The 103,274-nt window shown below is 40.6% G+C and overlaps 5 protein-coding genes across 16 annotated transcripts; 3 read left to right on the top strand and 2 right to left on the bottom strand.

Annotated features, from left to right (window-relative positions):
- Positions 1-19,930: 19,930 nt before the first annotated feature.
- Positions 19,931-24,830, top strand: LOC146520632 (sterile alpha motif domain-containing protein 3-like). 4 transcript variants are annotated; one of them, XM_085157756.1, is made up of 9 exons: positions 19,958-20,330; positions 21,274-21,469; positions 21,639-21,797; positions 21,956-22,043; positions 22,239-22,394; positions 22,856-23,062; positions 23,326-23,497; positions 23,636-23,715; positions 23,820-24,830. In XM_085157756.1, exons 1-9 carry the CDS (start codon positions 20,051-20,053, stop codon positions 24,114-24,116), a joined length of 1,635 nt encoding a protein of 544 aa, XP_085013882.1. In that variant the 5' UTR covers positions 19,958-20,050; the 3' UTR covers positions 24,117-24,830. The 4 variants fall into 4 exon arrangements, with proteins under 4 accessions (XP_085013885.1, XP_085013882.1, XP_085013883.1 ...); XM_085157757.1 differs by lacking the exon at positions 22,239-22,394 and having other exon boundaries at positions 19,962-20,330; XM_085157758.1 differs by lacking the exon at positions 19,958-20,330 and having other exon boundaries at positions 21,129-21,469.
- An 18,155-nt stretch (positions 24,831-42,985) lies between these two features.
- On the bottom strand, positions 42,986-78,051 carry LOC146520631 (protein Wiz-like). 8 transcript variants are annotated; one of them, XM_085158360.1, is made up of 18 exons: positions 75,653-78,051; positions 74,927-75,123; positions 74,562-74,763; positions 74,230-74,305; positions 67,601-67,749; positions 65,888-67,501; positions 65,260-65,697; positions 63,320-63,730; positions 61,229-61,378; positions 60,087-60,623; positions 59,551-60,006; positions 58,956-59,459; positions 56,605-57,180; positions 56,292-56,503; positions 48,268-48,565; positions 47,762-47,927; positions 46,945-47,316; positions 42,986-46,858 (listed from the first exon to the last, which is right to left on the bottom strand). In XM_085158360.1, the coding sequence occupies exons 2-18, from the start codon at positions 75,032-75,034 to the stop codon at positions 46,849-46,851; spliced, it is 6,279 nt and encodes a 2,092-aa protein (XP_085014486.1). In that variant the 5' UTR covers positions 75,035-75,123; positions 75,653-78,051; the 3' UTR covers positions 42,986-46,848. The 8 variants fall into 8 exon arrangements, 7 of the variants coding, with proteins under 7 accessions (XP_085014486.1, XP_085014488.1, XP_085014489.1 ...); XM_085158362.1 differs by having other exon boundaries at positions 74,927-75,120; XM_085158363.1 differs by having other exon boundaries at positions 48,268-48,508; positions 75,653-78,050.
- A 475-nt stretch (positions 78,052-78,526) lies between these two features.
- Positions 78,527-84,449, bottom strand: pglyrp6 (peptidoglycan recognition protein 6). The gene is made up of 5 exons (XM_085158379.1): positions 83,625-84,449; positions 81,847-82,674; positions 81,496-81,706; positions 81,126-81,420; positions 78,527-79,913 (listed from the first exon to the last, which is right to left on the bottom strand). Exons 1-5 carry the CDS (start codon positions 83,689-83,691, stop codon positions 79,899-79,901), a joined length of 1,416 nt encoding a protein of 471 aa, XP_085014505.1. The 5' UTR covers positions 83,692-84,449; the 3' UTR covers positions 78,527-79,898.
- Positions 84,450-84,584: 135 nt separating this feature from the next.
- LOC146520629 (trafficking protein particle complex subunit 5-like) lies at positions 84,585-87,952 on the top strand. Its single transcript, XM_085158383.1, has 3 exons — positions 84,585-84,805; positions 85,557-85,829; positions 85,902-87,952. Exons 2-3 carry the CDS (start codon positions 85,560-85,562, stop codon positions 86,196-86,198), a joined length of 567 nt encoding a protein of 188 aa, XP_085014509.1. The 5' UTR covers positions 84,585-84,805; positions 85,557-85,559; the 3' UTR covers positions 86,199-87,952.
- Positions 87,953-89,921: 1,969 nt separating this feature from the next.
- On the top strand, positions 89,922-102,579 carry mcoln1b (mucolipin TRP cation channel 1b). 2 transcript variants are annotated; one of them, XM_085158377.1, is made up of 13 exons: positions 89,922-90,062; positions 91,625-91,872; positions 92,040-92,201; positions 93,606-93,762; positions 94,178-94,259; positions 94,368-94,464; positions 94,575-94,674; positions 94,771-94,877; positions 97,614-97,763; positions 97,902-98,003; positions 98,116-98,238; positions 100,062-100,268; positions 100,602-102,579. In XM_085158377.1, exons 1-13 carry the CDS (start codon positions 90,020-90,022, stop codon positions 100,734-100,736), a joined length of 1,713 nt encoding a protein of 570 aa, XP_085014503.1. In that variant the 5' UTR covers positions 89,922-90,019; the 3' UTR covers positions 100,737-102,579. The 2 variants fall into 2 exon arrangements, with proteins under 2 accessions (XP_085014503.1, XP_085014504.1); XM_085158378.1 differs by lacking the exons at positions 100,062-100,268; positions 100,602-102,579 and adding an exon at positions 98,609-99,483.
- The last annotated feature ends 695 nt before the right edge of the window (positions 102,580-103,274 follow it).

Here is a 103,274-nt window from a genome sequence, read left to right as displayed (position 1 = left end):
AACACCTGGCGACGTATAGCATTTTGTTAAAAGCCGAGAAATGCGCCGTATTTGATAGCTTGCTGCGAGACCTCACACCGGGCACATGGGTTGCCTGTTATCGGACCCGGAGTTAGCAACATCCCCCAAAAACCCGAAGAGGAGAGTCCTGGCCCCTAGCCCTGCCAGTGTAGCAGAAATGATGACGGATGATGATGGCAGCAGCAGCCGTTCTTCTCTGCGTGAGTAGCTTAATGTTGTCCGTGTGTAATTTACGTTGAGTAGGCTAACCACGTTATTACATTAATGCATGTAAGGTGAACTAGCAAACACCGTCGTAGTTACATGCGGCTGTCTTCTTGTTTGATGGCAGATACTCCCTTCACCCTGGCCAAAAAGGCTAAAATGACCAAAGAAAAAGTGGAAAACCGCTAAACATGAGAGGTTTTTGGACAAAGTTTGTGTTTTTTCCATTGTTTAAGCACTGCTTCCAGCCAAGAGTGATACCATAAATCCCCTATAGCTGCAGAAAAGGCTAACATTGTTATCTTTTTACAAAAAAACAGCTGAACATGAGAGGTTTTTGGACCAATTTTGTGTTCTCCATTCTTTAAGCACCGGTTCAAGCACCGTTTAAGCACCGGCACCATTTCAAAAGTACCGGTTTGGTACTGGTATCGGATAAAACCTAAACGATACCCATCCCTATTAGGACCAACTAAGCATAAACACCTCAGCCAACCAGAGCATCGTTGGTGATCGTGTCCATCCTTTTATGACCACAGTTCACCCATTTCTGACGGCTGCTTCCAGCAGGATAATACAACATGTCACAAAGCTCAGATCATCTCATAATGGTTCACTGTACTCAAATGGCCCTTACAGTCACCAGATCTCAATCTAATTGAGCACCTTTGGGATTCGCTGGAACAAGAGATTCACATCATGGAACTAGCAAATCTGCAGCAGATGCTATCATGTCAATACTGAGCAAAATCTCAGCTCAGACTTTTGGACATTTAAGCCCCTGGGTATCATCATTCTCATCCTTCTTTTGCACACCACTATAAAAACCACTGATCCATCCATTCCCAATGGCCCTTAGGATTAACTTACCACAGAAATATGGACGGCTTATGATAGGTGCATGTATCTAAATCTTCTGTTGCAGACTTCTTATGTTAATCATTGTAACACTCTTGAAACTGGTAGATTTGTGTTACCAGTTTTCATTAGTGGAGAAGAAGGATAACTTTCCTAAAAGTTTTCAATGAAAACAATGAGAAACAGCTTGTGTGTCCTTCTGTGCTTCTATAAAAGACAATTGTTATTAAGTGGTATAGCCTCATTGGAGCCAGGGGACTTGTATAGCAGAGGCAAACAGCAGACTCCCAACAATAGTCATTATGTGAGAACAATAACCACTTCAGATACAGTGAAGCCCACTATCCCTATGTTCCCAGCTCACTTCATCATTTTTCTTGTTCTGCTTGCAGCACAATAACGCAGCATTAATATTAGGACTTGGATATGTTTAGAGATAAGCAAGCAGGGTGGTGGGGGGGTCTGATCCGTCACTCAACACTTTTCTCTCTTTGGCCACTGTGATGAGGGATACATTCTTCTGTGTTTCCAGCCAAGGATCACAATAATAATCCTTGTGTCAGGAGCAAGTATTTTAAACATTGTACAAAAATAAATAATGGGGGAAAAAAGCAGATTTAATAGTGGATTAAAGACTTTAACAGATTATTAACATGACGAAACTTTCAAATATGTAAATTAGCATTTATTTTGAGCTACGTGTCTGGCCACTTCATAAAAGCTCACTAATGACTACAATTTGCAAGGCTGCGCTTGGCATACGATGGAGGTATTCACTAAAAATAGCTTAAAACAGGGTGGATGAGCGTGATGTCCAGTTGTGGGCAATAAAACCAAAACAATGAACTGAAGGACGTCAAAGGCGCCATCAAGCATCAAACATCCTGTATCAGATTGTCCAGTGGGATCAGTGACCTCCTTGCCACACCTCATCTGACCTCAACCCATCATCCTGACATTCAAACTAAAACAGGGCACATCCAGCAATTCTTTGCCATTTTCTCAGATGAACGATAAAAAAACTCAACTTTCTGCAACCCCCTCTCCATTCCTACTCTGCCCTTAGGGGTCACTATCATAGCACACCTGATATTCTCACTCAAGTGTATGTGGTTGTATTGTGGGAAATGTAGGTGACAGGTATTGAGAAGTAGAATAATGAAATTCAGATAATATTAGCGCTATAAAACCAGAGTATTCTTTTAACTAAGAAGTGCATTGGCTCTGCTCCCATGTCGCCACATGTATTGATGACTGATTAGGAATCTGACTGAGATCAAAGGGTTTGCTGTATTTGTTGAGGAGCACATGGTCTTCTGTGGAATACATTAATGTGTCCGAGAGATTTTAAATGAAGCCCATTCAGACTTATTGTGAAGCTCAAATGCATCTTCTTTTAAGAGTCCCGGCGTTTGTTTTGCCAAGATAATCTCTCCCACTTTCTTGAATTTACTACATGACCGTGTGAGTCTCTGCTGTATTTTTCCTTTTGTGGTCAGGCTGCAGACGGCCCTCCTGTTACTCTGCACAGCTGTAGAGCCTCACTGGAAGCTGCCTCCTCTGCTCATCCAGGACATTAGAGTTGCCATGAAAGGCCGCACAGAGGTCCTCCTCCCACAATACCACATTATAACCTGAAGGATATGTGTGTCACATATTTCCCGTTCTGCCATTTTTGGTGTGTCATCACAGTGTAACAGTCTTGCTGTATCATAAAAGGCGTGCTTTCACACATAGGTCACTAGATTCCATTTTTGGCTACTGCCATGTTGAGTTTTTTGTTGTTTCATGAGCCAGAAGTGACTGTATTTGTACACGAGGGTGATGTTATCAGCTAGCTGGTTATCAAGCTGTATGCATAATTATATGGGTGTGTCACACAGCCATAGATAACGGCTAATCAGTGCTACGTAACAACAGCAAAACTGGAATACAGAAAAGCTGTAATTCACTGAGTGTTCCACTGAAATGTTTCAGGTGTCCCCGATATTCCCGAGGTCCAGTTCTAGCAGATATCTAGCAGGTAGCTGTACAATGGCTCTGAAAGGTCAAATGCACTGCACCTAAACCTCCCCAATAATATCAAAAAAAATATTTATGTCAAGAAATTAATCGGAAGTGTTTTTGGTGAGATGATAGTGACAGCTGCTAATAGTACACGGAAAATAACAGACTGTATTAAACGAATAGTGATTAAAAACTGCATCTTTTGATTCCTCACCACACCAACGAATCCTCCGCTGCTTTTAATCATGTCTCAGTGCAATCATTCTCATGTTTCGGTTTCTGTCACTTCTGCAGCTGTTCCATCATGTTATTGTCACCTCCTAAAAATAATAACCACCTCACTTTTTATTATGTTCTGGTACATAAAACCTTAGAACTGAGGGAAGGTGTAGTCTTCCCTCAGTTCCTGAGCTACGGGTGGCTGTAGCTCAGGAGGTAGAGCAGGTCACCTACTGATCGGAAGGTTGGTGGTTCAATCCTTGGCTCCTCCAGTCTGCATGTCAAGTATCCTTGGGCAAGATACTAACCCCAAGTTGCTCTCCGATGCATCCATCGGAGTATGAATGTGTGTGAATGTAGTTAAATAGCACTAAGTATAGATAAAGTGCTTGTGAGAATGGGTGTGATTGGGTGAATGTGGCATGTTGTATAGAGCGCTTTGAGTGCTCCGAGAGAGTAGAAAAGCGCTATATAAGAATCAGTCCATTTACCATAGTCTGGTTTTCATTCTTTTTCACATGACCATATCTCTGTTTGTGTAAAATGTGTAAAATGTCCCTTGACCACCTGCACAATCATGTATTTATACAGCTAGATACTGTATACAGGTGGATGAACACCAGCATGACAAATACTACATTTCAAGGGAAATACCAGAACTGATTCAGTCATGCATTCGGTCAGTTTATTTTCCGGAAGCTCTGAGCTGCCTAGTACTCCCACCAATGGTGTCACTTGAGCTATTGCTCCTTTCCACCCACTGGATTCCACTCAGCTAACCAGTCCTGCAGTACATATATACACTCCCAGCCTTCTATCCCACTTTAGACACACTTTGTGCTGAGTGTTGTAGCTAGTTGTATTCTCACTCCTTTTGTTTGGAGTCAGTTTTTTAAAGCTTGATTTTGTAGTCATTCATTCTCCATTTAGTCCTTATATGTGGCTTAAGGTCAGCTTCTTTCTTTGGCCAGTTGTGAATGATGGCTACCCATCATTAGTTACAGCTTCATAGTCATAGATTACATTCCTGAATCCGTGGGATTTTGGATGGGCAAAGTTTCTTCACAAATGAATCGTTTTGATGTGGATTTTGAAGAGTGTTTTCTTATTGATAAGAGAACAACAAATGCACCGTTATGTAACTAATTTTCTCTCAGATCTGGCACAAACGCAGTTCCCGTTATACTGTCACCAAGTGAAAAATTGCTCTTTGTGACCTCATCAGTAAGATAAATAAGATAAGATTGATTTTTGTTTTTTCAGCAGCATTTAAGCGTGAAGTACAGTGATGTTGCTCATAGTTGTTTAATCAGCCATGTGATTTACTAAGGTTTACCAAGAGAGGCTGAATATGACAGATGTTTGTGGACTCGCATCACTCTTAACTTCAAATGCCCTGTTTAGTTAATTAACTGCTGGTTGAATAACTGCTTAGTCATGGATGAAAAATAATTTGAAAGTGAAAGTTGAACCAACATTGCAGATTCTGCTTCGATGTACTTCAAAAATGTCTCTTGGATGTTCTAATTTGGATTTCTACTAAAAGAAAGTTTTCGCTAAAGAACTGTTTTCTAGCTCTTTATTCATTAAAATTAAATTAAATTAGTGACTAAAAGGTATAATCTCATGCCTTTTGGTGCACCATTCCTTCTACTAAGCTGACTTCACCTTTAGTAATGCCATTCATGCCTTTATGTTTCTGACATGGCAGACAGGTAAGGGAATAATAGCAAGAGTTGATACGTTAAGTTCAAAACAACACCAACAAATGAAATAAAACTTATATATAAAAAGCTCTAAATAGTTCTAAAAGAGGTTCCAGTAAAATTGGTTTGTATGTGGTTCATCATGTGTTGACTGCTGTTGTGATTTTTACATATAAATAAGACTAAATTGAGTTGAACTGAATTGAATTGACAAAGTTACTTCACAGCTTCAAGGCCAAACTTTTTGCAGGTGATGAGACGCTAAGAACGTTTCTTCTGCATTCTTAAGCACTTGAAATGAAGGCAATCATGTGAGTGTTAAAAGTCACATGAGCTGAGCTGTCAGTCCTTTCTGAGACGTTGCCCACCGCACCATCACATGTCCTATTACGGTCACCTGGTGTAGGTGTGATGCTGCGAGTCTTTCCCGAATTAAGCGTGTTCCAGTTGTAAAGTCAGTAAAGCAAGGAAAAACAGGATTTGTTTTGCTCCTGCATAGTAGAGACATTCTTGCATCACTGGCATTTACAGTGGAGTGCTCGTTTTCTTGCTCTTAAAAACACCACTGCAGCACGTTCACGGATAGAGCCCGGTCAAGGGCTCTGCATATGACTCATTTAGCGAGTCAAAATACACAGCAATAGAAGGACAGTTTCTTGGATTGTTACATCAGGGTCACTCCAACGCTGCTCCAACTTTTTGAGGTCGAAGCCTGACTTGCAAGGAGCATTGCAATTGAAAATTCAGACTAGGAACTCATGAATCCCAACATGCAATTTCAAATTGAACAAGTTTTATCAAGAATGGAGGTTGGAACACTTGGGACTGGGGAGGGATCTCAAAGGTGCGTTGTACATGGCTGATATCTGGTGTGGTAGGCCTCCACCTCTGTTCAGACATAAATAGGACATAAATAGCCTCATTTTCTCTTCTCTCAAACCATCTGTGTTTCAGTTACAAAATGGGCTGTATTTGTTTTACATCAGATGTAACGGGACTCAAACCTTCCAAAACTTTCAACTTTTGTTTCATCGGTCCACAATCCAAAATCAGTCCACAATATTTTCCCAGAAGTCAGGCTCTAGGTCTGGAAAACACAAGAGTCTTTATTACAACACACCAGGTGATCTATTTACAAAGGTGAGGGGAAAGCCGGGCTCCGGGGGTCCACACACAAACGGGAAAGACGCCGAAAGTCACACACACACTCCGTCCACTCCTCACGCTCCTCTTCACACTCCACAGAAAGCACGATGGCTTACTCCACTCCTCGCACACTCAATCACTCAGGTAACACAGGGGTTGGTCCAGGGAATCTGTACACAGAGACACAAAGGGATTACAAAGGAAGATCGCTGAGAAAACACTCTAGAATTAACTGAGCTGGAGTTACACTGACGAGGGTCGGCAACGGTCCAGCGACGAGAAACACAGAGCTGCCATCTTATAAAGGAGCTGGAACACTCTCGTGATGAGCCACAGGTGTGTGATCGCGACCAGGTGCGTGGGCCAAGGGCAGGAGCCCACAGGTGTGCTCCGCCCAGGCAGAGGGAGGAGGGAAAGAGGGGAAGGGAGACAGCAGGAACAAAAAAAGAAAATAAAAACATATGTAGCCATACTGAACCGACCGGGTAGGCACAGGGACCCTGACAGCAGTGGTTTTCTGCTTGGAAATCTCCCATGGATGCCAATTTTGGTCATTCTCTTTCTTATTTTGAATCATGAGCTCTGACCTGGACTGTTTAGTTCTTCAGTTGTTGTTCTGGGTTCTTTTGTAACCTCTTGGATGAGTCACTGATGACCTGGAGCGACTTTGGTAAACTCCTGGGAAGGTTCACTACTGTTCCAAGTTTTCTCCATTTGTGGATAATGGTTCTCACCGTGGTTCAGTGGAGTCCCAAAGCCTTAGAAATGGCTTTGTAACACTTTTCTGACTATATGATGTTCATTACTTTGTTTCTCATCTGTTCTTGAGTTTCTGGTGGCCTGATGTGTTACTTTTAGCCTACTTCGCTTTGTCAGACAGTTTCTGTCTGGCAGTAATCAGGCCAGCTCTCCACAAATCTGGGTAATCACATTTACTTCATAATTTAACACAGGTTGGGAAATTACTTCAACACACAGGCTTTTTTTATTTAAATAAGTGAAATAATCATTTAAAAACTGCATTCACAAATATACAAAAACTAAGAAACTAGGAAAGGGGAAACTACTTTTTCACAGCGCTGTACATTTTCCCCTACACTGTTCGAATCGATACTCCTTCATATTTTTATCCAGTGCTTTTTTTGCATTAGCCTTATATGATGACTAACACATTCGGTATTCTAAATTTTAAATGCCCAAAGAATCTGGCTCTTGGATCAAGCTGCTTATCTTAACATTGCTGAAAGCATCATCGCTTCAACCTTCAACTGAACCAGCTCCATCAACAACCACCAACTTCTGTGTAAGTGTAGTTTGGATTGCAGCTTTTCTTTACAAAACAACCCACATGGAAAAGAAATAGTAAAACCATATATGATTTACTCATGAAAGTGGCCACTTTCTCATTACTTTCATTTTTTTTTTTTTAGTAAGTATCCAAAACATACAAGTTTCATTATACAATTTTTCAAGGGATCTTATATGTGTTTTCACTCTTGTATGCTTTTCATACAAGTTTCACACAAGACAGATAGAAACTTTATAAGATTTATATATATCTTTTCCATATGGGAAACGTCCTATTTGAGGGTTTTATCTTGTGATATCAGAAATATTCACATCGTTAAATAAATTCAGTTATTTATGCCAGGAACATTTTAAACTGGTATGAGTACTGACTTTGAAATATGCAAAAAATGTTGTTTAATTTTCTGTATATACAGTCTGACATTTCATGTCTGTTAGCACTGGCCTTTCCCTCCCTGCATTTAAAATTGAACAGTCCTATTCAGAGACACATCTGTGGCTTTAATTATGCCTCACTGATACACAGAAAGCATCCATTACAGACCCATTAGTTTACATAATTTGTTATTCCCAGCAATTCTCACAATCTCCCCTCTGTTCAACCCTTCCGATCTGAGAGGAGACACGACGGGTCATATAAGGACAGCAGACAGGCCAAACTTGCAGAAAATGTTAAACCTAAACCAACCAGTGAGCTTAAAAAAATAAAGAAATTTGACCCAGTTTCTGTCATATAACTTTAGAAAACAGACAAAGGATGTTTAATTTTCACATCTGAGGACATCTTGCCTCCATAACATGTTGCCCAAAACTCTACTTGTTAGTAAAATTAAACATCCTTTTGCTTAAGGATGGACTGTGTCCCTGCTTCCTCTTTGATAGTGGAGCATTAAAAAAAAGTTTCCCAATGAGGCCTAAATGTTCACCAGTCCTTAAAGGGAGCTCAGAAAACCTGAAAGCATGACTCACCACTCTCGCTGACAAAAACACACAAACATCTGGGAGTTGGAATTATGTCTAAATAAAGCAAGATCAAACAATACTCAATCAGACAGACGTGATGTCAACTCCCCGTTTTGATGATGATGACAAAGTGTATGAAACTTTTCACGGCGGAATTTGGCGCTGAAAGAGAATAATCATACGCACAATCAACGTAATGACTAAACAGTCTAGCGTGCTCCAGAATTACTCGCATCACACGTTTTTATTGATCAGACTCATGTAGGCCATTAGAGCAAAGCTGTAAAAAACACTCTGGCTCGCTCTGCGATTTGCTGTGGTTACCGTGTTGTGATCAAAGAATAAAAGAAATACCCATTAATAATGTCTGCAGTCCTTTCTGGACTATGGTTAACCGAGCTGGATGGCACGCATCCACTTTTAACACTCCCCAGCACCAGTGCTTTGAAAAATATTAATAGCTGTGCACATGTTCTGCCTTGAAGACAAACACTTCTTGTAACTAGCCGCTGATGACTTTTAAAACAATCCAAATAAAAGGTTTTGTGTGAAAATAAAAATGCAGTATACGAAATGGAGTGTTATTCAGAAGAGAGGTACGAAGTAGGACATTTATTGCAATCTTATTTCTGGTGTTTATACTTCGAGTCCTTTCTCTTTTAAAGACGAGAGGAATGTGATATACATATGTTTAGAGAGCACTATACAGAAAAATAAACCATACACGACAACAGGGAATACTTTTGCTACGCAAAAGTCTTAAGGCACTCCTCAATTCTTTTGATTTTTCCTTCCAAGGAGCCAGACTTACTGTATTTTTCAGACCATAAGGCACACTGGATTATAAGGCGCATTAAGCAAAACAAAACAGTCAGATAAGTCAAACTTTACTCAACCCTTTCTTCTTGCTTCCTCCACTTCTTTACCATTGATTCATTAATGTTGAATTCTCTCGCAGCTGCTCTATTCCCATGTTGTTGCAGTATATTAATGACTAACCTCGTATTGTGTATGGATTATCTCAGTTGTTCTCCCGACTGAAGTTTGGTCCGTTTACAGCATCCTGCCATGCAATTGCATTTGTCCATAATCATCGGGAACCCTCACATTAACTTTTATCGAGTGGAAAAAAGTTAGCGTTCATACTCTAGCTTCACTGTGCTAATGTTACTAGCAATCACGTAGCACATCGTTATATACCAGCTAGTCCAACTTCAGTAACCCTACAAACGTCATTGCTGTTTAGTTTTCTGTCTTCATTTATGTTGGAAGTGATAGCAGAGCTGTACGTTTGAATTTTTTCATAAATCTCTCAGTCAGAACATGGTATGGCATGTTTAGGTGGAAACTAGCGAGCTAACTTCCTGCTAACTTAAAATAAATTTAATAAATTCTGTTTTCATAGATACCTGGATGTGAAACTTAATGGTTACACCTGGTAAAGCAGCAACGCTGATCATTTTATTAAAGATGAAAGAATTTAGACAGTTTTTAACTCTCAGTGATGCCACAGTGTTCGTTTGACTTTGGGCAGTGCAGCTTCATAGTTTGCCAAAGTTGTGCTAAAACATTTTTTGACAGATTTTTGTCAAAATATCATCAAGTTTTCATGTATATACACACACACACACACACACACACACACACACACACACACACACATATATATATATATATATATATATATATATATAATTTATATATTTAAAAAAAAACACCCAGCACGCACCTGCGGGCGGTTTTTATCCTTGAAGCTCGGGTCCTCTACCAGAGGCCTGGGAGCTTGAGGGTCCTGCGCAGTATCTTAGCTGTTCCCAGGACTGCGCTCTTCTGGACAGAGATCTCCAATGTTATTTCCGGGATCTGCTGGAGCCACTCGCCTAGCTTGGGAGTCACCGCACCTAGTGCTCTGATTACCACGGGGACCACCGTTACCTTCACCCTCCACATCCTCTCGAGCTCTTCTCTGAGCCCTTGGTATTTCTCCAGCTTCTCGTGTTCCTTCTTCCTGATATTGCTGTCATTCGGAACCGCTACATCGATCACTACGGCCGTCTTCTTCTGTTTGTCTACCACCACTATGTCCGGTTGGTTAGCCACCACCATTTTGTCCGTCTGTATCTGGAAGTCCCACAGGATCTTAGCTCGATCATTCTCCACCACCCTTGGGGGCATCTCCCATTTTGACCTCGGGACTTCCAGGTTATACTCGGCACAGATGTTACTGTGCACTATGCCGGCCACTTGGTTATGGCGTTCCATGTATGCCTTGCCTGCTAGCATCTTGCACCCTGCTGTTATGTGCTGGATTGTCTCTGGGGCATCTTTACACAGCCTGCACCTGGGGTCTTGCCTGGTGTGATAGACCCCAGCCTCTATGGATCTTGTACTCAGAGCTTGTTCTTGTGCTGCCATGATTAGTGCCTCTGTGCTGTCTTTCAGTCCAGCTTTGTCCAGCCACTGGTAGGATTTCTGGATATCAGCCACTTCCTCTATCTGCCGGTGGTACATACCGTGCAGGGGCCTGTCCTTCCATGATGGTTCCTCATCGTCCTCCTCTTTCTTGGGTTTCTGCTGCCTGAGGTATTCACTGAGCACTCGGTCAGTTGGGGCCATCTTCCCAATGTATTCTTGGATGTTCGTTGTCTCATCCTGGATTGTGGTGCTGACACTCACCAGTCCCCGGCCCCCTTCCTTCCGCTTAGCATACAGCCTCAGGGTGCTGGACTTGGGGTGAAACCCTGCATGCATGGTAAGGAGCTTTCTTGTCTTTATGTCAGTGGCTTCTATCTCCTCCTTTGGCCAGCCTATTACCCCAGCAGGGTACGTGATCATGGCCAGGGCGTACGTGTTGATGGCCCGGATCTTGTTCTTACCGTTCAGCTGACTCCTCAGGACTTGCCTGACCTTCTGCAGGTACTTGGTGGTTGCAGCTTTTCTAGCGGCCTCTTCATGGTTCCCATTCGCCTGCGGGATCCCCAGGTACTTGTAACTGTCCTCTACGTCTGCAATGTTGCCTTCTGGTAGTTCAATCCCCTCAGTTCTGACTACCTTCCCTCTCTTTGTTACCATCCGACTACACTTCTCCAGCCCGAACGACATTCCAATGTCATTGCTGTATAGCCTGGTAGTGTGGATCAGTGAATTGATGTCTCGTTCACTCTTGGCATACAGCTTGATGTCATCCATGTACAGGTGGAGGTGGCTGACAACTGCTCCGTTCCGTAGTCGGCATCCGTAGCCAGTCTTGTTAATGATCTCACTGAGGGGGTTCAGGCCTATGCAGAACAGCAGTGGGGACAAAGCATCTCCTTGGTAGATCCCGCACTTGATGATGAGTTGTGCTATGGGCTTGGAGTTGGCCTCTAGTGTTGTACGCCACATCCCCATTGAGTTCCTGATGAAGGCTCTTAGGGTCCCGTTGATCTTGTACAATTCTAGGCATTCCAGTATCCAGCTGTGGGGCATTGAGTCATAGGCCTTCTTGTAATCAATCCAGGCAGTGCACAGGTTGGTCAGTCTGGTCTAGCAGTCTCGGCTGACTGTTCTGTCTACCAGTAGCTGGTGTTTTGCGCCTCTGGTATTCTTGCCATTTCCTTTCTGTGTCCCGCTCATGTATTGACCCATGTGCCTGTTCATCATATCTTAGCCAATATGATGCCTGACAGGAGCTTCCATGTAGTACTGAGGCAGGTTATTGGTCAGTAGTTGGAGGGGACCGGTCCCTTCTTGGGGTCCAGGACCGTCTCATTGATCACTGCTGCCGTATTGTAGATCAGCTTGTTAGTGTCGGTAATCGTGGTTGTAGGTATTGTACGTAGTGATAGTGATAGGTCCCTCATCCTATTCATGTAGCCCCTTCCGCCGGGGTTACTTGCGTAGTAGCATTCCAACAACGCCGTATATATATATATATATATATATATATATATATATATATATATATATATATATATATATATGTGTGTGTGTCAAAATTATAGTCAAAAAGCACACATAACACAACAGAAATAGGAAAAACGGCAACTGAATTTTAAGTGCAATGGACTTTCTGAAGGTCTTTCAGAGTTTTTCTAAGGACATTGATTGCTTTTTCATTTATTTGAAGTCCAGTCTTTCTACCTGATCATTTTCATTCTTGTTTTCTTGTTTTTTAAGCCACTTAACATTAACCGAACTTGAGGGATGAACCAAAACATGCTTGCATGTTTCAATAAATCTCTGTATCTGTTTCATATCTTCTTAACAAAATACAAAGGAATCAGTGTTGACTTTAAACTTTTGAGCACAATTTTCAATTCAGCTTCAAGAGAAAAATGATTCTGAATGGCACATCTACAAACTAAGCATAATGCACAGGAAAGCAGATAATGATATGATCCTTAGAAATAGTAAAATTCTCCTTCAGGGCACTTCCAAAATAATCAGGTCATCTATTGTATCTATGTGCATAATTGCTATCATTTGTATCACCAGTCTCTTGTTCCAATTTATTTACGTACAAATGTAGATGCTAATCTATAATGTCTATCTGCCGTTTCTTTTTAGGGAGAAAATGTTTTTTACTAACATCAGTACACTCCCTTTTGAAGTAGCCAGCTTCCTGCTGTTAGTGGTGCTGTCAAGCTTCCTGCTCTCCCAAACCACAAATTTTATTTACATTTTTAACAGAGTCTGATCAATCAATCACTAAATAGTGCGAGAAGTGTAATTTGTTGTTATAGTTGTAGGAAAAGCAGAATTCTAATATGAATTGTAATTAATTCAGTAATGTCTGAAAAAAAAATACCTAAGCTGATTTTTTGAGTTCTAGTGTCTTAACTACAGGGAGAAATGTTACAGTGAGCATGTTTTCCATACTAATTTAGCCTCATTTAGCACACAGTAAATGTACACATATTTAAAATTTTGCTGTACTGTATCAACATCATAGGTATTAATAAAGGCTCATCAGAGTTTTTAAATTAAAATTATGAGTTTTAAAGTGTTGTAACAGTCATTCTGGTTTGCAGTGTTTGTTAGGCTAAGAAGGTCAAGGTTTAGCTAGGAATGGGCAATCATGACCAAGACTTCTGAGATTTTCAATAATAACCAAATGAGGAATTGCATCATTGTCATAAAGAATGATAAAATGTAATTCAGGGTAAAATATTCTGTTTGCGGAGACTGAACAATGGTAACCAAGCAGCTCACAGTATTACACTACTAGTAATATATTCCATATATTACTTTTTTAAACATGTTTTGAACTGTTAGCTTAAATTACAGCAGATTGACCGTAAAATAATATGATGCTAACAAATCACCAGCAGGGGAGACCAGGTCGGGTGGCCACAAAGCATTTATCCAGTGTCTGCTACAACAACCTAAAATTCCCATCCTCTTGACCTGATCACACCCATGTATGCAAAACACTTGCAAGCGATGAAGTGCTGAGGAGGGAACTTGTTCATTTTGTTGTGTCAACAAAAATAAGTCCTCCTCCCTTTAAATACATTCTAGAACTACATTATAGAGAAATAAAATGTATATATTAATTTTGGGCCATAAAGATAGGAATTAGGTATGTTTTGATTTTAAATTTTAAAGTCTAATTTTAAATATAAAGATGATTTTAGCACAGAAGTCTGTCTTAATATGGACGGAGTTGGTTTGTTCATGTGCAATACAGATATACATGGGTTAACTTATGTATATATAAATCCATGAAATAATTTATGTAACCACAGTTAAGAAAAAGTAATTATGTTTTCTTCTTGACAATTGTTTATTGCTCTGACACCAAAGCAGATATCCATAGTTTGGGGGGGGGGGGGGGGGTTGCCATTATAATAAATAACATGGATATTATAAAGTTATAACTCATAGGTTATATTAATATAAAGTGTACTTTAGTTTCCATCAGGATTGTAGGTTCATTGCTCATAAAATTTTAATTTTCAGGACGCCAAGCAGATACTGCCAGAAGGTCAATCAAGATGAGACCGAGGCCAAGAAAGTCCACACAAACACATGCACACATACACACATACACATCACCCCACACAAACTGTTGTTTGTTTAAAATACGAATGTGCATGTGTTGCCAGTTAAAAAAATGCTCATTATTTACTTTTGTCATTTCATTCTTTGTATCCATGTTTTCACTATTTCCGTTGGTACCAGTTTATGTTTTTTAACTTGTGACCAAGAACTATAAAACAGCGTGAAAACTTTGCCAACTAGTCCCGCTCTCATATACTTTATTGCTAATACTTAATTTGCTGCAGTGCATGTTTAAATACAAATAATAAAAATACTCATAAAACCGTCTGAGCTTGTAAGAAGCTCACACCACAATTTCATAACTGTTTCAGCAGAGAGCATCACTTATTTCATTATGCACTCTATTCATCATAAGTGGATGAGCAGATTATCTGTTTCCTGCTGTCTAATTAACATTTCACTGCATTTGCTTTTTATCCGTGGAGTGGCTCTGGGAGCACTCCTTTTCTTAATGCATCCCCAGACTTCAGAAAGCATCCAAACAGATCAATACTGGCTGGCAGAGTTGAAAGCATGTCTTTAGGTATAGGTCTGTAAAAAAAAAAAAGAAAGAAAGAAAGAAAAAAGAGGAAATAGCTCCCACTCATTTCACCCACGCTGTTGAAACTAGATGGACTGTAGTATGTCGGAGTAAAATGGCTCTCGGCGTCAGGCCCTGTAATGACTTTTTGAAGCTTTTGAGCCACTGAATGCTTTGCGGAAAATAACCTAGCAGTCAGTGTGAAGAATAACAAATGAGATGTATATGAACCTTCCAGAAAATGTCACTATTTTTAAAAGGTAAGACTGGAACTCATCAACCGGACCTTTTATCGCCTTACAATACTCAGCTTCTTTTACCCAATCAGATGTCGGAGGCCTCTGAAACAATATGCTACCTCTCTGAGGTGCATTATATAGAACTAGTGCGTACAGCAGTTATAGCTTTTCACTTATCAATTAATTTTCAAAATGTCAGGCCGCACTACCAAAATCCATGAAGCTGAGACATTTTATTTGAATTTTAAATTGCTGTTTCAGATTACACATAAATATTTAACTAGTTCAGAAAAACCGACAAAGCAATAGTAATGACAAGGTGAGCGAGACGAGTGGTCGAAGAAGCTGCCGAGGACAAAATGACCCCGAATCTGGAAAAACTGATGACTGAAAGTGGGTTGAAATGGATGAGATGTCCCCAGAAAGCAATCCTAACCTCATCTCAATGGGAGCAAGGGACACATTGTGACTCACAGTTACGAGGAAATTGCGTAACCTTTGATGCTCGCTGTGGAACGATTGGATGGAACAAGCCATTATAAAGCAGGTGATGAGATGATAATGTGTTTTCGTGTAATCCTACTCCAGGGATACCAGACTTTGGATCTTTACAGGCTGTGGTCAATCATCATTCACCTCTCCAGATGCTGATTATTACATCAGCAACCTGGCACAGACCAACTGAAGTTTCCTAAATGGGAATATAATTTTTCTGTGTGCCAGTCGTAGCCATCCTGGCAACTTGTGAAATGTTAAATTTAGATCCCACGAAGCTGAAACTACTGTCAGCAGGCCACAAACCTAAACGTGCTATCATTATGATTGTTTACTTTCTAAAGTCTTTAGCTTTTTATCCATTCCAGTTAACTAGATTGTTTATTTTTTCCACAGCTTTTTAGCATTTTGGGTTTTTTTTGTTTTCTATAATAACCAACGAGCAGTCAAACACAAACCTGCACCGCTTAACTATACAAACAGGAAATAATGCACCATTTCCACCAAGCCACGTGCAGCGGTAATCTCATTTCATGGTCTACATGGTACAAATCGCTTAACCATACAGTAGCTGGGCGCAGTAAAATGAGTTACCCTGCTGCGTAGTTGTCTTTCACCTGGAATTCTTTATCGTCATCACTTTGGTTGCTTCTCTTTGTGGCACGTCTCCTAAAAACATTCGTAACCAACTTCTCAAAATGAGAGCAATACTTAAACCTTCTGAATGTCAGCAAGACAAAACTGATGGTGGTGCTGTGTACAAGAAGGGGATGAGCATTTTCTACTTTCTATAGAAAGCTCAGATCCTTTGCTGTATTCAGCAGCATGTTGAGAGATCTTCTAATAGTCTGTGGTAGCAAGTGTAGAGCTGGTGCAAGGCTCGAAGCATCACTGGTCAGAATTTGGAGGCATTCGAGAGTGAGGGACACATCATCAGTGAACGAACTGCTCTCTGTCATGGCCAACCCTTCACTCTTGCTCCACTGCACACCCCTAAGGCAACAGAGCGTATTCTCCCACAGACTGACCTCATCCTCGCTGCCAAAAAGAACGCTTCAGGACATCATTCCCACTGTTCTCGAAAGAGATGTATAATAACTCTTCACTCTGTGAGAAGTGAAGTCCTGTCAGGTATAAGATCCTAAACATGCTTTCATGTTACACCTCCATGCAGCTGTTTTTCTTACATTTATACTGTGCCTATTTTTTATTAATGCAGTTTGCACTTCTCTTTAACATGTTAGACTGACTGTTTTTACCTAACTTCATTTTTCTTTGTTTTTTGTAATTTCATGAATTCCTGCACTATCTCATAGTGTAAAGGCCTGCGGCACTTTTATTTTGACTTTGTTGTCTATTGTAGACTGTACTATTTTTACTCTTTATTATGCTGCGGTATTATGCTGCTCTCTATCTATTACCTATTATCATATATTCATTTTTTTCTTCTGAGAATAAAGCAAGAATTCAGTAAGTATGCAGAGAGAAAAAAGTCTGAACTGTAACATTTTACTCAGATCTGAAAAAGAAGTCATGGCCCATAATTCTCAAAAGTGGTCCTAATCGTTTTCCAAGAAAAAAAAGTCAAATGAAAGGGTTATAGTTATGAAGAAAAAATCATAGGTCACAACTTTTTGTTCCAGAATTTTGAAAAAAAACAAAAAGAAAGAAAGGTTATAACCCACAATTTTGCTCCACTGCCCACAAAAAGCCAGAACAGAAAAGTTCAAAATAAAATGTAAAAAATTAAGTTAAATTAAACTGATGTGGTCAAATTATTTTTTTAAAAACGTATACCATGCACCCCCACCTCCACCAACCAGTCTCAAAATCTCAAAATTCTGAGATTACAGAATTTTAAAAAATGCACAAATTCTGACTTTTATTTTTTATCATTCTGGGGGGGGGGGGAAAAGACGTCTTGACTTTTCATCTCAGGATTTTAGAGAAAAAAGTCATAACCCCGGTTGTTTTCACTTTCCCTTCTTTTTTTATCAGACAGTGTGTAGCCTATACCTTATAGTCATATGCTCATATGCTCACAAATGCAGCCACCATTACTGCTGCGGCACAGTGGAAGTGAACCCATTTGGGAATCATGTGAAAGCTGATTGCACTGAAGCTGAGTCTAATGCTGTACGGCCTTCAGGCCTACTGGGACAAATTGCCATTATCAGTCCCACTGACGCTCATGAGCAATCAGTTTCTGCATCCCCTCATTCCCTCAGAAGAAATGCACCATTGTAATATAAACCTCAGACACATAGCATTACACTGTAAAGAGGGAATTCAGATCAGGAAACATAAAACCAAGAAAGCGAGAGATATACAGACTTGAGTTTCTGGAGCCTGATCACTCTGTCTTTAGCAGAATTGTCGTAGTGTTGTAACTCCTGACTAGATTGAATTTTATTGCATTTGAATTTTATTTTACATTTCAGTTTAGTGAAGAAGATTTGAATAATTCAGCATAGATATAACAAAAGAAACATAACATGTTTTGAATCCAGCTAGCTCAGACATGTAGACATCTCAAATCTGAATCAAGATTTGCACCAAAGCCTCTTATCAGGAAGGTTTTGATAACAAATATGACTGTCTTGAAGTACGCTCAATCATCCAAGGAAAGGAAATTCTTACATCCAGATGAAGGCTGATGCAGGACATCTGTGAGGACAGTGAGACCGTGGTCGGTGTGTGGTAGAAGCTACATCTGGGATCAGCTCTGAGCTCCTTGTCTGCAATGGTGATGGATGGTTAAACTAATGAAGTCAGGCAGGTGTCTGACGATGATGTTTGCAGATGATACTGTGATCTGTAGTGATAGTAGAGAGTCAGTGGAAGTATGCTCTAGAGAGAAAAAGAAGGAAAATCAGTTGAAGTAAAACAGTATACATGTGTGTGAATGAGAGGGAGATGGGTGGAACATGGGTGGAGTCGAGGTCGTGAAGATGGGTGATCTGAAATACCTGGGCTCAGCCATCCACAGCAATGGAGAATGCAGAGGGGAGGTGAAGAAGAGAGTGCAGGCAGAGTGGTTTAAAGCAAGTTTCAGTGGTGATTTGTGGCAGAAGAATAGCAGAAAAAGTAAAAGTGAAGGTTTACATGATGGTAGTGAGATCTGCAGCCATGTATGGTTTGGACAGCTGTGATGGTTTCATTGGGAGTGACCACAAGGCAGAGAATTATAAAGGCATTGATCAGATGGACAATTCAGGTTGAGTGGTTTGGAGGTAAAGTTAAGAAGGCATGGTTGGGTTTCATTATCTAGGAAGCTACTTGAGTTATAGGTCCTTCAGATTTTTAGGGAAAATATCTGGAACTATGGATATGCACTGACTTTTTGAATGACTAGTTTTTCCACAGAGTCACTGTTTTCCACCCCTGTGTTCCTGCATGTCTCCACACCTGCTGGCAATTGAGCTGCCAGTATTGAAGACCAGCGCTTACTCGTCGCCAAGTCTTCAGCTAACCACAGTTAGTGCTGGCCGCCATAGTGTTTCACAGAAAGAGATTTTGTTCATAGAAATATTGATTCAACCTGTGTTTTCCTACCCTCAGCCATCCTGTTGTCTGCCACCTCCATCCTCTGACAATACACTCCTTCTTCCTGGAGCAGATTTGTACTCAGCAGCTCTTTGCATCATAGCGGCTCTTGGATTCACTCACCTGCCTGCCCTCCTGTCGCAGTACTCAACAGATCGCCTCCTCCTGGAGCCCAAACTGCCTCCTGGTCTTGTTTCCTGTCTTGTGGCCCTGTGCCAATCCCCTCTTTAAAATTCCCCAGTGCCTTTATAAATCTAGTATTTCACATAGTTCAGTATCACTCCTGTTTGTTAGGTTATTAAAGTCTCATGTTATTCCCCATACACAGTCAGAAATAGGGGTACGGAAGGGGTACATTACTGTGCCCCAAGGTACAAAAATGACATTAATACAAATATTGGACCTCGGGGTAACTATCTGTACCTTTTTTAGCGTCTGAAAGGTACATACATGTTCCTTAATTGTGAAAAGTACTTATTTGTACCCATTCTTTCAAAAGATAAAGTACAGGTTGATTAAGCTCTTTTTGATTAGAGGTTTTTTTAAAAAATCTTTTTGACAGTAATTTATTTGCAACTGTATTGATTTAAGCATATATTTTAGTTTTTATTTTATTTTTTATTATTTTCATTGCTGTTGTTTTTGTATTCCCTGAACCCCCCTTATTTTTAAGCTGCTTTAAGAACAATGAATTTATTTGAAAGAAAAAAAAGTAAAAATGCATTTAAACATTTTTTTAAGAGAGTGTTTTTTTTAAAAGTATAACTATTTGGATGAATTGCAAAAAAGCACCCTTATTGAACTCGGAGTGCGAGTTGAGCCCATCCTCACAACGTCAAATAAAAAGTAGAAGAAGAAACTCAACGAATAGCTGGTGGATTCTAGAACTTTCTGTAAATGCAGCAGGTGCCATTTTGTTTTATCAACGGACGGAGATGGATTACGAACTTGCAAGTCCTGGTGTGCTCTGTTCACTTTCAACCAAGGAACTCTTAACAAAAATACAAGAGTGGGGCTTAGATGTCACCGAAGCTGAAGCTCAGCGTTTCAGAGGTACGTTTTATTTAAAGAAAAATGTAGCGTAATTACTAATTATTGGTTTAGCCTAGCTTAACGTTTATTAGCAATTTAGCTAGTTTCGGCACTCTCTTAGCTTAAATTATGTCTTTTTACAAACGTTTTTACAAACGTTTCATGTGTAAAGTTGAGGTCACAGTTCTGAAAAATGAAAAATGTGTACACATAGTATTTGTATAAGTTTGAACTTATATATGTGGTTCGGCCACAGTCTATGGGTTCGGTAACCCCTGCGCAGCGGAACGGCGCGAAATTTGATTCCCTGGTAGCTGAATGCAGTTTACCGTTAGTGTATTAATGGTTTAATAAAATCACGTTTTTACATCCATTCCAAGGCCATCAACACACATGGGCGGCTGAATATAACGTTTAAAGGAAATATCTTGACGTCGCACTTGTTTAAAATATAACAAGGGTGTCGCAGCTGGGGTTTGATAGTCGCGTTTTAAGCAATGTGGGAACTTTTTCAGCATGTAATCTGAGCTTGTAATACGGTCCTGCGGGTGTTATCGCTATAAGTAATCGGTCTGAAAGAACAGACGGCAGAAACTGTCGGAAATCTGGAGAAAGGAGTCACCTTAGTAGTGAATATTAACAAATTACACCATTCTAGTCTTTTTTTTCTTCCAAACTTGAAAGGGCACAAAAGCATGCTCAGACTCTGCTCTCCTGTGTCCAGTAGTCCCAAACAAACATCTAAATTTAAAAATGAAAACTTTGCATATCGAGAGGATTAACTTTAAAAATTTGGTTTATTTTATTTAATTTACTGATTTTTATTAATGAATATTTCTTTGAACTGAAAGAAGTTGTACAAAAGGTTTTAATGTGTGTGATATACGGTTTTTACCCATGTAAAAATGTGGTGATAAATATCCTTACATGGAATTTAGAGTTTGTACTACCATTTATCTTGCAGACAATGAGGTTGATGGTGACACAGTTGACTGCGGTCTTACTGAGACTATGGTTGCATACCTTTTCCAAGGATCCTTCAAAAAGCAGGTTAAATTCAACCAATTTGTGTCAAGGATGAAGGAATCTTCAGTGACGCTGACTCTACAGACTGTCTTTCCAGAAGACTGGCAACCATCTACTTCGTCAACTTCAATAAGGTATTTTCTTATTTATAATGAAGTTAGTATGTCTGAAGCATACATGTTGGCCGTTATGCACTTTTAGGATTTAGTTAATATGATCATTGTTTCTACCATATGTATTGTTACTGTAGTGTTTTATACTTCAATTCATGCAATAAAAACAAACACTTAACTGTTTTCACAGCAATGAAAATACTTTGAGACTGCCAGCCTCTTTTGAAATTCCAAGATTTCCCAAAAATCTGCAACTAAAACTGGACAACAAAGAACCGTGTCATAAAAATCCAAGAGACAGACACACAATAATCAGAGTTCTATATGAAGCTGTGGCACAGTATACTATGTAAGTTAATCAGGGTAATGTTAGCTTGTTGCTTTAGAAAAAGCTGAATCTGTCATATTGAAAATAAACGCTACATTACTAAGAAACAATAACTGACACTTGATAAAGTTTGTTTGTCAGCAGTTGCTCTAACACTTATGTTTCTTCTGATATTACAGGTATCCCACAAATTCTGAATATGTGCAAGCTGTGAAGACGCTGGTAATGAAGTATCCTTTCCTCAAGGATCGTGAGGGAAATGGTTATGTAAGTTAAATTTAAAATTTGCATAAGGTTCCTTCAAGATTACAAAGTGAAAGTGAAGCTTTTTTCGATCTTGTTTTGTTAGTAAGACAATCTGTAGCCTCTCAGTAGGTTTGTATGAAGTATGTTTACTGATTCTTTGTTGGGTGTACTTTGTGTAGATTGTTTTTACAGTAACTTATGTTTCTGTTCAACAAGCACACATGGCATATGTCTTTGAGACGTAAATTCAAATCAGAGCGGGCACCACTAGTCGACAGTGAGGCAGTGAGGTGTTGTAAGGAGAAGTTTGGTTCTACGAGGAGAGGGCAGCCTAATAAATGTCAACGAACAAGTCAGAGAAATGTTTGTCAGGTTGGTATGAGGGACATCTTGAGCTATAAAATGTTCTTGCATCTGTTATTACATCTAAAACTAAGGATTAGGGATGCAACTGTACCCCTTTTTTCAAACCGAAACAATACCAATACTTGGATTAGAGCACTTGCTAATACAAAGTACCAGTGCTAATACTTCTACCTCACAAAAAATTATTAATTGGAAGGCGCTAAAAGAGGGTGAACTAGATTAAAAAAAAAACAAAAACATTTTAAATATGACTCCAAAACTAAAATTTCAAGTTAACAATTAAGATTTTATGTGAAATTATTTCAGAGTTTCCATATTTTAAATATTGGTTCATGGTATCGGTTAACTTTAACCGATACGAGTTCTTTGTGATGCACAGATCGTGTCAGCTCTAATTGTATATTTAGTCTTATGTTGGGTTTCTAATCTGTTTTGACTTTTTCTTCTCACTATTGCCTTCTTTCAAGGGACCATGCGTCCAAGGAGAGGATTTATTATCCATAGACGCCCACTTAAAAGTCTTACAGTGCCAATATCAGAAGATGCAACCAGATACCATGGTGGTTCATAACCGTATGCAGCAAACGTTTGCTTGGCGGCAAAAAGAAATTGCAGATGGTATGCCTGTGGAGGATGTGTTGAAGAAGTACCCCTTCTTAGGGATGCCTACTGGTGTAAGTCAGAAAGCTGAATTGAACTTGGAAATAGCTGTCACATTTAACATGTTTATAGTAGTAAATTTTATTTGCCCTTGACCTTGCTTTCTTCATCTGTCCCTCTTTCCTTTTTTTGTATGTTCATGTAACTTCTTACAGTATTGTTGTTAAATTCTATAAAAAAATAATTATGCAGCACCATACATAATTAATATCAACTTTAGATTATTTCATTTTCATACACTGTTATTTTGTACTGAAAATGAATTTTTTACTTGTAGCTGTGCAACGAACTCGGGTGGATCCAACCAACAACGGGTAATGTAAGCCAGCGATTTCGTGAAGGGCTCTCATGTGTTGCAGCAAAGGTGATTGACCTTACACGAGGGAAAACCCCACTCTACCAGCTCTACCTTGATGCAAGAGAGGAGGCTCTCACTGATGACCTACCAGGTATTTGCTTTTTTTTTTTTTTTTAACTTCAAGGCTTCCAATTTATATAATTTTTATAGGTAACTGGAAATGCCAGATAAAATGCATGGGTGATCTTGTGTTTTTTTTCTTTCTTTTTTCTTTTTTTTTTTTTGGCAGATCTTGACACAAGGGCTGCACTTTTATTCCTGCCATACGTCTTCAAGGAGAAACTGGATCTCTTTGTCATACTTGGAGAGGTGTGTGTATTAAAATATTTAGTCTATATAAAAGGAAAACAAATGTATCTTTTGTTAAGAGACTAAGATATTGCTTTCCTCTACCTTCTCTTTTGACTTCAAAGGTTCATCCTAAAACCCCCTATCCAACTGTTCAGCTACTTCATGAAGACTGGAAACCAGTGTTCTCCAGAAGCGCTCCAAACATTGTGAAGTTGGATGGCAGTGAAGTGTGCAGAAGCTCGTGTATTTTTGAAGGAATCATCTTTTCTTTCTGCTTGTATTTTGTCTTCAACCTTGCTTATCCAAAACATCTGAAGAACACCCTGATTTTTCTCCAAAAGTACATTGTGAAAATAGATGAGGGTGAGGACCGGCCTCTGCCAATCACAGTCACCAGACAAATAAATCTTCTGTATTGACCACCATGCCTCAGCCATATCAGTGCTCCAAATGTGGCAGAAGAACCTTTAGTTTGACAAAGCTTATTCAGCACATAGGATTTATTCATTCCCATGATGCCAATTTTGATATAACTTGTGGACTCAGTGACTGCTGTTCTTCCTTCAAAAAATATGAATCTTTCAGACGACATGTGTATAGGAAACACAGAGAACAGGTGTTGTGTCCCCATAAAGACTTAGATGAAAATGAGCAGGAGGTAGTCAGTCCACACCCAAATGAATTTGCAAATGACATAACTGAAAATATTGAAACCCCTCCATCCTGGGATGAATTTTTGATAAATTTCAGAGACAATCTTTTCAAGTTCATTCTTAAGTGCAGAGAGAAAAATTCTTTACCAGTCTCTGTTCAGGAAGAAATTGTGGAAGACGTAAATTTTCTGATGTTTTTCCTGTTCAGATTGCTGCCATTTCTGATGGCAGACCGTGTGCCACCTAATTGTAAATATTGGCATGTTTTTCTTCTATGTCGTGAAATAACAGAGATTGTAATGGCTAAAAAAGTGCGAAAAGAGAATATTTTATTGTTGAAGTTGCTTGTCCATGAGTTTCTCACAAAACTGAAAAGTGTATTTGGGGATGTAATTACACCAAAGTGTCATTATTTAATCCACTATGCAAGACTGATTGAAATGTTCGGCCCTCTACGTTTGTTATGGTGTATGAGATTTGAAAGTATAAGCACCAGTATTTCAAAACGTTGTCCCGCAATTGTAGAAATTTTATGAACATTGCTACAACTTTGAGCAACAGACATCAGTTCAGACAGTGCTGGGAGTTTTCTAACAAAAGTTTACTTGGTGAATTTGAAAATGTTTTTGGAAAAAGTGTGACTACACCATTTTTGTCATTACCACTGGAACTGCAACAAGCACTGACAGTCTATTGTGGCTTTTCTGAAGTTGATAGTGCTAAGAAAGCTTTCTAGCGTGTGTCAGAAGTAATTGTGAACAGCGTAAAATACTGTGTAAGAGATGTGTTTGTCATTGATGTACTGCATTCAGAGAAGATTCCTCTGTTCTGGCAAATTAAGTACATATTTAATGTTGACACAATGTGGGTCTTTTGTGGAAAAATTCTCATTCCTCTGTTATATGACAACCATTTTCATTCATACAGTGTTAGAGTTGATAGTGAATGGACGTTGCTAAAACCTGGACAGGAAATTGATGTTGCAGCTTATGACACATACTCTGTTGATAACAGTTTGTATGTAACAGTTAAGCAATGTATTTAAGAAGGTAATAAATGTGACAAGTATTTTTGACTTTGTATCTTCAATTTTTCAAATCTTGAGAGGAAAAATATAGGAAATCTGTGTGTAGATACTGAACCTTTAGAAAGACATTTTTGTACTCCTTTTAAGGGTTCTTTTTTGTACTTTATACTAAGGGTACAACTTTGCCCTTTAAAGTACAGGTTTGACGTGTAAAAGGTACAAATTACAAGGGTACAAATCAGTACCCACAGTTTAGGGTACAGAATGGTACCTTAGAGGGTACCACCCCAGTGACAAGCCATTGTACCCCTATAGGTACATTTCTGTACTTTAATTTCTGAGTGTGTAGTTCACAGTATTTTTTATAGTTCACAGTTGCGTTATTGTCTCGCCCTTAAAAATAACGTTCTGTTAATTACCCTCACCCGTGCCTCTGTGTGTGATCTGCATTTGAGTCTTGTCTGGTTCAGCCTCAGCCGTGACAGTCCGATCTCTAACATCAGATTCGGAGGCCAGTAGGTAGGTATTTTATTTACAGCTTCTAATTAGTGCTGTCCGCGTTAATCATCATAACCGCATTAATGCAGCAAATCTCAGTTAGCGAGTTCACGTAGATCGCCCTGTGCGTGGGGCTGCACGGCCTCAACGTGTAAGCGCAGTTAGCTCGTTAACGCATTAGTGCTGTGCAGCTAACAAAATTAACACTGACAGCACTACTTCTAATTTACAAGAGGTGAATGGTTTCACAGACGTTAATGATTGAATGTGGGGAAACACACACATTTTCCTCCAACCTCAATGCAGTATTCCTCAAGTATGACACCATGTACCAAGTACAAATGGCACCCATCCTGTCTTCTTGTATAAATGAGTATTTGCAAAAATTCATAATGGGAAAATGGAAAATGAGAAGTAGTCATTGCCCTCCATGCAAAAATGGTTTCCACAGGTCTCCAAATATTTTAGGGACCTCAAGCATCCATCATTCAGTGCTAACTTGAGGACTCCTGAGAGTACATAGTCATAGCTTTTGATATTGGTCCTTCAAAGAACATCTAAAAGCATACTTTACCTTTATCCATTAAAATACTTTTTTTACATTTTTGATTTTTTGAGAAAACTGATGAGAGTAGGGACCTGAAGTATTGCATAAATTACAATAATAAAAATTGGATCTTCTCCATGGAATTTTTTGGAAAATTCATAATAGTCAGATGGGAAGTTAAAGGCCACTCAACTGTTTACTCTGTTGATCTTGATAAATGAAATTCAGCAAAGTTCACAGTGAAATGACAGTTTGTCAAATGTAGTTCAAATGTTTCCAAGGAAATTCATATCCGCTATTAATCTCCTAGGAGCCTGCAACAAAAAACAAAACACCTCAGTTTTACTGTTTCTCGGTCAAGTCTGTTTAAAGCTGCACATCACCCACTATAAACATATCTACTCCAGAGGGACTGAAAAGACAAACATTTTGCAGTAGTGCTGTGAACAAAAATGATACTTTAGTCAGCAGCCATAGTCACGCTGAGAAACCGGAATAAATAATGCCCACAACACCAACACAAACAGAAGCTAGTATATTATACACATATGTACAGCCTGACAGTAACTAAGGCAGCAGAATATGCTTTATGTTCATCTGAACAGGGGCATTGACAGTAAGGGTTGTCTTAATAGGACTTTGAGTCTGGGGCACATTATCAGATTCAGAAAGCAGAGGTTTTTAGCCTTAGAGAGCTCATCAGTCTTCAGTAAGGCCACACAGATAGCTGTTAGTTAAATATTGAAGTCCTAGCCAACCCACTCACGTATCCCTAGATGATGAATGATACCCTGGAGGCGTCACGAGGAAGATCGGTGCCAGACTGTTAAGCTGTTTCTGCTGCTAAGTGTCTAACTATCCTGTGAGTTTATAGAATTAAAAGCTGAGAGATCAAGTCAGTAGCATAGGCCAAAAACTAAAAATAGCTTTCCTCGCTCTTCCTGCATTAAAGTTTATCTGCTTAATACCTTCATGCAGTATGCTGGTAAACTCTTCGAAACCTTTGGATTTGTTTGCAGATGCAATATCAAATGCTTTGTATATAAAACATCTCTAAACAGCTGTCTAAATAGCTGGACAAGCTGGGGATTAGGCTTATTTATTTATTGAAAATACAGATATTTTTTTTTATGGTAGCGTAAAACCTGAAAGCTGCTACTTTCAAGAAATTTTATAGGAAGCCCTTCTTTTTAGAACTGATAATAAGGGCTCTTGATCCTGTCTGTAAAGTCTTAAAAGTGCACATATATTTTCCAGAATGTTAAAATAAGCTGGGGACAGAAAAAGTATATATAAAAGAAAAAATACAGACAAAAAGCAAATGAGCAGTCAGACTTTATTGTAATCTTTTAGCGACCTTCACTGCGGTGGAGTTCCTGCTGGGCAAGCAAGGCAAGTAGTGCTTGACCAGCGAAATCGGGGGGAAAAAACAGACATCAATTAAAACAAAGAGAGTGAAAGTGATTTATCTCCCTTTAGACCCCAGTATACCTGCTGCAATGGTCACTAGGCTCACCACTGTAACATTGTCTCACACTCACTTATATTTATACCAGCCGTTAAGGTTCAGCTCTGTTGTTTATCATGAGTGTGTTGATGTCCTGTAAACAATGGCCTGAACTTGTCAAGCTGCAAAGCCTTCAGGTTTATCCACAATGAGAATGTGCACATTGTGGATAAACCTGTGCTCTTCGATGGAAAACTGATCAGCATGCTAGAAAAACTGCTGCTGGCTCTGCTTTCACTACTGTAAGATCAGCTGCCATCTAAGCATTTGTGGAAAGAGAGCCAGCATTAGTAAGTAAATGGGTTTCTGTGAGTTATCATCATACCAGATAAGCTTGCTCTTACAAACTTTCACTAATATGTGCAGTGTAGAGGAGTTAGAGAGTAATGTGAAAAGGTTTTAATAACTCCTTCCTTTTTTCTTTTAATGATAAATCCTTGCAAATTGATTCCTTCATTATTAAACCCATAACATCTCCCATGTAGAGTGTACATATAGCCAGAGATGGCACGTAAAGAAGTAATAAATACTTTGTTACCTAAGTATTTCTTTTTCTGACAGTTTTTACTGTCCTAGGTACTCCCTTCACACAAATATTTGTACTTTCTGTTCCTTGTATTTTCAAAATAGGCTCATTACTTGGATGGAAATCTGCTCATGAAACATATGTTTGCATGTCGTTGAATTCAGTCGTGTAAATCCAGAAGAGCAGCAGCAGCACAGGTCAGCTGATCACATAACAAGAGCTCAGAAATTAGTGTGAGTTGTAGGGGTCGTGTAGGGTTCCCTCACTTTAACCCCTTACTGTTCTCATTTTTCTGCTTAGGTGTAGAGGCAAAGTCACTCTCTACAATGTGGGAAACAGAAAATAGTTTTGCTTTTTTTATTTCTCTTTCACTGCTTGTGTCCTACATGGTAGACTCAAGCTGAGTCCATTCATTAGAATTAGAACTTAGACTGGAATAACATTTGTATTCTTGTGCACTGATATTTTACATTAATATATAAATGGGTTCAGTTACCTTTGCATCAAAATGCTTGATAGAATTAATCTTCAATGAGCAACTTTTTCTTTCTTACTTAGTACATTAGAGTCTGCACTTCTCACCTTTACTTGAGTAATGCAGTTGCTTCAGGACTGCAAATCTTACTGGAGTATTTTTTTTAAAAACTTTTTTACTTTGCTTCTACTTAAATAAAGAATGCCTGTACTTTTGCCACCTCTGCATATGTTCTGCAAATGTAACAAAGTTATTAAAAGAAGTTTTCCTGGATCCAAACTGGAAGTTCCCTGACCACACACAGCGATCAGTCTCAATATTAAAACCACCTGCTTAAACTCAGGTCCCCTTCTTGCACCCAAAATACCTCTGAGCCACTGAGACATGGACTCAACAAGAGCTGCCAGTGTCCTGTGGTATGAGACATCAAATCTTGCCAGCATATCCTTTAAGTCTTCACAGCTGTGAGACGGAGCAGCCAAGGCTCAACTTGACCTTTCAGCGTCTCGCAGATGCTCAATCAGATTTAGCTTTGGAGAACTTGGAGGCCAAGTCAACTTGAACTCTTTGAATCCCACACATCATTCCTGAAAAGGATTTGTGCTGTGATCTTGATGAAAGAGGTCACTACCTTCAGAGAAGGCTTGCTGTGAAGGCATGCACGTAGCTGCGGGAATGTTTTGGTAGTTGTTACATGTTCAAATAGCATCCACTTGGATGTCACAACCCAGTGTTTACGAGCAGTAAATTACCCAGTGTCCTTTTTTCCATTGTAGATAACTCTACTATCTTTCCCACAAGGGAACAATGAACACAACACTAAATCTAAAAAAGAAGATGGAATTCATAGAACATGGCTCCTTCTTCTATTGCTCCATGACCTAGTTTGACACTTTTATTTGGTGCTTTGGAACAAAACTAGAATCTACCTACCTACCTACCTACCTACCTACCTACCTACCAACCAACCAATCAACCAACCAACCAACCAACCATCCATCCATCCATCCATCCATCCATCCATCCAATACAGTTCCCTTAAATCCAAATGTCAGGCTTGGCCTTTGACTTGCCTGGAGGAGAAGTCAATGAGTCATCAAAGTCCTCTGAAATTCATCAGTGTCCGTTGTGACACTGTTGTAAAGACTTGCTGAGATATTAGTCTGTTCCAAAGTGGTGCCAGTATCACGTCGAACACTCGACTATGAATTATGTCTCATGAATCACCACAGTGGACAATAAATACCCCTGACATGAGCTCACTGCAGGTTCAGAGTGGTCTCTCAGACGGCACTTTACTTCCACCATTATCTAACACTTTCATCAGTGGATGAGGCTTCAGCTGACAAATCAAACTGATGAATTTTAAACAAATGGGACATGTATTTTAAACAAGTGTGGATTTATGCCCACAAGCCAAAGAGAGCTGCTGGGAACTTTGAGGTGAAATGTTGTCAGTAGTACTTGTGATTGTCTGACCAACTTTCCAGTTTGTTTACTTTGAACTTTTTGACAGTCTGTCCAAAGCATTTCCTGCTTTTCCTAAAGTTTGTGTACGTTCAGGACATCTTGGTCTGTTCCTGTGTAAATTCCTAGGCTAACAATAGTCCGGTTATGACGTTTCAAGTGGCACCTCAGGGATCCAAAGATCTAATCTCTACAGAGAGATGGGAACTTGTTTTTACCCTCAGTTTTTTTTCATTAGCTTCTCCAAACTAAACTCAAAACTAAACAAAGGAGAATAGTTGGAAGCATCATGGTGCTGGAAGCCCAAAAAGAGCCAAAAGAATATAAGAAAATGCTTATACAGTTAATACAGTTAATTTATTGAATTACTTAAAACTAGCCTTCACTTTTAATCCCTTTGAAATCATGAGAGCACAAAACAGTTTAAAGATAAGATTCTCTCTCTCTCACACCAAAAATGGACTAAAAAATTCAACGACACAGCTGAAGTATTTAGCATTTGGTTGACTATGTTGTCTCGACCTCGTTTGACCCAGAGAATTATTCTTTATCCAGTTTTAATCATGTTGTAATTGTGTTTTTGAACTTTAAATTACTTTTTCAAATAAAGGATTTAAAAGTGATGAGGATAAAATTGGATTATGCTGAGAAGAACAAACATAAAGTGACTTCACATGAAAAAATGAAACGCTTCGACCTGTTGTTTTATAGTTATGGGTTCACGTTATTGATGGCCTTCTCTCTTTTTGGCTAACATTCCCAGTAAATCATGCTCAATATTCACATCATTACCAATATCACAGATATCACTTATCTGTTTTCTTAACCACTTAGCAATGCTGTGGGATGACATTCACAGAAAGGCGAGCAGGCATCTTCCTCCACTGTTTACACTGGATCTATTAAAGCATACGGTTTGTGTTGCCTGTCCGCTCTATGCAAACGTCCAGCCTGGCGAATTCTAAAATATTATTACTTCTTTAATTAAAACAATATCTACACTACTACCAAATATTATTTACTGTTAGCTGACGATGAAAGGTGGAGAAAGAATTTTTCAAAAAATTCCTTTAGGAAAGAGGGAATAAAACACTATGAAAACACCTCAGTACACATAAAACTGTATTATTGGAAAGTGTAGAAGTAAAAATAATTATTCTGCAGAGAAATACCCCCATCATAATTGATTAATATATGATACGATTATTTGGTTTTTTCTCTCTATGTATTATTGTAGGGTCTACCTTACAATATAAAGGTGAGGTGACTGTTGTTGTGATTTGGCGCTCTATAATTAAAATTAAATTGGAGAAAAAAAATGAATTAACATGACTGCTGCTATGTTTAAGGTTAAGCTCCTCTTGCTTTGGTATTTGTGCTCAACCCCTTAGTGCCAGTGAAAGAAACTCTTCATGTTCCAGCACACCGGGAAATTTTAGACAATTTCATCCTCCCAACTTTGTGGGAACAGTTTGGGAACGGCCCCATCCTGTTACAACATGACTGCACAGCAGTGCACAAAGCGAGGTCTGTGAAGCAAGTTTGGTGTGTAAGAATTTGACCTCCTGACCTCAACCTGACAGGACACCTTTGGAGGTGAGCAGAGACTGTGAGCCAGGCCTTCTTGTTCCGCATCAGTGTCCGACTTCACTAATGGTCAAAAATTTCCATAAACACACTCCTGAACCTTATGCAAAGAAAGGTTTAAGCTGCCATGGGTGCAAAGGGTGGGGCAACATGACATCAAGGCCTATTCATTAAGATTGGCTGTCATTCAGGTTCATATGTGTGAAGTCGGGCAGACAAATGCATTTGTCAGTATTGTGCAGCTGCGGTTTTGGACTCTGCATTTTGAAGCATAAACAGTATTTTGGCCGTTGCCTTATTAGCAGTGTTGGTCAAGTTACTTGAAAATAGTATTTAGTTAATATCATAATAATTACTGATTACTTATCCAAGAAAGTAATCATGTTACTTTATTACTTAGTTGCTTTCTAAAAACATGATATATAACCTGAATACGTTATAAAGCAATAGACCTTTCAGCCCAATTCTATTTTTTCTGTATAATCATATGAAATTAAATCAAATGAAAAAGTCTCTTTTTAAAACTTGCACATCAACCAAAAATGAAATTATATACAGCTGTCTTTGACTGGAAGAAATGTGTTTACACTCACTTTTCAAATAGATGCAAGTAAAACGCAGCAAAAAAATAAATAAAATCAAAGAGTCAGCGGCTTTAAGTCCTGTTGCTCTTAAATCTATTTTTACCTGTTCAGCAGGAGTGGAGCAGGCGGAGGTTTGCCCGGTGCAGCAGGGGTTGTGTCAGTGGGGGATTCGGGGGGTTTTCTGCGAATTTCCCATCCCCATGGCAGCGTGCTCGGTGCTTGCTCAGATTTGAAGTTTCATTTTTCACTGTAGAAAAAAAGTTTTCTTCCCACAGAGTGTTCAGCGGACGCTCATGTTTTTGTCACTTTGTACAGAATCAAACTCAAAGTAATGTCAGTACTTCCAAGCTTCAGACGCTGCATGCTCGTACTCGCTGTACTCCTTATTATCCATTGTTGATCTATACACGTGTGTTGCTGCCACGGACGTCACACATGCTTACGTCATCAGAGACACTCTCACAAACAAAATCCCGGTTTAGTAACGCAGTAACACAGCGTGCTTATGGAATAGTAACAGTAATCTAATTACTTTTTTGCAATAGTAATCCCATACTTTACTCATCACTTGAAAAACGTAATCAGATTACAGTGCCCATCTCTGGTCAGAAGCTACAATGCCAGGGCTGAAAGTTTGGATAACAATTCAATTCATTGTACCAGTGAACTGCAGCCAATCATGGTTCTGGTTCTGTTGAACTCATTCTCATCACTGACATTTCAAAAAGTACTTAAATAAAGAGTTTTAAGTCTTGAATTAAGCCATCAAGTGCTGTGTGTGTGTGTGTAGTAAAATATATTCTAATCACTGATATGAAACAATGCGTCATTCCAGGCTGCTTTGCATGATTCCAACATTATGGCTCATAATCAAAATCCCTGTGTAAAATATGAAGACAGTTTCTACCTCTGGATCCTCTCTGTTGACCTCTTTGGTGCTAAATAACAAACTAATTAAAAACATGAAAAATCAAAACTGAAACTGTCCCTTACGCTCACAGCAGACCATTCAAAGTGGAAACCAATCTTCTTTTTTCCTGTTTTACGATGCCAACATCATTTTCACTGCTGTTTAGTTGGCATTTTCATAAACAGCGCATTCTCAGTGACTCGTAGCTCCTTTGTTGTCATGACGTAGGCTTTCCCTGCTTTATTCACAGTTATGCAATGAGATTTATTCAGAGCATTCTTGAACGCAACACTTCATTTTCCCCAGTGAAAAGAAATGGCTAATTTTCACTCGAAGTACCGATGCATTTCTTCTCTCTCTTCCTTTGTTTACATCTCTTTGTATTGTTAGAGTTTGGCATATCTTTCCTTTCCCAGATTTCCTTTGTTAACAGAATTTTCATTCCTTTCTTCTTAATTACTGAGTTTCCTTCGTCATTTCCAAGTCAAACTGGAACTGCTATTTCCTTCAGTAATAATCATAAAACTCTGATGAGTTCTGAGTGCTGGTTTCCATGCAAACTGTCTGTTTTAAGAGCTTTTCCGGTCTGACCTCTTCAAGGTATAGCTTTCTAATCAGGAAGATGAGTGCGATGACTGTTTATCTTCCTCTGAGTCACACTGAACCACTGCTCACAACAGCTGCATCAGTTTCTTCCATCTACCAATAACTTGGTAGGTGCTAAAATTAAAAGAGCCTCTTCACTGGTGGGCCTCATAGCATCAGCTTCTCAGCATAAATCTTGCATTTATTTTTAAAGTTCATGCAATAAGACTTGAAAGCCCCACTTATATGTTGACTTTCGTTTTCCTGTATTCTGCAGCACATGTAAAGTATTTTTCCCTTTCAGAATGGCTCCACTGTCTGCATGTAGCACAGGTTTAATGGATGATTAAGCGCTGCAGCACTAAAGGGCTTTTTGCACTCTCAAAGGGGCAATGGTTCTCTTTCTCAAAATCCAAACTCCAAATTTCCTGTACATTCAGGTCCACGATCCAATCATAAAGAAATTTGCTTGATTTTTAGCTTTTTAGAAGTCAGATATCTAATACTGACTTTGCACATCCAAAGTAAAAAGAATGATAATCCCTGTTTCCTGTCTGATGTGCGATAAAGGAATTAGAACAGGTGCAGCGACTTGTTAAATGTGGCGACTCTTGCCAAGGGCACAAAGCTGGAGTTCATCAAAAGATCATCACTTTGGTTTTACCAACAGAGCATCTTCTGATAAAAACTTCAAGGACCTCTGCTGCTTTCATCTGAACCCCTGTTTTGGTTCGAGTTTCTTTCTTTCTTTTTTTTCCATAACAAAATGACCGCAGTCAACTGCGATGACCTCGCTGAATTAAGGCCGCAGAGATTTCGCTCCAGAAAAGATTTGCGCTGCTGCTCAGGGATCAAGTTGTTTATGCGTTAGCTTGGTGCTATTTCTAAATGTTTACAGTACAGTCAGATACCGAAAGATAAATGCTTTTTTAACAGAAACAGATTTTCACATTCCTTTTTTGACGCATCACGGCTGAAATTATGATGTGTGCTCTTATTTACAATATAGAGAAGTCATCTGTAACAATTACCATCTGTGCCTCGGTGACAAAGCGCCAGAGTTTATTTGGTGTTGTGTAACTTTTCTTACATGGCAGTCTTGTTTTTTATTTGGATTCAGACCGCAGCGTCTCATGTGCGCAAGGTGTTTGTGTACTGGCCGGCAGTCAGAGAGTAACATTTGCATCTGCACTAGTCATGGTGAAATATTTCTCTTTGTAGATCCAATCCAACACGTAATTACTGTCAATTGAGCCTCTTTTTTTATTCAAACATAAATAAAACTGTTACCAATATTTGTTCTTAAAGGACTTGATCCTTTCTTTTCTCTGATGGAATTTACGCTGGACAACTCTAGGAAAAGTTGATGCAAATGTCAGGCTATGAAAGCTTTTTATGAAAACATACAGCGCTGGACAAGAATCACGAGCCATTTCTCATTTTGTTTTTGTGCTAGGAAAATGTGAAATAGGATCAGTGATTCTCTGAAATGTGCAAGCATTCATGGAAATACAGCATATAAGCCACAAAAACAATGCTAACAACCTTGAAAGTCAATATTTGGTGTGACCACCTTTATTCTTCACCACAGTCTGAACTGATGCTGATGGAGGTGGGTTGCTAAGCAGCTTGCAGGGTCAGCAGTTACTGTATTGATGTGAAAGCAGTCATCAGCTGATGTAGACTAGCACTGAGATCAACTGCTGGAACTTACTTAATTGTGTCGATTAAGAGAGAGAAGCTGAAGAGAGAAAAAAAATTCTGGGAACATGCAGGCAGGAAAAGTAATCATAACCAGTAATCACAACTTAATCAGAGTAATTTCTTCCATCAGTTAGATAGGTAGAAGTCAACAATATATCAAAGCTATCAATTTTTCCTGGCCTTCCAGGAAAAGCAGTTAACTGCAAATGTATTTATAGCGCCCTTTAATCAAAAACTCAAAAGCCAACTGTAATTTAACAGTGGGCATATAGTGGGCATACAGTGGGTATATTTATTATATGGAGAATGACCCTGCTCTCACGCTGCTTAAAATCAAAACATTCTCCAAATATCAGGCAATACGCCCCCTTCTTCCCAACATACTTGGCACAATCCCCCAGGAAGCAGACCATAAAAGGAGTCCAAAGGGGCTGGGACCAGTTTGGCAGTTCCTGAATCCAAACCGCAGACGGGTTAAGTGCAGTTTGGAGGAGAGGTGAGAAACACATAAATTCATCAGTGACCTTTGGATTTCGTTATTCAAACTCTATCAAATTACCTTAGACAGTTTGCAACTGCAACCTGCTGTGTGGCCTCCTGGAGTCGTCTCATCTCACAGTGAATTTCCCATCACTGAAGAGAATAAAAACAATTTGATCCACACACAGATGTTCACAGGAACGCCGCAGGACACTTTGGTCCTCTTGGATGGATGTGGGAGCAGCTTTTCCAAATAAAACAGAGGGAAAAAATCACTTCTGGTCCCAGGATATTTTCAGTCACCGGAATCATCTGCCCACGCTGTAAAATCTATACAAACCTGCTTTGACAAAGTGTGTGTGTATAAATGCGGTACACTTGTGTTACATAAGTTTAAAACAATAAATAAATGAATAATAAAAGAGATTTGAGTTTACTGCTTATCTCTTCATGTAATGCAAGTGAGAGCAAACTCATCAACCTCATCACTGATCAGAATAATTGCATTTTCTTGAAGATGTGGATCCAAGAGAAGATGTCCTGGGTGTCTGGTCAAAAAAAGGGTTCATTAATGTCTGTCACTCAAGTTCATTTACCTCTTCACTGAGAGAAAAGGGTCACTGTTCATGAATACAGTTCTCAGATCATCATCTGCTATTCATCTTACTGTTCCATCCTCACACCTTATTACTATGGGGAACAGAGCTTTCAGTCGCTCTGCTCCTCGGCTCTGGAACTCTCTTCCTCCTGCACTAAGAAATATTGACTCCCTTTCCGTATTTAAGACACAGCTCAAAACACATCTGTTTAAACTGGCTTATTCGCTTTAATGCTGATTTTATCTGTTGTCAAGCTCTGTTTTGTAATTTTAACTTATTTTATGTATTTTATGACTACTGTTCCTTTTATTAATTTTGTTTTTTGTAAGGTGACCTTGGGTTTCTGAAAGGCGCCCTCAAATAAAATGTATTATTATTATTATTATTATTATTATTATTATTATTACTCTGAGTCCTGTTATTCTGTGATGAAACATTCCTATCTTGATGGAAATGATCTCCTCCAGGATGACCGTGTCTCCATTCAGAGGGTCACTGCGTGTTTTGAGGAGTATGAAAATGATGTGAATCATCTGGTATCTACCCTGGTGAAGCCCGAGGAAGATACATACACATCTATACACAACTTGTTCAAACACCCCCTCCCCAAAAAAACGACGAATCCTTCACAGGATACTTTTTCAGATGCCTGGATCATTAAGAGAATGCTGCATATCTATACTCCTACAACATCTGCTCAGCAGCTAGCTGCTGATTTATTCTGCTGTTGCTTGAGATATTGGGTCCTGTGTTTGTTAAATCCCCGTGAAGACATCCATTGTGTGCTGATCAAGTCAGAAAGTGGAAAAATATAACACGTGTGAGATCATTCTGGAGTACTCATCATTAATTAACATCATTGATTTCACTTCAAGACATGAATGTGGCTAACAAACATCGATCCAGGAAGCACAAAACATTTAGTCCGTGTCTGTCCTGCAGGGTCATTTGTCTCCTTTTGGAGCTTATTGGCAAACATTCGTCCCTACGCCCTCCTCCTTTTACTCTTACATCTTATCCATACTCTGTTGATGCATTTGGCAACCTTTGTGGACAAAAATGAACACGCATAAAATCTCATAAAATCCTCATACATTTTTTTCTGCTTTTTTTTCATAAACCACTTAATCAACTCAAGCCCTTATCAAAATGATCAAAAATTATTTCATTTTCACAATTTTAACTCTTTAAATGACAGTTTAAACATTGAATTTTGAATTATTAAAAAAAACTACAAAGAACGAATTCTTTTCCATATAATAAATATTACAGAGATGGAGCACTGGTGGTGATTAGAGTCTTGGACATATCAAAGATCAGCAACAAAACTGATTTGATTGGAATTTTGTTTGTGTAGTATCAGATACTCTTGACACCTTCATGGCCGAAAACACCCCTTTCACTTCCAAGGAACATTTTTTTAATCTCTACTTTGCAGTATGAAACTATTCTGTATATATATATATATATATATATATATATATATATATATATATATATATATATATATTCTGTATATGTGACCATCAGAGGCTCCAAGAGTGATTGAATGACACACAAATACGAAGCAATCTGAGCATTTTTAAAAGTATTTTACAAATGCGTACATCCAAACTTGAATAAATACTCACCATTTATGCACAATGTATTATTTAACTCACGAGACCGATCATTTTACCTTTCTGTGCATACAAATGTCTAAAACTACATGTCACTTCTCTAACTTCTCGCTCGCTCACAAAACCTATACGTGTGGACGAACCGCCTGATACGCACAGATCATGTTGCATGGCCACGTGAGGTTTTGAGACCTGCTTGACAGCCACAAATTTAAGCTGCTTTCAAGTTCCAGAATAAAATTGTCACATCTGGACTTCTTTTTCTAAAAAAGAAAAAGAAAAAAAAAAACGTCATTTACCAATTACGGACACTATGGGTAACCTATAAAGGTTAACATGTGTTTTAAATAATCTGCTCGGCTGCAGATAGAGAGAACAACATGGGTGCACTGTGGCTCATCTCTGTATTTTTTGAATGTTTGTTTTTGAGGACAGCAGAGGCAGAAGCACCTCTTCAAACTCATCCCTACAAGATGACTTTTTCAACTATCAAAATGTTTACAGATTCACACTCTCTCTCACTCACTCACACACACACACACACACAGAAAAATACAAAAAATACAAGCATTTCATGCATTGGCCTGCAATGTGAGCAAGGTTTCAATCTGAAATGTCAGATATCACTAGTTTTCTTCGAAATGAAATACTGACTTACAGAATACATAGTTTTAAACTGCAAAGGCAAAGAGATTAAAAAAATGGTTTCATTGGAAAATAAAGGGACGTGGACTGTGAGAGGAAGCAGTACCTGGAGAGATACTGGCATTTAAAGAGTTAAAATTGTGAAAATTATATAATTTTTGATCATTTTGAGCTTGAGTTGATTAAGTGGTTTATGAAAAAAAAGCAGAAAAAAATATTCTTGTATGAGGATTTTATGACAGATTTTATGCGTGTACATTTTTGAACACAAAGGTTGCCAAATACATCATCAGAGTATGGATAACATGTAAGAGTAAAAAACAAACATTTTGCTAAAAAGATTCCCTCAAAACGTCATGCCACCAGCTGTAGTACAGCCAAAACGATCACCAAAAAAAAAATGTATACCTTTCTTGTACATTTTTTGTACATTTTCAAGGGCTACGAATGTTTGCCAATAAGCTCCAAAAGGAGACAAATGACCCTGCAGGACAGACACGGACTAAATGTTTTGTGCTTCCTGGATCGATGTTTGTTAGCCACATTCATGTCTTGAAGTGAAATCAATGATGTTAATTAATGATGAGTACTCCAGAATGATCTCACACGTTGTATTTTTCCACTTTCTGATTTGATCAGCACACAATGGATGTCTTCACGGGGATTTTAACAAACACAGGACCCAATATCTCAAGCAACAGCAGAATAAATCAGCAGCTAGCTGCTGAGCAGATGTTGTAGGAGTATATTTATGCAGCATTCTCTTAATGATCCAGGCATCTGAAAAAGTATCCTGTGAAGGATTCGTCGTTTTTTTGGGGAGGGGGTGTTTGGACAGGTTGTGTATAGATGGGTGACAAAACTCTTCCTCAGTTTTCACCGGGGTAGATACCAGATGATTCACATCATTTTCATACTCCTCAAAACACGCAGTGACCCTCTGAATGGACACACGGTCATCCTGGAGGAGATCATTTCCATCAAGATAGAAATGTTTCATCACAGAATAACAGGACTCAGGGTAACTGTATTCATGAACAGTGACCCTTTTCTCTCAGTGAAGAGGTAAATGAACTTGAGTGACAGACACGTCTTCAAGCAACAGTTTTGTCTTAAGCTTGGATTGCATTTTCACTTGTATTTGAAAAGCATTGCTTCTACTGACAAACACAGGAAGAATTGTTACTCAGTTCTCTACTTCCCATCAACTCCAGTATAGATTTTTAGAGTCTCTATTGAGTCACTCTCACTGTTCTCGTTGTCTTGTTTTACCTGCAGCAGGAAGCCATTATCTGTAAAATTGCTCTATTTACTGCTACTTTTTCAGCATCAAACCACAGACTGACTGAGTCAGCAGCTAGAGTTTGGTGTAGCTGAAAGGATAAACTGTTTCTCTCACACTGGTGAAGACCCAAAACAGGGTTTTTAAAAAAAGAGTGAAAGAAATAAATGTTAGCTGCTATGGCAAAAATAAACAAGCATAAACAGGGCTGTATTTAGACTTCTAGATCAACTCACCATGTACATGGAAAACCCGATCTGCAAAGCTCTCTGATGTGGCTATGTATTTGGGAGACGGATGCTTGGCGTTCATTTAGAGGCATGTTTATCACTTGGGAAATAAAAGTCCAATATTCACTCTCCTTTAGCTGCTGAGTGCTCTGCCTTGTTCAACAGCTCGTTGCTACATTGTTTTTGTTGCTACTGGATAAAAGATGCTAAAGTGCTATTAAGTGCTCCGCAGAGCTACGGGAACTGTGAAGCTGAGTGCAGGTAAACCTTTTCACACAGTACACAGTCAGAGTGCCACCTCTATCAGTTCTAAGATTGTAAGTATCAGGACATAAAAACAATCTGGTCCTTAGCAGGTCTAAAATGAGTTAAGTGCAACCTTGGTGAACAACAACACGACATATTACACTGCGTCATCGTCAGTGTTGGTCAAGTTATTTGAAAAAAGTAATCAGGAACTAATTACTTCCCCCCCAAATAATCCCGTTACTTTACTGATTACTTATTTTCAAAAGTAATTAGTTACTTAGTTACTTTTTAAAAACACAATTTACAACCTGAATAGGTGATAAAGCGATAGATCTTTCAGCCCATTAGTAACATGTTACAAGTAACGCGTTACTGCCCATCTCTGGTCATCGTTTATTTAACAAAAACAAAGCCATAATGCAGAAGCAGTGTGTGACAAACTAAATGCACCTTTACTGCTTCCACGGGAATTAAGAGCAGTCAGCAGTCAGAGCTGCCGGTCAGATGCACTTGATCAATTGATCATTAGCAGTTGATCAATTAATCACCTCGGCAGTGACCTTAGAAAAGCAATTGTAGCTGCTCGTCAGTCTGGAAAGGGTTCTGAGCCCATTTCCAAATAATTTCAAGTCAATCATTCAATAGTAAGGAAGATAATTTACAAGTGGAAAAGATTTGGGACACTTTCCAATCTTCCCTGAAAAGCACATCCCTGTGAATTCACCCTGAGGTCATACCATGCAATGCCTAGAGAATCTGCAAATAACCCAAGACCTACATCTCAGACTCTGCGGGCCTTAGTTTGCATGTTAAAAGTTCATGAGAGTAAAAAGAAAAGAAAAACACTGAAAAAGGATGGCTTGTCTGGAAGGGATACCAGTAGAAAGTCTCTTCTTCCTAAAAAGAACATGGTTTAGGTTGGCAAAGCAGCATCTGAACAAACACAAAGGGTGTGAAGGGGTGATGATTTGGGTTTGTTTTGTACCCACAGGACCTCGGCATCTTGCAGTCAACGAGTCCAGCATGAACTTCTCGGTACACCAAAGTAATCTGGAGTCAAATAACAGCTAAAACTGGGCCAAAACAAAGTCATGGAACAGGAAACTGATCCTGAGCACAGCGGCAAATCTATAATAAAGTGGCTGAAAAAGAAAAGAAGCTTAGTGCTGCAATGGTCCAGTCAAAGTCGACCTGAGTAGGATCTTAAGACAGCTATCAATAAATGAATTCCTGCAAACCCGTAAACAAAATTCCTTCACTGTGATGTGAGAGACTCATAAAGTCATACAGAAAACAACTACTTCAAATTCTCACTGCTAAAGCTGATTGTACAGGCAGCTGGATCAGGAGCTTTTTACACGCTGCTTTTGCATTTTGGTTTAGTTTTTTTTTTTTTTTTTTGAGGACACGTCGTATGTCATGTGTTGACATTAATCTGAAGAAGTGGATAGTTTTCATTATATTGTGTTATAGCTTTTTTCTTTTTATTAACATCGGTCCCATGTATGATGGAGAAATTAGAGTATGCACAAATGTGTCCGCTTCCCCTTTTCACTTTGCTCGATTTCCCTTCTGTAAGCTGTCATGATCAAAACCAGCAGAGCAGCTCAGTGTTCAGTTTTAGTTGTTTTCCAGGGGTAAGAATGAAAATTGAAGGCTGTGTATCGACGCCTGCTGAAGCCGTGGCATTTCGATCCTGATCACCGTTCTCAAGTAACTTTGCTGTTTTGTTATTTACGCTCTGTGATTTAGACAGAGATCATTTAAACACTGCTAACAATTATTCCCTCCTGCCACCTACAGCTGGGGTGCATGCCAAACCTGCTTCAAATGAATGCAAACTGGAGTTTGTATTCTAGCTCCCCCTAGCGGTTTGATAAAACAATTAACCAAAGGCTTTGGACACAGCCGTCGAACATCACCGCCGTGTGACGCAACAACGTAACAATAAAGACAAAGATTCGATGTCTGAAACTGAAATCACATTTATTGTTTGTTCTGGAGTTGATTTACTTAAAACTTAACCCTTCGTGTACAGTACAGTTCTTTTCTTGACTGCATCTTTTTCTTCTCAGTTAACATCGTCATCTATCTTTTTTTATTAACACTCACACACACGCACACTCACACACACGCACACACACACGCGCACACACAAAACAGCCAGTTACACCAGCTGAGGCTTAATCGGGTGATCTTAAAAGGGAACTAATAATGCACCGGTCTCCAATTCACACCTCACGCAGCAGTGCAGCCACAAACCTGCAGGAGGCAACAGTGTCTATTACTCTGTGAATGCAGACAGGAAGAATTATATCTCACCTTGCAAAATGGTCCCCTTTAAGGCCCGCTTATTAGAGTCCTTTTGATACCAGGACGTGACAATCATATTAAAAGGTCTTCCTCGCGTTCAGTCACTCAACCAGCTCCCGACCTACAACGCACTCGCCAGCACCAAAAGTTTCAGCTTGGAGAGACTAACAGATAAAATAAAAAATACTCTAAGATTCACCTTGCAGGACTGCAAATACAGAAATGCACAGAGCAATAAAAAATACATAGCATCAAATGTTGAAATCAAATCACAATAGAGGAATTAAGATCACTTAATTTTTAAACTACCTCGCTAATAGAACTGCAGACGGCTCTACTAGCATCAACAGTTTCTTAAGTACATGTAGTTACTGTATATAGTATGCATCTATACTCCATAAAAGGGTTAAGGGTATCGTTTGGATCAAACAGTCATGTTTCAAGCATGGGCAACACTGGAACAAACTCTAAAAGGTTGCCCGCCTACATGGACCCTTTGAGTTACTGCTTCGGTTCAAGGTTGATATGAGAGAGACTACAGACCTCCGATCCTCAGGAGGCCGAAGTTGACTGCGTTTCTGCATTTGGACTGAGGGCTGACGGTTCTCCAGAGCCCTGCTTTGTAATCAAGTTTGGCTTGTGTACACGTTTAATTGGAAAAATCTAACCCCCATGGAAACGAGAAGCCGCTTCAGCAGCCCGAGTCTTTAAAACTGGGGGATCCACCATTGGTTCAGTCCATTGTTCTGCGTGGGGGGCCCTGGGGAAACCCGGTAGCTGTGCAGAGTTTCCTCCACCATCAGGTCCAATGTAAACAGCTTTTACAGAGGCAAGACAGGGAAGTAAACAGGCTCTTTGGCACATCCTAACAAGACGATGGATGCATGTAAGTCCAGACAGGCTCCCACATTTAGTTCGTTTTGACCTTAATGAGGTGTCTCTGTATCGAGCGCGTTTACGTCTGTCTCTCTCTCTTTCTCTTTTAAAATGGGGAAACAAATGCACATTTGCTCTGTATGTACACCGACATACAAACGAACGCGCTGGCATAAAAGCGCACCGCCGGCCTATTTTCAAAAACATTCCTAAGTTATACTCTAGCTTTTAAATGACCTAGCTTACCACATTCAGAAGCAACATAATAAATAAATAATTTGGGTTACATTGAAAAGGCAGGTAGAAAATGGCAACACTGTGAATGGAGATGTGTAACCTTGAACACTGTGGCCTCACGTCTCCAAGATTAAAAAGCAACTGCAGCCCTATCTGTTGAAAACAGCAGGCTGTGGAGTGGTAACATCGTGAAAGATAAAACTGTTACCTGATTTGTAGTACAGGGCCTGTGTTTGATTTGAGTATGAATGTGTGCGTTTAAGGTTTTGACAGGTGCTTTAAGCTACATTCAAGCGAAACATGTATTTTGGGGAGAGTATTACTTCATAGAGTAAAGAGTTTCCCTTTTTGGGTGTGCTTCCACTTTTTGTTCCTTCAGTCAGTCGGAATGTGTCTTTGTCAATCCGCATTAGGGATGCACTGACTCCAGGACCTTACAGGTAACATTTTATCTAATTTTGTTGATGTTTTTGTTGTTCTTGGACAGGGGTCGCAAACCTGTGGTTCTTTTGCTCACTTCCTATGACACATTTTTTAAATTTGACGCATGAACAATACAGGATTTTTAAGACTGACACCGGTACTGATATTTGGTGCTTTAAAAACGCGAAAATTTTTGTGCTTTCAGACGCACGAAACATACGCAGATTTGTGTAACATTTGTTAGAATGTGCAATTATTTCTTTGCCCTGCCTGACTCATCGCATCAGCTGGTTGTTGTTTTTGTGGCATTCTATACATTGTAGCCAACAGTGAAGTTGCAGAGTGCCCTCTGGTGGCCAAACTGTGCAACACTCATAACATTCATAACATGAAGGGTGTTTCTCACACCTCATCGTTAGTTTAATTTTCATTTACTGGTTGTTATAAAAGACAATATAGATATATTATAAATCTATCAGGAAATAGCAGGCTCAATTGGCTGATATCAGTGAGCTCAAGTTTACATTTTGTATTTATTAGCGGATATCAATGTGATTGTTTGTAGATCAGATGGTTGATTGTAGCTGAAGGGGGAAAAGGAGCACTGCCTCCTACTAAACTAGATTTTAGTCAACATTAAATTTAAAATGGGGATTTTTACTTGTACTAATTTTAAAGCTGTTTGGTTGATGTTACTTTATTATCAAAAAGGTTTCTAATGCGATTCATTTGCAAAAACGCTAGCAGTGGCCTGCATAGCTTTATGTCTAATTTCAAGTAAACACATACTAATTGAATTTTTTTCCAGTGTTTAATAATTATTTCATTTTGTTGGCAATGCAAAACGATAGTAATCAATTTTCATTGTAGTTCTAAAATTTTTATAAATGTTGCAACACAAGGAATTACTGTAGTGCAAAGTTAAAGTAAGGATGATCACCGGTACCTCACACGTGATAAAGATTTTAATTATTTACCCTACTAGTAATGTTGATATGCTAATTTATACTTCACTCGTGTCTTTCATTTTTAATTTAGGTTTCATTAAAATCCTCAAATAGGTTTGAACAAAAATTGCTCAAAGCTGTCTCTCTTGACAGTAATGGTTGCAGACCCCCGTTCTAGGAGAACAAAGAAATATTAATTAATTGACTTTTCAATATTTCCAATATTTGTTACCTTAACTTTACTGTCTGGAATATTTATTCAAACTATGCCTAAAAATTTAGTTTATTGAACATTTTCTGATGGATAAACTGAAAATAAATTGCACTTGGGGGAAAACCCCACAGCTGAGCCAGTCAACCAGAAAAATTTGCCTCCTAGGTGATGCTGGCAATGTTTTCCATCTTTTACCTGTGGTCAATTCAAACCACAATATTTCAAAGATCAGGCACAGTTTGAATTTTTAATTTAAAAAAATTCTGACTTTAGTCTGGTTTTCCCATGCTGTGTCCCTTTAATCACAACAGGCCACCGATTCCTGTAAATCCCATCTTATTTGCCAATGAGCAGATATCGTTCAACGAGGCCAATATAAACCAATATCAGTGTTAGGCCCATATATCGGTGCATCCCTATATCATATTAACCTATTCAAATTGTATCATTAAGTGCTGAGTGTCCACATTAAAAGTGCCTTTATTAACACTAAGTGTTATCACATGTTTAAAGTCTGAACCGCAAGACTATCATGATTAGAACTGTCGCTTAATCTCAGTCAGGACCTTTGGGTGAGAAGTTAAAGCTACCAACATCCTGGTAAGCAATGGTCAAAATCTCACAGGTCTTTTAATGCGCTGTTCATAAGTAGAAGATTGGAGGGAAGGTTGTAGTAGACAAGGTGTTAAAGTTTAATAAAGGGTTATATTAAACCCTAAATCGCCCAGTGAATGAGAGAGGTACAGTAACGATCCACATCTGAACATTCAATATAAACAAGGCAAACACAAACATTAGTCCATCTCTCCTTATAACCTTGGACATTTCCCGTAATCACCCATCCCTGGTGTGCAGATAAGCCAGTGGAGCTTCGTTCTCATGGCAACGGGACTTAGTAACAGTCTAGAAAGCTGCTTCAAAAGGTGCTTGGGGCTCAGAGGGCTCTTTGGGAGGGAGAATGCTCCTCCTAAACACCACTTTGTGAAGGCCAAAGGACAGAAACGGGTGAACAAGTAGAAACTGGAAGAAATAAAATGAGTACAGGTGATGAATGTGAGCTTACGCTGTCTGGGTGGGGAGAGGAATAGGAGTTGGAGTTAGAGTTGGCTGCTCCTCTGAGACTTGAACTATCTCTGTGGCAGTGATGGCAGGAGCGCACTCGGCCGTGGGCGAAGGGGAGCGGCTCTTGGGAGTCGTGTTGCTGTTTGAGGTGGAAGTGAGAGCCGGTGCGGTAGAGGTGGTTCTGGAGGTAGAGGTGGAGGCTGGGACAGAGGCCTGGAGCGGCACAGGATCGTCAGCTAGGGCAGGTGGTTCGGTGGCTGTTGCTTTGGCAGCAGCGGGCTTGTTGTAGTTCATCTTGAGAATGTGCTGCTGGAGGTGTCTGATCCAGTCCTCCTGCACCGACAGCGGACCGTGGAACTCGACCTCACAGAATCTGATGAACAAAAACACACTTTTTAGGCTGGAAATTATCACTTACGGCGTTACCGATACGCAGTAAAATGAATGCAACTACTTATGCTCTAACACAAAGAGATAAAACACAATCCGATGCCGCTAAGCCAGATTCTCTGTCTCTCAGGGGCGGCCCATTCTGCCACTTGTGCTGCAGCTATATCAGAACTTAAGCGCTCATTCATGTTCCCTGAAAATCCCAAATGGTTCGCTCTTCTCAATATAGTGCATTAGCAACTAAAAGTGGAGTACTGCTCGACAGGGCGTGGGAACAGGGATTGCTGCTTGGGGGATTAACAGACTATTTAAAACATAGGCAGACAGTCCTATTAATGCTACAGTCTCCAAATTTCTAATGCTAAGAGCCCTGAACAGTTTTTCCTGGGTCCTGGAAAGCTATATCCCAAGACACAAGTTTCATATACCGGCACTTCAGGGTGTAGAACTTGCCCACCACTTTGACCAGCGGGTAGGAGGGTGGTTTGGGCACCAGGGCGGGGATGGTGCCTGTGCGCGGGGGCTTAGGAGGGCCGCTATCCCTCTCTGTTCCGTCCGGGCAAGATGGGTGCTTCAACGGCCGACGCTCAAAACCTGAGCAAGAGGAGGAGGTAACAAACAAGGTTGGTGCAAAGTAGAGCTGCACCAAAATGCTTCAATGTCAGTATAGCTTAGAGGCAATTCAGACATTTAAAGTCAAAAGGGGTTCAGTTTTCTGCCTAAACCTAAAAGATGTATAACATTGTAATATTTCCTTAACAAGGGCTAAATGGTTAAACATTGACTGAAAAAAGGGAAAAATTAGGGTAATTTCGCCTGTCAAGGGCTTGTTAATGCCAGTATTAACAACAGATTTTTTGAGAATATATAATACATTGTATATGTATGCACCTATGTGATTGAGAGCCAAGACATATGCTCTATCCTCACGTACCTCTAGGCAGGCGGACATTGAGCTCACTGCGAGCCACCTGTGCTTGAAGCGGGTGGCCGCTGCCGAGCCGCGAGAGACTGGGACTGCTGCGACCAGCCCTGATGGGAGCACCCTGGAAGTTGGTACCAGTTTCTTCCTCTGCAGTCTTGGAAGAGCCCTGGCTGACCTCGTGGCTCAGTGGACGCACCAGGCTGACAGCCAAAGAAGAAGACCACTGAGAGGAGGAGGAAGAGGAAGCCTTCTGCGATGAGATGGGGAGGATATGATCAGAATCCGCAGTGAGCAGTGAGCTGCTCTTCTGGAACATGGAAAAAATGAGTGATCTTATCAGCAGTAAATTACAAAAAGTAGTCCTGGTATACTTGTTACCATGTAAACAGAAACACTGGCACATTAACAAAAGTAAATAAGAACCCAGATAAGACTTTGAATTTCTTCCTATATACCAATAAGGCATATGAACAGAGTAAATATGTAACTTGGAAGCTAGAGTTAGCTTAGTTTCAAGCAAAAAAGTAGAAAAACGGTTAGTTAGGCTGGCTCTATCCAAAGGTAACAAAATCTACCACCAGTTCCTCTAAAGCTCATTACTTACTAATTAAAAAATTATGTGACTTTTTTTTAAGTCATTTTGGGGAGGATATCTGCCAACAATTTCCTGGCTCGGTGCTGGGACTGACTTGCTAATTTAAGCTAGCCAGGAACTAGCATTAGCCTCCTATTTAGTGCAGAGAGTATTTAAACTACTATAATTTTTGTTGTTTTATCTTCGCTTTCTTTAATTTAAGTGGGTTTATATCATCATGATCTGTGTATCTTTTTTCAGTAGATTAAGTTTATATTGCTATAAGGAGAACTGTGCTGTAATTAGCCCCTTTCAAGTACACAGCACCCATATTAGTGGGGTTCATAAGTACCTGGACACAAATTGTTCTCAGCAGCTGTTAATCAGCACAAAGTTAGTTAAAAGATGATCACCTGTGTCTGAGAGGTATGAGGTGACATTTAGATTAATACTGACTTTGTCTCTTCATAATCTGACAAGTCCTGTGCTCAATTTTGTCCAGTTCTGACACTTTCCACTTTACAGTATTGTAGGGTGGCTCAAACTCTATTTGTACTTTTCTGCATTTATAATTACATCAATTCTAACAAGATTCCCAGAACCACTGGCTGATCCACCTCTCAGTGTCAGGTCTTTGTTGGACTTCAGCTATAGGTTGTTTTTAAGGCCCACTACATTTGTCCCCCAGTTGTCCAGTTTAATCAATTTAAGAACACACCTTGTACCTTGTTGGTACAAAAATACTATTTTATGTCTCTCAAACTGTGTAATCTTTGACATTTTTAATAGATTCAGTTAAATAATGGGGAAAATTTTGTTTTTTGCAACAGGCTAGTTGGTTCTTTGCTAAGTTGTCCATTATCTGTAGACACACTGGTTCATCCCTCGAGCTGGTCAACAAAGAAATGTTCAAAGACCTTCAGAAAGCCTGGAGAACTACTGGACTCCTTGGAAGCAAGATATATAGAAATGAGGGGGTGGCTCAAGACTTTTGTACAGAATGTTTAAGCCCTTAAAATCTGAGCACTACATGTTAAAAGGGTTTTATCTCCCACCTAGTTCTTTCAGCACTTATGCAAAAAATGTGTAATCATGCACAAAATTACAATAATTACAGTCTGGACAGTGCATCTAACTACAACCAATCTAGCTGTGTTAATGAATTAGGCAGCTGTAACAGAAAAGATTCTCTCTACTTATTTTAAAATTACCGTATTACACACTATATATCCAGCTGTCCCTGCTGACCTTTCTCTCACACCCGTCATGTATAAAACACTAATTAGAAGTCTGATTAAAATAAAAGCACTTAGAAATTAACAGACCCTCCAATGAGCTTTACAAAGCAAATGGATGAAAAAATGTGATTAATAAGGAAGGCAAAAGATCTGCCGACATATGGGGACCTAATTTGGGCTTCTACTGACACCTATGCATCAAATAACGGGGACCTATAGCTGAGCTGAGCATCAGACTCGCTCTATTAACATGGATAACTGCAGATATTGGCAACACTTAAAACTCACTGATGGAGTTTCAACCATCAGTGAAAACCACAACCCTAGCCATTGTTGTTTTGGAGACCAGCAAAAAGGTTAACACTTTATAACACAGCGCGTGACTAAGGGTGTAATTCCCCTGCAATAAAATTTTATTTCAGTGTATTTTATTTGAAAGTACAATGTAACAATATTTACCTACAAATTCCTTAAAGGCAGGAACGGCAGAATAATGTGGTAACAAGTCAGGTTTTTACAGGAAGAAATTAAATAATCATACCAGTAAGTACATTTCAGTACTACGTATGCAATTATAGGTAGTACATGAGTAATTTTAAGCATAGCATAACCTAAGGTATTTTACAGAAAAGAAAACAAATTGTAATGTAATGTAATTACATTTAAGTACCGCATAAGTAATTTAAAGTGGTGTGCAAATTTATTGCAATTTTGGAGAAACAATATTTCCCCATCTTGATGCATGCTCAATCATCCAGGTAAGTAGATCTCCAAAAGTTGATTCTGTTCATCTGGGCGTAGCGTTTTGTGGGAGAAACGTTTCGTCACTCATTCAAGGGACTTCTTCAGTCTCAGCTGACTGCAGGTTTCCCCAATCTTATAAACAGTACATTTGCATAATGACTGAAACCAGCCCACTGAAGGAACAATGGGCTGGGAGGTCAGTTCCTTAATCTTAATTATGCAAATTCTCATGACCATTGATCAACAACCACTGATCAAAACCCACTGATCAAAGCTGACGTGTACCGTAAACCTACACATACGTATCAGTATTTAAGGTTCGACTCTCATCATCCACTGGAGCACAAACTGGGTGTCATCATAGCGCTACAACACAGAGCGAACACCATCCCCACAGACACAGCGGCCAGGGAGGCAGAAGAACAGCACATCAAGAAGGCCCTGAGTAAATGTGGTTATCCCAGCTGGACTTTTGTCAAAGCTGGGAAGGTGCCAAAAGAAAGCTCCAGCCGATTCAGGAGAGAAGGACAACCACTGCCCAAGCGAAAACCTGTAGTGATCCCATATGTGTCAGGAGTATCAGAGCAGCTGAGACGCATTTTTTCTAAACACCGGGTCTCTGTGGCTTTTACACCCCAAAACACGCTGCGCCAAAAATTGGTCCCCCGACACAAACAGAGTAACATAGTGTATGCTGTTAAGTGCCAGGAGGATTGCCAGGATTTATATATTGGGGAAACCAAACAAACTCTGGCGAAGCAGATGGCACAACACAGAAGAGCTACCTCGTCAGGCCAGGACTCTGCAGTCTATTTACACCTACAGGCCAGTGGACACTCTTTCAATGATGAGGATGTTCACATCTTGGACAGGGAGGAACGCTGTTTTGAGCGCAGAGTCAAGGAGGCCATTTACGTGAAAAGGGAAAGACCATCTCTGAATCGAGGAGGGGGCCTAAGGGTACATCTTTCGCCATCTTACAATGCTGTGATTGCAGCCATTCCCCAACTCTCTGTGAATGGTACTCGTGGCCATTGATCAGTGGGCTTTGATCAGTGGGTTTTGGTCAGTGGTTGTTGATCAATGGTCATGAGAATTTGCATAATTAAGATTAAGGAACTGACCTCCCAGCCCATTGTTCCTTCAGTGGGCTGGTTTCAGTCATTATGCAAATGTACTGTTTATAAGATTGGGGAAACCTGCAGTCAGCTGAGACTGAAGAAGTCCCTTGGATGAGTGACGAAACGTTTCTCCCACAAAACGCTACGTCCAGATGAACAGAATCAACTTTTGGAGGAATATTTCCCAAACTTACATCGTACATAAGCTGTGTGTTTCGGGGTGAGGGTCCTGTTATGGGTGAATTAAACCACTGTTAGAACATAGCTTTTAAAGAAAAGGAGCGTCTCTCTCGGGGTGGATGTAGCTCAGGTGGCAGAGCAGGTCAGCCACTAATCAGAAGGTCGGTGGTTCGATCCCAGGCTGCCTCTTGGCTACATGCCAAATGTCCTTGGGCAAGATACTAACCCCATGTTTGGTGGTGGTCAGAGGGCCCGGTGGCGCCAGTGTCCGGCAGCCTTGCCTCTGTCTGTGCCGCAGGGCAGCTGTGGCTACAATGTAGCTTGCCATCACCAGTGTGTGAATGGGTGAATGACTGAATGTAGTGTGAAGCGCTTTGGGGTCCTTAGGGACTAAGTACAGCGCTATACAAATGGAGGCCATTTACCATTTTTCCTGTAAAATACCTGGAAGTTAGGCAATGCCAAGACTCTCCATAATATCACCCAGATGTTGAAAAGCACAGCAATCAATGCAAGATGGCGAAATATTATGCTTTTCTGCAAACCTACCAAGACATTCTGCAGTTATAAAAGACCTTAAAGAACTTACAGAACTATTTGTCTTCTTTCCTATAAAATACCTTAAGTTATGGAATACTTTAAATTACTCATGTACTACCTAAATCTATTTCTGCAGTACTTAAATTTGTTGTTAATTTGTTTGTTTCCTGTAAAAACCTGTCTAAAAACCTGGCTAAATATTCCAGTGCACTTACCTTTAAATATTTATAGGTAAATATAATTAAAACAAATAATAATGTGATTCCATTTAATGTGCTAAGTATGTGCTGCGATTGTGTCTATGTGTTTGTGTGGCAGGTACTAGCCAAGATATGCTCTGGCGCATGACCCCAGTGAAACTAACTAGCTAACTAGCTTTTAGCTAAATATACTGAAGAGACACGGCCTCTGGGTCTGAAAAGTCAAGCAAATGGGAAAGTACCATAAACCTGCATTTTGAATAGGCGCTGAAGGAATGTGCAGCTGCATAATGATTGTAAGTCAGAATGTATAAAAGTCTATTGAGAAAATGACCCTTGATCTATAAGCTCATTAAACGCTTTTCTAATGAGTTTACCGCCTAAATTGCTAGTTTCAGGTTCTGATTCATATACCTCACTGTTCTTGTTGGGAAGTATGCTCCCATTTACAGTAAAACAGACAATAAAGCTGGATATGTGCAGATCCACTCTTCACTTGTGTCATCTAGTCTCAAAGAATACACACTGTTTGCTATAGTGTACAGATACAAAGTTTTTGTAAATAAATACAACCTCAGAAAATACATTTTAATGATGTCAAACTTCCTCTTTTAGAAGAGTAGTCTACCCAAAATTTACCTAAGAAAACAGCACATATACTATGAAGAAAATCTAAGAATCATTCCCCAAAATATCAACAAATCTCCAGCTTTAAATGTCACACAGCTGAGACACTGAGACTAAAGAGGCGACTTCTGCGACGGCACAGTTGGCCCAAGCAGACCTTAAAATCCACGATGATGTACTTGAAGAAACACTGAAGGCTTTGATGGGGCTCTTATGGTCCCCTGACTTAAATCATTGGAAACCTGTCATGCTGTGTACGCAGCCGAGCCGAAAAGATCTCCAAGGACGAGCGACTGATCTCTCAATCAAGGACAGACAGGTTTAGCTCGCTACAGAAAGTGTTAGAAAGGCCTCTTTATCGCCCAAAGGGCAATACTGCCGACTGACTAGTGGCAAAACATTTTGCCAAAACAGCTCAAATTAGATCAATTATCCCAAATAGTGCCTGGATCAGCAAACTTACTTATATAAGTTATATTGGCCTTACTATCTGGTCAAAATGTGTTGGTCTACATGTCTATAAAAAAGAGCTATCATCACAAAAGCTGTCCGAATGTGGCCGTTCAAAACGTGTGCTAATGCGGTATTTCTTCATCCAAGGCAGTCCAGGCTCACTAGGTTGATGACACCAATACTGTTTAGGGTTTTTTTTCCTGTGATTCTGGTTAGAATCATTCCAACATATCATACCAGTAAAGTGTAGAACCAGACAAATACTGAATTTCTGGTGCCAGTGTTAACAGAAGCATCGGGGGCAGTGACCCCCATTACAGCCAGCGGCAATGATCGCAAACTGAGAGACGGAACAAAAGATGAAACGGACAAATAAGACACAGGCCATACCTTTCCGATATGAAGTCTATACCTGCTTACAAATAGCCATATTTACTCCACTTTAAGACTTTAAGGAAAGTCTGAGTGCTGTGGTTCATGCATTTAATGTCTACCTACAGTGATGTGTGTCTTGAGCCACTACTCCTTTCTTTATGTTTTGTTTCTAAGGAGCCAGACCTTCTTGCAATTTTGTAAAGTGGTCTTGTCGTAGTGTGCAATGACTCATTTTTTTAAAAGTAGAGCAGATGAAGAGTATCTCAAAGTCATGTGAAACAGAAAAATCCAGCAAAGGGATGACACATGACTTGAGAGATGCATCTGGACTTTTAATTGATCCATCTACTGTTCACTGACGGCTCATCAGAAATGCTCTCAGTGGAAGGGTGGCTGTCAAGAAGCCATTCTTAAGGAAGGGAAATGGAAAAAAGCTGATGTTATGCCAAATTACACAAGACTCTGAACAAAAATCAGTCTGATAAGACTGATGAATCTTTTTTTTGTTCAAATTAACATTAATATATATGGAAGAAGTAGTGGAGGCTTCATTTTGCTATGCCACAGTCATACTAAGTATACCTGGAAAATCCAAAACAGAACACCATCAGTCATGGATTGGCCTCCCCAGAGCCCGGACCTCAACATTACTGAAGGAGTGTGGGATCATTTTGACAGAGAACAGAAGGAAAGGCAGAAACATCCAAAGAAGAGCTTTGAATGTCCTTCAAGAAGCCTGGAGAATTATTCCTGAAGACTACTTGACAAGAAAGCTGTCTAAATATTACTTAAATATTTATACTGATGCTTGTTAGAATTGTACAAATTCTGATTTTGCCTCATGAATGTTTGCATGTTTCAATACATCACTGCATCTATTTTCCATTTTCTTTTACCGTTTTCATTTTTCGTATTCTTTGTGTTGTTAAAGCATTGAACCCATTTATGACTGTAAACTTAATGTAGTATATAAAGACATGTTTTTGCTAGTCACTATTAGCTTCAAGATAACATTAATGGGGTGTTTTTCCCTGTGGATTTTTATAAGTGGATAAAATCTCCCCCTAATTCAAAGATGTCACGGTATAATAAACTGTTCTTTATGTCAAACATATTAAGCAATAGGAAATAAAAGCGACACGCCCTTTCCACTGAAAAGGTCAAACAGTTGCCCAGGTTTATTAGCTCACTAATAATATTAATGGTATTTATATTATTACACCCTTTTTAACCATGACATCAGTCATTACTTAGGCCAATCAAATCCTACAGCGAGGTTGGTTTGACTACGTCTGTATGAAAAATTAATATGATTACAAGGACATTTAAAAGGTAATCTATTTTGTATGTGTGTCACATCACCACTCAGGGAAAAGGTGTGACAGTGACGCAAATGCACCAGAAACTAATTCAGGCGGGGAGGGAAAAAAAGGGGAAAAAAACATACATTTTCTTCTATCAACTGCACGCCATAATTTATCTGAAGATGAAACATAAGCTGCCAGGCACCCTGGTTACTATGGCAACTATCAAGTCAATAGCTGAGTTGTTCTGGCATCTGTCCCCACAGTGATTTTTGCTTGGTGTAAAAGACACAGGATCTACAGTAAGGCTCAAAGCTGCGAGACTACACGTCTGAGGCTTTCCGTGACACAAAATGTCTGTCGTGCCACCAGCTGGGGCTCGTTAGATCTCCGAGCATGACGCCTATTCAAAGACACTGAGAGGAAAGTGAGCGTGTCAGGAAAGTAGCACAGTGGGTTATGATCTCTCGCTGCATAGCTGTGACACTTTTGTCTGAGGCGCGGGCTCCTCCGCTTACAACTCCCAGTTTTTTTGTTTTAAAATCAAATGTTCACAGCAGTCACAACGGGCTTTGAAGTATCACAGGCTTAAAATAAGACCAAGCGGCTCGGCTTGCTGCACTGATCTGAGTTATTCGGCTGAAATGCGTTACCAAAGACTGACTGCCACTCCTCACCTTCTTTAGGGTGGTGCGGTTACCCTGCATGTAGCTGCGGTGCATCTCCAACACCTTTTGCGGCCTGCTACGCATCCAAGCGCTAAGCGTCTCGATAGGGGATCCATTTACACACCACTCGGTCACGCCAAACTGCCTCAGGTGGGCTCGCGCGTGGCTGGCTAAAGCCTTACGGTTCTCAAAGAAGAAGCCGCACAGCTCACAACTGGGATCTGAAAAATACAGGGAAGGAGTAAAGAGAAGACCTTTTCTTAGCGGATAATGATCGGTATCAGATGAAGTTCAGGGCAAGTGGAGAAAAACTGCATCTTACCCTGGTGTGCATGCTTGTCTGGGGAAGGTTTTCTTTTGAAGGAGAAATCATGTGGAAGGGATGAGAAAGTCTTAAGCTGATGTGGAGATGAGTGCGCAGTCTCCACTGACTGGGCCTCCTCAGACAGAGGCCTTTTCCCCAGTGGGGACATCCTGAAAAACTTCCCTGCAGATGGGGTAGCAGATGGGCCCACAGACCCCAAACCCTGCTTATGGAGCCTTGACCCTGACTGCAGCAAGCTGAGAGGAGATTTACGGAATTTGGAGGACTGGTAACCTGAAGCGCCCAAACCCTCGGAACCGCTGGCGCCCCCTGTGCTCTCCCAGGAGGGACTGTTCGCTCCTTGGCTGGACTCTTTCTTCACTCCTTGGTCTGACTGCGAGGAGCCACCCACCCCTCTCTTGTGCATAACCTCCCTCAGAGTGTCGATGGGCGAACCATTGACAGACCACTCTGTGATGCCCATCTGTCGCAGGTGGGAGCGGGCGTGGCTAGAAAGGCCTTTGCGATTCTCAAAATATTCCCCGCAGAACTCGCAACGGATATCCCTCGTAGGCTCCACCTCATGGGCCATGGCTAAAGAGATACCAGGTGAAAATGTGCACTCTGTTATCACATACAGTGGATCACACACGACTACCAAATGCAGTTATTTTTCCCAGGAATACACTACATTTACATGCATTGTTTGTTTAGCATTACCTGAGATACACGAGAAGACTTGTCCTACTCTAATCTGTAAGACAGACTGTATGTAAAAGGTGGAAGTAACTGCCAGATGTCTTAAACTTGTAATTTTTCTAATGACCAGTAGGGGGACATAAGGTTATATGGAAGCCTATGGGCATGACCCACGGCTCACTTTAACTATGACCTCAGCAAACACTTTCCTGATCCGTTTATGGGCAAAAGTGACTAGTAGTGCAGTTTTAGTGACTAAAACATGATGTTAATTTTGTAAACCATCGTCTAAAAGGACAATACAGTGGTCCCTCACTATAACGCAGTTCACTTTTCGCGGCCTCGCTGTTTTTGCGGATTTACTTTGTGCAATTTTGCATGCTTTTTCTTTTTTTCTTTTTTTTACAGCGCATTTTGTTCTGCGTCCTGATTGGCTGTAGACCACTGTCAGTCAATCTCCTCCGTACCGTCCCTCCTGTACAGTACCGAATGCGTTCAGTCAAATTTACATAAATCTTCCATCGCTAGCAGTGTGACTCTGAAGTGCTGTACTGTATGTTTGTAAGTTTTCTCTCCAACAAACACAACAATGTCGACGAAACGTTTTGCACCGTCAAAGGCACCTGCGGTAGCATCCAAAAGGCAGAGGAAGATGCTAACCATCACACAAAAAGTTGGACTTCTGGACATGCTAAAGGAAGGTAGAAGTTAGCGTATTTTTTGGACCATAAGGCACATTGCATTATGAGGCGCATTAAGCGAAACCAAACAGTCAGATAAGTCAAACTTTACTCAACTCATTCTTCTTATTTCCTCTACTTCCGTACCATTGATTCATTAATGTTAAATTCTCTCGCAGCTGCTCTATTCCCATGTTCTGGACCTGGAAGCAAGGTTTGATCTTTGGTTTCATTCTATAATACTGGACTTATTTTTTTACGAAGGTTTGAACTTCGAGATTGTTTAAACAAGAGAGAAAAGTGTGGAAAAATGTTCATGCCTGTCTGAGAAAACATCTATAATAATTGTAAAAAATAAAGTTGGCTACATCGCGGATTTCACTTATCGTGGGTTATTTTTAGAACGTAACTCCTGCGATAAATGAGGGACCACTGCAAATCAAGATTTGCTATAAAATTTGACTGAAAAGTGGTTAGCCCATGAGCAACCAGTGCCATCACACATATTTGCCATCACACAAAGATGCTGAAGTTGAGGCTTCAAAAAAGGACATTGCCAAATAATGGGTTGTAGCGCAGTGGCTAAGACCATCTTTTATATACAGTCTATGCTTTGTAAAACTTACCACATATTCTCAAAAAGGGGGAAAACAGCCTGCATGCCTTAGTCCAAAAGTTAATCATTAAACTTTTAAAATGTTTGTTTTTTTTAATAATTTGTACAAAGAACTAAAATCAGAAAAAACACTTTGTGGTTTTATGCTGTTATTTACACAGATTGTGCTTGGCTTGCATCAAGTAGCCGCTGATTGTCTTAAAAAATGCTCCTGACTAAACTGAGGTTAATTCAGTCGGTGAAGCAAACAATAATAAATGATTAATGAATACAAACTAGACATGCCAGTACATTTGAAAGGGATTTCCCCTATCTATAAATTATTCCTTAACAATTGTTAAATAAGCACTGAAGACAAAACAGGATTCAAATACCTAAGTTGAGAGGAAACACACTGTCAGAGCTCCTCCAGCTAGAGTTGAGAGACTCCGCTGAAAACCCTCCAGATCTCCCGACAGCTCCAGGCGTGGTGACCTCTACCTGCACCGGCTCAGGCTTCAGCTTGAGAATCAGCCCGCTAGAAGGCGTTGGTGGAGCCGAGCTCGACTTGGACACGGCGGGCTGAGGACTGGAGGGGCGGGCGAAGGCGAAGGGCAGGCGACTGAGGAGAGTAGCTGAAGGAGAAGAGGACACCGAAAGAGGGGAACGAGGTGGTCCTGGAGAAGATGGCGGTGGGGTTTTGAGAGGTTTTAGCGGGAGGGCGCAAGGCAGGCCCCGTCTCGTGATGATCTCCCTCAGGGTGTCGATCGGAGAGCCGTTGACGGACCACTCGGTAATGCCCATCTGACGCAGGTGAGAGCGAGCGTGGCTAGACAGCCCTTTGCGATTCTCAAAATATTCCCCACAGAATTCACAGCCTATCTCCTTTGGAGGTTCACCTTAGGGGCGAGAAGGTTTGACCTTGCGTTAAACAGAGAAAGCATTATGCTTCTATAAATCGTCTAATTTCATGGATACTACAACACTCACTGTGTGGAAGGGCCATGAGTTCCCCACTACTGAGGCGGAAGACCTGCATGGAAGAGGACTTGAGACGCTTGGCAGGTGGGCCAAGTATAGATGAGGCAGAGGAAGAGGTAGCTTTGGATGTTGATCCACTCCCGGTCGTGGTCACCTTGTAGAGGAGTGATGAAGAGGAAGAGGAGGAGAGTGTCAGCAAGGATGGCTTTGAGGAGGAGAGCGTAGTGGGGGCGAGGCTCCGTGGCTCTGTGTGGTTGTCGAGCTGCAATGCACTGGCTTTGTGCTTAAAGTCATCCGTGTCGATGAGCCGGTTCAGGAGGCTGATGGGAGACCCCTTGGATTCCGAGTACTCCACCCCAAAGTGCCGCAGGTGAGCTCGAGCATGGCTGGATAAGCCTTTCCGGGTTTCAAACCAGGCACCGCACAGCTGACAAACAATGTCTTTGTTGGGGTCAACCTCCAGTGCTATGAACAGAAGAAAGAAATGACTAAACATGAAGCAATGAAAAGATAAAACAGTCATCAGCTAGGACAGCGACACTTACTGAGGTTAAGAGGAGCATCATTCTCCTCTGGCGCCCAGAGGGGTTTGGCTGTTGAAATGGTTGCTGAGCCGGAGAGGTTAGAGGTCAAGTTTTTCATGCCCCCTGCCTTGTGCTCAGGAGAGCGCAAGGGGGAAGACACAGGTAGTAGAGAGGAAATGGGGGCTTTCTTCACTACCGAGGAAGGGGAGCCGGAGTGAGCCGGAGCCGGAGAGGCGCCCGGAGAAGGTGTAGAGGAGGACGAGAGTGGCACTGCTTTCGCTGCTTTGGCCAAGAGGGACAGAGGGATGGGTTTCTCGTCTAAGTCCATGTCCTCATCTTTTGGGGCAACGGACGGGGAGGGGCTCTCAACTACGAGTGGCTCCTGAAGAGACGAGCTTATTTTGCGCTCCTTGGCAATCCGGCGGAGGAGCTCAATGGAGGTCCCACTGCCGTCTGAAACGGTGATGCCCAGCTGGCGCAAGTGAGAGCGGGCGTGGATGGAGAGCCCGCGCTTCGTCTCAAACTGAGCTTCGCACACCTCACACTTCAAGTTGTTGTCTGCACAAGTGTGAAAGACGGCATAAGACTGGGTAAAAAGCTGTGTCTTACAAATGTTATAAATGTTTCAAACCACTACAGATGACATCTGTTTTTAGGCAGCTTGAGCACTTACATAGTGTTTTTCTACTCTGCATACAAAGCGTCTATACTACGAGCCTTATTCACACACACACACATTCATCATAATCTAACATTCACACTCTGATGAACCAGGTCCTAGGGTTCAGTATCTTCCCCAAGGATACTTTGGCATGCAGACTGGAGCAGTCAGGGATTGAACCACCAACCTTCAGATTAGCAGACAGCCTGCTCTACTTCCTGAGCGACAGCCACCCCAGTTTTAAAACCAGCAGCAGGTGGCTCGGGTTATTCTAGAGACCACAGATATCCCAGAATACACGTTACACAGTACTAGGGGTGCTCTAATTACCCCCTAAAAGATTTGTCTTCCTCTCAGGATTTCCCTTGTGATAACCCCCTCCCTTGTAGCATCTCTGTTACCACTACAGTTTTCCCACTGACAGCTATGATGAGGCTTGGCTGTAGCAAATCCAATCCCCTGTAAACACTCTGAGGTCAGCATTCCCACATTCCTGCCTCACCCGCGGTGTCTGCATCCTCCCCAGGAGAGCAGCTGTCCGTGTTCACGCCGCGCGGCCCCGTTTTCCCGGGGCTTGAGCTCAAACCGTCCAGGGCTGATAGCTGCTGCAGCTCCTCCTCATCTTCTTCCTCTGCTCCCTCCTCGTCATCGCCTAAAAACACAACCGTATCCGTGTTAAGTGCAGAAAATCCACAGTAATTAGGCTAAGTGATGAATGTCATGACAAATCACATTAAATAGCAGTCTGAGGGATGCATCTCAAAGCTAATTATACATTGGGGGAAATAAATAAATAAACTGCATCAAACGCATATGCACGCATTAAATGCATGTATATGTGGATAAAAGAAGAAAAGAATCAGGCTGTGAGCTGAAAAATCAGCTCAGTCCTGTGAGCTCAATGCCCTGTTATTTTCTCCCTCCTTGTTACAGCAGCGCGTTGTAATGCATTCTGTGGGGGAAATATGCATAAAAACAATTCAAGTAATGAATCCCTGTCAAAAAAAAAAAAAAAGCCAAAGAACAAAACAAAAAAAGTAATAACTGCACTACAGTATGAAACAAACGCGACAGTCTTGGTTCCCCGCAGTCAGACATTCCTGGGACAAAAGTGCCATTTTCTGCGACAAATCGGTAAATCAAAAGAGACGTGGAGACAGACAATGCTTTTTGTCTGGTGGGCGGCTCTGCGCTTGTCAGTTCATCTCTTGACTGTAAAAGAGCAGCGATGTGACACCCCGGAACGCAGCGTTATAACACCGTTTATTATGCTAAAGACAACGCCAAATAATCACAGGGCTAATTTCTAAGATCGGAGGCAAAGTGGCAAACGCTAACTTTGTGCCCGTTCGGGCGGAGAGAGAGTGAGCAACCCGACACTTCCAAGTAAAAGTGATACTTCCATTATACTTGGTTGATCCGGATAAGTTGCAATAAGATTACCGGTTACTAACTGCTGCTACTTTGGGTCAACAAAGTTACCACGTTTCCCGACTATTCTCGCGGTCAGTTTATTGTAGGGGGAGAAAAAAAGAGACATGCACAAAAGCATGCACTTGAAGGCACAGCGTGTCCTCTATCAAAAATCAAAGCAAAGTAAAATGGCGAGGATTGGGCAACTGTAGGTAATTTTAGAGATCCTGCAGCATTGGAAATACTGGACGTCATTCGATACGTGTATAATAGAGGGGGGAAAGCACACAGACACACACACTCACATATATATGTATTGAAAAGAAAAAAACAAACTGCAACAATAGTATCACAACAGCCAAAATGCACACAATCTATCCCCGCGTGCAAAATCAGGAAACCCGAAACAATAACAATGACCCGCTTTATGAGCTTCTGACATGCGTGTCACAGGCTACCTGCACGCGACACTCATTTTCTTTACGCGGTCTCCAACGTGATAAAGAGTTTTTCTTTCTTTCTCTCTTTCTTTCTTTTTAATGGCTGTTATCTGGCTACATTGTGACAGAAGATGCGGCGCCAGACGTGCAGTGGGAAGAAGCCGCCGCGCGATCCGAGGGCACGCGGTGCACGGGAATTACGGCGCGCGGTACTCACCGGTCCGCAACCGCAGTGCATCGGACTCCCGGCAGCTGAAGCCAGACAGTTTTTCCGCTATTGTTTGGGTCTGCGGGGAGGTGGAAGCAGCCATTTTGCCCCCATATGCACCGCTAAGCTAAGGCGTGACCAATCGAGTGGAGGCGGAGGTTGGGATAAATGCACCGAGTGCCACATCAACCATGGGCATCAGGGATTCTCTCACTCTTTCCAGCTCTCTCCCTCATACACACACACACACACACACTCGCGCAAAGGCTGATTTTTCTCAGCAGCCACCTGACTCCAGTACTTCCCACCGAGGACAGGCAGTAACTTCAAAACACATTTCTAACTGCTTTATCATTATCTCCTTCTATCTTGGTTTTATGAGGCAACAGAGAGCCAAGCTCAAACTTCAAACGTGGACAAGGTAGTGACCCATCAGAGCCATCAGCAGCCAGCAGATTAATCACACAACCAATAAGTAAGGTCTGTTTATCACATTCCCATTTTTAAAGATGGACCAATAATAGAAACTCACCTTTACACTCTTCTGCTCCATCCCGCTTCTTCCAGGATTGGGGAGATGCTGAAGGCAGCACATCAGAAACAGCAGCACTCAGGGTCCTTTCGCTTGTCTCCTCCTCCAGCTTTACTTTAACAATTCCCTCCCCTTCATCCTCTAGGTCTCTCTCGTCTTCATCATCGTCCTCGTCTTCCTCCACTGGAGAGCCAGAACTCCGAGGGGGAGCCGTGGGGATTACGAGGTCAGGCCTGCTGGAGAACAGCTCCCTCAAGATGTGGATCGGGGAGATGGTAACATCCCAGTTAGTGATGCCGAAGTCACGGAGGTGAGCCCGAGCGTGGCTCGACAGGCCAGCCCGGGTATCGAAGCCAGCACTACAGAACTCGCAGTGCATCACGCTGAAAGTGTCCGGGTCAAAGTTGGCAACTACAGGGGAAAGAAGCAATGCAAATGATTGAATGTAAAGTAAGGCATGTCATGCCAATGGTTCCCAACCTTTTGTTTGTTTGTTTTATTTTGACCCCCACAAATTGATGGAACAACTTTTCCTTTTAAAAACCCACACACCACAATGCTGGTGTGTTGGTCTGTTGGTCATTTGCTGAGTTACCACTTTGGTCAAGCCGACCCCAAAAATAACTGCCATGAAACTTTGAATAATTATGGCTCTCAAGAGATGAATTTTATTCATTAGTGTACTGAACTTTCCTTTAGCACCCCTATCTGGGTGGTCTCAAGTGAAATCTCTCATGCCTCCACTAACTGTTGGGTTGTTGTTGGACTTATCTGTAGGAACAGATATCTGCATATGAATATGCAGTTCAAAGATTAAACTTTCTGGCGTCTGCTTTCTGCTTGTTAATAAGCAGAATATGAAGGTAAAGAGTCTCTATAAAAAGTGAAAGTCGGATTGCATTTATTAAAATGTAATTCTGATCTACTAACCTGGTATACACCTGCAAGATCTTTGAAGTCTGCGGACCAAATGTTCCTAGTTGTCCCAAGGTCCAGATTAAAACACAGAGGAGACCAGGCATTTGTGGTGACTGCGCCTAAATTGTGGAACACTTTGCCTCTGCATATCAGGACCTCCACAACACTGGATACTTTTAAAACCCATCTAAAGACCCATTTTTAAATCAGTATGAGCCTGTTACTATTGTTTTTATTTATTATCATTCTATAATTCTATTCCCTTCTACCTTTATCCTATTTTATGTCTTTTGCCTTGACTATTTTTATTGTACAGTACTTTGGTCAACAGATGTTGTTTTAAAAGTGCTTTATAAATAAACTTGAATTCTAACTTGAACTAAACCAAAAACCGTAAACAAAGAAAACACAGGAAGAGACATGCAGGTTAACTTTCGGAGGTTTAAGTCATCATTGGTGATATGACCCTAACACTAGCCAATTATTGAATTGTTCTTCCGAGTCTTGGCAATCCCAGAACAAAGAAAACTAACACACAAAAAATGTTCATACAGGGTTAGAGTTGGGTTAGGGTTATGAAAACTTGGCCCTCTAAGTTTTAACTTCTCTCAGTTTTGAGGTGAACAGTTGAAGCAAGGTTACGAGTGGCTGACATGTAAATTTATCAGATTAGCTACATGAACATCTGCAAACATCAGCTACAAAAATAGCCATAAATATGTGGACATAGTGTAAGCCAAAGAACTAACCGGTAGGTTATAAACCACTGCGTTATATTATAGAAATTCAATATACATTTCTCAAAGTGTTCATCACATCAACAAAAAATTAAACGGAGAAAAATATGAAAAAAATGTAAAAACTTGTATAATGTAAAAAAAGGGTATTAAAGTGAGATATGATAGCCTATATCAGAGTCTTCATTGTAAAGATGTTTTACTCCAAACACAATAAAAAGACAGGGTTCCAAATCTGCAAAGACATCTACATAGTCTAAGAAACACATGCGACAGGGTGCTGACCTTTTTTTTTCTTCTTCTGATAAGAAAACTTCTTCTCAATCGCGTTGACTTCCTCCGGGGATATGAAGTGACGCACGTTGTAGCTGACGCCCACACGGTTCAGGTGGCCTCTCACGTGATTGGCAAGCCCAATTCCATTATGAAATCGATCGGGGCAGTAGGGGCATTTCCTCTCCACGCTCTTCAGCGCCTCTGTGTCCTCATCAATCTCGTCTTTGTCTTCATCCAGGACGCCCTCTGACAGGAAACGTCGCACACGTTCCTCGTCAATGTCTTCGTCGTCGTCGCTGTCAATTTCTACAGGAGCGGCAGCGACCCTGGTGCTCCTCCTCAGAAAGAAAACCTTCCCGTCTTTTTCCGCTTCCTTCTTGTCATCGTCCTTTTCGCTCTTCTTGGTGGGGAGCGGTAATGGAGCACTCTGCAGCGATGAGCCATCATCTATCAAGAAAAGAAAATGAACTTTTGATTAAAATAAAATCTAACTCAAACAGTAGGCAGTGCATGTGCATCAAGAAATCTGAATAAAAAAATTTATAATAATAATAATTAGCTAATTTTTTGTCATTTCTATCAATCAAGGGTAAACTATAACTCTGAAATTAACAATTGAGTTCTTATTTAGTCTCACCCATGTTGGATTGTGCTCTAGTCTGAGGCCTGACTTCCACTGATGAGCTTTCCTCTTCCCGACACAGCTCTGTCTTAAACTCTGACTTCTGATCTTGGTCCTGCTCTTCCTCTTCACTCTCAGGCAGCTTTTCACCATCCCCAGTGGTGTCAAGCTTGGCCAGATCAGTCCAAGGTTTGCCTCTTGTGCTGAATCTCCTGTTACAGACCACCTGTCTCACAGGCCGAGCTGTAGTGCCGTCTGGTGTTCTGCTGTCATCAGAAGCAGTAACTGCTCGCTGGCTTTTGCCTTGAGTTGCGTCATGCTGAGATCCGGATTCAGAGACGAACTCAGGGTCTAGGTTGGGTTTAAAAATTCTTGCTCCCATACTAGCCTTTAAACGCTGTCCAGACTCGTCGATCTCTCCTGGATGAACGAGTGCCCGGTGTTCCATCAGTATGGATTCACTTGAGGTCAGGAAGCCACAGTGACCACAGGTCAGGGAAGTAGACGCCAAACTCAGTGGTGAGCCAGAGGAAGAAGAATCTGACTGGAGAGTGGGCTTTTTCCTGGTGTGGGTCTTGGAGTGATTAGCTAGTGCTTGGGATGTTCTTGTGCTGAAGTTACACTTGGTACAGATAAAGCGGCGACGGTAGGCAGAGAGAGCTCGGGTCTGAGTTGGGGTTCGAACTGAATTTGGCAGGGGTGTTTTTAGGTCAAGGACTCCTGGGTCTGTATCCAGTGTTGACACTGGTGATAGAGGTGGAGATTTGACCGTGTCTGGGTCTACCACCTTGCTCAGTACTGAGCCTGGGCCGGTATTTTCTATAACTGTCGGGTCTATGCTTCTATTTTTCAACACATTGCTGTCCAGTGTCTGAAATTCTTTTGCTTTCCCATTTTCATTCAGTTTCTCAATTTCTTCCAGGATCTTCAGGCGTGACTCTTCGTGCCTTCTATGGTGGTCAGCAAGTGCAAGTCGATTTGGCAGGTTCCATCCACACTCAGTGCACCGAAAGCGGCTGCCCTTTCCAAACCGCCTGACACCCCCTGCGCCACTCTGATTATGCTCAATCATGTGTTCTTGCAGGTGGACCTGCTTTTTAAAATAAATGCTACACTCGACACACGTGAAAATCTCTTTATCTGTCTCCACTCCACTTTCTTCTCCTTCTTTGTCTCTTCTCCCACCTCTGTCTCTGAACTTTATGGGTTCCACCCCTCCCTCTCCAAAGCTGACCTCCTCAAAGTCATAAACCCCTCCACCTCGATTTAGCTGTACTGTTTCAGATTTTTGAGGACTAGATCTTGCCAATTTGGCAGTCTCAGGCAACGTACGCTTTAAGGTGCCAAGTCCTGAGAAGGGCCTGAGCAAGACCCTCTTTTTTCTGCACCGCTGAATGAATGTGCAATGAGCCCAGGGGGCAGGAGGGGGACTCTCTTGGTCTGAGTCTCCGGGGAAGGTGTACACATCTCTCTCAGGCTCCTTGGTTTCCTTTCCCTTGGGCTTTTTTTCTCCCTCCCCGTTGTCCAGCACCACCTCCTCCTCCTCCATTTGGCAACCTTCCTTTGGTTTTACTTTAGACAGGAATGGCTCAGCTCCCTCAGATACATTCCAGAATTTGCTGTCTGCTACTGCAAAGAAAGCAGGAGAATTCTCAGTGAAAGAGAAGATTTTAAAAACAAAGCTATCGAGTGTGCAGGCAGACTAAGTTTATTCAGTATGGTACTTACATTCTGTTTGGCCAGGCTGGGATGTATTTGGCTCCTCTGTCTTTGTGCTCTCATTGTTATCACTGTGCCCCTCAGCGGGTGTAGACATGCCAGTCTTACTATGGAAGTGCTGCATTTTATCAGGTACTTCGTCATCTTCACTATCAAGTCTGGATGCCATCAGAAAAAAAATTTATTACATCATATTCATAATAAATTTTTAAAAAAGTATCTGCCTGTATTCAGGAAAAAATCAGAAATCATGTGTGGCCTCATATTTCTTATTCTCAGGCCCATTGCCACCACTGAGGTCGAGTCCCCCATCTTTTCAGGGAATTTCGTGGGTTTTAGCTAACTAAGGGATGTGTAATTATAAACATGGAAATGCTGGGAATGTTTTAAACTACAGTTAGGTCCATAAAAATTTGGTAAGAGACAAGTTTTTTCTCATTTTGGTTCTGCACATTACCACAATGATTTTAAATGAAATAACTCAGATGCAGCTGAAGTGCAGACTTTCAGCTTTAATTTAGTGGGTTTAAAGAAAAGACTGCATAAAGACGTGAGGAACTACAAGCATTCTTAACACAACCCCTTTATTTCAGGGGATCAAAAGTAATTGGACAAAAATAAATATTATTATTATTATCATAGTTATTTCATTATAATTAAATAACTGAAAATAAAATGTTCATTTCTAATACCTGGTTGAAAACCCTTTGCTGGCAATAACAGTCTGAAGTCTTAAACTCTTGGACATCACCAGATGCTGGGTTTCTTCCTTTTAATGAGGGAACCCTTTTTTTTTGCCAGGCCTTTACTTTCAGTTGCTGTTTGTTTGTTTGAGGGCCTTTCTCTGCAAAGTCTTCAACAAGCGAAATGCATGCTCAATTGGGTTAAGATCAAATGACTTGCTTGGCCATTCAAGAATAATCCACTTCTTTAGTTTAATAAACTCCTGGGGTGCTTTGGCTGTATGTTTTGGGTCATTGTCCGTCTCTATTACGAAATCCCGCGCAACTGTATTTAGCTAGATTTGAGCAGACCGTACGTCTCTGAGCACTTCAGAGTTCATTCAGCTGCTTCTGTCCTGTGTCACATCCTCAATAAACACTAGTGTCTCAGTGCCACTGGCAGCCATGCACGCCCAAACCATCACACTGCCTCCCCCGTGCTTTACAGATGATGCGTTGTCCTTTGGATCATGAGCTGTTCCACGCCTTTTCTTGACATCATTCTTGTAGAGGTTGGTCTTGGTTTCATCTGCCAAAGAATGTTTTTCCAGAACTGTGCTGGCTTTTTTTTAGATTTTTTTTTTTTTTTTTTAGCAAAGTCCAATCTAGCCTTTCTGTTCTTGAGGTCTTGCACCTTGCAGTAAACCCTCTGTATTTACTTTCATGCAGTCTTCTCTTTATGGTAGACTTGGATATCGATACGCCTAACTCCTGGAGAGTGTTGTTCACTCGGTTGGCTGTTGTGAAGGGGTTTCTCATCACCATGGAAATGCTTCTGCGATCATCCACCACTGTTATTGTCCATGGACGTCCAGGTCGTTTTGCATTGCTGAGTTTACCAGTGCTTTCTTTCTTTGGATGTAACAAACTGTAGATTTTGCCACTCCTAATATTATAGCAATTTCTTGGATGGGTGTTTTCTGTTTTCCCAGCTTAAGGATGGCGTGTTTCACCTACATGGGCAGCTCCTTTGACCGAATGTTGTCTGTTCATGGAAATATCTTCCAAAATGCAACCAACAGACCTTAAATGAACTCCAGGCCTTTTATCTGCTTAATTTATAATGACATAAAGAAAGAATTGCCCACGTCTGTCCGTGAAATAGCCTTTGAGTCAAATGTCCCATTACTTTTGGTCCCCTTTAAAAAGACGGTGGAGCTGAAACTCTTCATTGAATTTGACTGTGGATGCACACAAATGAAAGCTGAGAGTCAACACATTATGTCCATTATATAACTATAACTGGAATACGTTTTAGTAAAGACAGTAGTGTGTTCAGCACTTTAGGAAATACACTAATATGCTATCTTTCAAAGAATCAGGTAAGATGATTCTTTAATAGATTCCTGTGAGCTAAATGTAAAAGTTGAACATGCAAGTTCATAACATACAGTTAGGTCTAATTAGGTTTAATTTTGCCTCTTTACATCACCACAGTGGATTTTAAATCAAACAATCAAAAAGTTGCTAAAGTGCAAACTTCCAACTTTAACTCGAGAGGTTTAAAAAAAATTGCATTGACTGTTTAGGATTTACAGTCAGGTGCAATAGTAATTGGACCATTCATGGCCAGTTGAGGCCTGTTCCTTTGTTATTCCTTGACAAAATAAGTAGATCTATCTAGAGCCAATTCCAAGTATTCAACTTGCATTTAGTATCCGTTCACTAGAACTCTGAAAATGAAGCCCAAAGAAATGTTTCAAGTGAGGCGGGCCATCGTTTGGCTGAAAGATCAAAATAAACATATCAGAAAGTTAGAAGAAAGGAGTGGGCAAGTAAACAATTTGGTACATGCTTAAAATGAATGATTGCACTGGCCAACTTCACATCGCCAAAAGGCTTGAATGGCCACAGAAGAAAGCTAAATTGGATGATTGCAGAATTCCTTTCCAAGTTAAGAACACTCAAAGAGATAGACGTATCATTGTCAAAGTCTACAATCAAGAGACGCCTTCATGAACGGAAACACAGAGGGTTTACAACAAGGTTAAAATGAAAAATAAAAAAGATTAGAAATATAGATTAGAAAAAATAAATATGTTTAGTGTACAGGCCTATACTCAGATTCAAATAAATCCTGCAAAACTAATGGAACTGCACTTTACTGTGTTAATGGATAATTACTCAGGGTAATTGAAACTCAAGAGTTTCTCAAGACAAAGGAATAAGGGTATTCTTAAATGTCCAGTTACCTAATCTCAATGCAGGAGAACAGTTTTCAGTTATTTAATACAAAGCTGAATGCAGACACCCACAAACAAGTATTACCTAAAGGAGCCTGCAGTAAAGGCCTAGCAAGCATCTCAAGGAAACACATGTGGATATGTCTATGTGGTCTAGTCACCTACTGCAAAGGATCTCATCTAGTATTAGTTGAGAATCTAGAGAATCTGCAAATATAAAGACTCTAAAGTCTTTATATTTATATATATATATAGTGAGTAAAATAAGTAGTCAACATGTCACCAATTTTCTAAGTAAATATATTTCTAAAGGTGCTATTGACATGAATTTTTCCACACATGCAAAGAAATCAGACTATAGATGTCTATAAATGATGTGATACAAAAGCCTTTGTTGGTGATGACAGCGTGAAAACTCCTCATGTGTGGAGAAACTATGCTCAGGTGTGATTTTGGCCCATTCTTCCACACAGTGTTCACATCCTGAAACTTCTGTGGGTCCACCTTTGAACCCTGAGCTTTAGTTCTTTCCACACATCTTTATTTGGATTCAGGTCATACAATTGGCTGGGTGATTGTAGCAGCTTTATTTTCTTTCTCTGAAAGCAACTCGGAATATCCTATGCTGTGTGTTTGGGATCATTGTACTGTTGAAACATCCACCCTCATTTTATCATCATCATCATCCTGGCAGGTGGCAGCAGATTTTTTTCTATCAAGAATGTCCCTGGACATGTTTCCATTCATCTTTCCTTCAATTATATAAATCATGCCAGTGCTGTATGCTAAAAAAACAGCCCCACACTGATGTTCCCACCTCCAAGCTTTACTTTTGGCCTCCAAACAGCTCAACTTTGAGCTCATCTAACCAGTCTACATTCTCCCAGTTTTTCACAGGCTTGTCTAAAGTCTTTCATTTTCACTGGAACCTTCACTAGTTTAGAAATTCTTCTGTAACCAATGCCATCAGCATGTTTTGCAACAATAAGGTTGCAAAGGTCTTGAGAGAGCTCAGTGGTTTTACTCATCATAATATGTTTCTAATGTGACACCTTGATAATGAGACATCTTTTATAGGCCATCATTTGAGACTGAACCAGCTGATATTCATTTGCACTAAGTGGCAGGATTGCTTTCTGATTACCGATAGATTTCAGCTGCTATGACTTCCCATGCCCTTTTGAACCTCCCTTTCTTCAATATTTTTCCCTATGTCATTTCTCATTATTAAACATCACTTAATTTATGGACATCTATGGTTTGATTTCTTTGCATGTGTGGACTGAATGAGTTGTTACTGACATCTGATGAGAATTTCATGTCAATAGCACATTTAGAAATATCTTTACTTAGAAAATCGGTTACGTGTCTAATATTTATTTAAGTGTAAGTATGTCCAACTGCTTCTGTGGCTCTGAAAATGGGAAAAAAATAATAATAAAAATAACAGTAATTCCTAGAAAGTCCATTCAAAATTTTTGTTAAACAACTTGAATTAAAGCTCTGCACTTAAAGATTATGGACCCAACTATATATAAGTAACTAACTTCTCTTATAAGGGGTACATAGAAGGAAAGGCCCATTTTAACATAAGACTATTGTAGGCCTTCAGTTTCCATCATTGTTTCTTTTTTTCTCAAAGGTGGAAACCGAGACCTATGTTTTTCAAATTCTTTATGGTGCCTGTTTGAGAAGGTATGCTAACTTTTACAGTATATATTTTCTTGCTACGTCAAGTACTAAACTCTAAACTATATTGCTGTAATTTAAGAATGTTGACAAGTTTGAGCACTTGTCTTATTAAGAAATGTGGATTGCCCACATCTGTCCGTTGCAAGCTGCGCTATCGATGGCAGGTAAAGCTGTAAGTGCTTTACCCAGCAATAATAACTCACTTAGGTAATAGGTAACAGCAGCCTTTTGACAGCTAACTAGATACAGGGAGCTAAAATGTATTATTTTTAGCTAGCTAAAGGCATTTGTTGACAATTCAGGGATGAGCTGGGTTTTCAAAATATGAACACTGCTCTATGTAAAAGCTGCAAACTAGCCTGCAAATAAATCTTCCAGTGAAATTAGAAGCAGACAATCGTCTTGTTTATTATGCAAGCTGACTCTCAGGGCTGTAGTTAGCAGTGTTGCCAACTCCTCAGTAAGGAAAATCGCCATTGGCTGTCCTAAAAGTCACTAGAAGTCGCTAAATGACTTCATCGCCTAATTTGCACAATTGGTCATGCTTATGTCATTGTAACCTACGTTGTTGGAGAGAGAAATAACATCAAATAACAAAACGCCCTAAATGCATTTAGAATTTATTTAGAATTACAAATTAAATTTCTTTTAGCAATTATTGTTTTTTAATGTCACAATTCCAATCCTGATCCTTTATCTGGGCTTGGACCGGCAAAAGTGACCCGAAATAGGCACTCTGGTGGAGTTACTTTCTGTGTGTGTGTGTTTATAAGTAGTTTTAAACCTTGTGATCCACAAAACAGCATAACAGTAAAATAAGAACCGACTGCGTTACAGTCAGTGCTGGAGCAGCGGCTTCACTCATGCGCGATTCATTTGCAGTTTGGACGCATAGGTGTGAACATCTTCTGCCCTGATAGCAGCTGGGGGAGGACTATCCTCCGCCTGTGAGCGCTTTAGCACGGGCGAGGTGCCCATGGCAGCACCCGCTGCTTATTGAGTGTAAGAGCGATACGCGTTTTCACGTCAAAAAGTCGTCATAAATAAGTCTCCAATAACACCAGAAAAAGTCGCCAGATTTGTCGCTAGTCGCTTTTTAAGGAAAAAAAGTCGCTAAGGGGGTCTGAAAACTCACTAAATATAGCAACAAAGTCGCTAAGTTGGCAACACTGGTAGTTAGCTTATAGCATCTGTTCAAATTCAAATAAATTCAGTTCAGTTTTTTTTATATAGCTCCAAATCGCAACAACAGTTACTTCAAGGCACCTAATATTGTAAAGTTAAAACCCTATAATAATAATAAAGAAAACACCAACAAACAGATAACCGCCACTGAGCAAACACTTGTGAAGGACAAACTTTGGAAGGAAAAACTCCCTTTTAACCGGAAGAAATGTCCTGCAGAGGCTCAGGGAGGTGCAGCCATCTGAATGACTCATATTGCACTCAGTACAAATAATGCAATAAAACACAAAAGCACCTTCATCTTTATACAGACTAAAGTTAGCCATAAACTGAGCTTGGCTTTTAAACATTTGTGCTTTTATGCTAAGCTAACAGCTGCTCTCGATAGCTTTGAGCCACAGCTAAAGAGTGTTGCTAATGTTGAACCAGTGTTTCTTTCAAATGTTCCCACTCAGCACTGAGTAAGCAACGAGTTAATGTAAGTAACTGGTATCCAGGCCCACTTTGCCTTATGACCTCAGTATTGCTAAAGTCTTTACTGCATACCCTTATAGAAAAGAAAAAATCATATATTGACTATTCATGAGTGATATATTATAGTTCTTTAAAGGATAACTACTTATTCATGAAAGTTGCCCCTTTTCTCTGTAAATTCTTAAGATATTTATTAAAAGCTAAATATGACTCATGTAAACATTGTGCTGTAAATAAAAAATGTTAAAGGAGCACCTTTCATGACTAAATATATATCTCTTGAAATTAATGGGAATTTTTAAAATATTATATTTCTTTTCTATGTGGGTATTCATTAAAGTCAAATTTCATCACCCTTCATCCTACACCACCTCCTCCTCACCTTAGTCCAGAAGAAGGAGATCCTGGACTGTGAGCAGCCAGACCGTGAGGGTTAGAAAAGTTCTGTAGCTCCTCCTCTGACGCACGACAGCGCACAAAACAAACAACCACAGAAACATCACTTCACAGCTTCACAGGTAAAATCCACAGTTAAAGAAAGTGCTGAGATTACAGAGAGAGCAAACTGAAAGACTTCTGACTACAGCACACTGGAAAAACATTTAAAACAATAAGGGGACAACAATGATAGGCACATAGGCTCAGTACTAGTTTAGCTTTCCAGCAGAATGCACTGCTACCGTTGTCTTTACATGCGTGCAACAGGTGTGTTACCATCTAGTGTTTCCTTCTCAGAGTCAGAGTCCCAGCTTAAGGAGGAAGGAAAGGCTGAGGATTTGAATCTCCTCTGTGCGCTCCTCCCTTGGTCTGCACTGGACTGGGGGCCCTCACTCTGCTTGGAGCGCTCCTCCCCAGTGAGGCCCCACAAGCATTTGGCGGATATCAGGCCATCTCTCAGATTTGGAGAACATGAAGACTAGAAAGTAGTAACAATAAACAAAGAATTTATTGTTGATGGGGGTGAAAATGGCAGCACTTATGACCACATAAATATATATATATATATATATATATATATATATATATATATATATATATATATATATATATATATATATATATATATATTGATGCCTTACCTCTAAGGTGCTGTTGAGGAAAGTTGGGGTGACGGGGTTTTGTGCTGAGTCGATGGGTGCGGGCCCATAGCTGGTCCCTGGGGTTAGGGGTTCCCCTTCTGGCTCCATGGTCCCCCCCCCCCCCCCCCACCCCCCAGAGAACAGTATGGAGTCCCACTAGTAAACAGCCTGCCTACATCGTGCAGCCTCCTCTCCTTCTGGAAAACATTCACACATGAACTCGCACTGAAGTTTTTCCGTGATGGAAAACTTTCCTGGAGCTAATTGCACGGAGAATGATTTTTAAACCAACATAAAACACACCATGTATCAGCAGATAAAACCTCATTTAATCTGGAGAATCTGTCGTGATTCAGCTGTCTTGTGTATTTTCTCTTTAAAAAAAATTTGGCAGCTGCAGCTTTCGGACTGTCTGACCTATTTTCACAATATGTCTGGTTTTAAAGAATGAAACGGAGCGCTCGAATGGTTACATAAATAAGTGGCCTTTATATTCAGGCCCTTGTCCTCACTGCTGCCCCTCTAGAAAAAAAAGACAGGAAAATGCCCGGGCACATCAAGGTGTCCCACGGGTTGGCCTCTGTCGCTTCAGAGGACGTGGCTTTTATCGATCCAGTCGCTGTCAGGTGATTTGGAACAGCAACGCATCCGTGCACGTTGCCTTTGAAACCCAGACGCCCATAAACTGCAGTTTTTTTAGGTTTTTTTTTTAGTGCAAATACTCACTGAAATCGGCCTGGTTTGCGGATCGCAGGGAAAGGCTGCCTCTTTAAGCACCGTTCGTCATACTTTGAGGACGGAGCTGAAGCTTTACGCACCGCGACGATGCTGGCAAGAAGCTTTGACTGCTCCCATGGAGGAACTTGCTCTTTTTAATCGGCGCTCGGGTGTTTTGCAGGGATCCCTTGGAGATGCCAGGCAGAGGACTCCATGTTATTTGGCTTGCAGGCACGCCACGGCTGCGTACGTAAACGTCAGCGGGGAGGGTGACGAGAAGAGTTTCGAGTAACCCACCGGAGGCAAGTTTACTATGTCAAACTTTTACGAGTGCTTCGATCGCAGGCTCATTTCTCTAATTCTGTGCGTATTTATGTGGCGGACACTTTATTCACAGCGATCAAATCACGGCGACTGTTTTTTCTCGGAGAGAAATGCACGCGTGAGCAGCGTAAGCACGCCACAGTAATAATATTTCTTTAAATGCGTTTTATTTTGTGTAAATAGGTATACTGTAAATAAAGGTTATGCGGTATCTGCGTACATTTGTCAACACGTATGTGGCTCTCCATAGTAACGCTGTTGTGAATGACATATTTGCGTATCATAATATGTAATAACACTGTGATAGTAACACCTGAACAATGTTTGTCGGTTACTTTGTGTATCAAATTCCCCCAAATGCTAAACAAAATCAATATACACCTTTCCGATTGCTATATGTGGTCAACCTGCGCCCCCTGTTGGTCACACCTATCTGTAAATATCCATATCTCGTTGCATATACATGTAAAAAAAAAATTGTAAGGCAGGATTTATGACAGGATAGGGGGCAAACAGAAGGGGGAAAGTGATGATTATGAGTTACTAAATAGTGGAAAAGGGGCATTAAATAAGCTAATGCTTCTTCCTGCTCCTTTGTGAACATGTTATTTATTATGATTATGATCATTATGGTTTTTTTTTTGTTTCTTTTTGTTCTTGTATTGTTTGAACATTTTCAAAATAAGGCTACAATATGTAACTTTTCAGAAACTGTGGGTCAGTTTCTCCAAATTCTCTGCACGAAATGAACGAAGGTCACTTGGATAAGTTACTTTGCATCTCTTGCAAAAACACGTTCCGTCAAATTGTTTCCTTCCACAAAAACAATACACACAGCTATGAAAACTGACATCTTGCTGATGGATTTAAAACACTACGGTCAGAAGTGGTCAGTATAGGCTTCTTGAGGCCATGTTACACACACACACACACACACACACACACACACACACCTACACACACACACACACACACACACACACACACACACACACACACACACACAAAAATAAAAAAGCAAATTGCCTGTCACTGTCTGTGTTCCTGCTGCTCCATCTTCTTGCCTAACACCTGGATAAGTCACTTAAGATCCCTTTTGTATTCTGACACATACTGAAATGTTCTTCCAATTGACTTTGCATAAATGCAGAATGAGTAATTGGAAATCTGCATTTTGAAGCCCAGTGTTCCTAGGTGAACAGCGCGTGCTAAATGATGCAATTTGAGTTTGCAAAACTGTGATTTAGAAAGATATTTGAGTAAGACCAACAGAAAAGGGCAATTTGGAATCGAGCTGTCGATACGTGAGCTCAGTGTTTTCAGCACTGTGTGCATGATTTCATTTGTTAAAATAAGCAAAACTGCTGTAGTTAAACATCAAAGCAAAGGCATACTTTCAAAAAATACATTTTTCTGATTAATTAATACGTACATCACTTAAACGTTGCAGCTGGTGAAGGTGTTTTTTAAGTACCTTGTACACTTATAAGCAGTTTGGGAATCTCCTCAGTGATATATAACACTGTAATAACCACTGCTAATACATCTTTAGTTAATTACACTTTACTGTGCAGAACGGTGTCACTGCTTATTTTGTCATTTTGTAATGAATAATTATATTCTGGTCTGCCAGTCGTTAGTTATGCTATTATTAGTAGTATCTTTGTTACAGGTTTATATATGAGTTATAAACTGTGTTGCGTGTTGCATCATAGATGATATGAGACTATGACATCTGTACACATAACACTTTATACACTGTGTTCTGTGTTTGGTTAATGATTACAAATGTTATTATCTGTTTTGTATATTACTGATCAGTGAGACTGACCTTACTGTAAATTCATTGTGTTTTGATTCAATGGACAAATTCCAATCTGAACACAACTGCTTTTGTGACTAAACAGGACACAAACTGCAGTCCCCAGTGTTGTAATGTATGGCGGTCCCAGTACCCCTGCCTACTTATACATAGCATATGACAATAATTTCCTACAAAACAACTGTTACCAGTAAGTAAGCCCTAATATTTATGTTGTTATTAATGTCAGTTTACCCTTTAGTAATAATGGTTATTGTAATGTATTGCCAAAGAAATTATGTAAGTAGTACCTTAAAGCAGCGGTCCCCAACCTTTTTTGCGCCACGGACCAGTTTATGCCCGACAATATTTTAACGGACCGGCCTTTAAGGTGTCGCGGATAAATATAACAAAATAAAACTAGTACCGGTACGGAAAAAAGAAGATTTATTCATAACACACGGGAAAAGATCCAGGAAAACTGAGTTAATGATAAAAACGATAACAAAATAACGCTGAAAACCAATAAAAACCCTGAAAACCATACATTTCACACCTGAGCCTCAACTCTCGCGGCCCGGTACCAAACGACTCACGGACCGGTACCGGTCCGCGCCCGGGGGTTGGGGACCGCTGCCTTAAAGTATCAAATAATTGAAATTTAGCATAGTCAGTGTATCATCTGCAAATGTATAATGAAACAACTGAAAAGTGAAGTACTAAGGTAAAGTACTGTGAAAGTATATAAGCTGAGTAAAGTATTCAGATTTTTTTTATGAAAGTAAAGTTTTGTTTCTTTAACACAGTTTCTATAACACATAGTATATCATTATTGCCAAAATAAAACCCACAAGTATACAGTCATGTGACACACTCCATCTCATGGAAATCAATGCTTCGCTGTATAGTTGAAAAAGCAAAGTCTTGATCATTTTAGAAACAGAAACAGTGACAAAAGTGACAGTCAAAAGAAAGAAACATCAGACAACCTGAAGTATTTCCATGATTCCAGTAAATATTATATTTTTTAAAATACCATCATTAGTCAGATCCACATTCAGGTATTCCAGCCCAGGGTCCTGTTATTGCAAACTTCTTATATAAACTGTTGACATCGCCGGTCCGCCGTCCTTTTTGCTGTTGAAGTGTTTGCTGTTGCCACATCAAGCTCTGAAGAGACCTTCAGCAAAGCATTTGACTTTAATGTGAGTTTAATGAGGCATTTTATTCAGATATCACCACATTATTTCAAATGACTAATTTCACTGTTAAAAAAGAAAAAAAGCTGGCTTGCCTGGGGAAAAAGAAACAAAAAGGAGTCTTCACAACAACCCCAAAATGTCATCAGAGGACTTCCTCTTGTACATGTTGGTGTCAAAGTCCATGTTTCTAAAATTCTGTCTGCATGGAAAGCATGCCAAGATGGAGAGAATGGCTTTGTATGCCAAAACTAGCCTCAGGGAAAGGCTCAGATTTCTGGCCAGAGCAAGTTGGTAGAGGTTTTGCATGCTCTCGTGTAACATACAGGCAAAGAGGAGAGCAGCTTCTGGTCATTGATTCAATTATGTGAAAAGTCTGAAAGTTAAACCAGAAATGGAAGTTTAGGCAGAACAGGGATCTTTAGGACACTGGTGAATCCACCATGGAATGGCTCAAAAAGAAGAAATGGAGGGTTGTGAAATAGCCAAGATCTGAATCCCACTGAAATCTTGTGGGGGATTCGGAATGGGCAGTACATGCAAGAAAAGCCTCAAACATGTTGCAACAGAAGGAATTTCACATGGAGAAGCGGTCAGAAATTTCAAGCAATGTCAGCAGCCAGAGAAAACTTATGCAAATCAGCTGTAATACATGACTTCTGCTGAAGTCGCGTAGAAGAATATCAAAAACTAACTGAAGAAAAATCTTTCTTAACAACAGTCTCTGTTTCAGGAAGAATTTTTTTAAAAGCCAGCAGTTTGCATTGGATGTACTTCATCGTCATATTAATCGCTCCGCTGATGGAATCCCAAAAAAAGGTACTTACTTAATGCAACGCATGCCACAGAGTGAAAAAGAAATGTCAACAAAGCAGCCCATAAATATAAGTCTAATATGTATTGTGTGATGTTTTGGTCTATCCCAGCCTCTTTATTTCTGGACCTCCTAAGAAAAAGAACAAAAGAAAAGAAAGTAAGTCATATAAGAAGGCCAAAAAGAGTGGAGCATTTGCAGAAATAAAAGTAGGGCTGCAACAGGTCTTTAAAGACTCTGTATTTCACCACATTCATGCTTTCATCAATTCTGACCTGTTCCTACAGCCTCAAATCACCCACATAGCATGATGCTGCCACCTTATGCTCTGCCATAAAGGCTCGATGAATAAAATGAAACAGTCGACCTTCACTCAGGTTGCACCGTCTTCACAAAGAACTTCTGAAGGTTCCTTCTCTTTGAGTAACCAGGTGGGAGGGGGTTTCTCACCTCCCTGACTAGGAGCTACATCAGGAAAAGTTGTGGATCCAAAAACCTGCGCAATTATTTTAATGCTGCTATTTAAAATCCTTACCCTGAGCTTCACAGCATCACAGTTTTATTACCTACATGCTGCAGAGAGTGTCCTCCAATCTAGACAGAAATTGCTGCATGGTGAGGGTCACCTTCTTTGATTTCTCAAGTGCATTTAACATGATTCAGCCACTGCTACTGACTGCAGTTTGTGAGATTAGATACGGCTCTGCCTGATTTGGCGATGTGCAGTGCGGGAGCTCCTCTGGGGACTACACTTTCTCCGTTCCTGGTCACCTTGTACACCTCAGACTTTTTCCATAACTCTGGGTCATGCCACCTACAGAAAGACTCTGACAGTCCTGCAGTGGTTGGATGTGTCATTGATGGGAAGGCGGAGGAGTAGGAAGCACTAGTGGATTATTTTTGTGGAACGTTCTGGGAGAACTCGTCTACTTCTGAAGGTGAATAAGGCCAGAGAGATTTGATCGACTTCAGATGAAAGAAAAAGTGCTGCGCAGTGATGAGTCACGTTAATGACCCACAATGGCAACAATTTGGAGTATCGCATCAGGAATAGTTTTAATATACTTGTGGGGAAATAGGCATTTTAACTGATAATGCACTGAAGGCATTATCTGAGGACAATCACTGAGTTAAACAAGCTGCATAGCAATCCATCTAATGTCTGATAACACATTTCATTAGCTGATATATATACAACAACCCCTTAGTAACCCTAGAAGAAAGACTAGATTACCATCAAAGTTTTTTTTAGTAGTGATGTAAGGATCTGTCTAAACATTTTCAATTAGTTGGCACATTGTGGTGAACACACACACACACACACACTTCAAAATTCCTACATACCCCAAAATGTTTCCAGGTCTTGATCTCACTGTACAGAGCATCTCCTGGGCAAGCGGTGTTCACCATCTGTCTGTGACCCCTCAGGGTAAAGGTGGGTATGAGTCGCCCGCCATCGATAGCGCAGCTTGCCAGCTGGTCTCTCACCAGCTCCATGGTATGCTGAGAGGGCAGAATACTGCTGTAGTCTCCAATGAAGGAAACGCCGTAGCCGACAGAGTTGTAGCCGAGGGTGTGGGCTCCTTGCCAGTACCATCCTCGGCCCTCGTAGATGTTCCCATCGGAGCCCGCAACGAAGCTTTTGGAGAGGACAGAGACTCTTAGACGGTGTGAGCTGGTTGCGAAGATGTCACGTGTGAAAACGTCCACGTACCTGTATCCGATGTCATCCCAGCCTCTGTCCTCCTGATGAAAACGCTGCATGGAGCGCATGTCTGCAGAGCACTGCTCAAAGGTCAGACAGGGCTGGCTGGGCGTGCTAGTGTGGTGGATGAACATGAAGGAGAGAGGCAGCGAGAGGTTGGTGGGTGTTCCTATGTACGGCTTTGCACCCCACATACACCGAGGAACGATGGGTGGGCAATCTGAAACAAATCAGAGTTTGTACATGTGACGTTATGCTCGTATTTTGATGGACCTTCTTAACTTTCTTATGTAATGGTCACAGATCACACTGCTGTTCTAAAACCTTTCACTTGGTCTGTGTTTTTGGTTTTATGCTCACCCATGTACATATGGACAAACTCCTTCATCCCCTCCTTCACCTCTCTCATCAGCACCTTCTTCTCCTTCCTCTCCATATTTGACGGTCCTGTCAGACTCTGCTGCAGCTGTACAGATTTCACCACCTGTCTGGCCAGCAGCAGCGGGACAACCAACTGTCTGAAGTTCTCCCTGCGGCGTCGGCTGATGAGGCGTGGGGCGGTGTCCAGTCCTTTACCCTCCAGCTGGTGGCAGTAGTACTCTGCCAGCAGACTGCTGAGCTTGAGAGGACGTCTGGATTTGTCAGAAACCTCCAGCCCCAGCACGACGCCGTCCATGCCTCCGTTGACTTGAGCGGTGGTGAGCAGGGAGGGGCTGTCCGAGAGGGTGAACACTTGAGGAGAGCTTAGGTTGTCCCAGCAGCCATCGGGTCCCAGACGCCGCGTCACAGTTGGACTCTGCCTGAGGGAAAGGCCCAGATCTCTGGCCAGAGCAAGTTGGTAGAGACTTCGAACACGTCCTCGAGTCTTGGCGAGTAAACCGGCCTCGATGCCCAGGAGGAGCGGTCTGAGGGCAACAGTGGTACCATCAGGAGTTAGGACCACCCCTTCCTGTTTGGCGTCTTCTGTCACCCTGTGATGCACAGCTTTTCTAATGTAATCTGAAAGGTTAGCAGCCAGTTCAGGCACTCCAGAGAGATCACTGAAAAGGAAGTACTGAATAAACGGGTCATTGACCTCAGCTGCCCGCCGCAGCCTCTTCAACACAGCTAGCGGCTCTGACCCAGGGTCCTCATCTTCCACCTGCTTTACTGCACTGATGAAGTCTTCCATCCGATATGAAAATGAAGCTGAAGAGAAGAAAAAATGTCATTCAAACTAAAGCCCATAATTTCTCCCCCATACAAACCTTCCTTTGTTTGTAAGTTTAAACACAAACTGATTTAACCAAAGGAGACGTGGCGAGGAGAACAGCGGCACTAAAAGACTTTGACTGAAGAAAGGCAAATATTGCCTGCAGTGTTTTTATTATGCTCAACAAGTGGGAAGTAAAGTGGCCAGCCAACTGTTCCAGCAGTTGTCTCGATGATTAAATGAAACCAACAGTTGGAGGAAAAAGCCACAGAAATCTTTTTTCAGCATAGTCAGAAGTGACTTTAGGCCAAGCTACAGCTGACATTTCTCCCCCTATCAGGCTGAGAACGATTTTGCCCATTTCTTGGTCTCAGATGTGAAAAAGAAGAGTCAGAAGAAAAGTCTTACACAAAGCCATTTCCAAAAATACTTTTTTTTTCTTTTCTTTTTTTGATTGGTTGGTTGGTTTTTAAGGCAGATTTTTCTTACTTCAGCAAGAACATGTCAAACCACATCCTGCATGTGTTACAGCAGCACGGTAGGAAAAACCATCCCGGTGCGACTAAACTGGCCTGCACGCACCCCAGACCTGTCACCCTCCAAAAAACAAATGAATCACGGTAAAAACAGCAAACATGACAAAGGAGGCCCCAGCCTGTTGGACAGCTGAAATCTTTATTTTGGCAAGAATGAAAAAAGATTTTCTTATCAAAATGATAAAAGCTGATTGCCTCCTTGGAAATGTATGTTTTCTATTTGCATAAGATTAGAATCAAGTCCTTAAACTGAAAGAAGTTTGGACCGGTAGACACGCAAGTAGAGCGAGGAATTAGTCAACAAGGGAAAGAAAGAAAGAAAGAAAATGAAAGCAAATACAGTTTCTTGATCTGAATACATGCATACAATCGAGCTCATAAAACAGGTGAAAACAGTGAAGCAACCCTACCCTCCACACACGTGCTGACCAACAGCACCAGAAAGACCAGGCTCAGCTTCCAGCAGACTCTGTCCATCTTGAGATGTGAACACCTTCAGCTCCGCACTTCAAATGTGTCTGCCTTAATGGCTCTCTCTTATTTATCACATGCAGTAAAGGGAGTGGTTATGTAACAGTTGTACACGCACACACACAAATACACAGAGTAGATAGGCCTCAGTTTAATCTGTTGGTGTGGCCGTCTGAGCAATGTGGGAAACTGGCACCTGTAATATAAGCAGCATGAAGTGGTTTGTCCTCAGCGGTCAAGGTCTTTCCGTGTACCTCACAGTGATCCACTTGGACATTTTCGAGAATTTCTCAAGTTCTGTAATAAATCTCAGTCATCTCGTTTTGCGTGCCGCAGCTTCTGGAAATAACAGCAGCCTGCAGAAGACTGTTCACTACAGTACAAATCACTGGGAGTCCACTGTGAGGCAATACACATGTTCATGTTAGTGTGGAGAAAACACACAGCGCTGGGCTGCAAAACTGTGGAAGTCCCCCCCAAAAAATATGAATCACGTGTGTTCTCAGCAGCAGCCGCAGAAATGTACAACAAAGATCTTCATGTTCACTGAGGTTTATATGGTGACACGATCATTGCTGGAAATCATGTCACAGTACATGTGCACGCACTGCAGAAAGTGTCAGACTGGTTTTTGCAACTGTGCCATGATGACAAGAACAGGAAGTGGAGGTCCAAGTGTAAAGTCCAGTGCAGAAAGTCTGGGATGTGGATAATAAAGGTCAGTAATGTAAATAAAAAAGATCTTCTAAAAGCAGGAACGAGAAGGACATGGTGGAGTCAGTAAGACCAGGGTAATTATTTAAAATTAACTGTGCTAATAGTAATATTATTATGAATAATAACGATAATAATAATAGATGTGAAAAATTAGGTCATGTTTTCGGGGGGAAAGGGAGACGTCAAAATGGTTATGGTCGTTAATGCCAGATGAAGATGGCTTGTTAAAAAATATATAGGTAAAAAGTAAGGAAAGCAGGGTGCAGTGTGTTGTTGCACTAAAGAGTCCGGCCACTAGATGGCGGTATGCAACTTAACTGTTGGTAATGTTGAGCTATCAAGGAAAGAAGAAGACGGAGAGGAGGAAGAAGAACTGACCATAAGCTGATTTAGCTCTGACAAGGTGCGTTTATGTTACACAGACGTCCCTGAAAATTAGTAAACCTACTACAGAATATTATACTCTCTGTGTAAAAGCGTAGCTTTTCATTCCTGCTGTTGTATGTGTAAGATAATCTTTATCGGAAGTGCCGGCTAACAGTTGTAGCGCGATGGCTAACAGCCAGCTGTCGTGTCTGTAGAAACTCAGCAGGTCCATTGTGTTTGCAAAAAGCTTATAACGTGTGTCTGTGTGGTGAAGTCATACTTGGAATTACATTTTATAATGAGAGGTCTGTGAGTCTGCGGCCACACATTTATTCCCATGTTATTAGTGCCTCCTTTTTGTAAATGATTAGCATATCAGTATATAAAAGCTAAATTAGCACCCCTGCGTTTCACTAATGTATATTGCCTTTACTGAACATCGCAAGTTGTATTCGCATGAAAGGCTAGTCTCTAAGATTTGACACAATAAACTTGTTTCACTACTTGAGGGAAAGCACACCAGGCTATGAAAGAGGATATACTGGAAGCTGGTGACGTGCAACCAAAAAGTAATCAAATGACAGAAGAGCGATAGCTCACTACGCTCAAATATAAATGTTAGCAACGTGTGCAAGCGATGTCTGGTGGTCTACATAGATTCAACACAAAAGTATAAAGCCTTTGCCGATTCTCCACTAGCTGTCATGAAAGTGTGCTCCATAATCTTGCCAAAACAAAACGTCTGCATCAGAACATGTAAACCACTGACTGCCATTACTCCCCAACAGAAAATGGACACCCGTTTCACTCGAGGGAAATCCAACATCCTTGAGCGCCCTCTGACCCGACCCAAGACTGAAGTCAGTCTGAGCGCCTTTGCGCTCCTGTTCTCCGAGATGGTACAGTACTGTCAGAGCCGTGTGTACTCCGTGTCGGAGCTGCAGACACGCCTAGCCGACATGGGCCAGAGCGTGGGAGCCAGCATGCTGGATGTGTTGGTGCTGAGGGAGAAGAACGGGAAGAGGGAGACCAAAGTGTTGAACATGCTCCTCTTTGTCAAGGTGAGCAAATGTAATCACATGCACGAGTAACCTTTTTTATTTTCAAACTCTTAACAGTCATCTTGCTTTTAGGTTAATGTGTGGAAGTCCTTGTTTGGAAAGGAAGCTGACAAGCTGGAGCAGGCCAACGATGACGACAAGACGTACTACATCATAGAGAAAGAGCCGCTTATTAATGCGTACATCTCCGTGCCCAAGGAGAACAGCAGCTTGAACTGCGCCGCCTTCACCGCGGGCATCGTGGAGGCCATTCTCACACACAGTGGCTTTCCCGCAAAGGTCACTGCCCACTGGCACAAAGGCACCACGCTGATGATAAAGTTTAACGAGTCAGTTATAGCCAGGGACAAGGCTTTGGATGGCAGATAAGAAAGATCGGAGGGGGGGAGTTGTTATGTAAATCTGTACAGGATGAGGAGAAATCACGGAGGCCCAGGCTGGTGTTTGTATCTGAAGTGTCTCCTTGTGGTAACTGATGAGACAGGGTGACATTATAAATGGATCACTGTGCTGTACTGAGCCTCATAAGCAGAAAATATGCACCTAGATGGTTTTGTGGATCATCTCCTTCTCGTTTTGCCTCCTGATGTGGTTTTATTTTGTAGTTTTTCTTTTGTCACATATTTGCAACAGACAAAAGTTTAAAGCGTAAACATACTGCATAAACTTTCATGCCACAATGGTCACCAGAATGTAAAAAAATTTAAACATTCCGGCTCTATTTGACAGCCCTTTTACACCATTTTTAAAATATTTGATTATTATTGTTTTAGTCTACAAGCTGGCTTCAGGAGGCCAACAAAGTAGAGTACCCTTGGTTATGATAATATTAAATCATAACCAACAATGAATCACCACATGACTTGTTTTTAGGGACAAAATATTTTAAGGAGACAGGTTCAAGGTTTTCCCTGCAACCCTGAGCTGGCTAAGTGGGATCAAGTGGATGTATGAGTCCATGGTTTGTTTTCTATTTCATTCCAGCTCAGCCTCAGCTTTTTTTTTTTTTTTCTTTTTTTTTTTAAATGCATTCATAATCTGGGGCTAGTAATTCTGTGCTAACAACGCAACCACCAGGCTACATCTTAGAAATCTATACATTTCATGGGCCCAGAAATTTTGCGGTGCTAAGCTGAGTTGTTTTTCTTTAAACAGCATCTGTGGAAAAGAGGAAGTAGTTTAGTGTTATTTAAAATACATTTTTGTATTTAGTGTCTTGTCATCGAGTCATTATGTAACACAAAGACGTTTACATGTTACAAATAAAAACTGGAAGGTTGTGGTTGTTTTTAATGACATGGCTGCTTTTAAGCAAACAAAAGCTGCTTAGCTTATACTAACACAGACATATTTAAAACATGCGCTGAATATTATAATTTATATTATGTCCAGAGGACATATTTGTTACACTGAGGGAAATAAATATAGTCATTTCCAGGTCTGACTGTAATGTCTATAGCAATAACTAACATTGGGTTTATTTCATTTTTTTAAATAACAACAAATCGCAGCACTAGTTAATGTTAGTGTGTGAAGAAAGCTCCCCATTTACATGAACTAATTCAAATCTTCACGATAGATATGATTCAACCCACTGCAGCGCAGAACCTTTAATATCTACAGTGTGTTCTAATCTTTAGTAAAATATTGTGTTCAACAGTATTAAACGCTGCACTGAGGTCTATCAGGACGAGCACAGAGATGAGGCCACTGTTAGAGGCTGTAAAAAGATTATTTGTAACCTTCACTAAAGCTGTTTCTGTGCTATGATGGGCTCTGAAACCCGAATGAATCTCTTAAAATAAACCATTCCTCTGCAGATGATGAGTTAGCTGAATGACCATTTTACAACTCTGTAGTTTTAGCCTGGGAGCACATCTGTGTTCCTAGAGCCCACCAGAAAGCAGGCTTAGGCATGACTCCTACAACCACACAGCCTTCTTTTGTCCCCCTGATGTATCTGACGTAAGCCATAATTAACCTGAAATGGACAGAGACTCATGGGAAATTGTGTTCCAAATAAGCCATGCGGCATTAAATGCTACTGAGGAAAGCTACGAGTATAGGTTTACAACTCATGCATTTGTGTCCCTTAATAAAAATATGAGAAGTATAAGTAAGAATTGATTGATTGATTGGTAACTTTATTTCAACATGTGAATAATATACAAGAAGAGGAAATTGTGGTTGTTTGATCTAGTTTGGTTCTGGTGTTACCCAATATAACAAAGACATTTTGAATGCAGAAATCAGAAGTTGTGGTTGTGTGAATAGAGCTAGCATCCCCCTTTTGTTTCAGCCTGTATGCTAAAATAAGCTAACAGTCTGCTCTTTGCTTCATATACAGACATGAGTGATATCTCTATACAGTGGCTTGCAAAAGTATTCGCCCCCCTTGAACTTTTCCACATTTTGTCACATAACAGCCACAAACATGAATCAATTTTATTGGGATTCCACGTGAAAGACCAACACAAAGTGGTGTACACGTGAGAAGTGGAACAAAAATCATACATGATTCCAAACATTTTTTACAAATAAATAACTGCAAAGTGGGGTGTGCGTAATTATTCAGCCCCCTGAGTCAATACTTTGTAGAACCACCTTTTGCTGCAATTACAGCTGCCAGTCTTTTAGGGTCTGTCTCTACCAGCTTTGCACATGTAGAGACTGAAATCTTTGCCCATTCTTCTTTGCAAAACAGCTCCAGCTCAGTCAGATTAGATGGACAGCGTTTGTGAACAGTAGTTTTCAGATCTTGCCACAGATTCTCGATTGGATTTAGATCTGGACTTTGACTGGGCCATTCTAACACGTGGATATGTTTTGTTTTAAACCATTGTTGCCCTGGCTTTATGTTTAGGGTTGTCGTCCTGCTGGAAGGTGAACCTCTGCCCCAATCTCAAGTCTTTTGCAGACTCCAAGAGGTTTTCTTCCAAGATTGCCCTGTATTTGGCGCCATCCAGCTTCCCATCAACTCTGACCAGCTTCCCTGTCCCTGCTGAAGAGAAGCACCCCCAGACCATGATGCTGCCACCACCATATTTGACAGTGGGGATGGTGTGTTCAGAGTGATGTGCAGTGTTAGTTTTCCGCCACACATAGCGTTTTGTATTTTGGCCAAAACATTCCATTTTGGTCTCATCTGACCAGAGCAGCTTCTTCCACATGTTTGCTGTGTCCCCCACATGGCTTGTGGCAAATTGCAAACGGGACGTCTTATGGTTTTCTGTTAACAATGTCTTTCTTCTTGCCACTCTTCCATAAAGGCCAACTTTGTGCAGTGCACGACTAATAGTTGTCCTATGGACAGATTCCCCCACCTGAGCTGTACATCTCTGCAGCTCGTCCAGAGTTACCATAAGCCCCTTGGCTGCATTTCTGATCAGCGCTCTCCTTGTTCGGCCTGTGAGTTTAGGTGGACGGCCTTGTCTTGGTAGGTTTTCAGTTGTGCCATACTCCTTCCATTTCTGAATGATCGCTTGAATAGTGCTCCGTGGGATGATCAAGGCTTGGGAAATCTTTTTGTAGCCTAAGCCTGCTTTGAATTTCTCAATAACTTTATCCCTGACCTGTCTGGTGTGTTCTTTGGGCTTCATGGTGTTGTTGCTCCCAATATGCTCTTAGACAACCTCTGAGACCTATCTTCTTCTTCTTCTTTCATGTTTAACGGCAGCTTGCATCCAAAAATGTTGCATTACTGCCATCTCCTCGCTTTTAATCTTGCTTCACTCCTGAATCCTCAGATCCTCTTTATGAGACCAGTATTTCTCAAAAAGCGAAAAACCCCTTTCCCTTCACCATGACTTAACTTATTAACTACTTGCGCAAACGTAAGTTCTCTTCAATAAACAATAATTATTTTATCTTAAGTCTTAATTAATAAAACTGTCATAAAACAAAACAAAAAAAAAATGAGTAATAACCGGAACATTAGCTCAACATTTGCCCTGAATTTAGTCTTCCCAGCAGCAATAGCTTACAGGCTAGGCATTAGTCACATGATGGAGTCACGTGGTCATAAGGAAGCGGCGATGTGTTTACCTATGTGTCATCCGCAGACTGCGACAGCAATCGTCTTTTATTTTACAATGTAAACAAATAATATGAACCCGCGTCTGCTCTCTACTCGCTTTTTATGAGTGTGATGTACCCTTCCGCTGCTCCTGTGCGAACGTGAACGCATCACCATGGCATCTTCTAGTTACACCTGCATCCAAGACAGCGCCACAGGTTTGGCAACATTCAGTCCTCTCTTTTAGTATCTCTCTTCACCTGTATCACTCTTTGTACCACGGATTGGTACGCATTTATTTGCTAGCATCATATTACGTTATTTTATTTTTTATGTATTTGTTTATTTATTTATTTTTAAAGAGGCGGGTCCATCTGTGAAAATTTGCTAAGGTGTGATATCGAACAATGAAAGAAACACGTCCGCTCCGTGTATTTATTCACAGGTGACTCGAGGCTCAAAGGATCATTCCGCCGATTTTGGACATTTAAAGTTTTATTTTTAATTTTTTTTATTGTCTTGAAAATAAACGCTTTAAAGGCTTCCGCTTTGACATCTACAACCGGTGGTCCTTAAAATCATCACAGTTAGCGAGCCCAAGATGACGTCATCGAATAGCATGGGCAGTTCAGCCATGTTTGTTTTGATGATAATCACATAAAAAAAATTTCTACAGTCAAGCAATTTATAAAATTCTATTAAGAGACCCAGCAGGACAATTCGAATTATTTTTTTTAATCTTATTTCGACTTTGGGGGAATTACCATTCAGATACAGTATAAATACTGCCTGTCTCTCAGTCTAGTTGAGAACATGCAGTTGCAATCAGGGGAAGACTGCTGACTTGACAGGCTTCCCTCTATGCCAGCAGGATGAGCCACATACAGCTATTTTGCTGTTCACAGAATGCATGTTGATAAAATTTGAGGAAGGAAAATAAAATGTCCACAAGCAACAGGGGTGACTGCAACCTTGAGAAAAGTCAATTCAAGGACTTGGCAGAGAACGGAGCTGCGAGTGTCACGTTCCTGCTGGAGTGGAGCACTTCATGCTTCTGACTGCCAAGCTTTATGGAGATACCAATTTCCTTTTCTAGCAGGGTGCCAGTGGGTCCAAAACTACTACCAAATGGCATTTAGACACGTGCTTAATTAGCTAACCAATTGACCTGATCTGAAGGTGGCCTTCAGATCAGAATCTGTGAGGTACTGTTTAGACGGAGATGAGAAACACTTGACCCCAAACACAGACGAGCTGAAGGCAACTATCAAAGCAACCTGAGCTGCAGTGACACGTCAGCAGTGTCAAAAGCTCATCGCCTCCATGCCACAGTAATTCATTATGAAGAACCAAAGAAGGATTCAGTGTATAAATAAACATGCTTTTCAGAACCTGGACTTTTATCTGTTGTAAAGTCTTTTTTATTTAATGATTTTATGTAATACTCTAGTCATTAAGATACTGGATTTTTGTTTTTCAGGAGCTACAAGTGGTAATCTTGGATCATGCTTGGATCATTTTTGAGCATTTACACATTTAAACATGAAAGTTATCTGCCAGCGTTAGCTTGATTATACTAAGCTGTGAAATTGCACCACATACAAGCAGGGAGACCAGCTAACACTACTGAGTAACAGAATTAAAAACACTCTCCAACCGCTTTTCCAGGATGAAAGGGGTTAATGTATATTGTCACTTGTTAGTAACCCAGCAATGTATAATGTCTTGAGTACCTCTTTAATGCTGAGCTTCTTTCCAAAATGACTGATTTTATTAACAGAGAAGGACAAGCTGCTCTCCTCCGTATCAGGCTATGGCTCCCAGGATCTTCTTGGAAGTGGCAGCTCCCGCCCTCCTACCCTGGTGGGCTCCAAGCTCCTCCAGCAGGAGGAAGAAGGAGAGGAGGAGGCCCTGAGGAGGAAACTCAAGTATTTCTTCATGAGCCCTTGTGACAAGTATCATGCAAAGGGGCGCAAGCCTTTCAAACTTGGCCTGCAGCTGCTGAAAATCATCATTGTGACTGTGCAGGTGGATACAGCCCTTTGCTTTAACATGAATACTCTGTAGGTTCAGAATGCAAATACCCAATCATGTCCTGTGTTTTATTCTAACTGTGCAGCGACTGCTTCTCTGCATTTGCCCAAGTGTTTCAGCTCATTTGTCTTGTGCCTGTGCTCTCTGGCTCTGTCTATTAGTTGGTGATGTTTGGACTGAGTAACCAGATGGTTGTGACGTTTCAAGAGGAAAACACAGCGGCATTCAAGCACCTTTTCCTGAAGGGCTACAAGGACAAGAATCCCCACGCTGTCCACACACAGATGGAGATGTACAGCCACATCAACTTTGCCATAGAGCAGGTATCCTGCTAATAACCATTTTAAGAGACATTTTGAGATCTCATGATTTATTATTATGACCAGAATTTTGTTTAATATGCATTAATATGTGATTTCAGTTTACATTAGATCAAGGTTCAGAGGAATGATTTTTTAAGCCATGCATACATTAGATATGCTTGATATTAATAAGTGTTTTTTCATGGTATTATTACTTACAATGGACCCTAATACACTGTTGTAACGCTGACTGCAGATTTCCATTCCACACGAAAACCCAACAAGACAAAGGTCAATCATAGGCTTGAGGGGAAAACAGGACTACTGCAAAGCTAGCTGAGCTATTATCTTTAGCAGTTGTATTGTTTACAATGTTTACTAGCTTAGCTTAGAATTGAGTGTGTGAATAAGCGCAGAAACACAGACTGCTCAACTGAAAAACCATCCAACACTGAACACACTCAGCTTGTTAAAGCTACCTCCTAATTTAGAGCAAGCTAATGGCTCAGTCACATGACCACAAATAGGAAAGCAACCTCCTTGCATCCATAAAAAAAGCAGCGGCTGCCTGGTGATTGTATAGAATTCTTTTTTCGCATTCTGCAACGGATTGCACAGGTCGCCCAACAGGAGGCAACCTTTCTGCAAACAGTTTCAGTCTTACTTGGACTGACTGCAGTCACTCTCAGAGAGATCATTGAAGGTTTGCAAATAACTGCTGTCTAATTTATAAAAGCAGAAATGTTGCCAACATGTTGCCATCAGTCTGAATGACTCTTTGTCAATGAAAACAACTCAAGTGGGCTTGACTCAACTGGTTGGCAGCTGGTTGTATTGTGGTTATATTCCTGTAGAACAGGAACATTACTGAGCGCAGTTAAATATACATTCCTGTTAAATGTGAATTTCTGTTTATGTAGACAGCAACAGATGCGATTTCTGAGAATTTATCACAGTTATTTGGTGTATTACCAGAAACACTTTGCATGCAATTGCAGATTGAATCTTATGGCAACATTAATGCAGGTTTTAGTGACAGTGCTTGCAATCTCAAATTAAAGTAAAATAACTTCATTGTATTGTGTAAAAAAAGATATTGACAAAGTTCAACTTGGTGATAAATCGTAACATATCGTATTCCATACCAAGCACATAACACAAAGTTAATAAATGTGATAAAAATGCAATAATTTTTTATCGTAATTATATCAAATCTTGGGGTGTCTGGTGATTCCCACCTCTAGTAATTGAGACACATTTCTGGAAAGAGATGCCGCTGTCGTGTTGCCATCCTGACTGAACAGCGTTCTTTTTAGTGAGAGCTTCATTGTTACTTGCTGAACGTGAAAAGTTTAACATCGCATAAAGAAGACAGATGTTTTCTCGAGCTTAATTCCACCTCTCGGCTTCTCTTTCCCTCTTCAGTACTTGGCTCTACCTCAGATCTCACTGGGACGGTACGCTTATGTGCCGGGCGTCGGCGTTAACGGAAGCGCGCTCTCCCTCTGTCAGAGGTACTTTAGGAGGGGCACCATCGACCCCGTCAATGACACGTTTGACATCGACCCACATGTTGTCACAGGTAGGATAATCCTTCTTTTGATTTTGTTTTTCTTTATGTTTTAAAGTCTACTTGTTTGTTGCACGTCTGTCTGCACATTCTTCAAGTGCCAGTATTTCCCTTAAGGAACCAATAGTGTCAGTGAGTCACTGTGTTATTGCTCCAGTGCCCTGCAACTGTGCCCTACTTTTAAAGATTTGAGTCCTGTAATGAAAAACACAGACCTTTTTTTTTTTCCACTTTAGTAGCAAAATACCATGTCCGGTCCTGGGAAAGGGGTTATTTGCGCACATCTGCTGATTTGGCAGATGGCTATGCCTAATGCATGATAAATGTAGTGGTAAAAATAAACCGTGGTGTGGCATTCATGTGATATGGAAAAAAATCATGTATGACTTAGTTCCTCTTTTGCTATTTCTGATTTTTCTTTTTCCAGATTGCATTGGACTGGACCCACTGACGTACAGCGCTGCTCCAGGAAACAGTGACTACAAGAATTTCACTCTCCTGTTTTACAAGTTAGAGACTCTGTTATGTTTGTGTGTTTTGGTATTAAAGAGGTATTACTTTTCTTTGCAATGTGAATTCTGCACATTGAATCCTCAGCATGTCTCTTTCCTCCCCAGGCTGATCAATGTCACCATTGACTTCCAGCTGAAGGCCATCAACATTCAGACCATTATAAATAATGAAATCCCGGACTGCTACACCTTTGCTATCACAGTGAGCTCCTCTATGATCTCAAATTCAGTCAACATCCCACAGAATAGAAAAACTAAAAATGTTGTTTTTTTACATGCTAATTGTTACATGGTTCGTGCTTTTGTCGTCAGATTGTGATGGATAACAGGGCGCACAGCGGTAAAGTTACGATCAGTCTTCAGAACCGTGCCTCCATTAAGGAGTGTAAAGACCCTAATGTGACTGGACGTGGTGAGTGACTGGTGGTTAGGGGTGATATTTATTTACCTGCCGCTTCATTTATTTTAATTGCCTTTGATCCCTTTTATTTCTGTCCTCTTTTGTCAGCCGAGAATTACGCGCAGGAGTTCTTTGATGTGCTGGTGGCCATCGTCTGCGTGCTGTCCTTGCTGCTGTGTGGTCGCTCCATCCTCAGAGGCATCCTCCTGCAGCATGTAAGAAAACTGGTCAATAATTTCTGTATTTTTTTGTTTTTGTGATGTTAGCCTATGAAATGGATATTTTGAAATGGATATTGCACATAGCACGACTGACATTGCCTTTTTGAAGCCATGGGTTTGGCATTTTGGCCGTCCCAATGTTTGCCTCTTTTGGGCGTGAGAACATATAACCTTACTTGGACAGGAGAACAGAGTGATAGGTTATCAGTCAACCTTAGCCAGCTTGGATACCAAGATGCATCTATAGACTGCATGAGACCTTTGCACAGACACAAATACCTGTTAAATAGTGTTCAATGGCCTACAAAAGTGAAGCTCAGATAAGGACAGGCTGTTTGTGTATGTAACCGCACAGTAATGCACGAACACCATGAACACAAAAAAAGGAAGTGAAGCCTGGTCAAAAGATAGCACCGCCTGCCAGACTGTCTAGCTTTTTTAATAATGCATATATTAAGTCTTAATACAATTTACAGTACTGAGTCTTGTTTCTTACAGCAAAAGTCTATTTTTATTTATATTTTGCTTTCAAGGAGACAGACTAGTAGTTTTGAACGATAGTTCTCAAGGATTTCTTTCTTCTTTGGACATTCGCTGATTTTTCACTTCTTTTTAGTTCAGTCCTTGTACCTGACCATTTTTTTTTCTTTGTTAAGAAATACTGACCTATGAAAAAGTCACCTAACTCAAGGGATGAGCAGGTGTTGTCTCTGCACACTAAAAAACAGTTTGTTCCAATTTCTTTAGCTGAGTCTATGAAAAATATCACAGTTTTGTGACGAACACAAAACCATATTTTTATATCAACAAGGTGATTCCCGGAGAACTATTAGTGGAAAACGTTCCCTATCTTGGCATGCTGTGCAGTCACTTTAAAAACTGAGGGAACTGGACAAGTGGAAGACAAAAAGGGAAGTATGAGGCCTAAAAACCTGTCTACAGCAGCTCAACAGTATCTGAAAATCGTGTCTTAACCTCCTAAGACCTGAACTCTTTCATGGCATGTATTTTAAGTTTCTCTTCGCTATTTGGGCTGATTGGAACCGGGGGCGGGGGGGGGGGGGGGGGGGGGGGGTTGTTTTTTACCTGATTTTTGTTTCTGAGAAAAATGAGATCCACATAAGAGGACATTTGCTTTAGATTTCGATAGAACAGTGGCAGTATAGTGTACTCGTAAGTGGATATCAGGCCCTTGTAGAGCAAAATTTAATACTTTGGTCTAGACAACCCAAAATGTGATATCCGCACACAGTGCCTGAGAGATGCATCAGGTCCTTTATCCAAATTTGAAAATTTTGGTTCAAATGCTCATCAGTATGTACAAAGGAGGTCAGGAGAGAGGTCCAACAATGAGTCTCTACAACTGTAAAGCATGGTGGAGGCTCTGCCCGGGTTTGGGTTGCATGTCAGCCAGTGATGTTGGATATCTCGTCAAAAACCGATGAAATTACGAACATAGAAAAGTAACATCATCATCATATTTTGATCCGCCATTGTTAAAGCATCTGATTGGCAACAGCTTCATTGTTCAGTATGACAAAGATCCCAAACACGCTGCTAGTGTAGCATACTTGGTCATACATGGTCATACCATTGGCTACTCTATTTCCATGTATGTTTGCACATGTTTCAAATAATTTTGCACCTATTTTACTCACAAAATATAAACCAAAAAAAGAGGGGTGACTCGAGGTGAGATATTTCCAAATTTAGGAGGAAAATATGCTACAGAGACCAAAAGGAGGCTGTAAAAAGTTTCACTCCTCCTCTGATGTCTTTCAAAATGGGACCCCAAGTGGACTGACCACTTGAAGTTGCAACTTTTGTTGAGGTACTAATTAAGAGTCTGCATTGCACTCGTACACTTTATGGATAACTTAGCACTTCACCCTCTCATCCAAATACAATCGCATTGGTTACATTAAAGCCTCAAATCGGAGTCTAAAACCAGTGGGTGAAATACATCTTTCACAGTGTCTGTGGAAGTGAACCCCTTTTACAGCCAGCCTCAAGTGTCATTTGGTGAACTGTAGTTTCTTATGGTGTCATATTAACAACCAAATGAGGACACATTAAAAATATTGCCAAGAGCAGATGTCTTTAATATGGCCATCTCAGGTACACAGCACTACCTGTGAGCACATAAGCCCCGCCCACCTGCTGTTAAGATCTTCTGTTTTCACAGGCAGCCAATCAGAAGAAAGTTGGCTTAGAGGTAGAAGCAAAAAAGTTTCAGTGGATGAACTGAAGTGCTGCAAAGAGACCCAGGATGAGATAAATTGTTCTGAACAGCAAATCGTGCAAAATGAAAACCTCAGAAGAAAAATATATCGAGCCGCAAATGAGCTTTCAAATCTTTATCATTACATTTGTCAAGGGTGCAGTGTATCAAGTTAGTCATCATGCGGGAAATGTGATTACAGAAGTTCCGATCTTTGCTTGCCACCGTGAAAGATGAGACTGGTCTGCACTGCTTGCTCTGCTGGATTGTCATTTTTCTAAGCACTTGCCTGGAGGCCGTGGCGCTAATGAGATCACAGCAAAAAATTACATCCTGCAATACAAACACTGTTGCCCCCTGATGCCATATATTCAACACATATAATTTCATAATGATAACAGTCACGCAGGCAAAGAGAAGTAGTTAAATGCCTTTCACGGTCTCCCAGTTTTCTGGTTGTGTGTATCACATTTAAAGCCCCATTGATCATCTCCCATCTCCTTACCCAGGAGTACGTGCAGTTTTTCAAACACAAACTGGGCCGCAGCGTGAGCTGGGGAGACAGGATGGAGTTCATCAACGGCTGGTACATTCTGCTCATCGTCAGTGACATGTTCACCATCATCGGAAGCTTCATCAAAATTGGGATAGAGTCCAAGGTAACATGATATGAGAGGGTGTGCAGCTTTGTGCACACTGTAAAAGAAGCTTCTTCTTTTTTTATTCACCTACTGAGATGTAAAATTCCCAGTTTTCAGTAAGTTATGATAAGTAATGATGTCTTCCTTGTGATGCAGAATCTGTCATCATATGATCTTTGTGGGATCTTGCTGGGAACATCCACTCTGCTGGTGTGGGTGGGAGTCATCCGCTACCTCAGCTTCTTTCAGAAATACAATGTATGTCAAGCACACACACACAAATACGGAAAATATTATTTAACACAATTTTTTTAATATAATATTTTAAAATGCATTTACAGTTAGTTAATTTTGTCTCTTTCTCCCACAGATCCTGATTGTGACTCTAAGAGCTGCTTTTCCCAATGTCATCCGCTTCTGCTGCTGTGCGGCCGCCATTTATTTGGGATATTGCTTCTGTGGCTGGATAGTGCTGGGGCCCTACCATGCAAAGGTAATGCACGCACACACAGCTGTGTCTCTAAGCAGGAGTGAGCAGGCGTGAGTCACTCAGAGCAGAATTGCATGTCAGAGCATCCTAATTATGATAAACTGCCTCCCAGCATGTCATTTTTAGCTATGTATAATTAATGGGAGGAGAAAATTGATAGTTATTAAATATGAATCAGGCAGCATTTTGTTAGGATATTGCTTTTTGCATGCAAGCAAAAATAATGGAATCAATTCTTGTGGAAATATATGGAGGGCCAGCTTTCCTGAAATTAAAAACAAAATGAATAAAATGAAATAATTAAATGACTCAATAAAAAAATAAATATGCTAATATGTGCATCAAAAATACCATACATTACCGTATTTTTCAGACCATAAGGTGCACCGGATTATAAGGCGCATTAAGCGAAACAAAACAGTCAGATAAGTCAAACATTACTCAACTAATTCTTCTTGCTTCCTCCACTTCCATACCATTGATTCATTAACCTCCTAAGACCCGAACTCTTCCACGACATGCTTTTTTAATTTCTCTTTGATATTTGGTCACATTGGGACCCGATGAATGTGAAAACAAAGAATTACCAGATTTTTATTTTACCTTATTTTTGTTTTTAAGAAAAATAAGAGCCACATATGAGGATATTCGTTCAAAAAAATTTGATAGAACAGTAACAGTATAATGTCCTCGTGAAGTGGATATCACGCCTATGTAGAGCAAAATTGAGTATTTTGGTCTAAATAACCCAAAATGTGATGTCCACATATGTGGACGGCAGGTCCTAGGAGCTTAATATTACATTTTCTATTCCCATGCTGTTGCAGTATATTAATGACTAACGTGGTATTGTGGATAGATTATTTCAGTTGTTCCCCTGACTGAAATTTGGTCCGTTTACATCATCCTTACATCATCCTGCATTGCATTTGCATTTGTCCATAACCGTCGGGAAGTTAACATTTATTGAGTGGAAAAAAGTTAGCGTTTATCCTCCAGCTTCACTGTGTTTATGTTATGCTAACATAGCTGTGTCGCTAGCGATCACATAACACATCATTATATACCAGCTAGCCCAACTTCAGTAGCCCTACAAAGGTCACTGGTGTTTAGTTTTCTGTCTTCATTTATGTTGGAAGTGATAGCAGAGCTGTACGTTTCTCTCAGTCAGAACATGCTATATCATGTTTAGGTGGAAACTAGCGAGCTAACTTCCTGCTAACTTCTAACTCTGTTAAATTGAATAAATTCTGTTTTCATGGATGCCTGGATGTTAAACTTAATTGTTACACCTGGTAAAGCAGCAACACTGATTATTTTATTAAAGATGAAAGAATTTAGACAGTTTTTAACTCTCAGTGTGCCGCAGTGTTCGTTTGACTTTGGGACCTGAAGCAGACGGAGTTTTGGACCCGGATTACTCCGCGAGGGTCCTGACTACGGCAGCCGTAATGCTCCGACAATCCATCAAGCGGTGCAGCTTCATAGCTTACCAAAGTCGTGCTAAAACATGTTTTGACAGATTTTTGAGTGCCGTGTGCCACATAAAATCGGTTTGAGGTCAGTAAGCACACCCAGAATTCGTATATAAGGTGCGCCGGATTATATAGCGCACTGTCAGTTTTTGAGAAAATGAAAGGATTTTAAGTGCGCCTTATAGTCCAAAAAATACGGTAATTCAATGAATGTGAAATTTGCCTTTCACACAGAAACATTCTCTAGAAGTCAATTTTGTAGTCCGTGCCAAATAAATAAATAAAAACACTGTAACACTGCAAAACTTTCCTTTTTAAATGATTGTGCTAACTTGGACTCCATGTATCCAGTTTCGCTCCCTGTCCATGGTGTCAGAGTGCCTGTTTTCTCTGATCAATGGAGACGACATGTTTGTAACATTCGCTGAGATGGAGCACAGCGGCACGCTGGTGTGGACCTTCAGCCAGATCTACCTTTACACCTTCATCTCCCTCTTCATCTACATGGTGCTGTCGCTCTTCATCGCGCTCATCACCGGAGCTTATGACACCATCATGGTACAGTTGCTGCTTTGTTTCTTTATTATACTGTTGGGTGGTGGTTTGAGTGCTTTTTCTAATCATATGAATTGGGTCACAGAAATGCTAAAATCTAAAAACAAATTTTTTTCCCATCAACGTCTCCTCTACTTTGCCAATTTCCCAATGCCAATCTGCTAAATCAAGATAATCATCATACTTATTGGTTAATACTGATAAATATGAGCCTACATTAATGCAGGATACTTGTGCAGTTATGTATTGATTTATTTTTACCGATAAATACGGGGACTTTATTTAGTAAGTGACAATAGCAGTTTGAAAATTTGCAGCTTTTTTGTCTTCCTGCAGGCCCAAACACAGGAGCAGGCACACATCACAGATCTACATGCATTCATTGCACAGTGCACGGACACGCCCAGTTCTGGCAAGTTCCGTGCACCCGAAGCCTCATCGTGCTCCTTCCTCTGCTGCTGTGAGTGGTGAGGACAGTGACCTAGTAGAAGCACAGAGGGAGTAAGCAGTGTGTACGTTGAAGGACACGGGAGTCTTTCTTTCCCCCATCTTTAAAGCACCATATTTCCACTCCAGTAGCTGACTGCTATTCCACTCCTTTTTCCAGACACCCGGCAAAGAGGGACGATTAACGTCTTGAGGCAGAACTGAGTGACCTTGGACTACTTTGTCCCCTGCTGACCCTGTTTGAATTTTGCATTTTAATTTGTGCTGGAACGGTAGATTGCACTGAACACTTAAAGGCCCAATTACCTGCTTCAGCTTTTGTACTGTACTGTATGAATAATTTATTGTCTTTCTGACTTGTCAGGTTGGTCAGGCTTTGATGGCTAGAAGCATAATGTTGGTAAACAAAGGCTGGACACCAGGTCTGTCGGGTCAAATTAGGATGCATTTTCGCTTGAATGATCCACCATTTACAGGGATTTCATGATCATTTTATTATTCGCATGGCTACTTAGGCAAAAGGATTTTCATACGTCTTGATTATGTAAATATATGTATGTCTTGTGGATTTTAGGCATAAGGGTGAAGCCAGGCAAACTGGAAAAAAAAAAGATTGATCATTAACTGCAGTACATGTGCTTTGGCTAACAGTCAAGGCCATTCTTCCACTCCACTTCAGTTTGCTTGGTCCTCATCTCCATTGTTCATGTTCTCCTGTGACTGGAAGGAGATGATAGCCGTGTGAGGAAGGACAAGCCCTGCGGCCAACCGGCTAGTCATCAATATGTATGAACCGTTTTCACTATAAGGTGGCAGGTGTAGGTCTGTGCTAATGCACTGCAAGGCAGGGTGTGCTTAGCTAGAACATGTGAGGTTAATGTGCTGCCTTACAAACACACAGTAACTACTGAAGATACTAAATAATTTTATGCCTTTTTATGTTAATTGGTAGTAGACATTTTTCACAGCAGCCTTTTAGCAATGAAATATGTAAATGTAGGCGTTGTCTAATGACATCAGTGATTTTTTTCCCCTTAATACCTGCATTTATGTTTATATTTAATGTCAGAATGGCTGCACTAAAAAAATCTTTAAATTTAGACTAAGAAAAAAATGAAGGAGACTATTCAGTACCCAAATGAATTTTTGATTCCCCTTCCCTCTCTTGTTCTTTTCAGCCAGTGACTTTTTAATGGTTTAAAAATACATTCAAATGTTTGATTTAAATGTAGCTGAACCACGTGATCTCACAGGAATTGCTCTGGTTCTGTTTACTGCTACTCTGCTAAGCTAGGCTAATTTTGTTTTAGCAGCATTTGTTTAGCAGGTAATGTTTTCTTACCCCTCCCCATTACAGTATTGACTTATTTTTGTATAGTTCAGTTACTAAGATGCCGGATTATCAAAACTGAATTTTCATTTCCTAGTAAATGAGAAGAAGTTGGCTAAATTCGCTTTAACTAAGGCAGTTTTGGCTAGTAGCTTTTATAGCTACGTTACAGTCACAAGACTTTGGTTTTAACTGTTCTTGTTCATTTTTACTCTTTCCCCTCATTTCTTTCCTAATTACACAGCTGTACAGTATAACAATGTTACAGGGAAAATCTCCAAAAGTCAAATGCCAGTCCAAACATCTTCCTTTCTAATATTTCTTGAAATATATAGCTAATACTTTTTGTCTTTGTATGCTAGTTTGGATTGTAAGCAGCATAGTTGTGTCTCTATTTTATATAATGGTTCACTTAGACTCTTTCTGTTGAAGCTATGTGGGAAATGGCTCCATTATTTTATTCATGAATGGATAAGGACATCTCTTGAAGTACCTATATAAACTTGAAGTAGTGGTGAAGATGCAGTATGCTGCATAGGGTGATATGAACGGCTTTCAGTGCACAAAAACTGGATCAGAACAACGGGAACAAGGGGTTTTGAAATGCAACAGATATCTGGCATTTGTATTATTTTTAATGTGAACTGATTTGTTTTCTTTGATATTGTTTACAATTATAAAGAGGTTTTTTTTTAAGTGGCATTTCTGCAGACGTATTTATTTCCTTTTAATTAAAGACCGATGCACAACTTAGAACAGTGATATAATGTGCCACATAGGAGTTGTATATCACAGTGGAACAATGCACTATAAATGCAACATGTTTGTTAGTGTTCTCCTGACATTTGTGGAAAAGCTCTTTAAGTCTGTTTTGATTTAATGGGAACATCTGTGCACTGTGTTTGTTTGGCTGCTTTTTTTCATGCTGTCTTAATTATTTTTTACCTAATTTTGAGAAAGTGCAAGATTGCCAGTCTGAGGAATTTGTACAGGTTTTTACTTTCTTTTTTGTGAAGATGTTGTCTTCTGAACGCAAAATAAAAAAGAATTTAAAAAATGTCGTGGCTGGGTCAGCACTGATGACATCTCTTGGACTAATCCTAAATAAATTGGGCAATTTATGTGAATGAAAACAAATAACACAATATTTTCATTTCAAAATGTCTGAAACTTAGCAGCTGCAAAGTTTAAAAAATAAACACTTGCACTGCAGTCTGATGAACTTGTGCTGT

This window comes from Neolamprologus multifasciatus, chromosome 4 (genome assembly GCF_963576455.1).
Source record: "Neolamprologus multifasciatus chromosome 4, fNeoMul1.2, whole genome shotgun sequence".
Taxonomy (NCBI): domain Eukaryota; kingdom Metazoa; phylum Chordata; class Actinopteri; order Cichliformes; family Cichlidae; genus Neolamprologus; species Neolamprologus multifasciatus.
Note: the sequence above shows the minus strand (reverse complement) of the source record. Positions and strands in the feature narration are given on the sequence as shown.

Coding starts and splice junctions, on each gene's coding strand:
- mcoln1b (XM_085158377.1), top strand. CDS start 90,020: ATGGCATCTTCTAGTTACACCTGCATCCAAGACAGCGCCACAG. Junction 94,260..94,367: donor TTCACTCTCCTGTTTTACAA/GTTAGAGACTCT, acceptor TTTCCTCCCCAG/GCTGATCAATGTCACCATTG. Junction 94,675..94,770: donor CCCTAATGTGACTGGACGTG/GTGAGTGACTGG, acceptor CTCTTTTGTCAG/CCGAGAATTACGCGCAGGAG.
- LOC146520632 (XM_085157756.1), top strand. CDS start 20,051: ATGAATTGCAAAAAAGCACCCTTATTGAACTCGGAGTGCGAGTTGAGC. Junction 21,470..21,638: donor ACTTCGTCAACTTCAATAAG/GTATTTTCTTAT, acceptor CTGTTTTCACAG/CAATGAAAATACTTTGAGAC. Junction 23,498..23,635: donor TCTCACTGATGACCTACCAG/GTATTTGCTTTT, acceptor TTTTTTTGGCAG/ATCTTGACACAAGGGCTGCA.
- pglyrp6 (XM_085158379.1), bottom strand. CDS start 83,691: ATGGACAGAGTCTGCTGGAAGCTGAGCCTGGTCTTTCTGGTGCTGTTG. Junction 81,707..81,846: donor GTTTGTCCATATGTACATGG/GTGAGCATAAAA, acceptor GATTTGTTTCAG/ATTGCCCACCCATCGTTCCT. Junction 81,421..81,495: donor TGGGATGACATCGGATACAG/GTACGTGGACGT, acceptor CCTCTCCAAAAG/CTTCGTTGCGGGCTCCGATG.
- LOC146520629 (XM_085158383.1), top strand. CDS start 85,560: ATGGACACCCGTTTCACTCGAGGGAAATCCAACATCCTTGAGCGCCCT. Junction 85,830..85,901: donor ACATGCTCCTCTTTGTCAAG/GTGAGCAAATGT, acceptor TCTTGCTTTTAG/GTTAATGTGTGGAAGTCCTT.
- LOC146520631 (XM_085158361.1), bottom strand. CDS start 75,034: ATGGAGCCAGAAGGGGAACCCCTAACCCCAGGGACCAGCTATGGGCCC. Junction 67,502..67,600: donor CCAGCCTGGCCAAACAGAAT/GTAAGTACCATA, acceptor CTTTCTTTGCAG/TAGCAGACAGCAAATTCTGG. Junction 60,007..60,086: donor TGATGCTCCTCTTAACCTCA/GTAAGTGTCGCT, acceptor TTCTGTTCATAG/CACTGGAGGTTGACCCCAAC.